Here is a 125,893-nt window from a genome sequence, read left to right on the forward strand (position 1 = left end):
AAGCCTCCAGTGAGCATTTATCGCTTCCCTTCTCATCTGGCTTCTGAACACTTGCCTATCCCTTGAGCTTGCCAAAATCTGATTAACTATGTGTCCTCTGGCGGGACTGCTGTTTCCCAGGCATCTTACTTTTGCCAGGAAAAAAATCTGAGCATTGGCTAACATACACCTAGAAAGAGATTAACTCCAAATATTTCTTATCAATTTCTCATGAAAACAGTATTTAGCAGAGCCTTAAAGTTTTAGGTGTCCCAATATCTGAAACTCGGGACATACAGCCTCCATACAAGTGTGGGGTAACGACTGTCCCTTGAATTTGGGGACTTTGCCAAGTTTCCCCTCCATACATTTACCTTTAGCTGTTGGCCAAACTTTTCTTCAGTTTCCCTTTGATGCCTACATTGGTATGTAATTACACCAAGCACCATGCACTTCGGGCTTACTACATGCCTGATACCGCAGGAGGTGCTTTACCTTGTATTCTCTTTCACTCCCACAGCACTGACAAGTGGGCATTATCCTCATTTTACAGGTGAGGACCCAAGCTCTGAGACATTAACATGTCCAAGGGTCAGAATTGGGATGGGAATGCATTTACACAACCCGGAGCAGATGGCAGTCTGTCTCAGCTGAAACGTAACTTCCTCAAAGACGCTTCGCCTGAATCTCCAGACAGCTGAATTCCCCCCATGACACACTCTTACAACATCCTGAACTTGCTAGAACTTATCACATTTGTTAGTATTGTATTGTTCTACGTTGGCCTCACCTCCTGGATTATAAACTCTGTGAAAGCAAAGATGGGGTTTGTCTTGTCTACTGCATTCATCGAAGCTCACAGCACCGTGCTTGGCACTTAGTAGGCATCCAGTCAATATTGAGTAAGCAAATGACACCAAAACCCTTAGATTTTTCTGCTTAGATTGTACCACCAATAAAGTAATAAATAAAAATGGATTGTTTTGAAATTTATGTCTAATTTTCATAGATCTGTCTATTCTTAAGCAATTTAAAAGATTTTTCCCCGTGCTGCGTGGCTCGTGTGATCTTAGGTCCCCCAAAGTCCCCCAAAGTCCCTGACTAGAGATCAAACCCGGGTCCCGGCAGTGAAAGTGCTGAGTCCTAACCACTGCAGAATTCCAGAGAATTCCCATTAAAAGTTAAATGTATAGTTAATTGAGGAAGGTTACAGTTTGGAGATTTTGTGTGTATGTATCCATTACTTAGCAACTGTGCAATCTGAATCAGGTTTCTATCCTACAATTACACATAAGAAAAAAATTCATATATAAACACCAAGCTACCAGGGGATCATATGGCCACAGACATGAAGATGGAAAAGCAGATGCCTGGGCTCCTTTTCTGCCTTTGTTCATACAACCTACCCCACTCCACCCATGCCCCTGTTGTCATGGGGTAAATCACACCAATTTCTTTGGAATATTTGGACGATTTTGAAAACTGATCATGGCAAGTTTTCTAAATAGTAAATCCTTGTGACATGGTGAGATGTGGGTCAGTGCGGTCCACATGTGAGTTACTAATATGGAAACTGGGAAAACATAAATGAGGAAGTGAAGAAAAGCGACTTGCATAAATGATGGCTGAGATCAGATGAGTTCCCAGCTCCTGGATCTAAGCTGGTTTGATTCACTGTGCCAGATAAGAATATACAGGCACATAGAAGGGAGGCTATATGGTAATATTAAAAGAACTTGTCATTTCAGAGAGACTTTATAATTAGATACCTTATATTTTTATGGCAAGTCCAGCTTACACACATCCTAGCTAGAGCCCTTTTACATGCATCTTAGGCCTGCAGCTTGAAAGGGTGTGGAAGCTTGGGCCAGTTTTTCAACTTCCCAGAGCCTCAGCTTCCTCATTTGGAAACTGGGTGTAATAATACATATTTCACAGTGCTTCTTTTAAGACTCATTTAACCTAATATATGTAACACATCTAGCTCCATATGCAGTATGAAGTACGTGTTCAACAAATGAGTTATTATTATTACTCATTTAATCTTCATAATAATCTTGTAAAGTAGATTTGGACCCAACTTTCTGATTCTAGGTCCAGAGGTTTTCCACTATTATCTCCCAGATTTAGTGACTCACAAATTATGTGACAATAATGATTTAGAAGTAAAAACCTTTAAATGAACTATGACCAGTGCATGCAAATCATTTAATAACTATGATGTAACATCATTTCCATGTGGCCTTGGATTGACTTTCAGTAGTGGCATTGGACTAAAAGCCTAAAAGGGACTCACAGAAAGTTTACCAGGTCAATGACTACAAACACTTGTAAGACAACAGCTGACTGCAGGGTGTCTTCAGAAAATAATAATCTTTTCACTTGTCTGTCTAGAAAATTAAGATTTTCCTAATGTAGAAATCCCTTAGTGATGGCAATCTCTCAGGCATTTGTGGCTCCCTTCAGACTGTGTAAATAGTACACAGATAATATGTTGTTTTCAGTTATTGGGTTAAGACTTACTAAAGTTTTACTTTTAATTTTTCGATGATCAAACTATACTCTAAAACAAGGGGAAACTAAAAGCAAATATATGCTAGAGACTGGAAAGAAGGAAGTTAACATGCACTGAGCATATGTTACTCTTCAAGGTGATTTCACATATTTGTTTATTCATCTAATCATTCAAAAATGTATTGGGTGCCTATCATGTGTCAAGCAGTGGGCTGGGCAGCAGGAAGTAGCAAGCAGGAGGGGTCCCTGCACTCTGCAGCTCTCAGTCTCCCTGGGGAGGCAGATGGTATTAAAACATAAAAATCACACAGAAGTGAAATTGCAAGTGTGACAGATGTTTCAAAGATGATCATGGTGGTTTACATGCGTTATGTTGGAAGATTTGAATTTGTGTGGGTGGGAGAGTTCCAATGGAGATAAAACAAGTCGAGAGCTGAAAGATGAGTAAACAACTTGGCAAAGTTGGGGGCTGGGAAGCATTCAAGGCCAAGGGGATGGCATGTGCAAGGGTGAGGGAGCCAGGAAGGAAGAGGTTAAGAGAAATCTAGGGGAGCTGGACAGAGAGAGTGAGGGGACTGGCATTGCAGGGTCTTGCAATATCCTTGCAGTGATGGGGTTGAAGCTCTGGAAGGGCTTCAAGCTTTCAGCAGGCAGAGAGGGGATGTGATATGATCAGATTTATATTTCATTTTATTTTTTTATTAAAAAGCTTTTTTGGCTACGTTGGGTCTTCGTTGCTGCGTGCGGGCTTTCTCTAGTTGTGGCGAGTGGGGGCCACTCTTCGTTGTGGTGTGCAGGCTTCTCATTGCGGTAGTTTCTCTTGTTGTGGAGCACGGGCTCTAGGCGCGCGGGTTCAGTAGTTGTGGCTCGCGGGCTCTAGAGCGCAAGCTCAGTAGTTGTGGTGCACAGGCTTAGTTGTTCCATAGTATGTGGGATCTTCCCAGACCAGGGCTTGAACCCGTGTCCTCTGCATTGGCAGGTGGATTCCCAACCACTGTACCACCAGGGAAGTCCCAGATTTATATTTTAAAAAGTAAACTATAGATGTTCTGTTTCCTCTCTTGTGTGTATGTCTGTTCATAGAACATGGATGTGCATTTCTCTATAGCTCTAGACTGGGTTCCCAGTATTTTTCTATTAAGTTTATGTCTATGTATACCTTATAAATATGTATTTCACTCTGTGTCTGTAGGAAAGTAGGTACTTGGGGCCAGGAAGTGAGCCTGGGGGTGTCAGAGAAAGCAGGAAGTGTCTCTAGAATAAGGATTTATAAATCCCAGTGGTCACACACAGTAACCAGGTAGGTTACTGTGGTGCAGGCTGAAGGATTATTCAAAGATCCCCAGAGGAGAGCTGACAGCTCAATTTTGGTCACCTGTCTCTGGGATGGTGAAGGCCCTGGAAGACCCTGTTAATTATACTTATGCCAAAAAAAAGCACAATAAAGTGAGTTAAGTGGACATTATTTATTATTATCTCCAGGTTCTATAAACGGTATAAACAATACAAACATGGGCAAAGAAGGAAATTTCCAGCAAATGCATTGGAAATAAGTAAATGGTTGGGAGATAGGGAGGAGGTGTCCTACCCCCATACTATATGTAAGACAGACTCTCTACTATGTTCTTGACTTGGGTCCAGGCATCAGGTAGTTTGGGGCCCTCTCAAGAAATAAGTGCTATGAAGTGGGGTGAAAGTATTTCCTGCTTTGTTGACTCCAGATAAACAGTTAATAAGGAAGGTGGCCTGTGTAGGAAACTGTCCTTGTGATGGAACTGATTTAGTGCTGGTGACTTAGGCATTGTAATGGCTACTGTTTGCGTCCAGATTGTGGCCAAAGTGCATGTTGGAATGCTCCATGAGCTGAGCGGGCAATGGCTTCTACAACTTCCATTGAATAGTTGGTTAGGGCATGATTGTGCAATTATTTGAATATTGCATTAGATTTTGTCATTATTTTATAAAAAGAATAGAAAATGGAAAATACTATTGCTGAGAAGCATGCATCTCATTAACTTACTTCATTTGCAACCAGGTGGGAAATCGTTAGGTGTGCTGATAGAGAAAAATCTTTTTTTTTTGCATTTTTTTAATTGAAGTATAGTTGATTTACAATGTTGTGTTAATTACTGATGTACAACAAAGTGATTCAGTAATGCATATATATTTATATACTTTCTTTTTTTTAATATATTCTTTTCCATTATGGTTTATCATAAGATATTGGATATAGTTCTCTGTGCTATACAGTAGGACCTTGTTATTTATCCATTCTGTATATAAAAGCTTACATCTGCTAAACCCACCCTCCTACTCCATCCCTCCCCCAACCCCCTCCCCTTTGGCAAGTACCAGTCTGTTCCCTATGTCCACAATTCTGTTTCTGTTTCATATATAGGTTCATTTCTGTCATATTTTAGATTCCACATATGAGTGATATTATATGGTATTTGTCTTTCTCTTTCTGACTTACTTCGCTTAGTATGATAATCTCTAGTTGTATCCATGTTGCTACAAATGGTATTACTTTGTTCTTTTTTATGGCTGAGTAGTGTTCCATTGTGTATATGTACCACATCTTCTTTATCCATGCATCTGTTGATGGACATTTAAGTTGTTTCCATGTCTTGGCTATTGTGAATAGTGCTGCTATGAACATAGGGGTGCATGTATCTTTTTGAATTATAGTTTTGTCTGGATATATGTCCAGGAGTGGGATTGCTGGATCATATGGTAATTCTATTTCTAGTTTTCTGAGGAATCCCCACACTGTGTCCCACAGGGGCTGCACCTAGATACAAATTTTTATCCTCAATCTGAAGCTCTTCAGACATACTCAGGCCAAATGGACATTCAGTTCTGAAGGAAAAATTTATATTAAAGACTCTATTCAAAAAATGCTAGAAATAACCTGATTCCAATCCCAACTCAAACAAATAAACTTTGTTTTAAAAAATTTATGAGGCAACTAGGGAAACACAGACTGAATATTTAATGATACAAGACAAGTTATTGTTAATCTTTTTTAAGGTGGGATAATGGCATTGTGGCTGTTTTTCAAGAATCTTTATGTTTTAGAGATATACACTGAAAGTGTTTATGGGTACAGTGATATGACGTTTGGGATTTGCTTCAAAATAAACTCAGCAGGAGGAGGGAAGTGGGTTTGGGTATGGATGAAACAAGAGTGATGGGACTTCCCTGGTGGTTCAGTGGGTAAGACTCTGCACTCCCAATGCAGGGGACCCAGGGTCAAGGATCTAGATCCTGCATGCATGCCACAACTAAGAGTTCGTATGTTGCAACCATGAACCTGCGTGCCACAATTAAGACCCAGTACAGGCAAAATAATTAAATAAATATTTTTAAAAATAAGATAAAATCAAGGACAAAGAATAATAAAAAAAAAAGATTGTGAGTGAATGATTATTGATGCCGGGTGATGGGTATGTGATTTTATTTTCTAAATATGGAAGTAACAGTATTTCCCAAACCACATATTCTTCTGTAATTTGACCTATCCAACCTCCCATAGAAAGGTGGGGATCTATGTTTCTTCCCTTTGAAAATTAGGCAGGCTTATAATGACTTTGATCAATATGGCATAAGAGGAATGACACAAGGTGACTTCAAAGGCTAGGTCATAAAAGCCGCATGGCTCCCACCTGATTCCCTTGGTACACTTGCTCTCCAGACACTCCCTCTCAGGATGCTCCATCTGGGAACCCAGTTGCCATATTATGAGGAGCCCAAGTCAAATGGAGAGGCTATGTACAGATGCTCCAGTTGACAACCTCACCTAAATTCAGCCTCGAAGTCACCCCAGCACCTGGACGGATCTGTGAGTGAAGAAACCTCCAGATGATTCCATCCTTGGTGATTCAAATCACACCAACCATTCTGTTCTTTTCACTTGAGGCACCAGACATTGTGAAGCAGAAATAAGCCATCTCTGCTGTGTGCTGTCCAAATTCCTGACCTTTAGAATCCATGAACATGGTAAAATGGTTCTTGATTTCTATCATAAAATTTGGGGTTATGCAGCAACAGAGAAATGAAATAGAGGGGCATTTTGTTCTTTATCTTTTGTATATATTTGAAATTGTCCATAATATAAAGTTTTGAAAAGGTTTGTATGGACATTAAAAAAAAGAAAAAAAGAAATACACCATCAGGTTGTCTAAAAGGTGAGATGCAATGAAGGATTTTATAATGGTTTTAGCTCTCTGGGGACAGAATCCCCCTTACGGTACGGTAAACTCTCAGACCCCTTGATCATACACGTGCAGCCTGTGAGAAAGTCAGAGACTGTCTAGATGAGATTTCTTGTATTAAATTGGAGAGGAGAGAGTGTGGGGAGATAGTGGGAAGGGTAGACTCCTGTATTCAGAGTGAAAGGTCAAATTAGAGTAAATTGCAGGTTCTAGGTAGATTTCTTTTTTTTTTTAAGATTTTCTTTTTTTGATGTGGACCATTTTTAAAGTCTTTATTGAATTTGTTACAATATTGTTTTTATGTTTTGGCTTTTTGGCAGCGAGGCATGTGGGATCTTAGTTCCTCGGCCAGGGATCAAACCCACACCCCCTGCACTGGAAGGTGAAGTCTTAACCACTGGACCGCCTGGGAAATCCTAAGCTTCTTCGTAGATTTCTATATTTTATGTGTCGAGAAGCTGTCTAAGCCCTTATTTCTTCTTCATGAATATTGAGATTGTGAAGTAAAGTTCATATTTTATGGCAAGACAAGAAAAATTTAAATATAAAAAATGTTCTCTGCCCTTTGCCCTCTCCTCTCCCCGCACTGTGCACTGTGTATCTGCATTATGCAGTGAGCAAACCTCTCCCGTAGGCAGAAATACCTGCTCAACCATAAAAGAGCAACATTCTCCCAGCACCAATAAGACAACACCTTAAAAGACAACATTCCTTCTTGATCATGTAAGGGGTCACGATGACGCTTAGATCTGGACTGTGTGAACTGTCAATAATATGTCATTTGATGGACAGCCCTTGGTCTCAAAAAACTGATGTAACTCTGCCTTGACTTCTAAAGTTCTCAGAGCTTTCTGAGATGTTTTTCCTGAGTTATAATCCTCAAATTTGGCTCAAATAAAATATTCCATTTCTTGCTTAGATCGACTGCTTAATTTTTCATTGACAAGATTATGGACAATCTTTTCTTTTCCTTCATAGTTGACTAAATTCCCAGGAGTCCTGCACAATAGGCTGATCAGCTAAGTTAAAGACCTTTATACCTCCCTTTCCTTCTCTTTGTTACCTGTGCTTTTCGAGGGACAATGTGTTGTCTTTTTCCAAAATGGATATAGCCTTATTTTATTTCTATTTATAAAGTGAATTCATGTTCTTTAAAAAATTAGTATGTTTAGAAGCAACTCAAATGTCTATTAGTGAATAAATATGTAAACAAATGTGGTATATACATACAATAAAATGTTATTGTCTTAAAAAGGAAGGAAATCCTGTCACATGCTATAACATAGATGAAACTAAGTGATATTATGCTATGTAAAATAAGCCAATCACACACACAAAAACCAAATATTCTATAATTCCACTTATATGAGGTTCCTAAATTAGTCAGATTCATAGGAACAGGAAGTAGAATGGTGGTTGCCAGTGGCTGGGGGCTGGGGGGGAACAGGGAGTTTTTGTTTACTGAGTATAGAGTTTCAGATTTGCAAGGTGTAAAATATCTAGAGGTCTGGTTCACAGCAATGTGAATATACTTAGCACTACTGGACTGTACACTTGAAGAGGTTGAAATGGTGAATTGTATGTTATGTGTTTTTTACCACAGTAAAATGTTTCAAATTAGTATATAAAGAAAAGGAATAAAGAAAATAAATATCTTCATAATCTTATAACCTAGAAATAATTAGCATTAATAGACATGTATCCTTCCATACATTTTTCCCTATGGGTATACACACACACACACACACACACACACACACACATTTATTTTAATTAAATATGGGATCACACCATACCCATTTAACAATAAAGAAGATATCTTTTCATTCAATAGATATGTTTCCATGCTCCATTTCAGTGGTTGCAGAGTTTTCTGCCATACTGGATGTGTGGCAGAATGAAACTTTGGCAGTGGTACTCAAAGTTTTTGCTCGTAGGAACTCTTTACACAATTATAAATTATTGGGGCCTCCCCGCCACGTCTGCCTCCCTCTCCCTCCTACGTGGGCATTTATGTATCTCCCGTAGAACAATGAAGGGCTACCAAGTTTGCTAAGACTCCCAGGCACATTCTTTGGACTTCTGTGATAGTCTTCAAAATGTTTTGCCACTGACGTTTACAAGAAGCTGTTTTTTTAAAAGCCCTTCCCTTCATGGATTGCTTTGTCTGAAGATTACTCAGGGTGACCATGGCTCAGCACTTTAGCCTCAGAAGGCAGCTAATCAAGAGTGTTTTTGTGTGTGTCTATCTGTTGAGACTTAGGAAACTAGCCACAAATGTTGGTCTCAACAAATTCTCTTTGGGCAAAATTGAAAATCTGACCGAGGCTATTCAGTATCTAGTGCCCAAAATGCAGCATCCGGGAGCAAAGTTTCACACTTGGAACTCTGGTCTGAAGTACCAGGTGGAGGCCTCTGCATGCAGCATCCTATGAGCAAGTGAAACTAGATGAAGCACAAAGGAAAACAAATAAACAAACAAAAAGATCTAAGGAAACCAGAGGCTGGAGATGTGGAGTAATTGTCCCAGCTCTCAAGGTGATAGAGTGAACATAAGTGTTTGTATTTCCTGCCTTATGCTCTTCTGGGTATTGTCAGAGCCTAAGAGCTGGATTTAGAAGAGGCAGCAGTTCAAACCCTAGTAACACCACTTCCAAGCTGGGAGACTGGTCTTTGTGCTCTGGCCCAGTGGCAGGCCTGAGCCTCTGAGGTGGGAGAGCCAAGTTCAGCACATTGGTCCACCAGAGATCTCCCAGCCCCTCATAATATCAATCAGCAAGAGCTCTCCCAGAGACCTCCATCTCAATGCTAACACCCAGCTCACTCAACAACCAGCAACCTCCAGTGGTGGACTTCCCATGCCAAACAACTACCAAGACAGGAACACAAACCCACCCACTAGCAGAGGCTGTCTAAAATCATAAGTTCACAGACACCCCAAAACACACCACCAGATGTGGTCCTGCCCACCAGAAAGACAAGATCCAGCCTCATCCACCAGAGCACAGGCACCAGTCCCCTCCACCAGGAAGCCTACACAACACACTGAACCAAACTTGTGCACTGGGGGCAGACACCAAAAAATAAAATGGAAACTATGAACCTGCAGCCTGTGAAAAGGAGACCCCAAACACAGGAAGTTAAGAAAAATAAGAAGACAGAGAAATACACAGCAGATGAAGGAGCAAGGTAAAAACCCACCAGACCAAACAAATGAAGAGGAAATACGCAGTCTACCTGAAAAAGCATTCAGAGTAATGATAGTAAACATGATGCAAAATCTTGGAAATAGAATGGAGAAAATGCAAAAAATGTTTAACAAGGACCTAGAAGAATTAAAGAGCAAACAATGATGAAAAACGAAATAAATGAAATTAAAAATTCTCTGGAGAGGGGGTTCCCTCGTGGCGCAGTGGTTGAGAGTCTGCCTGCCGATGCAGGGGACATGGGTTCATGCCCAGTCTGGGAGGATCACACATGCCGCGGAGCAGCTAGACCTGTGAGCCATGGCTGCTAAGCCTGCACATCCAGAGCCTGTGCTCCGCAGCGGGAGAGGTCACAGCAGTGAGAGGCCTGCAAAACACACACACACACACAAAAATTCTCTAGAGGGAATCAATAGTAGAATAACTGAGGCAGAAGAACGGATAAGTGACCTGGAAGACAAAATGGTGGAAATAACTACTGCAGAGCAGAATAAAGAAAAAAGAATGAAAAGAATTGAGGACAGTCTCAGAGACCTCTGGGACAACATTAAATGCGCCAACATTCGAATTATAGGGGTCCCAGAAGAAGAGAAAAAGAAAGGAACTGAGAAAATATTTGAAGAGATTATAGTTGAAAAATTCCCTAACGTGGAAAAGGAAATAGTCAATCAAGTCCAGGAAGTGCAGAGAGTCCCATACAGGATAAATCCAAGGAGAAACACACCAAGACACATATTAATCAAACTATCAAAAATTAAATTCAAAGAAAAAATATTAAAAGCAGCAAGGGAAAAGCAACAAATAATATACAACGGAATCCACATAAGGTAAACAGCTGACCTTTCAGCAGAAACTCTGCAAGCCAGAAGGGAGTGGCAGGATATATTTAAAGTGATGAAAGGGAAAAACCTAAAACCAAGATTACTCTACCCAGCAAGGATCTCATTCAGATTCAACAGAGAAATTAAAACTTTTACAGACAAGAAAAAGCTAAGAGAATTCAGCACCACCAAACCAGTTTTACAACAAATGCTAAAGGAAATTCTCTAGACAGGAAACACAAGAAAAGGAAAAGACCTATAATAACAAACCCTAATGATTAAGAAAATGGTAATAGGAACATACATATTGATAATTACCTTAAATGTAAATGGATTAAATGCTCCAACCAAAAGACATAGACTGGCTGAATAGATACAAAAACAAGACCCATATATATGCTGTCTACAAGAGAGCCACTTCAGACCTAGGGACACATACAGATTGAAAGTGAGGGGATGAAAAAAGATATTCCATACAAATGGAAATCAAAAGAAAGCTGGAGTAGCTATACTCATATCAGATAAAATAGACTTTAAAATAAAGACTATTACAAGAGACAAAGAAGGACACTACATAATGATCAAGGGATCAATCCAAGAAGAAGATATAACAATTATAAATATATATGCACCCAAATTAGGAGCACCTCAACACATAAGGCAAATGCTAACAGCCATAAAAGGGGAAATCAACAGGAACACAATCATAGTAGGGGACTTTTAACACCCCACTTTCACCAATGGACTGATCATCTAAAATGAAAATAAATAAGGAAACACAAGCTTTAAATGACACATTAAACAAGATGGACTTAATTGATATTTATAGGACATTCCACCCAAAAACAACAGAATACACTTTCTTCTCAAGTACGCATGGAACATTTTCCAGGATAGATCATATCTTGGGTCACAGATCAAGCCATGGTAAATATAAGAAAACTGAAATTGTATCAAGTATCTTTTCTGACCACAACGCTATGAGACTAGATATCAATTACAGGAAAAAAACTGTAAAAAATACAAACACATGGAGGCTAAACAATACGGTACTAAATAACCAAGAGATCACTGAAGAAGTCAAAGAGAAAACCAAAAAATACCTAGAAACAAATGACAATGAAAACACGACCACCCAAAATCTATGGGATGCAGCAAAAGCAGTTCTAAGAAGAAAGTTTATAGCAATACAATCCTACCTCAAGAGACAAGAAACAGGGCTTCCCTGGTGGTGCAGTGGTTGAGAGTCCACCTGCCAATGCAGGGGACACGGGTTCGTGCCCTGGTCCAGGAAGATCCCACACGCCGCGGAGTGGCTGGGCCCGTGAGCCATGGCCGCTGAACCTGTGTGTCAGGAGCCTGTGCTCTGCAACGGGAGAGGCCACAACATTGAGAGGCCCATGTACCGCACAAAAAAAAAAAGAAAGAAACAAGTAACATCTCAAATAAACAACCTAAGCTTACACGTAGAGCAATTCCAAATAAGAAAAGAAGTAAAACTGTCACTGTTTGCAGATGACATGATACTATACAAAGATAATCCTAAAGATTCTACCAGAAAACTACTAGAGCTAATCAATGAATTTGGTAAAGTAGCGGGATACAAAATTAATGCACAGAAATCTCTTGCATTCCTATACACTAATGATGAAAAATCTGAAAGAGAAATTAAGGAAACACTCCCATTTACCACTGCAACAAAAAGAATAAAATACTTAGAAATAAACCTACCTAAGGAGACAAAAGTCCTGCATGCAGAAAACTGTAAGACACTGATGAAAGAAATTAAACATGATACAAACAGATGGAGAGATATACTATGTTCTTGGATTGGAAGAATAAACATTGTGAAAAGGACTATATTACCCAAAGCAATCTACAGATTCAGTGCAATCCCTAACAAACTACCAATGGCATTTTTCACAGAACTAGAACAAAATATTTCATAATTTGTATGGAAACACAAAAGATCCCAAATAGCCAAAGCAATCTTGAGAAAGAAAAACGGAGCTGGAGGAATCAGGCTCCCTGACTTCAGACTATACTACAAGGCTACAGTAATCAAAACAGTATGGTATGGGCACAAAAACAGAAATATAGATCAATAGAACAGAATAGAAAGCCCAGGGATAAACCCACGCACCTATGGTCAACTAATCTATGACAAAGGAGGCAAGAATATATAATGGAGAAAAGACAGCCTCTTCAGTAAGTGGTGCTGGGAAAACTGAACAGCTACATGTAAAAGAATGAATTTAGAACACTCCTTAACACTGTACACAAAAATAAACTCAAAATAGATTAAAGACCTAAATATAAGGCCAGACATTATAAAACTCTTAGAGAAAAAAAAAGACAGAACACTCTATGACATAAATCACAGCAAGATCCTTTTTGACCCGCCTCCTAGAGAAATGGAAATAAAAACAAAAATAAACAAATGGGACCTAATTAAACTTCAAAGCTTTTGCACAGCAAAGGAAACCATAAACAAGACCAAAAGACAACCCTCAGAATGGGAGAAAATATTTGCAAATGAAGCAACTGACAAAGGATTAATCTCCAAAATATACAAGCAGCTCATGCAGCTCAATATCAAAAAAACAAACAACCCAATCCAAAAATGGGCAGAAGACTTAAATAGACATTCCTCCAAAGAAGATATACAGATTGCCAGCAAACACATGAAAAGATGCTCAACATCACTAATCATTAGAGAAATGAAAATCAAAACTACAATGAGGTATCACCTCACACTGTTCAGAATGGCCATCATCAAAAAATCTATAGACAATAAATGCTGGAGAGGGTGTGGAGAAAAGGGAACCCTCTTGCACTGTTGGTGGGAATGTAAATTGATACAGCCACTATGGAGAACAGTATGGAGTTTCCTTAAAAATCTAAAAATAGAACTACCATATGGCCTAGCAATCCCACTACTGGGCTCATACCCTGAGAAAACCATAATGCAAAAAGAGTCATGTACCACAATGTTCATTGCAGCACTATTTACAACAGCCAGGACATGGAAGCAACCTAAGTTTCCATTGACAGATGAATGGATAAAGACGATGTGGCACATATATACAATGGAATATTACTCAGCCATGAAAAGAAGCAAAACTGAGTTATTTGTAGCGAGGTGGATGGACATGGAGTCCGTCATACAGAGTGAAATAAGTCAGAAGGAGAAAAACAAATACCGTATGATAACACATATATATGGAATCTAAAAGAAAAAGAAAAAAAGTGTTTCTGAAGAACCTAGGGATAGGACAGGAATAAAGACGCAGACGTAGAGAATGGGCTTGAGGATATGGGGAGGGAGAAGGGTAAGCTGGGACGAAGTGAGAGAGTGGCATGGACATATATACACTACCAAATGTAAAATAGATAGCTAGTGGGAAGCAGCCACATAGCACAGAGAGATCAGCTCGGTGCTTTGTGTCCACAGAGAGGGGTGGGATAGGGAGGGTGGGAGGAAGACACAAGAGGGAGGAGATATGGGGATATATGTATGCATATAGGTGATTCACTTTGTTATGCAGCAGAAACTAATGCAACAGTGTAACGCAATTATACTCCAATAAAGATGTCAAAAAAAATGATTAGGATCCCAAATAATTTTTTTGTAGTTATATCTGTGATATATGATGTACTAGATATTAAAACTGAGGAAGTTAAAATATCTATTCATTTAAAAATAACTATAACAAACACATTTTAAATTAATATAAATAACATTATTGTGAAAAATAACTATATTTTCTAAAACGACAATTAGTGAAAAAGGTGGCATTGTTTTACATTTCTGCAAATCCCTTTCATGTCTGGCTTAATAGAAGACGCTGGATTCTCATATCAACTTCTGCAGTCAATCTGTTAGCATATCACATATGTAGCTTCTGGAAAACTGCACTGTTCTTTCATGAGAGAATGAAAATGAAAAGAGCAAATAACATTTTAGTATTGTTATGAAAAGCGCTTTGATCTCACAGACCCCCTGCATGGGTGTCTGAGACCCTTTATGGACTGTGGACTACATTTCAAGAACAGTCTTTTTATACAATAGATATTACCATATGTCCAGTTCAAAAATTTTTTGAAAATTTCAGCTTTATTGAAGTACTATTGCCAAAATTTTAAGACATTTAACGTGTACATGGGGACTTCCCTAGTGGCACAGTGGTAAAGAATCCACCTGCCAATGCAGGGGACACGGGTTCAAGCCCTGGTCTGGGAAGATCCCACATGCCGCGGAGCAACTAAGCCCGTGTGCCACAACTACTGATCCTGTGCTCTAGAGCTCGCGAGCCACAACTACTGAGTCCCTGAGTGCCACAACTATTGAGGCCTGCGTGCCTAGAGCCTGTGCTCTGCAACAAAAACAAGCCTCCACTATGAGAAGCCCGTGCACCGCAATGAAGAGTAACCTCCGGCTCACCGCAACTAGAGAAAGCCCGTGCACAACAAGAAAGACCCAACACAACCAAAACAATAAATAAATAAATAAATAAATAAGTAAATAATATTAAAAAAAAATAAAGTGTATGTCATGGGAATTCCTTGGTTGTCCAGTGGTTAGGATTCCGCGCTTTCACTGCCGAGAGTGTGGGTTCAATCCCTGGTTGGGGAACTAAGATCCCGCAAGCTGCGCAGCGTGGCCAGAAGTAAAGTGTACATCATAGTGATTTGATACATGTTTGCACTGTGAAAGGATTTCCCACTCTAGTTAATTAATACATCTATCACCTCAGGTATTTATTTTGTGTGTGTGAGAGAGAAAACATTTAATTTCCACTCTCTAAGCAAATTTCAAGTATACCCTACAGTGTTATCAACTATAGTCACCATGTTTTACATTAGATCCTCAGACTTTATTCATCTTATAGTTGAAAGTTTGTACCCTTTTAGCACCCTCTATATGTTTTGTTTTGTTTTTTCTTTCTAGTCTTCCCTTTAGAACAAGTAACCAGCCAGGCTCATTGCCCCATGGTAGGGATGTGACAAGGCAAAAAAATAAATAAATAAGAAAGAAAAAAGCTTTCATTTCTAAAAGCATATGCCTAAATCCTCTAAGGAGCTTATATGATGTGCATCAGAGGTAACATGTCACCGTAGTGCAGCTGCCCAACCTCGTACTTGTTTTGACATACACAGGAAACTACAGCATTTGTAGGGCACTCTAGGGAAAGCTAGTGCTTTGGAGGGAATCTATATATACTTGGTGAAAAATCATTCCATTTTGTATATTATATAATTATGATAAGAAAAATAAAATACAGAGCATATGCTTCTTAAATATTTGATTTGTACACAACTTCCAAATACTGTCTCTTCCATTTTCTTAACAAAAGACTTGAGCTTGATTCCACGAACAAAAATTTTTAACATCCAATGTTGTGCTTGAAATGGCTGGCCACCATCTTGGTCAAAAGCTTTAAATGATGATCTCTTCAAATTCTTGAGAAAAACTTTACTCACACAGTATATAATAAAAAAAAAACAACTTTTTTTTACTAGTTGTAATTCTATTACAAGAACCTTACAGCAATTCCTTTTCTTTCATGACAAAGATAATGTTGAAATTTCCTGTGATAAAGTGAATAGATTTTTAGATATAATTTAACTTTTCATAGTAAGTATTTCAAAATACTGATGAAGCTGTAATTGGCAGAAAGGGCTTGCTGATGACCAAGAGGCAGATGGGCCAGTAGACGTTCCAGCTGACACCAGAGTGGACGGATGCCCGGAACCTCAGTCCCATCCATCACTTGCCTGCTCCCTCCAAATACCACACCTTGGCACTGTGCAAGCATCCCCAAACTCAGAATAATCCTACAGAAGAGGGAAAATTCTTTTTTTATTTTTCTTTTCCATTATGGTTTATTACAAGATTTTGAATATAGTTCCCTCTGCTATACAATAGGACCTTGTTGTTTATCCATTCTCTATATAATAGTCTGCATCTGCTCACCCCAAACTCCCTCCCCCTCACCCCACCCCACCCTACCAACTTCAAGTCTGTTTCCTGTGTCTGTGAGTCTGTTTCTGTTTCATAGATATGTTCATTCATGTCATATTTTAGATTCCATGGATAAGTGATATCATATGGTATTTGTCTTCCTCTTTCTGACTTGCTTTGCTTAGTATGATGATCTCTAGGTCCATCCATGTAGCTGCAAATGGCATTATTTCATTCTTTTTATGGCTGAGTAATATTCCACTGTACCACATCTTTTTAAAAAAATGCCATTTATTCTATAAGTATTATTTTTTTGTTTTGTTTTTTGGCCACGTGGCATGTGGGATATTAGTTCCCTAGCAGGGATGAAACCTGCACCCCCTGCATTGGAAGCATGAGTCTTAACCACTGGACCACTTGGGATGTCCCACTACATCTTTATCCATTCAACTGTCAATGGACATTTAGGTTGCTTCCACGTCTTGGCTGTTGTAAATAGTGCTGCTATGAACATAGGGGTGCATATATTTTTTGAATTATAGTTTTGTTTGGATATATGCGCAGGAGTGGGATTGCTGGATCATATGGTAACTCTATTTTTAGTTTTTCGAGGAATCTCCATACTGTTCTCCATAGCTGCTGCACCAATTTACATTCCCACCAACAGTGTAGGAGGATTCTCTTTTCTCCACACCTGAAGAGGGAAAGTTCTTAATTGACTGAGATTGTGTCTACCCTTCCTATGGAATGGGCTCAAAATAAAAATTAAGTTGTCATAGAAAATGTGTTTAACTCTCATGTTCTTTTTTTTAAATCTTTATTGGGGTATAATTGCTTTACAATGTTGTGTTATTTTCTGATGTATAACAAAGTGAATCAGCTATATGTATGCATATATCCCCATATCCCTCCCTCTTGAGCCTCCCTCCCACCCTCCCTATCCCCCCCCTCTAGGTGGTCACAAAGCACCGAGCTGATCTCCTGTGCTATGCGGCTGCTTCCCACTAGCTATGATTTTACATTTGGTAGTGTATATATGTCAGTACTATGTTTAAAGTTTTATACTTAAGGCACACCTCAATTTGTGCTCTGGGATTCATTTCTGTCACAGTATTTGTTTAGGATATTTCCAAGTGTTTTGCTATGATAAACAACACTTTGGGAAACTTCTTTCCACATACATTTTTTTCAGTTAAGATATGATTATTTCCTTAGATTAAGTTGCTGAACAGACTTGCTGGGTCTAAAGTTTGTGGTATCTATCTATCACCTATCATCTATTTATACTCTGTTTTTTTATTTTTTAAAAATGTTCTTGATATATGTTGGTAAAATCATCTTAAAAGTTGAATAAATTGATCATTTGGGTTTTTTTTCATCATTTTGTTATAAAAGCTGCAAATATACAGAAAAGTTGAAAGAATCATACAGTGAACACTCATAGCCACCACCTAAATTCTACCATTAACATTTTGCTATGTTTGTTCTGTCACGTGTCTATCCATCTAACCATCCCTCTATCCCATCCATCAATCCATTTTATTTTTCTCACTGAGGTACAATTCTCATATTATAAATTCACCCTTTTAAAGTGTACAATTCAGTGGTTTTTTAATATATTCACAATGTTGTGCAACCATCATCACTATCTAATTCCAAAACATTTTCATCACCCCTGAAAGAAATCTTATACCCATGAAGCAGTCACTCTATGTTGCTATCTACTTCCTGTCTCTATGGATTTGCCTATTCTGGACATTTCATACAAAAGGAATCACAATCTGTGGCCTTTTGAGACTGGCTCCTTTCACTTAGCACAGTGTTTCCAAGGTTCTTCATTGTTGTTGCATGACTCAGTATGTTGTTCTTTTTATGGCTGAATGATATTCCATTGTATGGATATATACCACCTGTATTTATCCATTTATTGGTTGACAGACATTTATGTTTTTTCCATTTTTTAACTATTATGTATAGTGCTCCTGTGAACATTCATGTACAAGTTTTTGTATGGACATATGTTTTCAATTTTCTTAAGTATATACCTTAGGAGTGGAATTGCTGAGTCGTATAATAACTCTGTGTTTAATATTTTGAAGAATGTTTTTCCATGGTGACTGTACCACATTACATTTCCAACAGCAATACATGAGGGTTCTAATTTTTCCACATACTTGCAAATACTTGTTATTGTCTGTCTTTTTTTTTTCATTATACTTATCCTAGGAGGTGTGAAGTGATATTTTATTGTGGTTTTCATTTGCATTTCCCTATTGAAAAATGATGCTGAACATCTTTTCATGTTCTTATTAGGCACTTGTATATTTTCTTTGAAGAAAAGTCTACTTAAATTCTTTGTCCATCATCTTATTTTTTTTGATATTGCAATGTAAGCTGCAGATAGTATACTTTAAAAACTTCAACATGCATATTATTATCTATAGTTCAATATTTGTTTATGGCTTTTTCATTTTTAGGAAAAATTTACATACCATATGTTAAAAACAACAGTCCCCAAATGGAGTCATTTAGGCTAAAACCCATGTCACTAAACCGAGATAGATATAGTTTCAGCATCTCCCAGAAATGGAATCTTCAACCAGTCAATCAGGAATCACTTGATCAGCACTAGTTAGGTAATCGGCCTGCTAGACCCCTGCCATCCCCTAAAGAAAAGTGATCTTGCTTTTTTGCCTAGTATAACTTCCTTGTTCCCACTCCCTTCTGCCTATAAAAGTCTTTCATTTTGTACAGCTCCTTGGAGCTCCTTTCTGTCTGCTAGATTGGATGCTGCCTGATGCATGAATCATTGAATAAAGCCAATAAGATCTTTAAAATTTACTCAGTTGAATTTTGTTTTTTAACAAGTGAAATGCACTAATTCTAAGTGTAACATTTGATGAGTTTTGACAATGCGTGAACCCAAATCTCTATCACTCCAGAAAGTTCCTTCAAACTCTTCCCCCGTAAATCCCTTCTCCCATCCCCAAAGGCAATCACTGCTCTGACTATATTCATCAAATATTAGTTTAGCCTGCTCTAGAACTAAAAAAAAAATCACTAGAATCATACATTATATACTCTTGTGTAATACTCCTTTCACTCAGCATAATGTTTTATAAATTAATTCAGGTTGTTGCATGTATCAGAATTTATTCATTTTTTTTTTCTAAGCAGTTTCTTTTTTTTTTCTTTTCTGTACGCGGGCATCTCAGCGTTGTGGCCTCTCCCGTTGCGGAGCACAGGCTCCGGACGCGCAGGCTCAGTGGCCATGGCTCACGGGCCTAGCCGCTCCGCGGCATGTGGGATCCTCCCGGACCGGGGCACGAACCCGCGTCCCCTGCATCGGCAGGCGGACTCTCAACTACTGCGCCACCAGGGAAGCCCTAAGCAGTTTCTACTGTGAATATACCACAGCTTGTTTATCCATTTTTCTATTGATGGGCATTTTAGGTTGTTGCCTATTTGGGGCTATTATGAGTAAAGCTGCTTAGGACATTATCTTAGTCTTTTTGTGGACATATATTTGCATTTCTCTAGGGTAAATAGCCAGGAGTGAAATTGTTGGGTCATAGGGTCATTATGAAACTGCCAAAACTTTTTTCCCAAGAGACTGTACCATTTCACACTCCCTTAAACAATGTTTGGGAGTCCTGGTTGTTCCATGCCCTCACCAACATTTAGTGTTGTCACTTTAAAAAATTGTACCCATTATATGCCCATACAGGGCGTATAATCCTATCTCACTGTGGTTTCAATTTTCATTTCTCTGATGACTAATGATGTTATTTATGTGCTTATTTGCCATTTGAATAGCTTCCTTTATGAAATGATTGCCCAAAAGTTTGTTAACTGTATAGCGTTTTAATATATGTAAGGGTTGTATGCCCTTCAAGGTAGTAAAATTTTAAAAAGAACACAGAATTCTGAGAATTCAGACACATATATCTGAAGAGCCAAGGAAATGCAAAATGCATTTGGCATGAGGGCCCCATCTAGGTGGGATGTCAGAGTTCTGCAGATTGATTTAAGAATTAGGTCCTGATAGAACTCACACACAGGGAAGTGGGCTAAGTGACTAGAGTGCCATTATGACTTCATAGACTCTGGGCACTTTTGCCTTTATGGAAAAAAGATATTAAAATTTGTATTTTACTACTGCATTGGAATAAAGATGAATATAATCCACGCTTGATTTGATATTATATATTCATTACTGTTATACTAATATTTTTCTTCTGATTTTAAAAGATATTAAAATTAGAATATATTTGTGGGCACCTAAAAGTATTGTAGGTCCTAGACACTGTGCCACTCAGCTTAATGGATAATTCAGCCCTGTTGTTCATCGCCCCTTCCTTAAATTATGGCATAAAACACCACAGTGATTACAGATGGGAACTCAGCCTAGGCTGGGATTGTAAGAAAAGCTGGTCAGGTTACAACTTCTGGTTGATCTGCAACCTCTCAAGCATCTGAGAAGATAATTCCCTAAGAGTGTGGAATGACATCATCTTTTCCTTGGTGGGTAAGCATCTCTCAAGCTCAGAAAGCATTAAGTATAGGAGTTTAGGAAAATCACACCTATACATGAATATCTTTGGGTTAAAGAAATTGTACATATTTGATATTTAAGTGTTTAAGGGAATTTGGCCTCTTTTCTTAGTATTTTAGCTTTGTAACTCCCAGTTAAATGTATAACTGAGCAACTGATTTAGCTCCTGATTTTAAGTTGAGGTGTTATATAAATTTAATTTATTAGATTTTAACTCACCTAAGAACATAGGAAGGTTTTGTTTGTTTAAACAGTACGTGAAAGGTAAATCCAATATGTTAAAAGTATAAATATAGTTGGAAATATTTAAGGGAATCTACTCCCTTTAAAAATCCATCTTTAAGGTGAGTGTTAAAATTGTCTAGAAATATAAAGAGAATTATATGTTTTTAAAAAACTGTGACTTCTTGTGTGGCGAATCGGGAGATTGGGATTGACATATATACGCTAATATGTATAAAATGGATAACTAATAAGAACCTGCTGTATAAATAAATAAATAAAATTCTAAAATTCAAAAACAAACTGTGACTTCTTAAAAGCTTAGGAAATAATCAGGTTTTAAATAAATGAGATACTAATTTTTTAAATGAAAATACCTTTCTGTGCACAGAAACTACCCATGAGGATATTAAAAAAAAAAAACGTGTTGACAATATATATTGCCACAGTGAAGGAAACTTGCTTTAGATGAGTGGTGAGGAGAACAGGTTGTATAAAGCGGGGATGCCAGGAACACAGTGAGAATAAGAGCCTGCTCCCTTTACCCAGATCTCAGACTTGCCATTCTGGGGGCTTAGTCCTAAGCTCAAACATGTATCTATGAAGGCATATGTGCTAGATAATGACACCCCAATATCAAAGCCTCGTATCAATCAATTTGTATGGTCACCCTCCCACAAAACACACTTTAAATCTTTCCATCAGTACCCAAGCTCTCAAATATGACTTCTACCTTGGCCCAGACTGTCTGCTTTTGCTTATTTTTCTGCTTATTTATCTAGCTATTTATTCCACCCAGATTCTTCTTTGTACTCCCTGGGTGCAAATTAGAGCTTTTGGAAGCAGCCTCAAATTTTTCAGTCACTAGGGTCCTATTTACCCTCACTTCTCAGAATAATAATTCCTCAAATGGTGCCCTGGTGGCCTGAATAAATGGAGGCCCCTTCCACATGGCCTAATTTGCATTCTGAGCATGATTTAGCCACCCAGCAACATCTAGGATTCTGTTTCTATTTATCTCATTAGTTAACTTTCTACTTACTTTGATAACTATTCTCAGAGTAGCCATACCACACTGCTTGGATAAGAGAAATATTAAAGCCACAGAGCTAATCTGGGTCATTTTAAGTTGCCGTATGTGAATACACATTCATATGCAAAGAGTATCATTTTTTTAAAGTGAAGCATGATATTCCTATATGTGGGCAGTTTAAGAGTTACATCAATTCCACATTAAAGCTACAAAGCCCTTGTTCCCTGGGACATTGTCATGTACATACGACAGTGTGTTTACCTGCTCTCCATCCTCCAAGAGCTTCTCCTCCCACCCATCCACAGCGTTGATTCTGTGCAGTAAATTTGTCCTGTGTGATGGCCACTGTTTCCCGCCACAGTTGATTGACCAGGGATGGGAATGCAAACTAAACGTGGTCATTCTGGGAAATTAAGACTTAGAGAGCCAGGAAAGTGTCTACTGGTCTGCAGACGAGAGGTCCTAGGAACGAGGTTCTGAAGCTATGGCTGTGGGGCAACCATCCTGCACCACACATCTGTAGAGACCAAGGACTCTGTCTGCAGAGTGAGAGAGAGAGAGAGAGAGAGATGCAGAAGTGCTGAGCAAAGCAAAGGTAGATATGCGCTAGGCAGCATGGGAGAGACACAGAGCAGCTGTCTGATAGCTTTCTAGCTCCTGGTTCCGACCCTTATGAACCTGAGGGCACATCCTGTCCTTGGAGTCTGCAAAGTGACCCTGCATTTTATAACAACCCCCCCCCCATTCACCCTACATTACTCTGCTTGGGTTTCTCTTACTTGTAACACAAAGAACTTTGACTAAGAAATAAAGGCCACTTACTGGGACTTCCTTGGTGGCACAGTGGTTAAGAGTCCATCTGCCAATGCAGGGGACACGGGTTCGAGCCCTAGTGCCAGAAGATCACACATGCCGTGGAGCAACTAAACCCGTGCGCCACAGCTACTGAGCCTATGCTCTAGAGCCCACGAGCCACAACTACTGAGCTCATGAGCCACAACTACTGAGCCTGCGCTCTAGAGCCTGTTCTCCGCAACAAGAGAAGCCACCGCAATGAGAAACCCGTGCACCGCAATGAAGAGTAGTCCCCGCTTGCCGCAACCAAGACCCAACGCAGCCAAAAATAAATAAATAAATAAATAAATAAATAAAAAAGAAAGAAAGAAAAGTCACTTACTAAATAGTAGTCACAGAATCTGAATATCATTGTAAAATTAACTTATTTGGTTAATTCATCTTAAATGAAAGAGGTGTCACGGTTTCAACAGTTTAATTAGGTTCTACTGTGTAAAGATTTCCATTCTCAGCTTAAAGCAAATATGTGTGAATTCTGTAATACACCCTGTTCAACAGCTCAGTTCAGACCTTTAACAGACATTTGATGAGCATATAATAGATTGTGCCAATATTAGGGATACAAGATGAATAAGAATGGTCTTTTGCTTCTAGAGGAGTGTCCAACACAGAGGGACTGTCAATAAATATAAGTTCCCTTCCTTCCCCTTCTCTGCTGTCGGCTCCATGGGGAGGTGGGGCGTGATCAGCAACCCACCTTGGATCAGCTCCAACCATCCTTGGAGTCTGATCCAGCAGAAAAGCATTGAGCAGGACACCGGGTTTCAGGCTGGGCTTTACCAAAACTAACACAGCTCTGTGACACCTTCTCCTAAGCCAGTTTTCCTGTTCATTTTCACAACTGTAAATGGGAAAAGGGAGACTAAGAAAGGGGCTCACGTGGGTAGATCACTCAAGATTCAGTTGTGGGAAACAGACGCCACTCCATGTACACTACGCAGAAAGGGATTTCTAAAAGGTAATTAAGCACTTAAAAGTTGCTGCAGGGGCTATAAGAGAGGACTCCAGGCTGGGCCTCTGCAATGAGTCTCAAAAGCATGTTGCAGAATTGGCCCACCAGGGAATCAGAGGCTGAAGCAGGACCCATTGACTTCAAGGACACACTTCCCTTGCCTTAATCCATGACCAACTGCCTCAGGACACCTAGGAAGCTAATGATGGACACCAGACCCAGGCTATAGAAAACCCAGGACAGTACTTGGCAGAAAAAGTCAGCTACATAGCAGGAAGGTGGCCTGCACTGCACTTCCACCTTCAAAATAACCACCACAACAAAGATGATAATACAGCTAACATTTATTGATACTATGTGCCAGACTAAGCAGTTTATAGGATTTAATTCACTAGTTCTCATAACAAACCTAGAGGTAGATGCTGTTATTTCTATTTTAAAGACAAGGAAGCTGAGGCAGAGAGAGTAAGCATCTCCAGGTCATGCAGGTAGTAGTAACAGTAGAGGTGCGCATGCATTTTATGGTGTAACCTCTTTCATGTCTAGGACCCTAGTTGCAAAGAAGTCTAGGAAACAAAGCGTGGTTTTTGTTTTCCCACCTCTGGAGCTTTCACGATCACACTACAAGGCAGTCAGGCTATGCTGCGTCGATGTCCACGACATGCATGCCTGTGAAGCAGCTGCAGACCCAGGGCTGAACTTGGTAGAAATGCTGCAGCAACAGTAATTCAGTGCAAATAGATTCAATACACCTAATCTCTTTGTCATCTGTTACCCTAAGATTAGCTCACCACAAAACCCTAGCAAAGCAATACAGACAGCTTCTAGATTGTGTCTGACATGCATTCCTGTTTGAATAAGGCTTAAATTAGTGTGTTGCTTGTGTTTATTTCACTGATACAAAATTACAGCCTTAAGTTTGGTGCTTCAGATTTACACATTTTTTTGGCAAAATATGAAGTGTTTTTCTTTAAAAACAAGCAAACCAACTCTGAGTAATGATTACAAACTCATTGGGTGTCAACAATTCCCATTTATTTTTCAAAACCAAAGTCAAAAGTCATCTCTTTTGTGAGGATTTCCATTCTGGCTTTGCATACTTTTATTAATTGTATTATTTTCTGTAAAATACCTTGTATGTGTATGCGTTAGTTTGCTAGGGCTGTTGTAAAAAAGTACAACAGACTGGGTGGCTTAAACAACAGAAGTATATTTTCTCACTATTCTGGAGGCTGGAAGCCCAAGATCAAGGTGTTGACAGTGATGGTTTCTATTGAGGCCTCTCTCCTTGGCTTGTAGACCGCTGGCTGTCTTCTCCCTGTGCCTTCAGGTGTCCTTCCCTTTGTATGTCTGTGTCCTAATCTCCTCTTCTTATAAAAACACCATTCATGTTGGATGAAGGTCCATCCTAATGGCCTCATTTTACCTTAATTACTTTTTTAAAGACTATATCTCCAAATACAGTCATATTCTGAGGAGGAGTTAGGGCTTCAACATTTGAGTTTAGCGGGACACAATTCAGTCCATAACAAATCCTTTGCCAACTAAACTATTTTGCTCTCAGCATTTTTCATACCAAATACATTTTTTTCCAAATCTAATTTTATTCTTCCATGTAGGGGATAAAACATTTTATGTAGTCAAATATACCCATCTTTCCTCCAATTCTTCAATTACAGTTTATTTTTTGTTCTGTTTATTTATATAACTTTAAAGCATCTTGAGCTTATTCAAGTGAGAACCTAAGTTGTTATTCCTCTAAATTTTTAACTAATTATCCCACCATCACCTTCTGAATATGCCTTCCTTTACTCAGTTGAGTAATAATAACTAAATAAATAATAATAACAAATGAATAGTAAAATAAATAATAAATAAAGTTGTATTTTTATGTAACTCTGTTGTTTTGCACCCAAGACCTGTATATAGGTTCAAACCTTCACCAGAACAAATGGCAGAATGCTTCTTTATGTTTTCAGTCGGCACATCCCTCAGTCTGTCTGGAGGCGGCTGAGGATGGTCATTTGCCAGTGGCCCTACTTCCCTCCTTGCTCTGGTCTCCTCTGCTGCCCCCCCGGGGTGCAGACTCCACCTCGCTTCACTGCTAGCTGCTGGGGTTGGTGGAACCATTTGCTCTTGGCATCTGAGACAGGTAGGATGGATTTTTTCCCCATTGTCCTGGAGGGCGATGCATCCTTACAACCTTCAGAGATCTGATGGGTACGGAGGCTTGAAATAGCCGTTCTGTTGAGTGCAAGAGGGAGTTGATCAGAGAAATGCAGTGTGATTTCTGGGCAGGGCTGAGACTATTTGAGGTTGGTGATCATGAATTTAGAGTGGAAACCAGCAACTCCATCCTGTGCATCTCTTCAGTGGGGACTGGAGAGTTTGAATTCTTTTGTGTGGGGATTGAAAACAAGCGGAGTGGAGAGGTTGAAATCAGAGGAGAGATGGAGACAGTGGACAAGAGAGAAAATACTTCACCCTCTTTGAGGAGGGAGGAGAGGAAAGGGAGTGTGCGTGTACATGCATGTACGTTTGTGTGTGTGTGTGTGTGTGTGTGTCGGGCAGGGGGCATGTGCAGAAACTGAGGGAGTCCCTGCCTGACATGTCACAGTGCCCTCCTTCTGACAGGGGCAGCGGAAATGGGAGGATACCTCTCTCCCATCCCTTTGCAACCAGGGCCAGGTCATACGTTCCAGGCTCCCTCCATCTGATGCTGACCTGGGACTTTGAATCTGGAACAAGCAGCTATTCTTTGCAACTGCGGTGATGTTCTGCTGAGGTGGCAACAGTGTCTGGTGTCACAGTGTCTCTCCCAACTGTCGCGGCTAAAAGATGACTTCATATACTTCCTTTTTTGTTCCCCAGAGCTGCCTTGGTTCCAGCTAATTCTCCAAGTCTGGTCCTCAGGCCTGAAGCCAATATCGTAACCCCCCACTATCCTTCTGTTATAATAGTCAGTGTCAGTTTCTGTTACCTGCAACCAAGAACCCTGACTGTTGCTTGGGGGTGGGCTTTGGAACTAAGCACAAGTTTTCATCTCAGCCCTGGTACTAGCTTTGCAGCCTTGAGCAAGACACTTAAGCATTCTAAGCCCCAATTTCTCTCATTTTTTAAAATAAGAATATGTATCTTACAGAGTTGTTGTTAGATCAAATGAAACAATAAGCGTAAAATAGCCTCAAAAATACCTACATTTCGGTAAGGCCTTGATGAAGAACAGTTGGTTTTTCACAACGTGCTTTTATGTATGTAATCTCACATGACCTTCATACAAGGCAGGGTAGAAATCCCCATTTCACAGATTTGGAAACTGAGTTTCAGAGGGGCAAGGTGACACCCTCGAGCTCACACAAGGAGTGAGTGAATCTGAAGTTTGAGTCCAGGTTTTCTGATTTGTGGCCCAGCTGTCTAAGAGCCCTGGCTGCAGGCTTGTAGATGGATAGGAGAGTTTCATCGGGTGTTCACGGAGACCTTTGGGCAAAGGTAATTTGGGGCTAGGAATTTGGAACTTAGGACCAGCAAGAGGCATTGTAATCCTACAATTATAGTGAAGAGGGGGAGAGTGAGTTCTATCTGGTGTGCACCAGCTCAGAGGGTAAAGAGTCACAAATAGAAGGTATGGAGTAGCGCGCAGAGAAAAGAATCGGCGTCTTTACAAAGCCTGAGAATAAATAAATAAGACCATGGGACTGCTTGACAGAGTCAGGCATTTCAAAGAGGTCAAACAGAATGAGGACTGAGAACAGGCCATTGAACGCAGCTACAGAGACGTCACTGGTGTCCAAAGACTCCTCAATGTTCCCTAGTTTACTCACCAGACTTATCTATATCATCAGATCAACAAACTTTTTTTAAATTGAAGTATAGGTGATTTACAATGTTTCCAGTGTACAGCAAAGTGATTCAGTCATACATGTATATTTACATATTCTTTTTAAATGGACATTTTAAAACATTTGTTTCATTCACAAAAGTAGACAGAAATAAATAGAATAACATCAGTGACCTCTTTCATTAAATATACTGTATTATGGTTTTCATTAATTACCATTAATCTTCTAAATATTAATGTTCCCAGAAATGGAAGAATATAATAATAATAATTTCTAAAATCACTCCATTTGCTTATTTTCAGTGCATTTTTCTATTGGTCCCTGGAAAAAAATGAACAGCTTTTCTGATACATGTAAGTGCACAATGAAAACATTTTAAAAAGCCAGCTATACAGGTAATGTAAATCTATCTCCTAATATCTAGAAATAGGAAGTATGTAATACCAATGAGCAGTTTGGATTTTTTTTGCAAGGTTCAGGAATACAAATGAGCGCAGAGACTGACAGGTTCACTCAGCTCTAAAGTCATAAGTTAAAGACTGAGCGCAGTATTTGCAATTGAGTTTGGAGGTCAATCAACACAGACAAGCAAGAGGATGTTAAAAAAAACCCTTCTCTGGTGCTTCGCATTGTCTCCTCTATATCTTCTGGGGATAATAATGACACTGGTTTCTCTTTATCACTATGAAAAAGACATTATTTGGAGAATATAGTGTTATTCTATTTTCTTTTGCTAGTTTTTGAAAATCTATTTTCAAATATATTTTAATATAAAATATAAATATATTTTTACGAGAATGTATTACTCCCATGTTTGCATCATCAAAATTTACTATCTTTGGGCTTTGTTTAAGGCCAAAAGAGACATTGGCTACTTTGACAGCCTTAAAACAGACTCCAGGAAAGCCATCAACATCGCGGCCTTTGAGACCAAACACAGCAACCTAACTTCTTCGTTTTCCTCAATACAGTTCAAGCAGCCATCACTGTTAGGTCTGGTAGAATTTGGCTGTTTGGCTTCAACCCTACTTTTCCCGCACCTCCAAAGGGCCTGGCTTTCAGGGCTGTGCCAGACGGTTTTCTTGTACTGTTTACCATGCCACTTCTGCTCCTGTGGGTGGCTCAGAGCTTCCTAGCAGTGGGAAGACTGCAACACTGGCCCATCCTGCCAGCACTGCAGGCCTGAGCAAAAAGGCGAGGTAACGCAGGCTCTTTTGTGAATTTGAGGGTAAATATTATAAACACTCAGAAAGAACAGAGAGGGCTTCCCTAGTGGCGCAGTGGTTAAGAATCCGCCTGCCAATGCAGGGGACACGGGTTCGAGCCCTGGTCTGGGAAGATCCCACATGCCGCAGAGCAACTAAGCCCGTGTGTCATAATTACTGAGCCTGCCCTCTAGAGCCCGTGCACCACAACGAAGAGTAGTCCCCGCTCGCCTCAACTAGAGAAAGCCCGCGTGCAGCAACAAAGACGCAATGCAGCCAAAAATAAATAAATAAATAAATAAAATTTAAAAGAAAAGGGATGGAGAAAAAGAAGAAAAGCCCAGGAAGGTTTAGTGTCCAAATGTGATCTTAGTGTGTGTGTGAGTTATCAATTTACTGCCCATCAGCTCGAAAGCTACAGTTATCTGTTCTGTGATAATGGGCTCGACCCTTGCATCACTTCTCGTTTGCAGAGTGCGCATTGTCAGGCTTTGTCAAGAAAAGACACATGGGAAGGACGCGCAGGAGGAAGGGGCTGCTCCTGGTTCTGGTTCTTCCATTTTATTTCCCCCAGTTACACATATTTGCTCACTCAGACAGAAGCTGCCCGGACTGCAAAAGGCTCCCTGTGGTGGAGATGGCTGTGGGACCCAGATCCGCTTTGCCATCAGGTGCGCCCGCCCCCTGCTTGCTGGCAGTGGTGGCCGATAACACCCCACACTTGCTGCCTTCGCCAGAGCATTGCCCTCGGCCACATAGGGCTGCCTCAGCCTGCCCAGGAGGCTCTGCTATCCTCTCACCTGCCCCTGAGCTGTCCAGTGACTGGCTGATGAAGGAGGGTACAAACGGCCTCAAAACGACGAATTCTGTGTTGCCATCTGTGCTCCCGAGCTGCTCTGTGGGATTAGACTGAGCTAGGCTCCAGTGGAGACCACATGCTTGCCTCGCTTTATTCCCCTCTCCTGCCCAGCTACCCTCACTCTGCCTCTCCTGAGAGCGTTCCCCCGATACAGCAATTGAAAGTGAATTCGCAACTGAGGTTCTGCTTCTGGAGAACCCAACAAAAGACCCACCTCCAAAGGGAGGTCAGCCCGATACCATTCACAGCCTGCAAGAGCTGAACAGGATGGAGGCTCCCTGAGGGCAGGATCATGCCAAAGAGGAAACTGAGAGAAGAAAGATGTGGGATCCCAGCCCTGTTCCTTATGCCAAACTCAGCAGGGGGAAGAGTGAGTAAGGGGTGGAGAAGGCAGGAGTATTCAGGAATGTTAGAATTTCAGTGCTCCCTCCTTCCACGGGAAGAGGAGACCAGGTGTGAGGAAGAAGCATCAACACCAACATCATCAAAATATTATTTATTATTATTATTATTATTGGCCTCGCCAGGCGGTTTGCGAGATTTTAATTCCCTGACCAGGGATTGAACCCCAGCGTGGCATTGAAAGCGCCAAGCCCTAACTCCTGGACCGCCAGGGAATCCCCAAACTATTATTTTTTAAGTGTTACACTGTTGTATTCGTTTCCTAGGGCTGCTGTAGCTGAGTACCCCAGACTGCATGGCTTAAACCACCATAAATTTATCCTCTCACAATTCTGGAGGCTAGAAGTCAGAACTCAAGGTGTAGCAGGGCAATCCTTGGATTTCAGACGCATCACTCCAATCTCTGCCTCTGTCACAGCGTTCTCCCCCTGTGTCTTCACATCGTCTTCTTATGAGGACATCAGTGATACTGGACTTAGGGCCCAGCCTTCTCCACTATCACCCCGTCTTAACTAGTTACTTCTGCAATAACCTATTTCCAGATGAGGTCACATTCTGAGGTACTGCAGTTAGGACTTTAGCATATCTTTTTGCAGGACACAGTTCAACCCGTAACAACTGTATAGGTCAAATAAGATGCACATGAGGGCCAGATTCAGCCAGAAGGCTGTCAGCCAGCTGACAGGTACAGGTGTTCCTCCTCCGTGTTACTACAGCACCTGCCTGTGTGTGCAGTGTACCTGTCTCTAGCACAGCACCTGGTACACTGTACAATAATCTTCACTCTGCTTTGATTTCCTCTTACACTGCAATGCCTTGAAGGCAGGAATAATTTATTATTTTCATCCTCAGCACCAGTATGAAACCTGCCACATAGGATTCACTCACCAAATGTTTGTTGAATAGAAGAAGAATGGTTCTAAGACCCTCTAATATTACACTTTGGCTCAGATCATTGGGCCCATTACTTAACTTCTCTTAGTCTCTAGTTTGCTATTTTGTAAAATGGGATTAATCAAATCCAACCCGGTAGAACTTCTGTGAGTAAAGAACCCAGCCCAGTGCCATGATTCAGAAAGGGTTGGCGTACATCCTTTTGCTGCTTTTCCATTTCTGAAGGTGTGGGGACCCACTCAGAATGCTCAGAGTTGTTCTAAAGATTATTTTAGGCTGAAGACATTTGAGATTTAACAGATGTAGAAAGAAGCCTTCTCCAAGCCTCCCCTTATCTGACTAAAAGTAGAAATTTCTGAGAAATGAGGCTGCCCTAAAATCTCTCTTTGGCTGCATAAACAAACAGCACAAACTTTCTTATCTCCCATTTGATTTTTCTCCTAAAAATCCATTTGTCTGTCCTAAAGAAATATATTTGTTCTTCCCATAGAAGCTGTTAGATATACAAGCCTCTAACTTTAACCATTTAACTAGCCAGCTGCTTCTTTTATTGGCTTCTGTGTGTATACCAATAAACCTTTTTTCTCCTGTTAATTGTCTGTCAGTTTAATTCACAAGCCCCAGGCACTAAACATAAGAGGGTAGTGAAAAAAACTTTTTCCTTCCCTATAAAGGCTTTGGAACAGAGCTATTTTTTCATTTGTGGCTGTGTGGCTTGACTATGTATAAATGCAAACATCCCAGCATATTATCTTAACAAGGATGGACGATTCTGCCAAAATAAGTGTGATCATTATTACTCTCATCAGCTTCTAGCAACTCTAAGATCATGTCTGTTTTTTTTTTAACATCTTTATTGGAGTATAATTGCTTTAAAATGGTGCGTTAGTTTCTACTTTATAACAAAGTGAATCAGCTATACATATATGTATATCCCCATATCTCCTCCCTCTTGCGTCTCCCTCCCACCCTCCCTATCCCACCCCTCTAGGTGGTCGCAAAGCACCGAGCTGATCTCCCTGTGCTATGCGGCTGCTTCCCACTAGCTATCTATTTTACATTTGGTAGTGTATATATGTCCATGCCACTCTCTCACTTCGTCCCAGCTTACCCTTCCCCCTCACCATGTCCTCAAGTCCATTCTCTACGTCTGCGTCTTTATTCCTGTCCTGCCCCTAGGTTCTTCAGAACCATTTTTTTTTCTTTTTCTTTTAGATTCCATATATATATGTTAGCATACAGCATTTGTTTTTCCCTTTCTGACTTACTTCACTCTGTACGACAGACTCTAGGTCCATCCACCTCACTACAAATAACTCAATTTTGTTTCTTTTTAATGGCTGAGTAATATTGCATTGTATATATGTGCCACATCTTCTTTATCCATTCATCTGTCGATGGACACTTAGGTTGCTTCCATGTCCTGGCCATTGTAAATAGAGCTGCAATGAACATTGTGGTACATGACTCTTTTCGCATTATGGTTTTCTCAGGGTATATGCCCAGTAGTGGGATTGCTGGGTCGTATGGTAGTTCTATTTTTAGTTTTTTAAGGAAACTCCATACTGTTCTCCATAGTGGCTGTATCAATTTACATTCCCACCAACAGTGCAAGAGGGTTCCCTTTTCTCCACACCCTCTCCAGCATTTATTGTTTCTAGATTTTTTGATGATGGGCTGGACCATGTCTGAACCACAGATGTCCACACTGACACCTCTCTCCCTTACACAGGACTAACAGGCAGCACATTCACTAACAGTGTTAAAATGTAGATGCTTGCAAGGGAAAAAGAAAAGAATACATACCAGCATGAGTTATTTCTGGATGAGACCATTTTTAAATTTCCTTTTTTGGGCTTTATTTTCTAAATTTTCAGCAATGAATATTAGTGTTATAATTTTAAAAAGCTATTTTCTCCACAATAAATATTTAAAAAACAAAAGTAAGTGATCGGGACTACCCTGGTGGGCCAGTGGTTAAGACTCCGTGATTCCACTGTAGGGGGCACGGGTTCGATCCATGGTCAGGAAACTAAGATCCCACATGCTTCATGATGCAGCCAAAAAAAAAAAAAAAAGATAGTAAAATTTTATAAATAAATAAAAACAAAAATAAATGATTAAACATGTAAGATAGGCAATGTCCTCTAGATCACTCTTGTTTGCTGGTTTTTTGTTGTTGTTTTGTTTTGTTTTTGTTTTACCTTCTACCCAGATTTGACATTGTTTTTTAAGCATTTACTGCATATTCAGCACTCCTCACTCTTTGGATAGTTACATTAGTAGTAGAAGGTAAAGTCATTTCCTCTGGGATCTTGCAGTCTATGCAGAGGTTCAACATTTGCCTCCCAAATATGAAACTAGAGCTCATTTAACTTTATTTTATTTTATTTTATTTTTGCAAAAAAATACGCCAGCTAATCACTACTTCTTTCTAGAGCTCAGCTATGGGAATTATTTTTATTAAGTATAGTTCCTATTAATAAAGAAAAGGAGAAATTTTAAAAAGAAATGAGTAGAATGATTTCTTGGAAAGGAATATGAAACAGTAAAACTTCCTTTTGAAACAAAGGTGATTGTAAGACCACATATAAGTTATTTGAAAATAATACTAACATTATAATACGGTTAAGGACAGCTTATAAGAACATTTAAACAACAGAGAACTTAATCTTGAATTGAATCAAGATGAAAAGAAAATCACAATGAATTGGTGTGAAATATCCTTATCAGAAAACCACGGAGAAATGTGTACGTCCACATGTCTGAGTTTTAAAGAGTTTGCCCTTTAATCTCACTAATCAATTGGCATTTATTGGGGAAATATAATTAAAAACAAAATATCTTCACAGCCCAGAAAATCCGTCTACAAAGAAAAGAAAGAAAACAATTGTTATTATTGAATAAGCATCAACCAGAATGCGATTCACATGTCGGGCCATCTGCTAAGAGATGGTGGAGACCGAAAGTCACCTCACACTCACAGCAGAGAGGGTGAAGCCCATGGTGTTAGGTTGGGTTTGCAATTTGCAGTCGGGGACAGCTGACGTTAGGCCCACCTCCTCCTGGGAAAGTGGGAGATGGGGTGATATCTTCCTTGATGCAACTTTCTTACATATGGCTCCCAGGTTCTTGGGAAATACTCCCGAGTTGTGAGACCAAGAAGAGGTTTATCTAGCCATTAAAAGGATTTACATACAAAGTGTAGTGGAAAAACTGAGGACATGGAAAGGAGACGTGACCCATAGGCCAGAACCCCTCTGCAGAGCAAGGGGCTGGCACCCCTCGGCAAACCGAGGGCTAGCCAATAGACCAGAACCCCTCTGCAAGGCAAGGGGCTGGCACCCCTCGGCAAACCGAGGGCGGGCGAATAAGCCAGGACTGCAGGCAGTCCTGGATACTTTGGGCACTGATCCATGAAATGACCTCAGTATAATCAGAACACAAGGAAACGTCCGTGTGCTACTTTAGTATAATCAGAATGATGGGAACACAAGGAGATGTCCTTGTGCTGCTTATGAGCTCAAGGTCGAAGCACCGGCATGTCTTCAAGAAAGCCCATTGTTGCTTGTATAATAAATAAAAGCATATGTTGCTGCTTTGGCATTTCTGGAATGTTAAGAAAACTAAGTCTTAAGATGTAAACATAGATAATGCTTAAATAAAAGCTACCACAGCAGGACAGATGGCGCTGTTTTGCCTGAGCGAGCGGCAGCCCTCTACTGCTGTGCTTCGGCACAATTCATCTCGAGTGATGAGCTTGCTTTCGGAAACCCTGTCATAAGATAAACTGCAACAACAAAGCAAGACATTTTTAAAGAAAAGGGAAAAGTAGGGGGGTCTTTCCAGCAAGAATTAAGCCTCTTATTTGCCCTCACACATACTATGGGGTAATTTACCAACTCAATTTACATCCAGTAATGAGCAAAAATAAATAAATAAATAATTCAGTAATTCTGGTTTATAGTTTTTCCTTTTTTGGCAAAACAGAAGAAATACACTCTTTTCTGATTGCCCGGACCAGGGTTTTTAAAGTGTGGCACTATTAACATTTGGGGGCCAGATAATTTTTTGTGGTAGGAACTGTCCTGTGCACTCTAGAATGTTTAGCAGCATCCGTGGCCTCTACCCACTAGATGCCAGTAGGACATCCCCTCCCCCCAACCTATGACAACTAAAAATGTCTCCAGACAGTGGCAAATGTCCCAGGTGGCGTGGGGATGAAAACCATCCTCCATTGAAAAGTCCTGGCCTAGACAAATTATCAAGACACACAGCCCAGATAGTTGAGCCCAGACTGGGCTGGGATGCCAATTGAAGCCTTCCGCTCTCACTCCATGAGCCACACCTGTCTGATTCATGTTGCAGTAATGTTTGCTGTGGGCTGAGCACTGCAATTCTTAGAGGAACTTAGTCAGTCCTCTTAGTGGAAGACATCTCTGACCAGCCCAGAGTCAACCTCTTTTTTTTTTTTATTAAAGTAAAACAACACCTTAATTGTCTTTCTCAGTTAGTCCAGGGAGGGGGGTTATGACCCAAACCATTGTAGCTTTAGGGGTTGTCTCGTATCCAAGGCCTAGTCAATTGCTTATCCTTCTAGCCACCATGAAAAAGTGTGAAAGAGGAATTCTTTTTCTTAGCTGTGAGGATGAGCCTGACTGAGAATGGAAGCAATTCAGGGGAAAGCAGGATTAAGATAAAAGGAGACAGTATCCTGGGGAGAAAATTTGAGTCCTGGATCTAGCCATGCCTGAAGGCATCTTCTGAATTGTTTATGTGAGCCATCAAAGACATGGATGCAGTAAGCCAGTGGCACACAGCACTCACAGACTCTCCATGCTTTCCTCTTTTTCCAAATGAATCAGGGAGGTGGAGGTGGAAGAGCTTGGGTTCTTAACATCCTCTTCTAATCTAGCTCAGAATTGTGCTTCTATCTCTGCTCTGAAGTTCCTCTCCTAATCACTTTTGTTATAGTTATTTACACGGATGGCTTCTCTCTGCTACTGAGCTACATGTTTCTTAAGGACCAGATCCTATCAGATTCACCTTTACATCCCCTGCAGCACACAGCTGCCCCTCAGTAGAAAGTACAGATTGTGTAAAGCAACTTCAGCAGGTACCAAACTCTGTGATCGACATGTATCTTAAATTGATGCCCTTCTGGTTTCCACAGTAAGATTAGAGGGAAATTTTCAGCAGTGTTCAGATTCCGGAAGCTGGGCCTGTTTATTCCCCCTTAGCCCTCTGGACTCCATCTTTCCTTTCTGTCTGTCTTCCTTATTCATAGTTATGGACAGACACAATGGCCAAACAGCTCAGTTGTCACTTTCTTTGCCAGCCAGTCATGTTTCTTTGCATTTGAGAGACCTCCACCATGCATGAAAACTATCAATATAATTTTATGTTGGTTTATAAGTAACACCAAATTGACGTGCTTAAATACCCAAATAACACTTGGAAGCCTCTTAACTCACAGTATGGATGTGACAAGTGGCCCCAGAAAAAAGGAATAGAGCTCATTCTTTTCCAAACAATTTGAGTTACCTATGGAACTGTTACCAACCAGGGTTCTTGGCCTTCCCCAATCAATAGAAATTGATAAGAGGCTGGACAAGACATTCAGGCGAGGCTTAAGTGGGGTCCCTGCTGCAGCAGTGGGGAGCGAGAACAAACAACAGTTTCCCTTGCTTGCTAGCTCCCTGGGGGAGGGGTGAGGCAAGCTTGTTTCTTATATGGGGTGTGGGTAGGGGTGTGTCCAGGGGTCAGGCCAGAGGGGTGGCTTAGGTGTTTTGCCCACCCCTTAGGTGGTGTTGTGTGCAGGGGGCATGAGAAGTACCTTGCTTTTGCTCCCAACACCCTGTTTTTGCTCCAGGCTCTTCAAAAGCGGCAGTTGGGTTTTTTGGTCTCTTTGCATTTTTTGGGTCCAGAATTTGGCATGCACGCAGTTACTTTTAGTCCCATAGAGTTTCTTTGTATTTTGTTGCTCAAGGAGAGGTGTGTCCAGGTCCAAGCACTGCAGCACTGCAGCAAAGGGTCCCAGGTCCCAGGCTGTCTCAGAACAATTTCCCTACAGTTCCAGCAGAGGCCAGTCAGGGCACCTGTTTCCAAGAGTAGAATTCAAGCTTCTCATTCAACAGAGATCACTGAAGTTCACTGTGGAGAAGCAGAAATCTGGGATGGGATGCCTTGATCTTAGCCTGCTTGGTGGCCTGCCTCAGACACAGGAACTCAATTGACCACTGTGTATGAATGAAACCACTAGCCATTATGAATCAGGAACATGCCAAGTATGCATTTGGAATAAATAATGGGAAAGATGCTTTCTCTCTGCTGAATTGACAAGAAAGAGGTTTCAGCAGCATCTGCTAGAATCTGCTCATTTCGCAGGAAAAGATAACAAAAAGGTCACCTCACAAGTCAGCCTCCACCGGAAGTATGCACTGCCCTTGGTAACAGAAGGGCAGACGCAGCCACAGCCGAGCTTGTTCTTCTGCATGTGGGACCATTTGGTGAGGCAGCACATCATGCTCACCTTTTTCTATGTGTGGATTCATGTCCTCTTTATGTGCTTCTCTCAGGAACTTTCAGCTTCTCCTGCAAGAACACGTGTTCCTCCAGTGAACATCTTGGCAAAGGTGAGACTTTTTGGCAGCGGGGCCATTAACGATAGTAGGTGCCGGCGTAAATCTAGGAAGCCAGGGCACAGGGGAAGGCTGTGACCCAATTACTGACAGCTGTTAGAGCCTCGTTTCTCTGCATTTTAGTTTCCCCAGCAGAGTGGCACAGACACCACCATCATTAACATTTAATTTTGATTTAGTACGTCTGCACAGGCTGGAACAACTAAAGTGCAGCCTGTTGCCTATAAAAGTTCAAGCCCCCTTGAGGTCATTCTGGACCGCACCTGCTCAAACCCAAGTGGTTGGCAGACAAAGCTTTTCAAGGTCGCTCCAGTTTCTGAAGGCTTCCTTCTGCTGCAGGAGTTCTGAAAGGTGAACTTAAGAGCTATGTGAAGAGCTGGAATAACTCATGCAAAACCCCCTTCCTACTCCCCTGTGATCACGCTGAGAAAAAGAACCAAGAACTAATATTAAAGACCAAGGTCTAGGTTTCATAACGTAGATTGAAGGAAACCAAATATCAGTCTTAGTGATGGCATGTTTTAAAGTGAGCTAAGTGGTGCATGTGGAACAAACCTTGGAAAGTGACAAAGATTCTCTTCTTGACCAAACTTTAAACGGGCTCATCTGAGCCCTCTTTTCGACCAGGCCTTAACTCTGGCCTAGAAAAACTGCAGCCTCTCAGCACAAATGATTCCGTCCCCCCACTCCCCGCCCAGTCCCAAGCCCCCATTAAAAGATTTGAACAAACACTAACATAGCTCCTAACAGCTCAAGGCTGCACCCCTAGGATGACTCTACTCCCCCCTTAAACTGTCTGCCTGAGAAAACTGCCAGGAGGATTACTGTTTGTTCCAGCCCAAACCTGGTAATAGACAGGCCCCTGTACGGCCCCCATTCCTGTTTAGTAGGCTCTGGGGGGCTTGCTCTGACTTACACCACTACCTCCTGTCATACAGATACTAGAAGCTTGCTTCTCCTCTGGATAAGCACCAATCAATAAACCCAGTCTCTGCTGGAGGGCCCGCTCTTTCCCCTCCTGTCCCCCATTCTTCCTTGAAAACGCCCATCACCTCTGCACTTAGTACTGAATAAATTCTATCCTTAACGCTTTACCTAGTGTCCAGCTTATGTTTCACAAAGCTCAGATCTACATTTTCTATCTGTCCTCGGCAGCAAGGACTAGACAGACAGATCACAGTGCTAACAAGGCCAAGCTTATGAACTTGATCTCCATATGGCTCTGTCCATATTGTGGTCACACGTGTCCACCCGTCAGGTGTTTCACCAGGGCCTTTCATTGATCACAAGGTGAACCAGATGAGCACGCAGAGATGGCTCAGCACAAATCATTTGCTGCTGCTTTTTTGGTTCCTCATTACTGCTTTAAGAGTGCAAATATACAGATGGTGCTTGCAGCCTTCACTCTGTATAGCTCAGCTAGAAGAGAACCTTCCTGTTGTCGATCATGTTCTCCCCTCTCCCACCCACCCTTCTCCCTCTGTCTCAGACATTCCCATCACCTCCCACTTCTGTCTCTAGTGCCTATAAGCATTTATCTCTTGTACACTGTGCTTCATGATGTAACCATCAGTGGCTCATGGTTCATGTATTTATGCTTTACTGCGCCTAAAAGCAACAAGAACCAAATATTCCCTCTTGTTTTCCACCAGCGTCTAGCATCAGGCTAAGCACATCAAAACTATTCACTAAAATGCATGTAAATATTTTCATTGAGCTTTCAGATGACTTTGACAAATTTCAGCAAAATGATATTGAATTCCTTCATCATTTCTAGGATGGGCAGTAGACTCTCAAAGTGCTTACACATTTATAAAGTAAACTAGTGTTATTGTACTTCATGTAGAGTGAGTAGTCTTGTCTGTAGATTTTTTCCAATTTTATGTGTGATCATACAGTAATACTATATTTAACTACAAAGAAGGATCGTTTAGCATGCAGCATTACAATAGCTAGTTCTTTATACTTACATTGCAGTTAGCCTACATTTTCCTAGTTTTATACATATCTCTTTATCATGATAACATACTTTTATGCCCCTTTGAAGACAGAAAACAAGGTCTGGGGAAATATCATAGACTAGATGGCTCATAAAACTCCTCAGAAGTTAGGGATTCAAACTTCCAATCTCTGTGGTAATTGGATCTTTTTTGTTGTCATTTTGTTTTAGTCAACTAGGGATAGGACTTTTTTACTTAAGTTGTTGAAGGGAAAAATAAAAAGAAATCTTTTTACTGGAGAAAATGCAATTAATAAAAATGGTAGGGGTACTTCCCTGGTGGTGTAGTAGTTAAGAATCCACCTGCCAATGCAGGGGACACAGGTTCGAGCCCTGGTCCGGGAAGATCCCACATGCTGCGGAGCAGCTAAGCCCGTGTGCCACAACTACTGAGCCTGCACTCTAGAGCCCACGAGCCACAACTACTGAGCCTGAGCTCTAGAGCCTTCGTGCCACAACTACTGAAGCCTGCACACCTAGAGCCCGTGCTCTGCAACAAGAGAAGCCACCACAATGAGAAGCCCATGCACCGCAACAAAGAGTAGCCCCTGCTCGCCGCAACTAGAGAAAGCCCGCACACAGCACCGAAGACCCAACGCAGCCAAAAATAAACAATAAATATATTTATTTAAAAAAAACGCAGGCATTCACCAGTTAATTTCTATAGTTTTCAGGAACACAAAATAATCCTGTCAATGGGCCTAACACATTTAACTGAGATTGCTCATATGCTAAGATCCAGAAGGGGTCCTGCAGAATGGTAGCTCCCCAATTGTGTTCCAGGCTATTTTCAGATGTGTTCGTTTCCTATTGCTGCTGTGACAAAGTACCACACATTTAGTGGTTAAAAGCAACACAAATTTATGTTACAGTTCTGGAGATCAGAAGTCTCAAAGGGTCTCAACAGGCTAACAGCTGGTGTCAGCAGAGCTGAGTTCCTTTCTGGAGGCTCTAGGAGAGAATCTGTTCCCTTGCCTTTCTCAGGTTCCAGAGGCTGCCTGCATGCCTTGGCTTGAGGCCCCTTCCATCAGTGTATTAACTTGTGCCGCCAGGTTCACATGTTTTAGTGCAGCCCTTAGACTAAAGCTTCTACTGCCCTCTCTGTGCATATGGATCATTTTGGGGAGGTTTAATCATCTAATACGTTTGGTTCAGCTGGAGCAAAATCACTCATTTCCTCTAGAGTGATAGTTTTAATTCTAATAGCAAATTTTTTATACATTACAAACATCCTGAAAGAGATGTATGTAATTCTCCTGAAAGAGAATTATCACATCTTTAAGTTTTACTCCAAGTGACCACATATCACTTGGGTAACCACTTACTGAAGAAAAGGATCAAAAGACTATTTTAAAAACGAAAAATGAAGCATGCTAATTCATCACATCAAATTTGTATTTTTAATCACTTCATAGGATTTTAGGCAGGACGAGGGGCTATTACATTGATATATGCTGTCTGCCATCTTGATCAACTCCTTTCCAAACACACATAGGGTAGCTTATAATGCAAATAAACACAATCAAAGAAAGAATTATCAGCATGACCTAGGTGTGACCTAGGCTCTGTCTCTTATTAATGGAGTGATCCTGGGCAAGCCACACTTTCTTCATTTGTAACATAGGGTAAAAAACAACATGTACCTCAGATGGCTGTAAGGAAAACAGTGTGGAATTAAAAAGCTGTAGTATTCTTGTGTGGGAAGGTTCTTACGAATGGAAGCAGAAAGCCCAGGAGAGTCTTACATTAGTCCTTCCTGAAAGGACTGAAGAAATATCAGTTTTGATATTTGTTGAGAGGATAGCTGGGTTTGAAACGCTTAAACTTGACCCAAAATTTGATGTACCCAATAGAAAAAAAAAAATCCTTTTTTCTTTTTTGGTGGTGGTTATTTAAGCTTATAATGCAAATCCAAAGAAGCCAGGACATTATAAAGATCTTGGTGAAATTAAACATTCTAGAAATGGGCAAGTTTGAAAAAAATACAAAAAGGAAAATTTTTTTCCTTTTTCCAGGACTTGCTGAAATTTTAATGTCTTGAAGCTTGATACAAAGGAACTGTGGGTACACTCCTTGGTGCTTCATGCAGTCAGATGATACCATCAAAAAGTCCACATTCAAATCTTTTCATTTACCTAGAATTTAACTTGGTTTAGGAACATAGGTAGAGATTCAGCTTAATATTTTCCTAAAGCATGAGATAGCCACTGTTTGAATTCCATTCACTGAGTTATCCATCTTCTCCACTGTGACTCAAGTGTCACCTGTAGTAGCTACTGATTTCTATGCCTACCACCCCTCCCCTCCAGCTTCTGAAAAAACTAACACAAAACAAAAACTCTACACCCTGGCCACAGAGGTGGGCAAAGGACCAATTAGACCAATGAGAATCCCTCCCAGAAGCTTCTCTACCTGGAATGGCAGCAGAGAGCTCATTTTGCTTTGATCTTGAAGCTCTTGAGTCAGTCTAGAGTTGCCTGACAAAGAAGAGGTGGCAAGTCCTGAGGTGCTGAGTCTCCGGCTCCAGTTGCTCCAAGGCCAGTTCTATGGCTGCTATGGTTTGAGAATGTGGCTACTAAATTTTCTTTTTTGTTTAAGCTAGATATACCTGAGTTTCTATCAATCAAAACTGAAAAACCATGTTTATTATATATTATATATAAGTTCTTAAATGTTTTTGAATCTATTTTTACTCTCCACTCTGTTCCCACTAATCTACTTTTCTCTTCTTCTCTACAGCTGAACTGTTTCAATTTCTTTACATTTTAATATCTTTCAGGGCTAATCGCCCATCATTACCCTTGGTTACAGCCTTTCAGTTGGATTGACCTAGAGAGACACTGATTGGGGGAGGGGGAGATGGTCCCAGACTGCAGGTACAGGTTTTCTAGTTTCCGTAAAGGTACCCCTCCAACTTGCCATCTCGAATCTTAAATTAATAAGTTGGGATTATTGATCAGTCTCTTATAAATTGGTTAGCAAGAATCAGTGCTCACTTAGAGACTTGCTCACTTGAGCAAACTAACCATACTGGAGTTTCTAGATTTTACAACACCGAAGGCTTAACTATGGACCTCTGGGGCACACCTCAGTGGCTGTACCCAAGCAGCCAGTAGGTGGGCCAGCTGCTCTTTTACAATCTTTTTAATTGCAATAAATGGAATATGTGCAGTACAGCCCAGGATTCTACCAGGACATTAGGATGCCCTACTGTGCCTCATATGGAGGGGTGAGGTGTGACAATGTGATGTAATGCTAGGGACAAAATCAAGCAAGGTGAAAGGGACATTCAGGAAGGACAAAATGGGAAAAATTCTACGAAAACAATACTGTATATTGGTAAGGTAAAGAGACTTTAGATTGGGATTGGCTGGGTCTGAATCCCTGCTCTGCCACTAACAGTACGTGACCTTGGGCAAGTTACTCTAATTTTATCGGCACCACTTTTCCAACAGCATTTGCTCACTTTGTGTCTTTATGTCACATTTTGGTAATTCTAACAATATTTCAAACTTTTTCATTATTATTATATTTGTTATGATGATCTGTGATCAGTGATCTTTGATGTTACTACTGCAAAAAGATTACAACTCACTAAAGGCTCAGATGACAGTTAGCACTTTTTAGCAATAAAGTATTTTTTATTAAGATATATACATTGTTTTATTTTACACATAATGCTACTGCAGACCTAACAGGCTACAGCAGAGTATAAACATAACTTTATATGCATGGGAAAACCAAAAAATTCATGTGACTTGCTTTGCTGCAATAATTGCTTTTTGTGGTGGTCTGGAACCGAACCCACAATATTTCTGAGGTGTGTCCATATCATAATGGTCTATAATGGTAAGGCACAAAGAACTTAGACTGTGGATCTATTTGCAAAGTTTCCAATGGATGTCTCTCAGATAGGTGAGGAAAACTTTAACTAAACCAGTTCAGTACTTATAAATATTGCTAGTTATTACTTTTTTTCTAGTTTAACCAGTCATCTACATTCGAACTATTAATCTGAAAAGGGAGGGAGGAGAGCCAATATTTAAGTTGTGTTTAAAGAGAATCTTTAAATTATTAATTTGAGTAGAATTCCGTTTTCACAGAGGTTCTTACTTTGTGCAATAAACTGGGGTAGGTGCTGTGTGGATACAAAGATGGTAACAAAGGTCTTGGCCCTCCAGGAGATTTCAAACTAGTCACATTAAAAAAGACATGGGGAAGGAGGAACCAAGACGATGGAGAAGAAGGACGTGCTCTCACTCCCTCTTGCGAGAACACCAGAATCACAACTAGCTGCTGGACAATCATCGACAGGAAGACACTGGAACTCACCAAAAAATACACCCCACATCCAAAGACAAAGGAGAAGCCACAATGAGACGGTAGGAGAGGCGCAATCACAGTAAAATCAAATCCCATAACTGCTGGGTGGGTGACGCACAGACTGGAGAACACTTACACCACAGAAGTCCACCCACTGGAGTGAAGGTTCTGAGCCCCACGTCAGGCTTCCCAACCTGGGGGTCTGGCAATAGGAGGAGGAATTCCTAGAGAATCAGACTTTGAAGCCTAGTGGGAATTGATTGCAGGACTTCGACAGGACTGGGGGAAACAGAGACTCCACTCTTGGAGGGCACACACAAAGTAGTGTGCACATCAGGACCCGGGGGAAGGAGGAGCAGTGACCCCATAGGAGACTGAACCAGACCTACCTGCTAGTGTTGGAGGGTCTCTTGCAGAGGCAGGGGGTGGCACTGTTTCACCGTGGGGACAAGGACACTGGCAGCAGAAGTTCTGGGAAGTACTCCTTGGCGTGAGCCCTCCCAGAGTCTGTCATTAGCCCCAGCAAAGAGCCCAGGTAGGCTCCAGTGTTGGGTTGCCTCAGGCCAAACAACCAACAGGGAGAGAACCCAGCCACACCCATCAACAGTAAAGTGGATTAAAGTTTTACTGAGCTCTGCCCACCAGAGCAACAGTCAGCTCCACCCACCACCAGTCCCTCCCATCAGGAAACTTGCACAAGCCTCATAGATAGCCTCATCCACCAGAGGGCACACAGCAGAAGCAAGAAGAACTACAATCCTGCAGCCTGTGGAACAAAAACCACATTCACAGAAAGACAGACAAGATGAAAAGGCAGAGCTATGTACCAGATGAAGGAACAAGATAAAACCCCAGAGAAACAACTAAATGAAGTGGAGATAGGCAACCTTCCACAAAAAGAATTCAGAATAATGAGAGTGAAGATGATCCAGGACCTCGGAAAAAGAATGGAGGCAAAGATCGAGAAGATGCAAGAAATGTTTAACAAAGACCTAGGAGAATTAAAGAATAAACAAACAGAGATGAGCAATACAATAACTGAAATAAAAACTACACTAGAAGGAATCAATAGCAGAATAACTGAGGCAGAAGAACAGATAAGTGACTGGGAAGACAGAATGGTGGAATTCACTGCTGCAGAACAGACTAAAGAAAAAAGAATGAAAAGAAATGAAGACAGCCTAAGAGACCTCTGGGAAAACATTAAATGCAACAACATTCGCATTATAGGGGTCCCAGAGTTGAAGAGAGAGAGAAAGGACCAGAGAAAATATTTGAAGAGATTATAGTTGAAAACTTAACTTAATGAAAACATGGGAAAAGAAATAGCCACCCAAGTCCAGGAAGAACAGCGAGTCCCATACAGGATAAACCCAAGGAGAAACACGCCGAGACACACAGTAATCAAATTGGTAAAAATTAAAGACAAAGAAAAATTATTGAAAGCAGCAAGGGAAAAATGACAAATAACATACAAGGGAACTCCCATAAGGTTAACAGCTGATTTCTCAGCAGAAACTCTACAAGACAGAAGGGAGTGGCATGATATACTTAAAGTGATGAAATGGAAGAAACTACCACCAAGATTACTCTACCCAGCAAAGATCTCATTCAGATTTGATGGAGAACTCAAAAGCTTTACAGACAAGCAAAAGCTAAGAGAATTCAGCACCACCAAACCAGCTCTACAACAAATGCTAAAGGAACTTCTCTAAGTGGGAAACATAAGAGAGGAAAACCCCAAAAAATTAAGAAAATGGTCACAGGAACATACATATCGATAATTACCTTAAATGTGAATGGATTAAATGCTCCAACCAAAAGATACAGGCTTGCTGAATGGACACAAAAACAAGACCAATATATATGCTGTCTACAAGAGACCCACTTCAGCCTTAGGGACACATACAGACTGAAAGTGAGGGGATGCAAAACGATATTCCATGCAAATGGAAATCAAAAGAAAGCTGGAGTAGCTATACTCATATCAGATAAAATAGACTTTAAAAAAAAAGAATGTTACAAGAAAAAAGGAAGGACACTACATAATGATCAAGGGATCAATCCAAGAAGATATAACAATTATAAATATATATGCACCCAACATACGAGCACCTCAACACATAAGGCAACTGCTAACAGCTATAAAAGAGGAAATCGACAGTAACACAATAATAGTGGGGGACTTTAACACCTCACTTACACCAATGGACAGATCATCCAAAATGAAAATAAATAAGGAAACAGAAGCTTTAAATGACACAACAGACCAGATGGATTTAATTGATATTTATAGGACATTCCATCCATAAAACAGAAGATTACACTCCCTTCTCAAGTGCGCATGGAACATTCTCCAGGATAGATTACATCTTGGGTCACAAATCAAGCCTCAGTAAATTTAAGAAAATTGAAATCATATCAAGCATCTTTTGTGAACAAAACACTATGAGATTAGAAATGAATTACAGGGAAAAAAACGTAAAACACACAAACATATGGTGGCTAAACCATACGTTACTAAATAACCAAGACATCACTGAAGAAATCAAAGAGGAAATCAGAAAATACCTAGAGACAAATGAAAATGAAAACATGACAACCTATGGGATGCAGCAAAAGCAGTTCTAAGAAGGAAGTTTATAGCTATACAAGCCTACCTCAAGAAACAGGAAGAATGTCAAATAAACCATCTAACCTTACACCTAAAGGAACTAGAGAAAGAAGAACAAACAAAACCCAAAGTTAGCAGAAGGAAAGAAATCATCAAGATCAGAGCAGAAATAAATGAAATAGAAACAAAGAAAACAATAGCAAAGATCAATAAAACTAAAAGCTGGTTCTTTGAGAAGATAAACAAAATTGATAAACCATTAGCCAGACTCATCAAGAAAAAGAGAGGACTCAAATCAATAAAATTAGAAATGAAAAAGGAGAAGTTACAACATATACCACAGAAATACAAAGCATCCTAAGAGACTACTACAAGCAGCTCTATGCCAATAAAATGGACAACCTGGAAGAAATGGACACATTCTTAGAAAGGTATAACCTTCCAAGACTGAACCAGGGAGAAATAGAAAATATGAACAGACCAATCACAAGTCATGAAATTGAAACTGTGATTAAAAATCTTCCAACAAAAAAAAGTCCAGGACCAGATGGCTTCACAGGTGAATTCCATCAAACCTTTAGAGAAGAGCTAACACCCATCCTTCTCAAACTCTTCCAAAAAATTGCAGAGGAAGGAACATTCCCAAACTCATTCTATGAGGCCACCATCACCCTGATACCAAAAGCAGACAAAGATACTACAAAAAAAGAAAATTACAGACCAATATCACTGATGAATATAAATGCAAAAATCCTCTACAAAATACTAGCAAACAGAATTCAACAACACATTAAAAGGATCATACACCACAATCAAGCGGGATTTATCCCAGGGATGCAAGAATTCTTCAATATACGCAAATCAATCAATGTGATACACCATATTAACAAATTGAAGAATAAAAACCATATGATGATCTCAATAGATGCAGCAAAAGCTTTTGACAAAATTCAACACCCATTTATGATAAAACCTCTCCAGAAAGTTGGCAGAGAGGGAACCTACCTCAACATAACAAAGGCCATATACGACAAACCCACAGCAAACATCATTCTCAATGGTGAAAAACTGAAAGCATTTCCTCTAAGATCAGGAATGAGACAAGGCTGTCCACTCTCACCACTGTTATTCAACATAGTTTTGGAAGTCCTAGCCACGGCAATCAGCGAAGAAAAAGAAATACAAATTGGAAAAGAAGAAGTGAAACTGTCACTGTTTGCAGATGACATGATACTGTACATAGAGAATCCTAAAAATGCCACCAGAAAACTACTAGAGCTAATCAATGAATCTGGTGAAGTTGCAGGATACAAAATTAATGCACAGAAATCTCTTGCATTCCTATACATTAATGATGAAAAATATGAAAGAGAAATTATGGAAACACTCCCATTTACCATTACAACACAAGGAATAAAATACCTAGGAATAAATCTACCTAGGGAGACAAAAGACCTGTATGCAGAAAACTATTAAGATACTGATGAAAGAAATTAAAGATGATACCAACAGATGGAGAGATATACCATATTCTTGGATTGGAAGAATCAATACTGTGAAAATGACTATACTATCCAAAGCAATCTACAGATTCAATGCAATCCGTATCAAATTATCAATGGCATTTTTTACGGAACTAGAACAAAAAATCTTAAAATCTGTATGGAGACACAAAAGACCCCAATTAGCCAAAGCAGTCTTGAGGGAAAAAAAATGGAGCTGGAGGCATCAGACTCTCTGACTTCAGACTATAGTACAGAGGTACAATAATCAAGACAATATGGTACTGGCACAAAAACAGAAACATAGATCAATGGAACAAGATAGAAAGCCCAGAGATAAACCCACGCACCTATGGTCAACTAATCTATGACAAAGGAGGCAAAGATATACAATGGAGAAAAGACAGTCTCTTCAATAAGTGGTGCTGGGAAAACTGTACAGCTACATGTAAAAGAATGAAATTAGAACACTCCCTGTCACCATACACAAAAATAAACTCAGAATGGATTTGAGACCTAAATGTAAGACCAGACACTATAAAACTCTTAGAGGAAAACATAGGAAGAACACTCTTTGACATAAATCACAGCAAGATCTTTTTTGATCCACCTCCTAGAGTAACGGAAATAAAAACAAAAATAAACAAATGGGACCTAATGAAACTTCAAAGCTTTTGCACAGCAAAGGAAACCATAAACAAGACAAAAAGACAACCCTCAGAATGGGAGAAAGTATTTGCAAACGAATCAACGGACAAAGGATTAATCTCCAAAATATATAAACAGCTCATGCAGCTCAATATTAAAGATACAAACAACCCAATCCAAAAATGGGCAGAAGACCTAAATAGACATTTCTCCAAAGAAGATATACAGATGGCCAAGAAGCACATGAAAAGCTGCTCAACGTCACTAATTATTAGAGAAATGCAACTCAAAACTACAATGAGGTATCACCTCACACCAGTTAGAATGGGCATCATCAGAAAATCTACAAACAACAAATGCTGGAGAGGGTGCAGAGAAAAGGGAACCCTCTTGCACTGTTGGTGGGAATGTAAATGGATACAGCCACTATGGAGAACAGTATGGAGTTCCTTAAAAATCTAAAAATAGAATTACCATATCATCCAGCAATCCCACTACTGGGCATATACCCAGGGAAAACCATAATTCAAAAAGACACATGCACCCCAATATTCACTGTAGCACTATTTACAATAGCCAGGTCATGGAAGCAACCTAAATGCCCATCGACAGACGAATGGATAAAGAAGTGTGGTACATATATACAATGGAGTATTACTCAGCCATAAAAAGGAATGAAATTGAGTCATTTGTTGAGATGTGGATGGATCTAGAGACTGTCATACATAGTGAAGTAAGTCAGAAAGAGAAAAACAAATATCGTATATTAACGCATGTATGTGGAACCTAAAAAATGGTACAGATGAACTGATTTGCAGGGCAGAAGTTGATACACAGATGTAGAGAACAAATGTATGGACGCCAAGGGGGGAAAACCGCGGTGGGGTGGGGATGGTGGTGTGCTGAATTGGGCGATTGGGACTGACATGTATACACTGATGTGTATAAAACTGATGACTAATAAGAACCTGCACTATAAACAAACAAACAAAAAAACAACTAATACTAAACTTTCTTTGGGTTATTTGTATGGAAATATGTTAATATAAATGTTTCAGACAGTACATGAAATTTCTAAAAATCTTATATGTTCTGGTATAATAAGTCATAATTCTAGTTATTACTTTAAAATGTACATCTCAGAAATAACTAAATTTCCTTGTCAATTGCATTATTATGAACTTTCATCAAATCTTTAACCGTGGTCATGTTTAAGTCTTTTGTCATTTGCAGACAGTTCTGGGTGTACTCTGATGCTTCTGCAAATATATTCCTATAAAAGGGTTTCATGTTCAAGGAATTCATGGAAAAGACTCTGACAAGTACAGGTTTCTGGTAACTGACTATACTGCTGAGCTGAATGAATAAGCATTTTCAGAACTCTAATGGAAAGCTGATGAATTCATAAAAGTGCTAACAAAATATCAAGATGAAAAAGAAATTAATTACATGGGACTGAGTGAACTGATGATGATTATAATTTTTGTGACTTTCTGTTTGAATAAAAAAAAATGGGGATTAAAAGAAAATAAAAATAAAAAAGACATGGGCATAAATGAGGGACTCACAATACTTATAGGAGGGTAAGAACCCATGTATGGGGTGGGGAGGAGGTTGAACTTGGACAATTTCTTAGAGGAGATAGTATTCTAGCATTCTTAGTTGAAACTTGAAGTATTTAGTACATTTTAAATATAATTTCCCATGCATGGGGAATAGCATAAAGCAGTTAGGAAAGAGAGAGTCTGGAAATCCCAGGGAAAATTCTGGGATTTTAAATAGTCCAGTTTGATGAAAGAAATGGGTAAGAGGATAATGAAAGATCTGGCTACAAGGGTAGGCTGGGGATATGTTGAGAAAGTTGGATTTCATTTTGTGGTAAACCCCAGATTTTTGAGCAGAGAAATAATGCATAATTATGTATGCAATTATGGGTGACAGGAATATTCAAACATCATCCACAGTTCTTAATATATAATTAAAATATATTTTTTTCACTCATAAATTACAGGGAATCTTTAATAAAACATATGTACAATAAATAATTCACACTTAAAAATGTTTCATGTGACAGTTTCATGCCTTTTCAACAGAAGAGGCCACAATACCAGGAAAATCAGAAGGCAGTCTCAATAACTCTTCTACTTCTTCTTGCAAAGCCTCTGCTTTCTCATGCAACAGCAACTACAATAAAAAATCAAGACATGAGGCAAAAACACCAATTTCTAGAGAACTGCTAACATTTTACCACCATCTGTTTGACACCTGAATCCTTACATACCACCAAACTAGACATTAAAACTAATAATGAGATTGAAAAATGGCCACTTAAGAACAAGTGATTACAATTAATGAAGCTGAGACATTTAGTTAAAGCCATTTTAGCTGATCACTGCATTTGGTATACCAAAAATAAGGGAGCTTTAATACTCTCAAAGATTTGTTTTACTGAAGACTCAGCCACTTAAAAATTAACTTTTAATCTATAAAATTTAAGACAATTTTGCAAAAATTTAATTAGTTCTTAAAAATGTTATCCTTTATATATGGATTTTACTATTCCTCAAAGTTTAGTATGCCATCTTTTAAAAGCTTATCAGTGTTTCAAAGAAAAGTTTTATTCAAACTCCTAAAATTAATATGGCTAACTTCAAAAGAAGCATAATGAGCAAAGAAAGTATTTCTAAACCCAGTGCATAGTGGATGTCAATGAATATTTGCTGAATAACGATTTCTCCCCTTTCTTTAAAAAAGCCAGAAATAAAATATTCATATTTGTTGCATCTGGGTTTTGAGTATATTGGTGTGAAATATTTGCACTATTTCTCTTATAACATTTTTATGATAAAAAGGTCAGCAAAATCACACAGAGGAAAAAAACCACTCTCTACCAATTTGATATAAAGCATAGCATTATTTAGCACTATATAAAGGAGTCTAAAATGTAATTAGGATGTATATGTATAACTGACACTTTGCTGTATAGCAGAAATGAACACAACATTGTAAATCAACTATACTCCAATAAAAATTAATTAAAAAAAGAAATTTCAAATATAAAAAAAAAATAAAGCAATGAAGTCAAGGAAAAAAAAATGTAATTAGGTAAGCTTTCCAGTAACTGAGGTAATGGTGACCCTGCAAAATGAATCTACCAACACATCCTGTAAGCACTCTACAGATCACAAAGGACAGTAAGTAAACCATACAAAACTCACATGTCAACATTACTAGAATACGGAGAACACCACGAACATCAAATGACTTGAAGTGTTCTGTTTACCCCTTAGAGGCCAACTAGTAACCTCTGTTACTAATTCTTTTTTTTTTTTAATTTATTTTATTTTCATTTTTGGCTGTGTTGAGTCTTCATTGCTGACTAATTCTTTATATTAAGCTTTCCTGTTCAAATTACTGGGTGGTTTCTGTTCCTAATGATTAGACCCTGACAGATACAACCAGAAAGTAAGAAAGTACACCAATAATGATGGGGACACGCCAAAAAGACACAGGAGCCAGTCTGCAGGGGCTCTTCCTGGCCAACTCTGAGACCATTTGAGTATCAAAATAAGTATGAACCCATCATTCACTCTGATATAAATAAATGAATTAAAAGATAAATGAGGAAGGAATAACTTTTCCTCATAGTAAAATGCCAATAAAAAATATAGAGGGAACAATGGAGCTAGAAAATCACCACTTGACAAACATCATAGAAATAACTGAGGCAAAAATCATCAATGAATGCTAAAACAAGTGTGTGAAAGTTTAATGAAGAATAGGATATCTACATAGTCTCAAAGTATCCACTCCAAAAATACTAATAAAAAGGGAAAAATAATAATTTTACAGTGGAAAAGCTTGCCAGATGACACTTCCTTAACCAAATGATCAAAGTCATTATCAGTAATGTGATAAAGTGACATCCTGTGGCTCCTGATCTGATGTACTAAGGACATACAACTTTTTTGTGGCATTCCTGCAAAAACCTGTTTAACCTCAGTATAATCCTAACTGTTTTCCTTACTTCCATCCCCTATTTGCAACCTCTAACCCACTCTTCTACTCAAAATCCTGCAAGGAATATCCATTTTACTCTTTCAAGCTTACTGGAAAAGCAGAAAGGATGGTGGGAAGGAGAGCGTGTACCTCAGTCCATAAGATGGAAGCTATATATTAAGACTGGCTGAGCAATTAGACAGGGGCAGTATGGATCCTTGGACACACAACTGATTCCTCGTATCAGCTGCGAACACTAATAAAACTTTAACATTTAAAGTCGCTTATTTTGGCCATCGTTACCGCAGCTCCATTTGTATCCTTAATAACATATAGTGTAACTCTATAGTCCTGCTCTACTACTTACTGACTAGCTGTGTTTCCTTGGGTAAATCAATTTCTTTAAATCTTATTTATTTATTAATAGATTTAATTAATTAATTTATTTATTTTTGGTTGCGCTGGGTCTTTGTTGCTATGCACGGGCTTCCTCTAGTTGCTGAGAGTGGGCGCTACTCTTTGATGTGGTGCGAAGCCTTCTCATTGAGGTGGTTTCTCTTGTTGCCAAGCATGGGCACTAGGTGCGCGGGCTTCAGTAGTTGTGGCTCGCGGGCTCAGTAGCTGTGGCTCGTGGGCTCTAGAGTGTAGGCTCAGTAGTTGTGGCGCACAGGCTTAGATGCTCTGTGGCATGCGGTATCTTCCCGGACCAGGGCTCAAACCTGTGTCCCCTGCATTGGCAGGCAGATTCTTAATGACTTCGCCACCAGGGAAGCCCCAATTTTATTTATTTATTCAAGTATTTGCTAAATATCTACTATAGGCTGAATACTGTGCTAGGTGCTACAGAAATGGAAATAACTATAACTTCATTCCTATCAACCCAAAGAACTCCTAATCTAATGGAACAAGTTTTAGTGTCTTCATTTGTAAATTGAATGTAACACCAACTCTGCCCACCTCAGAGGATTGTTGTAAAGATCAATCAAAGCAATACAAACAATGTGAGCACTATTCACAAAGTAAGATGTAAATTTACTTTTCAGCCATTTCTGATCTATATATGACAATAGTATAACGATGAAGTTAAAAAACAAAAACAAAAAACTATGAGATTTCAGACCACAAGGATAGAACTATACTTGAGATCAAGAAGGAAATAATCCCAAACTGTTGTGTAATGGATTTACCCACATGGAGCAGGAGGGTAATGACAAACTGGATTGCATCTAGCAAAGGGTGACCAGTATAGTGAATAGCCTAAAACTAGGTTATTTACTACAGGTGAAAGAAACAGAAAAGATAAGCCCTTGGAGGCAAGAAGAGCCATTTTCAAGTATGTGAAAAGCTACCAAATGAACAAAGCAACAGTCTAGTTCCACAGGGTAGTACTCTATGATGCCATGGTAGACATTTTAACACAGCCTCATTATATTGGGATGCTCTTTGTAACACTAGGGGTCCAAAAATAGAACTACTTAATTTTTGAGGTTGTAGGTTCCTTGTCAGTGAAGGTGTTGGGGATGCTGAGGAAAGGACTTCTGTGCCAAGAGTAGCGGGAGGCAGAGTTCAGCGAGTTCCAGAGTTCCTCGTACTTCAATGAACTCTTGAAAGTGTCTTTATTTTTTAGGAGATCCTTTTCCTCCTTTTAGCAAACCTTGTATCATAACACGTGTATTATTTTTAGCCACATATTGTGAGTATAAACTTTTGCATATATAGTTAAACGTTTTTGCTTTTATATTCTAAAGTATAAGGAGATTACACTACAAAATATCATAAAGATTGGGCTTCCCTGGTGGCGCAGTCGTTAAGAATCTGCCTGCTAATGCAGGTGACGCGGGTTTGAGCCCTGGTCCATGAAGATCCCACATGCTGTGGAGCAACTAAGCCTGTGCGCCACAACTATTGAGCCTGCGCTCTAGAGCCCACGAGCCACAACTACTGAAGCCCACGCGCCTAGAGCCCGTGCTCCACAACAAGAGAAGCCACCGCAATGAGAAGCCCGCGCACCGCAAAGAAGAGTAGCCCCCACTCGCCGCAACTAGAGAAAGCCTGTGCACAGCAACAAAGACCCAACACAGCCAAAAATTAATTAATTAAAGAAATATATATATATCATAAAGATTAAAAAATAGTTTGCTTACCTTGGCTGATGAAACAATTTGCTTGGCCTGGCGTCTTGATAAATGATCAATTGTTTTTATCAGCACTTCAGGATTTGCATTAGCTAAGTGCATTAGACTTTTATAACCTGCATTGTATAACTGTCTTGCTCGACCCTGAAAAGTATTACAAAAATCATTAGGATCAGAATTTGGGATTAGGAAAAAGTAATTAAGTGTCTTACTGAAGGGAAAAAATTCACTTGCAGAGACAGGAATAAACTAAGATAATAAATATGAAGAGATAACACATCAGAATCCCAAGGAATTTTAAAAGATGCATTTGGGTCGTTCCAATCTGACTGCAAGATAGCTAGTTTTCTGTGCAGCTTAAGTGAGCTGATGTGTGCTGCAATCAGAAATAAGAAACCCATTAGGGCACTTAGGCTAGGGGCATCCCCAACCAAATGTTTTAGTCCAGTATCCCTAAAATGTTCTTACCATCTACTCAGGGGACCTCTGAGGTAGGGGTGTGTGTCTGCATTCCCAAACAGAACTCCTCTGATTTAAGAACTGAATAACAGAGGATAAACTGAAATCAAGGGTTGGTCATAAATAGAAAGCTAAGAAACCAGCTGAGGATACTTTCTCCTCACTCCCTTAGAAAATGTAAATGACCCTCACTGCCACCAAGTCACCACCACCTTCAACAAGCACTGTTTAAACTGACAGAAGGTGATTCTTCACTGGAGTAGAGGAAGGAAGGGATGTTAAGAATGACACATATACTTGGGAAGAGTCACCCCATCCCTACTGTTATTTTTTCCCATGAATGTGATTTTTCATCAGAACTTTTTCCAGATTAACAGGGATTTCTGGGAGACCATGGCAGCAATTAATTAAAAAAAAAAGATACCCATGATAAATGAACAATAAGGTTATTGTCACTTATCCTGTGACATGACAGTAAAACCTGATTTTTCTGTTAGTTGAAATCATCTCAGGTGGGAAACTGGGAGGCTACTAACCTCTAAAACTCCAGTCACTTCCATGAGAGGGATTAGCTCTGCCTTTACACAGTAAGTCAACTTCTTGGTAAGTTCTACCAAAAGGGCTCTATAAACCCAGAACTCCTCAAGTTCCTGCAGAACACAAAGAAATATGCAGAATTTAAATCTGGTAAGTTATTTCAAAATCTAGTTTGCATGGTAGAGGGCTCAGAGAGGACTCTCCCTTCTGTAAATTCTGGAAGTTGGGTTAAGCCAGAGATGAACAATGACTCCAAGCAAAATTATTACAAGGAAACATGGCAGAGACTGAGGAATTTGATGGAATGGTTTTAGGATGAGGAAAAAGATTGAAAATTGAAAAATAAACAACTATACCCCAATTAAAAAATAAAAAAGAAAAAGAAGTCAATAAGAAGAGTTCTATTCATCTTTATCAAAACATCAGCAAGTGATTGCACAGTTTTTCTTTCCCAAATGATTGAAAACAATTCCTACCTCTGGAAATTTATCCTGAAGACAAAATACTGAATATGGAAGGATTCAAATACAAGATGATGCTCAGTGTAGCAATATTTAAAATAGTATTAGAAACCATGAGTTGGTAATTCTTAAAGCTGGGTGGGTAAATGGGTATTCATTACATTACCTTGTCTTTTTAAATATAGGGTTGAAATTTTCTGTAATAGTAGTTTGGTTTTTTTTTTTTTTTTAAGTTTCCTTTCTAACCTTTGGGTATCACTGTGAGCATTTGTGATGCATGGAACAACATTAGCTAGCTACTTTGTGACCTACTACTTTCCTACTATTAGGAAAGTAGTCAATGCACTAGCATGGCAGCAAAAAAAGAAGAAAAGAAAACCTTGAATAGAACTACTGAATCAATCAATCCTAAACTGCCTTAGCTCTGGCTTTCCTGCTACATAAGATATTTATTTTTCCTTATTTAAATTTCTATGGAATTTTTCTGTTACTTGCAGTTAAAAGTATCTTAACTAATATGATCGGTATACTATTTTATTCCACTTACATAACTTTTTTTGTTGTTGTTTTTATTTATTTATTTTTGGCTGTGTTGGGTCTTTGTTGCTACACGTGGGTTTTCTCTAGTTGCAGCGAGCAGGGGCTACTCTTCACTACAGTGCATGGGCTTCTCAGTGTGGTGGCTTCTACTGTTGCCGAGCACGGGCTCTAGGTGCACGGGCTTCAGTATTTGCAGCACGCAGGCTCAGGAGTTGTGGCTTGTGGGCTCTAGAGCACAGGCTCAGTAGTTGTGGTACACAGGCTTAGTTGCTCCATGGCATGTGGGATCTTCCCAGACCAGGGATTGAACTCATGTCCCCTGCATTGGCAGGCAGATTCTCAACCACTGAGCCACCAGGGAAGTCCTACATAACTTTTTATAAAGAAAAAAATGCTTTAAAATATTGAAAATACATTCATGAGAGTTGTCGGGTAGACTGACCCTAGGATCAACCATCAAATTATAGTTGCTTTTGAAGTTCAACCTATAGATTCTTTCACTTGAACAATTCTGTAAGGCTCACATCCTTATAGTTCTATGTAAAACAAAGGGATAGAATTATCAGGGAACACCTTTTTAAATATGAAGAACAAACATAGTAAACTTAAGAAAATACATTTTAAAGGCCAGCTTCTCCTTATTATCCATAATGTTTGTGTACTGATTAGCTACCATGTAATTAGGGAATATAAGCTAAAATTTAAAAATCAGCATAAATTAAAGGTATTTAAAAGGTAAATTTGCTAAAATAATTATCATTTAATCCAAAGCCAAGTAGTTTTGGATTATTTACTCCATTAACATATATGATAGAACTAATTGCCCTATACACACACAGAATATGGAGGCTTAAGATAGTGCAAATGAAGTAGATTTTAAGTTTAAAAGTAGAATTCATTGTGGAAAAAATAAAAAAAAATAAGTACAGAAAAAAAAAGTACAGAAACAAATATTACTATGCCACCCCAAAATAATAAATTTCAATGCAGCAAAAATGGCTTATCTTATAAACTCATCAAAAAACTGTCTGGGTAGAAAACTCTGGTAAGCTTTGTTGTGTTATTTAAGGAAATTCTGAAAGCTTCTTTTAGTAAAGTCTTAAATATATCGATCTCAAATGCATATGGCCAAAATTAAGTTTTCTTCTTTATTTTATAAAACACACATTTGATGTAGAAACTGACATAGCTGCTTGACACTGGAAGCAAAAATGGGAAATTACTGTTGTAATCAAAAGAACATGGTACTGAGTAGTCAGGTATCTGCTGGAATATTGGTAACATACCAATCAAACACTTTACACAGTTGCCACTCATGAGAAAGACACTCACACAGAATCTACATCAATGGAGAAAAGTTATTTTAAGAGTTGATTCCAGGGACTTCCCTGGTGGTCCAGTGGTTGGGAATCCACCTTTCAATGCAGGCAACACGGGTTTGATCCCTGATTGAAGAGCTAAGATCCCACATGCCACAGGGCAACTAAGCCCTCATGCCACAACTACTGAGCCCTCATGCCACAACTAGAGAGAAGCCTGTGTGCCACAACAAAGAGCCCACGTACTGAAATGAAAGATCCCTCATGGTGCAACTAAGACCCAATGCAACCAAAAATAAAGAAAGAAAGAAAAGAAAAAACAACAACAACAAAAAGAAAGAGTAGAAAAAAAAAGAGTTGATTCCAAATACTTGAAACTATTAATGATAGTTCTAAAAGTAGGGATAACTAAGGACTTCCTACTTGTTCATTATGTTTTAGTTGATTCTGTCATTCTGTAATACCTTTATTACATGCATGTATATAGTATTTTTGTAAGTGGATAAAAACAAAGATATTTTAAACAAATTTTGAGTGCTTTGTAATAACAGAAGAAACAAGAGAACATATTGACTAACTGGTTTTTGAGTTCAGTAACAGTTAAAACAGAAGATGCACACAGCATATATCATCTATTTAATGGAATTACCTCACAGAAGTGTAACACACAAGAGGAGAATGCGGCAGCTCCAGAGAGAAGGTTTTGTATATATCCTCGAGGCATATTGAATTTTTCAGACACACTCCAAATGTTGGTCTCTTTGAGCAAGGTATAAAGAACGAAAGACAGGTATAGTCTGTTGACAATATTCTTGTCCACCTTCTAGAAAGACACAAGTAAGTTTATGTATTGGACCTGCTAAAAAATGTACATTACATTCAAAATGGACAAAAGGTAAAGAGCATGAAGTTGAACCACAGGAGAGCAAGGATAGAATGGTTCCACAGAAATAAATCTAAGTTCTAACAAACGTACTTTAGATTAGTTCAAATTACCATTTTTCTGAGTGTAAAAAAAGAGATATACCAAATTGTTCCCAATTTAAAGTTCCTTCTATAGGGAGTGTAGTGAGTTGAATTGTTCCCCAAAAAAGATATGCTCAAGTCTTAACCCCTGGTACCTTTGAATGTGACCTTGTTTGGAAATAGGATCTCTGCAGATGTAATTACTTAAGGATCTTGAGATGAAATCATCCTGGATATACAGGAGGCCCTTAAGGGCCCATTATTCAATGACTGTCATCCCTTACAAGAGAGACGACACAGAATGACACAGAGTAGGCAATGTGAAAATGGAGGCAGACTTTGGAGGGATGCATCTACAAGGATTGCCTGCAACCACCAAAAGCTAGGAGAGAGGCAAGATGGTTTCTTCCTCAGAGCCTCCAGAAGGAACAGCCCTGCCAGCGTCTTGATTTCAGATCTCTGGCCTCCTGAACTGTGCCAGAATACATTTCTGTTGTTTTAAGACACCTGGTTTGTGCTAATTTGTTATGGTAGCCTTAGGAAAGAATACAGGAAGGAAAGGAATTGGGGAAACCTTTACATTTACTGTAGTATTTATAGGTGGTATATATATGTGTGACTGTGATTATAAATTAGACAAACTCATTTGTTTAGATAAATATGTTAGTAAGTCTACAAAGTAAACACTAGATTCTATGATTTCCACATGGTCATGGTAAATAATTAATGTTTCCAAAGTTAAAACACTGAAAGAAAAATGCTTCCTGTAGTTGACTATTTCTATTCTGTTATGTGCTTTTGCCTGTGGTGCCTAGTGATTATTTTTTGGGTAAAGCATTTCATAGTTAATATTAAGCTAACTCAGAAACTGAGTAACTCATGCTTAAAATCAGAGGAAAAAAAAGATGAATTTTAAAGAGAAGAAGTAGGTTTAAAATATAAAATTATATCCTTTACTACAGTAAAAGAATGTTTAAGATGAGAACTTAGGGTGGCACATTGAAGGATATAAGAATTACAGATTCTGCATGTTGTACTGGATCACCCTTTTAAAAAGCATTAAGCTGAAAAAGCATGATAGCTGAAAAACAAGTAGGAAAAGATTACCTTTTAATTTCCCAATTTTAGTGCATCTTCATTATTAACTATAAATTGAGTCAATGTAGATTTTGCTTAGAATGTATTTTCTAAGCCAAGAAAAACGATGTGATTATATTACATGGCAAGATAAGCCACATCATGCCAATTTCAAGATTTTTACAAAAAATGTTTAAAGGTCTTTTTCAGTGTGAAGACATCAATTAGATTCTAAGTAAACATCATGTTCTGCAGAAGTTTTTTAAAAAGATACTTCTAAAGCACTGAAATAGTAACTAACCCATTTGTAATTAAGACAAATCCATGCCTATACTATTTAAAATATTTAATTATCAATTGAACATTTATTGACTATATTTCATAAAGTGTAACAAAAATACATTTTGATTCAAGTTTTAAAAGATACATTATTCTAATAAGGTTTTATAAATGTTTATTATTTGGTAATGAGTTGCAAACTAATATAATTTTGTTTTTATTTTATATTTTAGAGTTTGATACAAAAGGCTTGTTTTAAGAAATATCTTTAGTCAACATTTTGAAGGCCTAAACAACATAGCCATTTCTGAGGTAAAAGACCCAATTTAAATATTGACAACATGAATACTGAAGTGATATATATTTATAATTTTATGATACATCAATACAGGGGACAGCTGCACAATTCAATTCAAATATAAGTAAACACCACCTTCCATTTTTCAAAATGAAATCAGTAAAATCTATATAAATTTTAAAGATATAGGGGAAATGGTAGGTAAGATAATTAGGTTTCAAGGAAGATTAGATTACCAAAGAAAATGAAAAATGAAAAAAAGTGTATTATGAGGTGGAAGATTATATGAACTTAAGGATTTTGAATGCATGTTTGCCACAGAATTATTTCCACTTCTCTTAAGGTTAGTGTGTACATTCAACACTTGCTTCATGTTTGTTGACTAAACTTTAAAACACAAAAATATAAGATATCACACAAGAGTATTGGCTTTTCCACTTCAACCTTCTAAAATGCTTTATGTACTTCAAGTACATTGGGAGTTCTTTGGGACAACAGCAACAACAAAAACAAAAATCCCAAACTCGTCCTATCTTAGAATCCCTGATACCAAGTAGAATGCTTAATAAAAAGTTTCTAGAAGATTTTTTTCTCCCTTTAACTGCACTTATTTCAGGATTCCATAATACTGTGAAAACATTTTACAAATATTTTACAATTTATATAATTTAAGCCATAATAAGTAGCCTAAGAAAAATAGATAAAATAAGGTTTACCTTTTCCTATGATAAAGACTTACATATGCATGACTATTTTAGAAATACAAAGGTACACAAAAATAGGGCCATCACACCACCCAGAAATAAATACTGTTTAAAAAAAATACCTAAATTTCTGGTCCTCAGATGTTTTAAATAGTAAAATGGGAATTATATTAAAGAGAAAAAAAGTGAACCAAAAGTATCAAGTCAACAAAGGAGATGATACAACAGCATTAATTTTGTTTTATGAACTTAAGTTATTTAGGAAGGAGAAAAAGACTATGGTACCTTCCTGATAGCTTGACCTGATGCTTTCTTCCCAATAAAGTTCTCAGAGACTCCAACCAGAACAGCCACATTTTGTTCTGCTGGGCTGAGCTGGCTGAACTACAGAGAAAAAGAGCATAAATATATAGAAAAATTAAATTGTAACTTTAAAAAGTCTGCCATTAATCAAATCCAGTATATAGTCATATCACACTTTCATTATTATAAAAGATATGAAAAACCCACATATTTTGTTTACAAATATTGCAAGCTTAAAAGATATAGTATTAAAATATTTGGGTTGGCCAAAAAGTTCGTTCGGGTTTTCCTGTAAGCTGTTACAGAAAAACCTGAACGAACTTTTGGGCCAACCCAATATAACAAACTTTAGTAGAATGACTTAAAGACACGGCCACAAATACTGTGACCATGGACTATGATTTCCATGGACTATGGGCTCATGTTTAATATGGGAGATGTCTGTGGGAAGAGAGAAGAGGGAAAGCTTTTGAAAGTAACTGCATTGTATAATACCACTTAGAAAAACTTAGAGTAACAATTTTAAAAAACGACATTAAAAAGAAAGTTAATTTCCTGCAATTAAAAGCTGCATATTGCTTCTGCCTAATATGTGTTCATGCATCTAGCCTGTTCACAGTAAAATCATAATAGACTGTACTCTACCACTTGGTTTTGTAACAAGTATGGCCAGTTCCACCTTGCTACTGTTGATAAAGATGATATTCCTTCTCAGGTATTAACATCACCTGGTTTGGTGTGACATGATGTGACATCATGTGTGACTGTAATAGAGCTTTCATGTAATTAAACTATCAATCATCAGGGATGGCTTTCATGGTTTTCTTTATATTCCAGGCATTATAAAATGTAGTGGTCACCAAATCATACGAGTAAACTACCTTTGGGGAAATGGGACCAGGGATGATCTTTTTTTCTTTTCTGCACCTTTCTTTATTTTTTTGATAATGAACATGTTTATATTTAACAGAAAATATTTAAGTGAAACAAACAAAAAATGTTATTGCCATATTACTACTTTAAAAATTCAAAGACAAAGGGCCCAATTTCAAATATATTTTAATAAAGAAAAAATGTGAATAATCACTTGACAAAAATCAAATCCTGATTCATTACTGTAGCCTGTATTGCAGAATCTTATTGTCTCACCTGCCTGAAGTATATCATCCAATCAGGGTGACACTGAGAAGCCATATCATAGGGAGTTGTTAGGTAAATTAGATGAAGAAGGCTTTCAAGCACAAGTCCTTCAAGACCTTTCTTCAAGTCTCTGTAGAGACTGTCACAATAAGCCAAATCTATAGCTCCTAAAAGAAAGACACAAATAGTTCATCTTTCATAATCACCAAAGGGGGAAAGAGGTGACTTTAAAGTAAGTCTAGTTTAGGAGTTAACTACAAAAGTCTTTAAAATCTCTTAATATGTAACTTAACACAACTATTTTGGAGGTCATTTTGATAGTATCCATCAGCATTTAATAAGTATATACCTTCTGACCCAACCCCTCTATTCTTGGGAATCTAACCCAGAGAAACATTTCCAAACATATCCAAAAATACATGAGCAGAGATGCCCAAGCAGCCTTGTTTATAATGGAGAAAAATCAGGAACACAGTAAATGTCCATCAATAGGGGAGTGGTGAAATAAATTATGGTATCCATACTATGGATGACTATTGTAGTAAAAGAAAAATGAGGTAGATTTAAAGGGATTAACATGTGAAGATGCTCATGATATTTTATAAGTGAGAAAAGCAAGCTCTGTGTGTGTGTGTATATATATATACATATATATATGTATATGTATATATACACACATATACACGTACACACAAAAATGTTTGGAAGGATATATGTATCAAATTGTTATGAAATTTACAGATAATGTCTGCAAAAATATATACCAAATTGTTATTCTTGGTAAGATATTATGATTTTATGACTGCTGAGGGAGGGGAGCATGAAGGAGGGATGACCACCCTTTTCTCCATATACCTCTACAGTACTCTAAATTACTTGTTTCAAAACACTTTTCAACTTTTTAAAGTTGAAGTAGTCCAACAGTTTGTACGATAAGATTAATATTATTAATATGAAATTACAAATCCAACTTAATATTACATAATAATTTCTATTTTTTCCAATGCATTTCCTCAGATTAGTAATGAGATTTAGGTAAACTCTTACCCTTAAAAGAAGCTCGTCCCAACTTTGTAATGTGAAAACTATATTGGAACTCTTCTTCCGACCCATGAATAGTGTCTTTTTGTAGAAGTCCTTTTTCTGTCAAAATAGTATCGTTTTGTAGGAGTCCTTTTTCTGTCAAGTATCTAAGTGATTCGACAGTTATTTCCCAGAGACTTCTTTCTTTCAACAAAATCTTCTGCTGAACACCAAAAAATGTACCACTCATAAAGTGATATATGTCACCGAGATTTGTTGCAATCTGAAACAATTCAGGACATCATTAGAGCATCTTCCCTAATTCAAGGCAACATTTTGAATGAATAATTAATCAAGATGATGACTCACTTCCATACCGCAAAGCTATTTAAATAAAAAGCTATTATAAAATCTACATAGTTGCATAAAGGTAATTTTATAACAACATTTTAAAATCAAAAGAAGAAAACAATTTAAGGGAGAAGATAGTTATCATATTCCTATTTTTTTTTTTTTTTTTTAATTTGTGGTACGCGGGCCTCTCACTGCTGTGGCCTCTCCCGTTGCGGAGCACAGGCTCCGGACGCGCAGGCGCAGCGGCCATGGCTCACGGGCCCAGCCGCTCTGCGGCATGTGGGATCTTCCCGGACCGGGGCACAAACCCGTGTCCCCTGCATTGGCAGGCGGACTCTCAACCACTGCGCCACCAGGGAAGCCCCATATTCATACTTATAATAAAAACATCTACACATTTCTCATTCAAAAACCCCTTAGGGGAACACTCTTGCACTGCTGGTGGGAATGTGAATTGGTTCAGCCACTATGGAGAACAGTATGGAGGTTCCTTAAAAAACTACAAATAGAATTACCATATGACCCAGCAATCCCACTACTGGGCATATACCTTGAGAAAACCGAAATTCAAAAAGAGTCATGTACCAAAATGTTCATTGCAGCTCTATTTACAATAGCCCGGAGATGGAAACAACCTAAGCGCCCATCATCGGATGAATGGATAAAGAAGATGTGGCACATATATACAATGGAATATTACTCAGCCTTAAAAAGAAATGAAATTGAGCTATTTGTAATGAGATGGATAGACCTAGAGTCTGTCACACAGAGTGAAGTAAGTCAGAAAGAAAAAGACAAATACCGTATGCTAACACATATATATGGAATTTAAGGAAAAAAAATGTCATGAAGAACCTAGGGGTAAGACAGGAATAAAGACGCAGACCTACTGGAGAACGGACTTGAGGATATGGGGAGGGGGAAGGGTGAGCTTTGACAGGGCGAGAGAGAGTCATGGACATATACACACTAACAAACGTAGTAAGGTAGATAGCTAGGGGGAAGCAGCCGCAAGGCACAGGGATATTAGCTCGGTGCTTTGTGACAGCCTGGAGAGGTGGGATAGGGAGAGTGGGAGGGAGGGAGACGCAAGAGGGAAGAGATATGGGAACATATGTATATGTATAACTGATTCACTTTGTTATAAAGCAGAAACTAACACACCATTGTAAAGCAATTATACCCCAATAAAGATGTTTAAAAATAAATAAATAAATGCTTTTAAAAAAAAAAAAAAAAAACCCCTTAGGTTTTTGAATAATTTTTCACAATACCTCCAAAGCTGTGCTCTCTGTTTACTCCTCAATTATCACTAATTCCCACTTAGCCTCCTTCAGAAATCCTTCCTCCACCCCTTTCCAGCCACATGTGAAAACATTCTTTAGCTTTAAAAATTGTATTAAAAAAACAAACAAACACGGAAAACACAACTGAAAGCCTCCACTAAAACAGGATCAGGCGATACTTTCCTTGACATATTACCTAAAAATAGACAGCAGTTTTTTTACTGCTTTTTGTCTCTCTCATTCCCATCTCCTTTTCCTGTTCTTTTGCTGCCTTGTTTTTCCTCCCCACTTACTCACTATTTAAAACTTATAATGGCAATCATAAGTAATACTTAACTCATCACTTGATATTCAGATGTAGAGCTGTCTCTGAATCAGAATAATTTATATTAGCCAATTTCAATGAAATCAGCAAGTTATACTAAAATATAGTCAATCAATAAGCATATTTTTCTCTCTCACAACTCTGACGATATTTCAACTGGAAAACTTAACTAGTAATTTCATATTAAACCATTATAAGCGATAACAGAAAATAAAACGGAGCACAGACATTTCCTATTGTTTCTCCTTTTAATAAAAATCATTCTTAATATAGTATTCATTCAGGCCAAATTGTACTTTTAAGATACTCAGTTTGTAGATTATCAACATACTTAGTTTCTATATTGTTTTTTGGTTGGCCGATTACAGTTAACCGTGGGAGTAAACAAACAAACAAAATCCTTTACTTGATCCTTCTGGCGACCAACAGGTTACCTTTCTAGCCCTCTGTGAAAACTTTTAGACATAGTGGTTTAAACCCACTGGTAGAGCCTCTGCTTCTGGCTTCTCAAAGCTGGGTTCTTCACTGTTGCCCCAACCTGCAAGTTCAGCCATGACCAACTCCAAAGTCAACCCATTCATTAATTCAAGTGTTTACCAAGTGCCAACCACATGCCAGGCACTGTGCTAGTCACTGGGATTCAGTGATAAATGAGAATACATGTGGATCCTGCTGTCACAGGGCTTACATTCCACTGGGGTAAAGTTATTAGCCAAATAATGGCACTAACAAGAATACGACTACAAACTGATAGGTGCTATTAAAGGAAAGAATGTGTTTCTACAAAGCATACAATAGACTGACTGGACTCAGTGGCAAAGGAAGGCTTCCCTGAGGAAGTGGTGGTGAAGTGAAAGTCTCACCGTTAAGTGGGAGTGGGTGAGGGTGAAACTGGAGACGGGGAGGTAAGAAGGGCGAGTCCCAGGCTTACGGAACACTGCAGTAGGAGCAAGTATAGAATGTTTGAGAAATGTAATAGAAGGCCAGTATGTCTGGAGTACAGAGTATATGAAGGCTGGTGAGAGATGAGGATGAAGAGACAGGCAGAGGCCAAATCTACCACAGTAGACCATGATAAGGAATTTGGGCTCTATCCTAACAGCAACGGGAAACAACCAGTGACAAATTTTAAGCAGAAGGGGGTGACACATTCGGATTTTATATTTTGCGAAGATCAGTCTATTGAAGAATTACTTGGAGGGGATGTGGGAAGGCAGGGCAGACAGAGTGAATGCAAAGAGACCAACTGGGAGACCATTACAGTGATCCAGGCAAGACCGCAGTAGTATGCACCAGAGTGTGCAAGCAGCCTACATAACCTACCTTTTTGCCTTGGATTCTTTTTTTGTGAAAGCACAGTTATATTACTTTATTCAAAGGTATGCAAAGATCAGAGATAAAACATATAAAGTGTCTAGCAGAGCATCTGAAACATAGTTGTGAGAAACAATAATTGGAGGCTCCCTGTATCCCATGGCCCAACAACTGTTATGATCTCTTATTAATTCCTGGAGTTTCCATCTCTTCCATCAAACCCTGGACCTAGTCTCTCCAGGGATGCCCACCTCTACCTCCTGCCTCCTGACCTCACACTGCCCTTCTTGCCTCTCACCCCTATCCCACCTGGTTGTTCCTGTTCAGAGGACTTGACTTCTGCTTCAGTTCTAACTCTAAAGATTTTTCCACTTCTCCACCCGGTCTGTAATTCCGGCCTCCTTCCACAACTAGAGCCCTGTTGTGAAGCCCTACCCCAAGGAGTAGGAGGAACCCTGATGGCCTGTCCTCCTCAGGACGGGGCCCCGTAGTCTCCTATGGGCAGGCTTGAAACAACAGCTGCCTATAGGCTAATCTCCTGAGCTGACTCTGCCTGGACTTCTTGCTGCTGTACTTCAATTGTTAAAACAGAATACAACGGTTGCATTGCCAGGCCCATAAAACCAGACTTTTGGGGCCAAGTCAGTTCCCCCAGGATTCCTGTACCTGAGTGCACTGGTCTCAGTGCACAGGGAGTGCACTGAAGTCCCAATTCCCTCCTAATTCCACTGCCTTTTGTGGATTCCTCACTCATGACATACTCATATTTGTCAGATGTATAAACATTTTCCTCCGCCTTTTCATTTGTTAAGCAGGGTCTTTTGAAGAGAATTTTAAAATAATGATGAAGCCTATTAAATTGATTTTTTTCTTTCATGGTTTATGGTTTTTGTTTCCCACGTAAGAAATCTTTGCCTACCCCAAGGTAACAAAATTTTTTTCCTAGATTTTCTTCTAGAAGTTTTATTTTAGCTTTTAGGTCTAGGTCTACGATCCATTTTGAGTTAATTTTTTTGGACAGTGGGAGGTAAGAGTTGGGGTTAATTTGTCTGTGGTTGTTCCATATTGGTATCTACTTGTTTCAGCACCATTTATTGAAAAAAAAATCCTTTCTCCATTTAAATACCTTGGCACCTTTGTTGAAAATGAATTGATCATATATGGGTCTAATTCTGGACTTACTGATCTATTGGTCTATATGTTAATCTTTGCACCAATATCACACTGTTTTTATTATTGAAGCTTTACAGTAAGTCTTGAAGTCAAGTTCTTTTACAAAACTATTTTTGGCTATTCTATTCCTTTGCATTTCCAAATAAATTCTAGTATCAGTGTGAAATTTCTACAAAAAAACCTGTTGAGATTTTGATTGGGATTGCACTGAATTTATAGGCCAATTTGGGAAGAAGTAACATCTGAACAAAAGTGAGTGTTCCAATTCATGAACATGCTATCTCTCTCCATTTATTTAGGCCTTCTTTAATTTCTCTCAGCAGTGTTTTATAGTTTTCAGTGTATAGGTCTGACACATATTAGTTAAATTTATCCCTAAGTATTTCATGTTTTTTTTTAATTTACTGTAAATGGAATTGTTTTTCCAATTATTTGCAGTGAGTATATAAAAATATAATTGAGTTTTGTACATTGACCTTGTATCCTGTGACACCACTAATTACACTCTGGTTTTTTGGACATTCCTTTGGATTTTTCTTGAATTCAATGCCATCAGCAAATAAGATAGTTTTAGTCTTCCTTTCTAAACTGTTTGCTTTATTTTTTCTTCCTGTCTTATTGTATTGGCTACAAGTTCTGATATATGTTGATTAGTAGGGTGAGAGCAGATTTCTTTTCCTGATCTTAGGGGAAAAAACATTTAGTTTTTCTCCATTAAGTGTGATGTTACCTGTAGTTTCTTTTTTTTTTAAATAAACAACCTTTATCAGATTGAAGAAGTTCTTTTCTACTCCTAGTATGTTGAGTTTTTATCATGAATGTTGAGTTCTGTCAAATGGATAATTATCAATACACTGATGAACTTTGAATGTTAAACCAACTTTGCATTATTGGAATAAATTCTGATTGATCATGGTATATTGTTCTAATAATGTATTGTTGTATTACTAGTACTTTGATATGGGTTTTTTTTTTTTTTTTTTTTGCAGTACGTGGGCCTCTCACTGCTGTGGCCTCTCCCGCCGCGGAGCACAGGCTCCGGACGCACAGGCCCAGCGGCTACGGCCCACGGGCCCAGCCACTCCGCGGCATGTGGGATCCTCCCGGACCGGGGCATGAACCCGCGCCCCCTGCATCGGCAGGCGGACTCAACCACTGCGCCACTAGGTAAGCCCTGATATGGGTTTTTATATGTATGTTTACCAGAGACATTGGCTTGTAGTTTTCTCTTCTTGTAATATCTTCATCTGGTTTTGGTATCAGCATAATGCTGGTCTCATAAGATAAGATGAGCAGTGTTCCATCTTCCTCTACTTTCTGAGAGAATGTGTGTATGACTGATATTATTTCTCCTTTAAATGTTTGTTAGAATTCACCAGTGAAGTCAGTTGGGCCTAGAGTTTTCTTTGTGGGAAAGTTCTAAATTATAAATTCAATTTCTTTAATAAATATAGGACTATTCAGATTTTTTATTTCTTCAGTCAATTTCGGGAATTGTGTCTTTCAAGAATTTTCCCCACTGGACTTCCCTGGTGTTGCAGTGGTTAAGAATCTGCCTGCCAATGCAGGGGACATGGGTTCAAGCCCTGGTTCTGGGAAGATCCCACATGCTGTAGAGCAACTAAGCCTGTGCGCCACAACTACTGAGCCTGTGCTCTAGAGCCCGTGAGCCACAACTACTGAACCCGCATGCCACAAATACTGAAGCACGCATGCCTAGAGCCCGTGCTCCACAAGAGAAGCCACAGCAATGAGAAGCCTGAGCACCTCAATGAAGAGTAGCCTCTGCTCGCCGCAACTAGAGAAAGCCCGCGCACAGCAACGAAGACCCAACACAGCCAAAATTAAATAAATAAAATAAGTAAAAAAAAAAAAGAATTTCCCCCATTTCATCCAAGTTGTTGAATTCATTTTTCAGTATTCAAGGATACAGCTATTCAAGGGTAATTCCTTACTACCTTTACTATCTCTGGGATATCCAGTGACGACCTTCCTTTCATTCCTGATATTGGTAATTTATGCGACTCTCTTTTCCTTCTGATCAATTCAATCAATAATCTTACTGATCTTTTCAAAGAACTAGCTTATGGTTTCATTAATATTTTCTCTTGTCTATTTTTTGTCATTGATTTCTGCTTTTATCTGTTATCATTTCCTTCCTTCTACTTACTTTGGGGCTTTTTGTTTTTTGTTTTAGCTTCCTAAGGTGAAACTTAGATCACTGACTTTGGATCTTCCTTGAATTTTAATAAGCATTTAAAGCTATAAATGTCCCCTTAAGCACTTCTTTAGCTGCCTGCCACTAATTTTGATATATCTGTTTTCATCTTCATTCCATTCAAGATATTTTCTAATTTCCCTTGTGATTTCTACTTTGACCATAAAAGTATGCTGTTTAATTTCCAAATATTTGGGTATTTTCCTGATACCTTTCTATTATTTATTCATTTTTAAATATTTATTTATTTATTTGGCTGCATCGGGTCTCAGTTGCAGCACGAGGGCTTAGATGCCCTGAGGCATGTGGGATCTTAGTTTCCCGACCAGGGATCGAACCTGTGTCCCTTGTACTGGAAGGTGGATTCTTAACCACTGGACCACCAGAGAAATCCCTACCTTTCTATTATTGATGTATACTATAATTCTGTTGTCATTAGATACCATTCTTTATAGGATTTCAATCCTTTAACTTTACTGATACTTATTTTATGGCCCAGAATATGGCCTATTTTGGTGAGTTTTCAAGTGCACTTAGTGAATGTTCCACATTCACAATGGCATACTGGAAAGAGTACAGGCCAGCAAGGCAGGAACCTGAATTATAATCTCATCTAAACAGAACACACTGAATGACCTTAAACCAATCACGAATTCTCTGTTACCTTATTCAATATATAAATGTAATAAGGCTCAATGATCTTCATGATCTCTTTCCCTTCTTTATTAATTCCTTGGCAACCCTCCAATTGCAGGTCTTTATTACATTATACATGGATTACTACAGTTGCTTCCAAACTAGCCTTGCAATACTTCTGCATACTATTATTCCCATTTTACAGATAAGGCAACTGAGTGAGGTTTAAGAGAGCGTTAGTAATTTACACAGGATAACAAGAGACAGGGCTGTGACCCAGACACAGATATGTGTGATATCAGAGCCCGTGCTCGAAACGACCACAGAACACTTTGACTATTACTCCACTGATAAGTGACTGTGTCACAACTCTTGAGTCTACTATTTAAGCACTCTCTCCTGTCTTCCCCAATCTACAGCACACACTCTGCCCCAACTTTTTCCACCCAACCTTCTACTCTTTGGTATCTTCAGCCCTACTCTACAGCTGACTGTTACCCCACATCATCTTAAAGTTTCTCATCTTTCATTCTATTTTAAGTACCGGGAATGGCTCATTCCTTCCCTCTGCTTATCTAAAACCTCTATCTCCTTCAATACCCAGCATTAATTCCTTTTCTTTCTTGTAGACTTTCACTCTTGTAAATGGCCAGGGGATACTGCAACGTTACACCATTCATCTGCAAGGTAATCAAAACCTGTCTCATATCTTTTATTTATCAATTAAATTTTGGATTTTCCCTTAAACCATTCAGGTTGATGAAGAGAAACTACATGATAGGTTAAGAACATTGGTTTTATCATTAAAGAAAGCTGAATTCAAACCCTGGCTTTGCCACTTTCAGGCTGAGTGATTTGGGCACAAAGTTAAAATTTACTTAAGGATAACCCTAAAAAAAAGGTTTAGCTCAAGAGATATCCTAAAAAAGAGCACCAATTTCTAATCTTAGGAAAAAAAGAGTGTTTTCCCATTATGCCCCACCCAACTATTTTTTTTTTTAATTTTCTGCCTGATAAAGGCTATACTGATCTGACAAATGTTTATGGTCACAGGACTACAATGAACCTTATTCTTAACAATGGCAGAGATGCAGGATTATCCCACATCAGGACCCATGTCTTTAGAGCTCCTTCTATCCCCCACAGTATACACCAAAGTTTCTTACTTGTAATGGATGCCCAGTTATGATTTGCTGATTTTTCACATTCTTTATAATTCAAAGGATTAAAAATGCACATATAAATCCAGACTCAGATTTATCATGTCACAGACTGTTCTTTTCCACATTAGATTAGACGTTAACATTTTTTTCATACTTTGTAGTTTTCAAAACTTTTTAATTTCCATTATCTCAGGTAACAGCAATAAGATATAAAAATATTAAAAAATACCTTCAAACCAATCAAAGAGAGAAACAAAGTTTGGATTCCCTTGGTGAATTCTTGAACAAGTTGGCTATAACAGTTTTCCAATGGTCTGCTTATTAACTCCAATACCTACAAGAGTTAAAGCGTTATTATAAAAAATAAATTTATGTTTTGCATTACTATAAAAAATAAATGGTGTTCCATATAAATTTTATATTTTGCATAGATTGTGTGAAGGCTGGGGGAGATAAAAAACATAAAGACAAAAAAATAAGAATTTAGCAGGTGTTCTCATGAAAATGGAAGAAGATAAATAAGGAAAATACTTTTCATTGTTTGCCTGAAATACAAAAGTATTTGAACTACTCTTTCTAATTCTTAATCATGGGAGAGAAGGAAACATTATTTAAAGGAATATTAATAATTAATTTTTAAAAGACAGTCTCATAAAAAGGCTAGACCAAAGTCCAAGAAAAGACAACAAAATGACCAACCATCCACCAGATTATTACCTGTTGCTTGTCTTTTTCTTGCAATATAAGAATACTCTCCCCAGTAGAATCTATTCCAGCACGGCCAGCCCTGCCAATCATCTGTTTATATTGATTCTTCTTTAAAAATTCTTTAGCAACATAGGGGGCTCTTAAAATAACTCTATGGAATTGATAAAATTAATTAAAAGTGGTACTCCATCTATAGCAATAGCTTCTATTTTTTAAAGTTTTCATTATATTTATGTGATATTAAATTTAGTAACATATTAACTCAAAATAATAGGCAACTACTGTTTACCAAGAATCTATGATGTCCTAGGCTCTTTACGTACATTATTTATAATCTTACAAAACTCTTGGTGATAACATTCTTTCTTACTTATTTACAAAGGAGCTAACTAAAGCATATATATACATGTTAAGTCATTTAGCGAAACTCACAAAATTAGTAATTACCAGAACCATAACTTGAACTTAAGTCTGCTTAGCTGTAAAACATACGGTCAATCCACTAGAGCAATAATCTCAAAATAGTTTTGATTTGATACTCCATAAATGAAAAATCTGACCATGGACCACCAACATATGCATATTCATTTATGAGCTTACAATACTGTCAACATAAAATTGTAGATTTCATCTGATTCTGACCTACAAACATGGTGATTTCAATCCTGTTCACATATACAGAAGTTTGTAGCCAGCTTTCCTATTCAAAGGTGAGAGAAAACCTGTCATTTACCTAAAACAATCAGCCTACCTCTTTATTTATAAATCTCAATGGACAGCCAAGATTACCAAATACACGAAGAAAACTAATGACATAAAAGAAAAACAATGCGAACATACAGAAAAAATGTCTGACAGAAGCAGATAATATGCAGAACAGAAAACAACTTTAAAAAATTCTAATTAGTATCCACAGAAAATTCTAAAGGGTACTGTATTCACACTATGAGAGCAGACTGTTATAAAGAAAGGACAATAAAAGAGAGTTCTTAGAAATAAAAAAAAATTAATTAATTTAAACAATTTAATAGAACAACTGAATAATGAATGAAACACAGTTAACGGAATACAGTTAAAAACTGATTTTGTTATATAGAAAGTAAAGATGGGCTTCCCTGGTGACGCAGTGGTTGGGAGTCCGCCTGCCAATGCAGGGGACGCGGGTTCGTGTCCCGGTCTGGGAGGATCCCACATGCCGCGGAGCGGCTGGGCCCGTGGGCCATGGCTGCTGGGCCTGTGCGTCCAGAGCCTGTGCTCTGCAGCGGAAGGGACCGCAGTGGTGAGGGGCCCGCGTACCGCAAAAAAAAAAAAAAAAGAAAAATGTGTAAGAACAATTAAGAGATGCAAGCTCAATTTAAGAGGTTTCGACTGTCTAACTGAAGTTACAAAAGCAGAGAACAGAGAAAACAGAAGAAAAGAAATAATAAAATAACTGAAAAAAAATTACTCTAAGATGAATAAAGGCATAAAACTTTAGATTGAAAGCATGGACCAAAGGGCTAAGCCCTATGAATAAGAAGTAGCTAAACTGGGAGAGTTAGGATTGCAGAATTAGATTTCTCAGTTTCTTCAGTTTCAAACCTTGGCTTTGAAACTCATTTGTTGGCCGTGAAGTTGGGTAAGTTACTTCATTATTCAGTGCCTCAGTTTTCTCTTCTATAAAATGTGGATAGCAAAATACGACCTTCCTCACAGAGCTGTTGTGAGGATCTATTAAGTCAACGCATGTAAAGCTGTTATGACATAGTGAGGGCGTGTAATAACTGTAATTATTATTATACACTATGACAAAATGTTAAGGTTAAAGAGAAAAGTCTAAAAGCTTCTGGAAAGGGAAAAACAGCAAGCCTATGCAAAAACAAAAATGACCAACACTAGCTCCTAAAAGACATGGAAGAATACTACAAGGGCCCCAAAGAAAAAAAACTGAACCTAGAATTCTGTTCCTAGCAAGGTGTTCAAGTGTGAGGCTAAAATAAAGACATCTTCAGCTACGCAAAGATTCAAAAATTTTTACTCCCAATGCAGCATTTAAAAAATAATTACCCAAGGATGGCAAAATAAAAAATGGATCATAGAAGGAAGATGTGAGACACAAGAGGCAGTGGTAGGCACACTCACAAAAAAAAGTATAATTTACAGGTAAGTTTAAAGAACTATTGATTATAAGATGAAAGAAAATTTAAAATCTAGAACTAAAATTCCAGGTAAATGCAACAATACATGAGGCAGTGTAGAAAAATACACAAATGCTAAGACTCTTGTTATGTTCAGCAGAGGATATAGTTATTGATTAATTCTAAAATGACAGAAAAACACGGTTGCGTTTTTTAACAGTTTTACAACTGTTAAAAAATTTAAGAGTAACCATTGAAATAAGAGAAATAGGGTACATAACTTCACTTTTTATTTCAACAATTGTCTGAAAAAACAGAAAACTTAACCAGTGACAGAGTTTGAAAATAAAAGAATAGAAAAAAATATACTTGGCAAAAAATGTAGTCCCAGTATTCAAAATAAAATCACTAAATGAGGAAAACAAGGATGTATTCTATTCATAAAAGGTATAATTCAGCAATAAGATATTTGCAGTAAACCTTTATATACCTAGTTTTGAAATACAAAGCAAGAACTTTTATAAATGTAAAAAGGAGAAGTTGACAACTCCGTAATTACAGTGGGAGACTCTGAAACTGACAAATCAAAGAATCACAAAGAAAAAGGAGGAGCTGATGACTAACTGTTATACATTGAGCTATATGAAACTACATACTCAACAGAAAATACATATTTTTTTAAATCTCATGGATGATTTATAAAAACTGACCATTTATTTGACCATTTATTTGAAAAAATGTCACAAATGACAAAGAGTAGAAATCAATTATACTGGTAATAACCAAAAAGATAATCAAGGATCTACTCTTTTAAAAAAGATACTAGACTCAAAAGTCTTTATGGATGAGTTCTCTAAAGTTTCAAGGAAATCTGTTAAATAAACTCTTTCAGATCATAAAACATGGTCAAAAGCTTGCCAACTGTTTCTACACAACCAGGATAATAAACCATAACATCAAAACCAGATAGGGAGAGTAACAAAGAAAGAAGGAATTCTAACAGCAAGAAATCTACTAGTGTTATTTTTCATTAAAATATTAAAGTAAATAAACCAAACAATCAACTAAGCAAATGCTGAAAAAAACATTTGGTAAATTCTCACCCACTACTGAGAAAGAATAAAACAAACAAAAAAAAACTGTTGGCAAGCTAGGAACTGGAAAGTTTTGAGACCGGCCAACAATGACTTATATCTTACCTTCGAGCTGGTAGGTTAACACCTGCTGCTAGGGTGGATGTGCAGGTAAAAAGGCAGAGAACTCCTGCGGAGTAGGCCTCCTCCAAGAGCTTCCTTTCATCACCTGTTAAACCACCATGGTGATAAGCAACTCCAAATGGGATGGTGTGCTTTAAAACAGGACACAGGTTGCCATTGCTGATATTCTTCAAGTTCTTAATCACCTCATGTCTTTCTTTCTCTTTGTGTTTCAGATATTCCCTGGGAAAAAGATGTTAGATGTGAACCCTTGATCTTATAGTGACAAAGTACCTAAAATTTTAATTTCAGTAGGTGCATGTAAACATTCTTTTTTTAAAAGAACTTATTACTTTTATTGATATAAATACATAGAATGTTCTTAGAATTTTGATTTGACTTCATTAGCTATTAGGCAGTTTCTCTGAACCTTTTTGTGGATCACAGAGCCCTGTGAAAATCTGCTTAAAACTAAGGAAAAAAATATTCACATAAACACAACACTTTGCATATAATTTCAAGGATTCATGGACTTCCTGAAGTTCAATCCTGTACCTCCTATGAATACATGAACTCCAGGTGTAGACCCCTGCTCTAGATGTTACAATTATTTTTTCACAAGAACATATATCTTTAGTGAAGATGATTTGTTTTAAGTCATAAATTTTCTTCTCTGAAGATGAAAACATATATTATTAAATCATATGAATTATATGTAAAACTGTCTAAACTCTAGCATTTTAGAAGCCTCAGTAATATCCTACAATGTCTTCTTACCTAGAAGCACCTATTATTTTAAATTCCCTTCTAGAAAAGAAAAAAAGGAAAGAAAGACTAAGTACAACTAACTACTAACTGACTACAAAGCAACAACTTCTGAATACCAGTAGCAAACAAATATAGTCCAAAATATAAATATAATACACACAGCCCTATGTTGTTTTAGCATGCTTCATGGAAAGCATAGAGAGCTCTGGCTGGTGCTAACTGCACAAGGACAGTCATTTCACACGAAGTTGAGAAATGGGAGGCCAGGAGACAGTGAAGAATTGGGAAGAAAGTGGTCAGGATTCATCAGTGCAAGAACTAGAAGTGGCCGCTGAGTAGGGAGCAGCAGACTTTATGTTACTACTTTCCGGCCAGTGTTTGAGGTCCTGAAAGGGACAAATCCTTCTCAAGGAATTAAGACTTATGGATAATCACCTTATAATTTTAGAGAAGGGAGATATTATTTGTAACTGACCAGATAAGACATAATTATATGGAGAAGGGTTTTGTGGGAGAAGTTGAGATGTGAGCTGGGCCTTGAAGAACAGGTGTTAGAGAGGCAGCAATGAGGGGGCAGGAAAGTGCAGTGTTGGCAGAGGGTAAAGCAGGATTGTAGGCATGGAAATGGGAAGTTCAAGAATAAACAAAGAAGACAAGTAGTTCAGTCTGGATGAAGTGCAGGGTGGATAAAGAAAGGAAGAAATAAGGATGGAAAAGTAAGTTGAGTCATTATCTTAGCATGAATTCTAGGCTAAGAAGCACTGTGGTATTATTTTCAGGGACATTTTTAGGGAAAGTGATATGACCAGAGCTCTGGCAGTTGTCAGCAAATAGTGTTTAAAAGACATCCTTAACTTAGAAGTCAAAGGTGGTAATAGCTATAAAAAAGATAATTTTCCTTGAGATTGAGACAATCACTTGGGAAAAAATCTGCTTCAGTCTTTGCACTTAGACATACAAGCATATTCTAGGTGATTTTACTATACCTGCTTCACATGAAATGTCTGATTAGGAGGCAAATCATTAAGACATAGGCTGATATTCCAGGACTCTCATGAAATTACGTTTTAAGGACAATACTGAGATCAGAAACCATTTAGCCCCAGATTTTACTTCATCTACATGTAAACTATAGAATAATATAAAAAAGTATGCTCTAAACATGACATTTTAGCCAACAGCCACCAAAAAAGGGGGCTAAGCTATACTCAGAACATTCACCTTATGAAAGCAGCAAGTAATATGGAAAATGTATTTTAGAGGAAGTTTTCCTTCAGAAAGAGTTTAAGAAAGTATCAAGTGTCCATAATAATTCATTAACTAAGGGTTCTGGAGAACCAAATTTTTAAGTAATTCAATATTAAACATCAACATTTATGACCCAAATAAACTGTTATCACCAAAAAGCAAAATAAGTCAAGGATATAACTTGACTAATAATAAACCTCACATCTCCCAGTCAAAAGTTTGTCTCTAAATTTCCCCATCACTTAGTGCTACACTACCTTATTCTAAGAAAACAACTGATTTACTGAGAATATCTCAATGATAATTTAATTTCCTTAGGTTTTTATAGTCTACATCACCACTGTAAAGGCAGACTCTGTTACTGAAATGGGAAACTCCTGAGCTTTATATCCTGAACATCTGCATCTCTGTACTAGTCAATGAATTTAACTCTATATTAGATCAATCCATGATGACAGCAGGATTGGGAAGGGAGGTGGAGGATGGCTAGATTAGAATCCATAGTACTGGTCTGTGAACAGTGAGATAGCACTGGCTCAGGGGCCAAAAAGAAGTCTGAAAAATATGATAAAAGTACACATGGGACAAAAAGGTACAGAAAAAACTAAACTGTTCATACTTAAGTTCATTTTATACTTATCTCTATGACATAACAGAACCAACATTAAAATTTTATAGTATAGAATTACAAACGAATACATTTCTTAATTATTTAGGAAATTCAATTCAAATGTCCACACAACCTAAGTGTGAAGTTTACTAAGAAAACAAAGGCAACAGTACTTAATTAAAAAGAAAGTTAAGCTGAAGATATGATTCATCCACACAGTGATTAGTGATCAGCCCTCTGATCATGTAGGCCAGCAGCTGACCTTGGCTGCATGTTGGACTCTGCCTAGGAGCTTTACAAAATAATGGTGCCTGGGTCCCACTGCCATATATTCTGATTTGTCTTGGATGTAGCTTGGGCACTGAAATTTTAAAAAGGCTCCAAGACGATTCACTGTGCAGCCAAGCCATTATATTAGTCAGCGTTCTCTTACAGGTAGAATTTTTCTCTGGCCATTTCACATATGTGAATTTCACAGTCCAACTTTCTTCAAGGTCAGGGCCTTTAGAATCTATTATAACAACTTAGTATAATGTTCTGCAAGAAGTAATTAGTGCTTGTGGAATAAACAGAACATATAGCATGTAAATCATAATAAAAATGAAACAATATTTTTAAAAGAGTAACATACTTGCTTAAAATTTTGCATATCATTTCTGCTACATTTTCACAGTTCTTCTTAGTGGGACAAAAAACTAAGCAGGAATAATTGGGAATAACTTCTGTCACCAATGCTATCAAGTGATCAGGATCCATCTTTTTCAGAGTATCAGAATACTGCACAACAAGATTTAGGAACAAAGTAGTTAGCAACCATGAAAGCCTTTCATTTTACCAGTGTAAAAGGTAAGTAAAAAGGTAAGCTTTGAAAGGTAAGTAAACCAACCATAATTTTGAACTTCTCATTTAAAATATGATAATTTAAAAGAAAAGATACAACCTATATTAAACAGCAAAATGTTAAGTCCCACTTTTCTCTTGGGTTATTAGGGTTTTGTTAGGTGTATTTAGTTTTAAATAAAGGAAGTGAAAATAGTTAATGTTATTAATAGCCCCACTGCACACCCATCTCCACTGAAGCAGAAAAAGTCCACAGAGAGAAACACAGATTGATCCTAATAATAGTCAAAGAACTGCATAAATAAGCTAAACCTCCTGCTTTACTAACAGTTTTCAAAAGCATAGATTCAATCATACTACAGGACATATTTTCAGAAATAAAAAATATATTTATCAAGCAGATGCAAAGAACTCAAAGAACATGAAGAAAAATGTATTTAAAATCTCCTCACTTCCTTCGACTTTACTGAAAACTAATTAAGACACAAATTTAGAATAATATACCTTTATAGAATTCTAAAACTGTTGTAAAATCCCTTTCTTCCTCTTTTAATGTCCTTCACATAAATCACAGAACATTAACATAGTATACATTAACATTTTCATACACCAGTATCTGAGCTATACAGCCCACAAATATTTCTTCTTGTTTTGCTGTTGTTGCTGAATGAATAAACATTTATGGGAGAGGTCTCCAAACGTTCTTGGTTCCTGGATCCCCAAGGTCAAAATAAATAACAGTTCTGATTCTTAGGTAGTTAGGTCCAAACAACTTAATAAGTATGTATTTCCTCACAAATTAGTAGCCATCTATATAAATAATACACATCAACTGAATAAAATTTTTTTTATTTCATTCTTAAATAACCATCAGAGCCCACTAACAGGATGTGCACACAACTGGGCCCTGCAGTCTTTCAAATCTTAGAAATCCTCATTTCCTGTCCCACATTGATTTTCACATGGTATTTGCTTACAGTAAGTGCAAAAACAACCCCCAACTTCACAAAGATACAATATCGTAGAAAGTAATGTAGTGTGATCTAATGTTGACATAGGAAACTGCCTATCTTGAACCAGTAGTTTGTGTGGTGTCCAAGAGTTGTCAAGCATCAGCTGTTTCTCTGAAACAACTAAACTACCCCATGGTACCCATGCAACTCTTTTGTGGTGCCCCAGGGAAGCTGGGCACAAAGTCTGGGAACCTCACCTTTAGGGATTATCAAGGTTACCTTATAGTTAAGGAGACGTGAAAAAGTCATGCCATTCTCAGCTTTGCTGTCAACCTCATATATTGTGTCCTTTATTTTCAGATATTCTTTTAATTCAACCTCGAATTAAAAGGACATTTGCAATTAATATCACATGTAAATTCCTTTTTCCAGAGTATCAAATTTTGTAAAATATGTTGTAAAAAGGAAAGATATACAAAAATTTTAGCTTTTCTAAGGTATGTAGAATGCTTCAACTTAAAAGTTACTTGTTTCCCATCTAAGTTTATTTTTCCCTTTAAATCAAAACAGGGATTAATATCCTTGAAGAAATACTTATGAATTGAATAGCCACATACCTAAAAGAAAATCAGATACTTGTATGTGTCACAAGAGGAAGTATAAATGAGTCAAGTGTTCACACTCTTTTATTAAGGAGTTATTTATGGTATTCCTCAAGATTTAAAGCTTCATTAGTCATCAGTTTTAATCTAAAAATGACCAAATTATTAATTTAACTATTTGTAGGCAAAAAAAGCTTGTAAATACAGCTCATTGAATTTTTAAAAGAACAGCATCTAATTTGACAATTAAGGTCAGAAAATGTCTCTTGAAAATTCTCATATTTGGTGCAAATGTAAAAACACTAAATTTCAAATTAAAATTTGGTGATTCTAAAAAAATTATTTTCTGAAAACCTATTTAGACACAGAAACTTCAAACAGAGTATATGTACATTATAAGTTACTTTCGAATAACTATGAACTACATTTATTTACTTTCTTTCTTTTAGGAATACTATTATTGGGGAGTTTAAATTTAAATCCATGTGAAGTCTTAACTTATTTTAAAAAAGCATTAAAACTACCAAAGCATAAATATTTGAAAATATTTTAACTTTTAAGATAAATTTTTTTATGTGCCAAGAACTTGAAACATGAGTCACTAAATTCTCACTGAATGAAAAAATTTACCTTACAGAATATAAAGTAGAAAAGCAGAATGGGTCTGAAAAACTCCATTCAATAAATATTCATTGAAGGCCCATGGGTCACGCACTGTTCCAGGTGTTCCCCATACAGTACTGACCCAAGCCAAGATCCCTGACCTCTACACACAAACTTGCTACCATTTAGCCATGGTGAGTGGCATTATGTTCCTTCACTACTCTTAGAATTTTTATACAGTACATTTGCTACCCTTCTTTCTAAATAGAAGATGATACACAACAAACCAAACCTTAGGTACATACTGGTCTAAACTGACTCGTGTAATATTCTGCTTGCAGGAACTCTTGTAGGTCTTCAACATTGTTTAATGTTGCACTCATACCGATAATTTGAGTTGTTTCTAAAAAAAAAAAAACCCAAAGTATTGAGGAAAATGTGTTACTTAGTATATCATAACAATAATTTTAGCAACCTTTTAGTGTTCTTATTCTTCTTGAGTGATTTGAGAAAGAGGGGGCAGGTAAGAAAAATACCAACACAGTTGACCCTTGAACAACACGAGGGTTAGGGGTACCAACCTGCTTCGCAGTCGAAAATCTGTGTAAAACTTATAGTTGGTCCTCCATATCCTCAGTTCTGCATCCCTGCCTTCAACCAACCACAGATCATGTGGTACTGTAGTACTTACTATTGAAAAAAACCCACATATAAGTGGGCCCATGCAGTTCAAAGCTGTGTTGTTCAATGGTCAACTGTATAATACCAGAGTATTAATCTGGCAGATGATATTACTCAGAAGAGAGGTATAAGCTGGTAACACAGATTGGGAGCCATCAAACACAAGGAGCCCTTGAAGTCATGAGTATGGATGAGAATTAGCAGAAATTGTATGAAGTAAGAAACAAGAGAAGAGTCTAAGATGAATCTATGGTAACACCAATGTACATGATGAATACGCTTAGAAAGCAGTGTCACAAAGGAGAACAAAAGGAGAAACTAAAGAGATTCCTTTCATTCAAATATCTATTAAGTGTAAGGCACTGGTGACAGAAGGACAAATAAGTATACAGCAGTAGCAAACACATGTCCATTATGTGCAGGTACTATGCTAGATGCTGTACAAAGACTGACTCGTGCTATCTTCACAGCAATTCAGTGAGGAAGGTTCTATTACTATCATCCATTTTTGATGCATAAGGAAAAAGAGGCACAGTTACTATAACTTGCCCAAGGTCACAGACAAAGTTAAAAGTGAGCCAGGATTTGAATCCAGCTCCAGACTCTGCCCTTAGCCATTATGCTATGCTATCTCTCAATGCTAACACATGATCAGTCTTACAGACAGACAGTAGGGAAACCAAGACAGAATGATGTTTCAGCATCCAAAGGAAAAATGAATGATAAATAATCAAATGCTGAAGAGAAATTAAGACAAGGACAGTCAGTGTACACTGGATTTGACAAGTAGATGATCATTTTCCCCTCTTCCTCTGCTTTATATTTTTCCATAGAACTTGTCACCATCTGACACACCGTATGTTTTCTTGTTTATCTGCTTATTATCTGTTCACTTTCACTAAAATATAGGTTTGATAAAGGCAGGGCCTGATGCACAGGGGGTACTAAATAAATATTTTTTTAATAAATAATTATAAAGTGCTACAACCTGCCTAAATACCACTGTTATCAAAATTTTTAAAATAATTCTAAGATCTGACCTTTATGATTAATAATTTTCCATGTATAAACTATTAACAATATACAACAACTAATAAGCTATTGCAATAGTATATCAAAAAATAATAGAGAAGATATTTAGAATATTTCATATACATTTAAAGACTATCTGATGTTGTAAAATAGCTCCTTAAAGTGACTATTTATATACAATGTTTTCTTGGTATGATGATCATACTGATGGTGGCAACAACAGCAAACCCTTATTGTGCTACGTGCTAGGCATGGCTACATGTGTTAACTCATATAATCCTCACAATAATCCCATCTGGTTGGTACCATTATTATCCCCATTTTACAGATGAAGAAAGAGAGGTTGAGTCACATGCCTAAGCACACATAGCTAGTAAGTGGAGGATACTGATAGGGGACATCCTCCAATATTAACTTCATTTATCTTCACAATTCTACTCACTCATCCATTCTTCCAACAAAAATTTATAAGCTTACTTTAGACATAAAAAACTAAGGCAGAAAGCTTAAGTACCTTACTCTAGGTTACATAATCTAGCTAGTGACAGAATGAAGTCTTTTATAGGTCTCTTGATTATAAATCAATTAGTGACCACATTTGAAAGAATACTTACTGCTAGTGTAGAGGATTTTTGCTAGAGTCATTTCCAGTATAGCCCCACGGCTTCCTTCACCAATCATATGCAACTTCGAGATTTAAAAAAAAAAAAGGGAGAAAAGTAAATCTGCATAAAATACCTAAATAAAACAAGCATACGTTGGATGAAATGAAGAAGCAATCTTTGCTTTATAACTCAAGCATTTTCATTATGGCAACTAGAGTACATATACATTATTTCACTGGTATTTTAAGTTAATGAGGTTGTCCCGAGTACAACATTCTGGCATCTGGAATTCATAAATACTATTATAAAACTGAACATATATACATATATTCACTCTTCAAGAAACACTTGACACAAAACTGAATTTAAGACTACCACGCATGGGGGCTTCCCCGGTGGCACAGTGGTTAAGAATCCACCTGCCAATGCAGGGGACACAGGTTCGAGCCCTGGTCCAGGAAGATCCCACATGCTGCGGAGCAACTATGCCTGTGCACCACAACTACTGAGCCTGCGCTCTAGAGCCCACGAGCCACAACTACTGAGCCCGCGAGCCACAACTACTGAGCCCACATGCCACAACTACTGAAACCCGCGCACCTAGAGCCCGTGCTCCACAACAAGCGAAACCACAGCAATGAGAAGCCCGTGCACCACAATGAAGAGTAGCCCCTACTCGCCGCAAATAGAGAAAGCCCACACGCAGCAACGAAGACCCAATGCAGCCAAAAATAAATAAAACAGATACAACATTAAAGAAATAAAAAATGTTTAAAAAAAGATTACCATGCATGAAATGTCTTTATCTGTGTTATCTATATATTAAAATAAATTACTTATTTTCATAAAGGTATTAAGCAGATCCACATAATAATAAATGTTAGTATAATAAAAATGTTGATAAATTAATAAATGGAGTAACCAACCTCATCTACAACAACCAGACCCAGACTGTTAATCCTTTCGGTTTCAATCAAGGAGTTCACCAGACTATGCCCTTTTTCAATAGTGGCAATATATAGTGATTTCTTTTCCCTTCTTTTAATTGGAGGAAATTTTCCTTTGCTTCCAGCATATTCTTCAACAAAGAAACCCAGTTCTACACCAAAACTTGACAAACCTGAAATCTAGAATATTAGTTAAAATAAACAAAAAAAATCAGATAAGAACCCTAATTGTTAAGTGTTCACAGGGATTTAAAAAATCTAAAATAGTGTTTAATACCGACAATGGGAACAAGGTCACAGATAATACATACCTACATATATATAAGAAATGTCATAATTAATGTATTAATCTTTGCAAATAAATGCCACTTTTAAACTAGATAATTTTAAGTGTCTCCTCTGATGTTAAAAAAATCAGAATAACTCATTTATTTTGATAAAATAATTGGTTAGTTTCTGCTTGAAAAAGCAGGCTAAATATCAATACAACATGTAAAATGGAGTTTAATCCACAGGTTTAGAAAAAAATAAAACCCCTTCTGAAACAGGTAATTAGAAGAGATTTTCGATTAAGTACTCCACACTGTATGTGCACATCCTAAAAATAATAATTCTCCATCATTAATAGAGATACCTCTTCTCAGTCAATAAAAAGTTGTTACATTTATGCTAGTTTTTATATCTGAATGTCGAAATTACATTAGCAAATACCACTTGTTAAAAAAAAAATCACACCTTTTCTTGAACAATTGCCACATATGGTAGGATCATTAAAACATCTTTTCGCCGGCAAAGCAGTTCTTGCAGCATTAAAATCTCAGCCACGAGGGTTTTTCCACCACTTGTTGGCAAGGAATATATTAAATTTTTTCTTTCTTGCACAGAATTCAATGTTAAGCAAGCATGTTGCCATTCTGTGGAATTGAAAAAAAAAAAGCCTTGTTTTCCCCTTCTACAATCTCAAAAGTTTTCTAAGAAGACAGAATCAAATCTTATCCTGTGTAGCATCTTCTCATAGTGATAAATGTAACTATATATCAATGTTAATTGTCAAAATCCCCAATGCATGGTGTGCATTCTAGTTCAGGCCTAGTCAGTGAGGTGGGCAACTAGCCCACCTATTTGCCAGCTGCAGGCTGAGGTCTAAGATTCCACAGGGCAGACAGCACCTGCTGGACAAGAGATGTCACCTGGGACATGGAGGGGCTAACGGGCACTTCAAGGATCTGTGTGAATTCTAAGGCCTTCCTCTTATGTTCTGCAAGGATACTGTGTGAGCTTCCCTTCCTCATTCACCCAAATACCATCTTAGAGAGAAACAGGGCGAGGAGGAATAAAATTTATGAGGTTTTACACAAAGTAAGAAAGACTATTCAACGAGCTCTCACAGGGAGCTGAAGTTTGAATGGCCTGAATACTACCTTAAACTGATTGATGAGACTGTTTAAACCATAAAAGACTAGGATTATTAACTAGGACATCCAGGATTTCTACAACTTAGCAAAGTGGAATGTATGAAAAGGATCACAACAGATCCGAAACAATGTGAAAACTAGTATAACTACTCTGTAGGAAAATTTGACAATGTGGATCATCAAAAGTCTTCAAACTATGCATCATTTTTATCCCTAGAAAACTGGGCAAAAGATATGACAAGACATTCACACCAGGTAGAAATGCAAATGGCTAATAAATACACGAAAAGACGCTCTATTGTTACCTATTAGGTTGGCAAAATAAAAAATGTTAAACAGCTACCAAAAAAAAAGCCCCCACACATAAAATCCAGAGTTTACTAGAGTGGACATGAACAGGCATTTCTGTGTGTGGTTGACGAAAGCATAAACTGCTACAATCTTTTTGGAAAGCAATCTAGCAGCATCAAAAATAAAACTGCACACTGCCTTTGATCTAGCAGTATTGCTTGTAGAACTCTACACCTACAGAAATAAAAGCAAGGGTATATGTGCAAGATGTTCACCATAGCAGTTTATATATAACAAAGAGCCATCAAGGGGTAAAGACTGAATTATTGCACAATCATATGATGTAATTCTTTGCAGCCTGAAATATTTGCAAATGACTATGTATTTTTACTTTAAAAGTATCTCAATATTTTACAGCACAAGAAAATACAGCCATTATATTGTAATAACTTTATTTACTTATTTTTTTATCTTTTGGTTGTGCTGTGCTGCATGTGGGATCTTAGTTCCCTGACCAGGGATCGAACCTGTGCCCCCTACAGTGGAAGCATGGAGTCTTAACTACTGGACTGCCAGGGAAGTCCCCTGTAATAACTTTAAATGGAGTATAATCTATAAAAATACTGAATCACTATGTTGTACACCTGAAACTAATATTGTAAATCAACTATGCTTAAATAAAAAATTTTCAAAAATATTTAAATAAATTGAATGTTTAATACTTAAATATTAAAAAATACTTCAGACTAGTATCACCCACTAGTTATCAAACTGCAGATGTTTGTGTGAAAATACAACTTGACCATATCCACATTTTATCCAACTCAGACTTTTAAAGTATAAAATGACCAAAATAATGACTATTTAGGAATAACATCTTCACACACTAAAAAAAAAAAAAATGACATTAACTTAGTTCCCAACATTTCTATAAAACAAATTAAGCATAATTCTACACTTAAGAAGCAAAAATAACAGTTTAAGGTTGAAGTTCTCTAGCTCAGTAGCTCTCAAACGTTCCACACATCAGAATAACCTGGAGGACTTACTAAAGCAGATTGCTAGGTCCCACCCCAAGGTTCTGATTCAGGAGGGCTAGGGTGGAGCCTGGAAATGTGCATTTCAACAAATTTCCAGGTGATGCTGCAGTAGGAACTGCACTTTGAGAAGCATTGTTTTAGCTCAATGAAAAGTAGCACACATATTTATGCTTTAACTTGGTCATCCTTAAGCCAGATTTACAAATAAAAAGAGATTTTAAAAAGTTATTTACTGGGACTTCCCTGGTGATCCAGTGGTTAAGAATCCACCTTCCAATGCAGGGGACGCGGGTTCGATCCCTGGTCCGGAACTAAGATTCCACATGCCACAGGGCAAACTAGGCCCGCGTGCTGCAACTAGAGAGAAGCCCACATGCCACAACGAAAGATCCTGCATGCTGCAACGAAGATCCTGAGTGCCGCAGATTAAGACCCAATGCAGCCAAAAAAAAAATAGTTATTTACTGAAGTTCTCACTTAGAAGCAATCAATATAACTACTGACAGTCATTACCAACGTCTGATTTGGCATGTCCTTGACACAGAACTGGAAAAACAACTATTATTATTATCCCTTTTTAACAGAGCAGGAACTAAGGCTCAGAGTGCAAAACCTGTGTTTAAGTGACATGGCCAGAATTCATAACTAGGCTGACAAACCCCAGCAGTTGAGAATCTACCAGAGTGTACCAGGCACAGTGCTAGTCACATAAGAAAAAGATGAGTTAGATAGAGACCTGTCCTCAGGGTACTCATTCTGGCAGGAGATGCAGATTAGACAAAAAACAAGGTGCTAGGAGAAAAGCAGAGGGAAAAAAGTTAACATCTACTTCAAGGGCAATATACACCTGTAGCTCTTAAACTGCAAACCTTGCAATTTAGAATTTGTTAGACTCTTGTAGAGCCTTATATTAGACTTTGTTTCCTGTAGTCCTATTTCTCCAACCTGATTGTCTTCTCCCGAGATGCAAACTCATGTTTTCATGTGGTTCATAAGATACTAACTTAGGAGTTTCAGAAATAATTTTGAAGTAATTGGATGATAGGCTGCTCTTCAGGGATGGAAGCAAGTGTCCCTTCTGTCTAAAATGACACATATTTGAAATATATGCAAGGACCCAGGATTTTTGAAAAACGTTACAAGACAAATGAATTATTATTAATACTATTTCTTTGCACTTAAATCCTAATGTTAGCTGTCCTTAAAAATGTTTAGTTTTAATCAAACTAAACAGTTCAGTCAGTTTTACAAATACTGACTTCTTTCACTCAAGACGTATTAGTAGTCAATGGAATTTCAGCAACTAAGTTTTGGTAGTAAAGTAAGAGCCAGCTAAGGAAGCATTAGCTAAGAAAACTGAGCAGCAGCTAGACAACCAGAGGAAAAAAACCAAGAGTGGAATGTCAAGAAGTCAAGAAATGGGTGTTTCAAGAAGAGTTTGGTCAATTTTGTCAGGTAAGCAACTGTCAAAGAAGGTAAGAACTAAAAGTATCACTGAGTTGTGACACCCTAGTCATTATATCTTAAGTGACAGCACAGAACCCAGAGATGGAGTGGACTGGGAATTATCTGAAGTGAGGAAAGGGAGGCAGCAAGGATAACATGTTGGAGAAGTATGACCACAAAGGGAAGGAAAGAAGTTCAATAGTAGCAGGATAGGAATGGAAGGCTCAGAGAGGACTGATGTTTTGATTTGTTTTAAGGGGAGAAATATGACAATGGAAGCATCGGTTTTCTTTTGATTTGCATCAATATTACAGTGATGATGGTAAATTTTTTTCATTCCAGCAAAAAACATTACCATATAATTTTTCAATTCCCTTGAACTGAACATAAAGGTCTCTCACTTTGCTGGGTAATGAATAAAAAGGACCAAGGTCATCTAATGATGACTCAATTGTTTTCTTAGCAACATTAATTTCTTCAGATAGAAGAGTCTCTTTGAGCTGTTTAGTCCTAGAAAATACTGGTGTTTGAGCCTTGGCATTTCCAGTCATGGTATTTTTTAGATGATCTTTAAGACTTTTTCTCCTATTCGCATCTGAACTAGTTCTGACTTTAGAAGAGGATTCATCAGTTTGCTGTGGTTGCTCTACGTTATTAATGGGCAATTCCTCGTTCACAGTCTTGTGAGAGGATGAGTTCCAATCCCTCTCTTCAGTAGATGGATCACCCAAATCATCTGAAGAGCTATATAAATTTTCAAAGAATAAAACCTGTGAAGAAGGTATATCATACAAAACATCAGCTTCAGGATCAATAGAGACATCTTCATGCCCACTCTGGTTCTTCGTGTGCTCATCTATTTTTAATTCAGTATAGTCGCCTACAGCAGTAATGCTGAGTGTGTTGTGTTTAATGCTTTCTGAACAAAGATCTTCAGTGGCATGGTCTGTAGCATGTTTCCTATGTTCAGGAAGTTGCAAATATTTTTGTTCCAGGTCATCAACTTGAGCTAAAAAAGAGTTTTCAGCAAAGCTATCATAGTCACCAAACATGTCCTCTTCACTGTCAATATTCTGGAAAGAAGACAAAAAGATTTATGGTCAATTCTAGCTTCATTAAGAATAAAAGTTCCAGCTGAGGGCTCTATCAAGCATATAATTATATGGTCACTTATGGATCATAGACCTAAATGTAAATCAGCCTATAAAATAGATACTATCATCCCATTTTACAGATCAAGAAATGGAGGCCCAGAGAGGTTAAGTGACTGGCATAAACTGTCCTCCTAGTGATGCTGGGATCCTAATTCTTAAGCTAGTGCTAAATCCTTTAAAATGGCAGCAAGACCGATAACCATCTACTGGAAGGGGAGAAGTTTCTGATAACCGCAGTGCCGTTTCACCTCCAATACTCCATTCTGCAGAGACTGGCCTGTAATAAAATCATGCTTGTACCACTGGACTCTCCAAGGAGATTGTTCTTAGAAATCTGGAATTGAAAGGGAGTGTCTGACTTGGTATGGTCTATAAACAAAAGAGATGGAATTTGGAGGTAGCAATATAGGGGAGTGATTAAGAACCCAAGATTTGGAGTAGGAAATGTAGTTTCTTAACTTCTCAGGGCCAGATTTCTGTTGTAAAATCTAGATAACGTAAATAGTTTAACAAAGTACTCAGCACATAATAGGTCTGCAATAAATGGTAGATTTTTAGTACAAGGAGCAGCAGAAACTTGGAAGTCTAGGTTTGCGTCTGGTCATGCCACTTACTTGCTGCATGTACAACTTCTGTCTCGGGGTTTCATATCCATATAATAATGGGGCTAACAGTGCAACACCTCACAGGTGAGGATTAACAGCGATAACAAAGACGAGGTAAGCCCACGAAGGCTAGTAGATAATTGGTCAATTGTTTGCATCTGTGAAGGGAACTGCCAAACTTCTTGGCGTTCCAACCACGCCTTCTTCAGCTGGTCTCCCGCGCCTCTTTCAGTGAGCATGCGCAGTGGGAGACCTGGATTTGTATCATCAACACCCAGGTAGGAAATGGAACGTGGAACTCAGGGGAATTTGAGAGATGACGGGGCTGTACCTCGACCGGCTGCACGTCCATGGTTTTTCGCCGCCGGCTCCCAGCCACCGTCTCCTCGTCCTCGTCCTCCTTCTCCTCATCGCCGGGCTTAAGCACGGCCGCGGTGAGGGCGGCAAAAACGCTCTCCAAGCTACGACGGTTCCTTTTGCGGACCGACATCCGCCGGCGGATGCGGGAACAACCTTCATCCATGGCAGGGGCTGGGGGCCCTGCCTGGATGTCGTTCCGCGTGACCCAGCTGCCAAACCCCAGTGAAGGGGTGCGCGCAGCAACAGGGGGACGGTAGCAACAGGCGGAAACTGCGCTCGCCTCTCCATCCACCTTTGGGAGGGATCACAAACCAATTGTCAGGGCTTTGAACCGGAAGCGGAAGCACAGACGTAGGAGCCCGCCCTCTCTTCGTCCAATCTTGCGGCGCGGCAAGAGGGAGAGGAGGAGAACGGGAAGGTACTGCGCAGGTGCATAGAAATCCCCACCTGCTCTTTCCTTGGATTCCCAGCGCTCGCCTTCGGAACCTTTGAACCGAGTGCTTGGGCTAACAGGGGAAGCATACCGAAAGTGGCTTGTCCATCCGATTTGGCAAAAGGAAAGGAAGAGGAGGAGCAACGAACCATGGCAGCTATGGTAGCCCTTTGCAGTGGGCTAGGAAGGAGAGCGTTAACGCACTTCGTAACGGCTGCTGTCTGCCTCACAGATTCTGGGGCTCATGCAGGTAAAGTCTCTATATCCTAGGTTCCTTTATAGCGTTGCAGCCGTTTGGCTTAGCCCTTATTAGGTCGGTGGAGTCGTCACTGTTAGCTAAAGGACTCCGGTGTCTAGGCAGTTTTCTCCAAGGTAAATGGGAATCTGTAGTGGCCCGTGACTAGTATTTTAAAGCTGAAGAGGGCGTGAAATATAGCCCAGTACTTTTTTTTTTTTTAAACGTACGAGGAGAGTGATGGGGTGATTCTTAAAAAGAGGCAGGGACTTGCCCAAGATCTTCGGGTAGACTTGGTAAGGCAGGAGCATTTTCAGTCACCTAGCAGCAAATTCCAGATGTCTGAGGGCCCAGATCTGGGCGAAATTGAGACATGGGCCCTGGAATCTATCATTTCTGCACTTTTATCTACTTTGTGCTTGTCTGTAAAAATCTTTTCATTTTCCTTTGGTATGACAATGCCTTTCAGTTTGCATTAAAATCTGTCTCTTCCCATGGAGAGAAGGGAATATAAATTTCCGGAACAGGGAGGTTGTATGGGTGGAGATATATATGCCCTTTTCCCAAAGCCCCAGAAAGCACATTTATCCTAAGTCTAACTCTGCCTCAAATCTGAAGACTTTTAACCTTCATTTAACCTTGTTAGTATAATGAATATAAAACCTTTCTTTTCTGTTAGGTCCCTTAATTCATCTCGCCTCCACAGAAGCAAAATCTTTCCTTAGCTGCTCAGCTAACGAAAATAATTAGTTCGTTGCTGTTTCTGTTTAATTGCAGTGCTGTGGAGAAGTTGTTCACAATGTAAACAGGTAACCAGCAATGAGGACCTGGTAAGAATTTTTTTCTTACTTGTAATAAAGCATTTGCAAATACGACCAAGTTCTTATGTCTTTGCTATTTGAATAGAGTTCAGCTGAAGGACAAAAACAATTAAGATGATAATCATTAGTCTGTGTTGAAAATTATAATTTATTGAGTAGTTACTTAAGTGAATTTTGAAGTAAGAGAATCCCTAGCTTCCTAGCAAGAAGCATGGCTTCTGTAACACCATATTTTGCTTCCTAGATATGTGCTTTGGGAATTTAAAAAGGTAGTTTTGGTGCATGCAGTAATTGCAGAAAACCTAACAAAGGGATTGTACAAAGTTTACATATACCTTGGCTCTCTTCCTCATTTCAAATTCAATTTTGTCTTCCTCCTATTCATCACTTTGGCTAGGTGGCGGCTGCTTTAATAAATGCGGGATCAAAATTAAAGTTTTATACCAGAACATTAAGTACAGTCTCTTCTAAACTGTAGATGTATTTTTATGGGTTTCAAGTACTATCATTGGGCTTGGGCAGTATAGGTTTTCTTGCTACATGCAAAGATAATTTGACACTAATCAGACCATATAAAGCACTTTGCACAGTGTAGAGAAGGAACACAGTCATTACAGGTAAGCTGAATGTAAATTGGATTAAGAACATTTGAGGAGTTGGAAAAAAACAGAAGAACCCCTCTAGTCCCTCTGAGCATCCATCTCGGTCATCTAATTCACACCATAGTCAAGAGAGTAAAGGAAATTACTAGAGCTCCTCTTTAGGTCATTAAACCCACTAAGACTAATGAAAGCTATGGGCTCTCCCAGAAAAAGGCACACAGTCCCATTTATTTGAAAATTTGCATACAACTACAGCGGTTCAGGGACTTCCATAGCCATTTCTACATTAAGAATCTATACTGGAGACACCTAAACTGATTTTAGGAGGGAGGCCTTGTGATAGAAGCATTAGAGGCAGTAGTGAACAAAGAAAAACGAAAAATGCTGACAGAAACTTACAAAACAGTCTGGGGCCATAAAATTGTAGTCAAAGAACCTGATAGTATTACGCTAAGCCTTGTCTTTTTTTATCTTAATTTATTTATTATTTTTGGCTGCGTTGGCTTTTTTTGTTGTTGTGCGCAGGCTTTCTGTAGTTGCTGCAAGCGGGGTCTACTCTTTGTTGTGGTGTGCGGGCTTCTCATTGTGGTGGCTTCTCTTGTTGCGGAGCACGGGCACGCGGGCTCAGTAGTTGTGGCTCGCAGGCTCTAGAGCGCAGGCTCAGTAGTTGTGGCGCACGGGGTAGTTGCTCCACGGCACGTGGGATCTTTCCTGGACCAGGGCTCGAATCCGTGTCCCCTGCATTGGCAGGCAGATTCTTAACCACTGTGCCACCAGGGAAGTCCTGCATTGTCTTTTTACAAGAAAAATAGCGATAAAACATCTAGAGAAATATGGGGATGGATTTAGGGATTATAATTTAAGAATTTCATATGGTATCTGTTGTGCTTAAGTTTTTCTTGATTTAAATCTGAGAGTTTTTAGTCACCTACAGTCTGGACAAAGCATTTGAGGAGAGAATCATTTATCGAAGATTTGAATTTTTTTCCCCCCTCCCATAAGCCCTTTTTTCTCCAAAGATTATATTTTATCCCAGAATCCTCCTCCATGACTTAATTCCTCCTTAGCCAAACTTAAACAAGACACTTGCACAAAATATGTTTGAGTACACTGAAACCTTTAAAATAGTGAATCTTTTTCTGAAATACTCGATTTTTCCTTTACAAGCCTAGCTGTTGTATCCTCTTTCACAGTAAGAAAGGTACAACTAATCCCTTGGAGAGATTTAAATGTGGTAACCTAAGATTTTAAGTTTTTTCGATTCAAAGTTAATACAAACTATATTATCATATATTTTTTTCCTTTAGCCTGTTCCAATGGAAAATCCTTATAAGGAGCCTCTGAAAAAATGTATCTTGTGTGGAAAACGTGTAGATTATAAGAATGTACAGGTGAGATCTGGTTTTACTTCACTATGATACTTGATTTTGGGATTTTGGCTCCTTTATTAATACAATAGAGAAGCAAGTCAGTTTTTATAACAGGCTTTGTGTAGGGTGACTGTTTTAGCGACTTCATAATTTCAGATCTCGTTATACTTCTACGTATTGATACAAGGCATCTCTTTTATTCAAATAAGAGCCCCTTGGCTGTCCCTCATTTACTGTTAATTCAGCTTAGCATTCCTCTTTTTTCTTTGCCCAAAATGTCTTTACAGTAGCTCGCTGTGGCAGTGATTCTCAGTTGGTGGAGTTCAGTAGTTTGGGAAAAGCTCCTCTGGTGAAGTTGATCTCTACCTCACCACCAATATCGCTATTTCAAATGTAATTTTATCTGTTGTCGAGCACTCAGCAAATTAAAAGTGGCAAATTTAGGGGAGAGAATGGTGCTGGAGCTAAGTATACTGACAGTAGTATAAAGTGATAGCTGCCTTGGTGGGAGAAAAGCCAAGGAATTTTAAAATGCAACGTATTAGGATTATGCATAGTGCCTAGAATGATGCCTGGTACATAGAAAGTGCTAAAGAATTTAAATTAATAAAACCTAAATAACAGCAAACGGCCTGATGTACCTGTGCATCTTGAAGACCTCATTGTAGTCTGATATTATGTGATAGCCTATCATGATAGATGAAGCGTTTTGTACCTTGTTATAAAAGCAACAGTATTTGAGAAAAGTTATCTGTGGAAAAGTCAAGAGAACAGCTTTAGCACTGAAAGAATACGCTCATTAATCTGTTGTATAGATTTTTTGACACACTGGATAAGAGATGTCAACTTTGGTGATTACTTTAGTTATTTAAAAAGATGACCTATTAATAGAATGAACATAATTCAGTGTTTTTATTCATATTTTGAAGTTTGTCTGAAATGTATTAATAAACCTTTACATAACTTGAAGGTGTGGCATAAGGTTTTTTTTTTAAATTTACCATTCAAGATTGAATAACAAGTGTATTAATGTAAATTTTTTTCCTTTTCAAATATAACTCAAAACAGCTTTTATCCCAGTTTATTTCTCCATTTACTGGATGCATTTATGGAAGGCACATAACAGGTATTTTGTTTTCTATATATTATAGCAACTTAAATGTAGGTAAGACTTATATAAAGCTACTTCTGTTATTTAAGGAAACTGGCAGATTTTCAAATAGTGCTACAAATTACTATGACACCAGATACTATGGCTAGTTTGAGAAAGCCTCTTCTTAGGCCAAAGGATAATTATTTTGCATGTCTTCTTATACTCAGTTAACTATAGGCTGACAATATGTAGAAAACTTGGGCTTAAAAAAAATTGCTTTGCTGTTTGGGAGTATACTATAATCATCCCCAGGCTATTATTTAAACCAGGGGCCTGTTGCCTATAGGCCAAATCGGATCTGCCACTTGTTTTTGTAAATAGCTTAGTTTCCAGTGTCTGAGCTACAACAGCAGAATTGAGTAATGATGATAGAGACTGTATGGCCCACAAAGCCTAAGATAGTTACTATCTGGCTCTTTACAGGTTTTCCAATCCTTCCATGACATAGACATTTGTTACGCATTTTGATTACTGGCATTTTTTTACGAATAAGAAAGCAATTTCTTTTATAGGTCTCTGTGGGAAGAAACAAAAAGAAATCACAAAAGCAATTAAGAGAGCTCAAATAATGGGTAAGAGCATCTGAAAAACTGAATTATGCTAACCAAAATTTTGCTCATTATCTTTTGTGAAGAACTTTCATTATCTCTTTACAGGGTTTATGCCAGTTACATACAAGGATCCTGCATATCTCAAAGACCCTAAAGTTTGTAACATCAAATACAGGGAATAAATTCTATAAAGTTATCATCAATAAATTTATTTTACAGTTGTGTGGTATTAATACTGGCTCAAACTGTAAGCTTTAATAACCTTTGAGTAGAGAACTGATAGGCTAAATCTTATCAAACTATAAAGTATTATGTTTTTAATTCTTAATAATTTGAAATTATATGAGGAAAAAGTGTCTCAAGTGTGAAGTTTCCTCTCCATATCAGAATGTTCATTAAGTAAATCAGATTATTTAAAATGTTAATACTTGTTATATTTTACATACATATGAATTAAAAAAAGGTACTATGGGATTTTCACTTATATCTGGCCCCCAAATAGCTCATACAGCATACCACTGATAATGAGATGTTAAACATGGAAGGGATGACTTGTATTGGGATTTTACTTTAGGCCCAGATTCTGTGTTGTAAATAGTATTGTAGGGATATGGGTGCAGGAAAGTGGAATGCTTATATAATGTACAAATCCCACATGACAGAGTGTGGATTTGAAATTGCTAAGGAAGATTTTCTAACACGTAAATAATTATGCCTGGCTAGGACTATGGGTCTTCCCTCTGTAGAGATGTTATGTGGGGATGAACAGTGGTGCTGTCTGTCACAGGACCTAACATTTACTCCTGGACTAGTCTATCATGAACTGGTAGTGTACTGTAAATAAACCGATCCATAGGCAATCTGTTGTATCATCTTCTCTTACTCCAGTGATACAAACTGATCGCCAAAAGATGGAGAATAACTGAGAAAAAATGTCCTACAAGGATTCTTTTCCTCCTTTTCATTTAGTACCCTGAAAGTTGGGACATCAGACTTAATTATTTTAACATTAGGGTTCAGAATGAACCCCATTTCCTCTCCTGCCCTGTGCTTCTTATGTAACTAGTAAAGCAATCCCAACAGCAACTCATTATTTGCACAAATCATCCCTGGTATTATGTGGGCTTCATAAACACCCCATGGTAACTAATGCATGTTAACACATAGATAAAAGATGATAGTTTTTGATACTAGCTATGAATTTGCTCTATCATTTAGGAAATAAGTGATGGAAGAGCAGTGGTCAACATGTGGGTTCAGCATTTCACCCAGTGAGTAAAGCATGAAGGCATCATGTGATTATGCTTCATGGGAAATTCTGTTATGGAAAGGATAAATAGAAAAAACAAACAGTAAAAGCTCTCTTAACCAACCTCCACTTAACCAACTCACTGGATTAAACAGGGGCTTTACATCCTCCTTAAAAATCACACGGAAGCCCATGACTCTTAACCTGTTGAGTTCTACATTACCAAGAGTCATCTATTTTGTTCCCAGACCTTATCAGTTGTATTTTTGTAGTGATGAATATGAGCATTAAAAATAAAGTTTCAGTTGCAGTGAAAACCAAGTAAATGCTCTGAGAAGACTTGATAAAGATAACTAGCTTTTAAAAAAAAATAGTTCTCAAATTAGGTGTGGTTAGGACAAATAAGATTGGGAATGGAAAATGAAAAAACCTAGTAGCATTTTGTACTTAGGTTGCTTTGCAAATTTCTTTAAAGAAACTAAAATTGGGGATTATATAGGGTAAGTAATGGGTTTGATTTACATAGGAACTCCAACACATTCGTAAAGTTTCTGGCCCTGCAACAAAAGTTTGACGAATGTACACTTATGCTTTATGTTAAAGTGAAATCTCTGATAGACACCTTATTTATGTATCATTTGAGTCCCACTTAGCTGGCCTTTTCACCTAACTAACCAACTGCTGATCCCAAACATATTGCATTACCAGGCTTTGTTCTGTACTCAAATTCTGAACTGACTCAATTTAAAGTACTTTATAAGATAAATGAACTAGAACTTACCTATGTGTTATTGCAAAGAGCTGAACATAGTAAAAACAATAGCCATGTTTGGCTTTACCCTTCATCTGATGAAAAATCTCCTTTCAGCCTAAAAGAATCAAAAGGTAGGAGACTGTGGATATTCACCAGAACCGTTCATTTTCTCAATCTCTTCATCTGTTTCTGGGCTGCTCACTGTGGATGACTTTTCTTGGTTACTGCTATCAGTATCTGTTTTAGATGGTTGGTTCTGTATCTCTAACAGCCGTGACTTCTTGAATTGCCATCCACCATCTGTACCTGAAGCTTTACGCTTAATCATTTGCAGTGCACTACCAGCTGGACTAGCTTCAGGAATGTCAGTATATTCCACCATTAGGGTCAGGTTGTCTACCACATTGAGATGGTGGTTGGTATTACAACAACTTTTAGAAATGTGTCTATTTTTCAAGGAGATAACACATGAATGAAGAAATTCACAATCGGGAAAAAAGGTCTGTAAAGCTTGACAAAGAAAAATGTTCTCCTGAGGGTCTTTCTGGACATTCTTCTCTCCTAAAGAAACAAACAAATATTTCAACATACAGTATTTATACTACAAAGGTTTTATAGTTACCTGTTAGTAAAGTCAGAGACTTTAAAGAATCATATCAAATTATCTAAATTAAGAGAAATGATAATCCCAAATTTATATGCCACAATATCCTCAGAGAAAATTAAAGTTGTTATATTTTTTAACATCAAGGTAGTATATCTATAGTAGTACCATGTTCTCTGTTCAGTGGGATTTAAGAGTATTAATGAAAGTTATTTTTAATCCTAAAGTGAACAAATTGATCAGTTAGTGCAAGCAGCTCATCCATTATTCCAATCAGTGAGAATTTTTCTTCAAAGCACAGAAAGTAGTGATATGTGAACTTTTTACTTACGTGTTGCTTGAATCTGTGCTTGCTTTCTTTTTTTAATTTCTCGTTTTAATCTGTTTATATCCTTTAGTAGTTTCTCTACTGCTCTCTCACTGTGTTCTACTTTACTGCATATACTCTGGAAAATAAAGTAATTTAAGAGCATAGATAAAGTTCCAAGTTGTAATACTACAACCTACGTTCACAAATAATATAAAATCCTTCATGGTGTATAACATCAAATATTTTCCTTTATAAAAATTTTATTTTATTTTGCTATTTTCTGGAGGAACTCACCAACAAGCATTTCTATGGTGCTTCATAGGTTACAAAATGCTTTCCAGATATATTAACTTCCTATTTATACAAAGTTTTATCATTCAAGTTATTTCCTAGATAATACACAGAAATAAAAAACAAAAATATTTAACTGCTTCAAAACAAAAAATACTGTACTATTTTGAGATGCATACTTATTGCAAACATTTAAGAAACTGCCAATAACAAAGTGACTTTCACTATTACAAAAGAAAACTACTGAAGATTTTAATTCCCGTAAAACTACTTTTGAAAAGCAGAATGGCCTTATGTGTCATCAGTTTTTAAGTACTAATATCCTTTGACTCAGTGATTTCATTTGGGGAATATATCTTGAATCAGTAACAAAAATTTATATAAGATGATATTTCTTAGAATAGTGTCAAATCAAAAGTAACTAATTTCCAATTATAGTGTAATGGTTTGTTAGAGCCAGTTTTAGTGGATACTTCATGGAACATCTGCCCAGCTTACTTCTCATGAACTTGTTCATCCTGCCATAAGAGTTCACCAGTAACCCTTTCACCAACTTTCACCCTAGCTGACCCAAGCAGAGTTAATTACAATAGCCAATAGGCAAATCCTAATCTCTTGAATAGAAGAGATTAAATGCAGAAGCTATAGGTTAGCTCTTTGGTCAGCCAGTGGGTGAATAAACAGCAAGATCTGTAAATACTATGAAGGAAACCAACAGGCAGACACAAAGGGAGAAAGTTAGTTTTTTTGTTTGTTTGTTTTTTGGCCACTTGGTGCGGCTTGTGGGATCTTAGTTCCCTGACCAGGGATTGAACCCTGGCCATGGCAGTGAAAGCGCCAAATCCTAACCACCACCAGGGAACTCCCAGGAGTTAAAGTTCTGATGGCATTCAAGCTCCTGGTTCCAATTCCTTCCTAGAGCTCAGTGGCCTTCTGCCCACAGTTCCTCTCACATACCTCTACATTCCCTAATTTAGCCCAAGTTGGTACTTTTTTTTAAAGTTAATTTATTTTTGGCTGCGTTGGGTCTTCATTACTGCGTGCAGGCTTTCTTTAGTTGCGGTGAGCAGGGGCTACTCTTTGTTGCAGAGCACGGGCCCTAGGTGTGCAGGCTTCAGTAGTTGTGACACGCAGGCGAACTAGTTTTGGCTCGCGGGCTCTAGAGCGCAGGCTCAGTAGTTGTGGTACACAGGCTTATCTGCTCTGCAGCATGTGGGATCTTCCTGGACCAGGACTCGAACCCATGTCCCCTGCACTGGCAGTCAGATTCTTGACCACTGTGCCACCAGGAAAGTCCCCAAGTTGGTACTTTTCACATTAGAGTTCTAATATACTGCTCTAAGAAATATACTGCTATTAAAAAGAACTAAAATGTGGAAAGTGTTTAATTGTACATCAAATAAAAATCATGACACAAATTTCTATGTCCCCATCACTGTCAACAATGTAAAAGCATGTATACATTAGGGGGAAACTGGAGAAAATTGGAAAGTGCAAAGAGTTAAGTTACAATGGTAGGATTCTGGATGTTTTCCTATTTTCTAAAATTCCTGTATTATATTAAAAAACAATGTGCAATATTATCAGTGTGTAAAATGCATTAACCCCATTTCTCTTAGTGTGCTCTATTGGTGAGTATTGTGGCCATGGAATATACTACTCAGATCTCCATTTGCAGGAAGCAGAGCTGACTGACAGTTCCAGGTGCCATCTTTTTGGGTCCACTACTGTGCTTGTGCTTAGGTCATGCTTCTCCTAGGTTGCTCTTAGCCACCGACTGAGCACAGTGAGGATATCGGTATAATTCTATTCCTGTAGGATGCCTTTGCTCAAAGACTCTCCATCAGCCTGGCTGAAATTTTTCAGGCCTTGCAGTCTAAAGCTCTTCCTACCCAATCATTCTCCTTTCCCTGTCTCCTTCCTCAGGTGTCAAACTTACATTGCAAGTCTCCCTGCCACTCCTGCTCCCTCCCCTCAAGGGACCTGAATGGACACAATGAGGTAGAACTTAGTACTGTTGTAGACTTTTTTGTTCCCAAATATTTGCTCCCTTTTTTATCCTGTAAAAGGGTTATATCTCCCTGCCTATTGCCATGACATCCTCTGGCCAATGAAATGTGAGTGGAAGTGACAGGCCAGCTCTGAGCAGAAATTCTAAGAGCTGTTGTGAATTTCCACCAGCTTTCCTGCTCTTTCCCTTTGTCATGAGAAGAGCATGTCCCACAGGTGGGCTGGATCCTAGAATGAACATGACATTTAGAACAGGAGCAGAGCTGCAGCCAAGATATAATGTGAGTGAGACAAAACTTTTGTTTTCATAGCCCACCAAGATGGAGGCCTTTGTTACTGAAGCTAAACTAATACAAAAATTTATGTCTAATCAACTGTCAGGTTATCCATAAACATATATTCAGTGAGCAATGTGATATGAACTCTATAGGTGATCTTTAAATGTTTTTTTAACTTACCTTTAATTCCTCTTGTAAAGAAGCATACAGTTCATTTATCTTATGTACCTCCTTTAAAGATCCATCTTCTTTAAAAAATTTAGAGCTGTAAAATATTACCATTTCCTCAGGCAAATGTACAGAACTCATTTAATAATACAATGAAAAATTTATTCGTAGTTGAGGAACAATAGATGATTCTTTTTACTGGCTTTGTAGGGACAATAATTTTGTCAACCTACTTATTTACAGAATAAGTAAAACCAACCAGAAAACCTAGTTATCTATCTTCACCTCAGCAAACTTTTTAGCCTCCTAAGTACTATTTCCAGGACTCAGAAAAGAGGTTCAGTGAAAACAGATAAAGACTGAAGGGGGGGTAGTTCTTTCTGGGCAATAGGATCAGTCAATTATTTTACTGAGTTTAAGTCATCATTGATTGAAAGAGGCAACATTATTTTATATACCACGAAGAAAAAAGAAAAACAATTCTAAGGCATGTTTTGTAAAAATCCCAATTTGAGATAAATGTAAAACTGTGTCTTAGTATCAATGAAATGTGGTATTCAATTTCTATAAGACACTGTTAAGCACTGTGGGAACACAAAAATAAATGAAATCTAGTCCATCATTCTCATAAAGTTTACACTTAGTAAGTATCCTGTAGTACCAGTGTTGTTATTTCTGACATTAATCCCTTATTGCCCACAAAAAAGTTATAGCTCAGCAGTCTACAGTGTAAGTCTTGGCTAAAGCCTCATTTTTTGTCTTTATTTCCTATCCAATCTAATTTCTTGCCTTTAATCTGAACTGCTGCCTTAGAAAATTATTATTTTGAGGCTAGCTCCTTATTCTTAGAATAAATATGTTAAAATATGTAGGCTATACAACAATGCCCCTCTCTTTTGTATTTTATAAATGGACAGGTGCTAGAAGGAAATACTGAGAAATTAAAAGTCTGGTTTACTTGAGTAATGTCATTAGTCAGTTTTCCTTTCATTTTTATTCTTGTGTAATAAAAAAAATTAACTTCAAAAAATGAATAGGAGTTAAGTTTAGTGGGGAAGCAGTTGAGGAATCTCACCTGTGTGTTTTTACTGCTCGACTAAAACCAGTGGACATACAGGAATCAGATACAGTTTTATAACCCAGTTGTTCAGACATGCCCAAATTGGCCACCACTAAAGGTATCCTATGAAAAAGCCTGAAGAAATAAAAATTTTAAAAGTAAATTTAAAATAAAGTGAAAGATTAGCATCTACTTATTAGTATATAGACTACCTTTCCCCTACAAGATTAAAAAACAAAACCCCATTCCTTGCTACTTATCCATGACAGAATTTACTGACTTGAGGCAAATAGCTTTTAAAAACTGTGAAATGTGCATAGTGTAAGATGACTGTGAAATAATACTTTAATGGTTATTTTAACTGATCACCACATGTAAAAATAAAGGCAGTATTGTTGCGATTCATCCTATCTTTCGTGAATGATAAAACTACTCTTCCTTGGTACTCTTTTAACTTCATTCTCATACTCCATGAAAATGTTGTCTATATAACCTGCGGGGAGTCCTATTAACTCATTTTGGCAGATCCTCAAGAACCACCCTGCTTCCTGGCAGAGGTTAGAGAAAAGCTGCTCAGGTATGCAGGCTTCAGTTCTACATTATATTCCTTAGCAACCAATACCTAAAGCATGCATATTTTTTCCACCTTATGGTAAATAAGAGCAAATCCTCAATGCCAGAAACACAAGTCATCATTCCATACTGGGCTTCTAATTTCCTTATCTGACATTCATTCTCCCATATAAAGAACCGATGGTAAGAAAGGCTAAAAAGGGTTATTGTGACAATCTAATGCAACAATATACGAAAATAGTTGGTAAGCCATAAAAAGTACAATAAAAATATTGAGTACATTTTTCTGTTAGCTGAAAACAGCCAGTGACTGGCCAACATTTACCCTTTCTGAGGTTTATATAAGGCATGCTCCAGCCGATGAGTAGAGCAGCTTTCTGTTATTATACTTGGTGTTAATAACAGAAAAACAAGTTCCTGGCTTGAAAGATGCTGCTGTAAGTTTTTGTGAAGCAGTCTCTCTCTGAATGTCATGATCTGGTCTGAATGACGTCGGAATTTATACCAACCAACCACATCCTGAAAGAAAATATAGAAAAACATCAGGCGAATACCTTAATGGTTACAGTTATTATGTATCTTACTGTCATAATCAAGCAGTAAAACTGGCAACCTTAAAAATGACTTTCTTGGGCTTCCCTGGTGGCGCAGTGGTTGAGAGTCCGCCTGCAAAGCAGGGGACACAGGTTCGTGCCCCGGTCCGGGAAGATCCCACATGCCGCGGAGCAGCTGGGCCCGTGAGCCATGGCTGCTGAGCCTGCACGTCCAGAGCCTGTGCTCCGCAATGGGAGAGGTCACAACAGTGAGAGGCCCGCGTACCGCAAAAAAATAATAATAATAAAATAAATAAATAAACTTAAAAAAAAATGGCTTTCTTGGGACTTCCCTGGTGGCACAGTGGTTGGGAATCTGCCTGCCAATGCAGGGGACGGGTTCGAGCCCTGGCCTGGGAAGATCCCACATGCCGTGGAGCAGCTAAGCCTGTGCGCCACAACTACTGAGCCTGTGCTCTAGAGCCCAGGAGCCACAACTACTGAGCCCACGTGCCACAAATACTGAAGCCTACGCACCTAGAGCCCACGCTCCTCAACAAGAGAAGCCACCGCAATGAGAAGCCCGCGCACTGCAATGAAGAGTAGCCTCCGCTCGCCTCAACTAGAGAAAGCCCCCGCGCAGCGATGAAGACCCAAGCAGCCAAAAATAAATAAAAAATAAAATTTTTTAAAAAATGGCTTTCTTAATATTTACCAAGATTTGGGGCCTATATTAAACAAAATGTACACTTAAGAATACACTTTACCTTTTATAAAGCATGCAAACTGACTTGCAGTTAAATTACTTTCCATTTACTTACCAGGCTACAATTTTATTCAACACAGATTAAAGAAAATAAATTCTTAACTTCCTCTAGTTTCTCTTAATGGCATTTACTGTCTTAACATTTTTAACCCTTAGTCAAAATTTAAATGAAGAAAACACCAATGAAAACTAGTTAACTTCCTGTATGGATACTTGGTTTGCTAAGTAAGTAAACTGAACCCAATAGCTTTTAATTGAAATTTATATGGGAATGTTATCACCTACCCCACAGAGCTGGTTCCAAGATTAAGATCATATTAAAGGGTTTTGTAAACTATAACACGCTAAACAAATGTGTTGTATTTTTTATTTATCTTTGGCTGCATTGGGTTTTTGTTGCTGCGCGTGGGCTTTCTCTAGTTGCGGCGAGTGGGGGCTACTCTTCGTTAGGGTGCGCGGGCTTCTCATTGCAGTGGCTTCTCTTGTTGCGGAGCACGGGCTCTAGGCACGCGGGCTTCAGTAGTTGCAGCACACGGGCTCAGTAGTTGTGGCTCGTGGGCTCTACAGCACAGGCTCAGTAGTTGTGGCGCATGGGCTTAGTTGCCCTGCGGCATGTGGGATCTTCCCGGGCCAGGGCTCAAACCCATGTCCCCAGCATTGGCAGGCAGATTCTTAACCACTGCGCCACCAGGGAAGTCCCTCAAAAAGTTTTAAGAGGAAAAAAGTACCAAGAAAAAATTATTTGGAAAAAAAAACGATTTTGATCATTCAGCAAGTTTTAACTGAACACCAAGTGGGCTACAGAGGATCCAAATTAGGTGCTGTACAGGAAATCATCCCTGCACTAGGAAAAATAGTAACTTGTAGCTAAGTAAAAGAACAGCAATGGATTAAGTCCTAGAGTACGTGAGATCAATGTAAATCAGAGTAGTCAAGAGGATGAGAACAAGATGAAGATTTTTAATGACTAGCTTTGCTTTCAGGGAAACCCCTTTGAGTTTCTAGAAAGAACAAGCCTTTCCTCACCTGCTTTACATAGGACATTGTGAAGACAAATGCTGCTTTAAAGTTCTGTCAAAGTATTACATGTTTTTACGAGCTGAAAATAATACATATAATACGAAAAAAAGAAAGGTAAATCAGGGAATACCTTTTTGACACTTGATAATATTTTCTTCAGCGCTCGCTCATTTACTTCACCAGAAGAATTATAAAAGCTGTAAAAGCCAAAATTAAAGGCATTTCAAATAAGCTAAAAATATGAATTATTTTATTAGCACTTTTAATTGTAGTTACTCCTAGCCTAACTACCCAACCAAAATCCATATACTTATTGCCTGTTAGATGAAGTTCTAAATTAAATAGGAGAGAAAGTTCTCAAATTAACAGACTTAAAGTGCTAGAAATATGCAGTCCATAAGCAATGAAAAAGGAAAAAGAGTGGAGGAACTTTAAAGGATAAGTTTGCGTAACACTTTTTTTTTAACCTAAAACAAAACAAACTCTCCATTAAATACAGGTATTTGTTAAGTTCACATAGCTAGTTCACAATTTATTCATTAAAACTTTTTTTTACAATAATGATACATACAAAAGAATGTAATGTGAGTAATGAAGCAGCACAATACCATAAAGACAATTTATTCATTGCTAATTCCAAAAGCTATCCTTTTCTTTTATACATTTATTCTATGATTTTATTTATTGTTTCTGGCTGCGTTGAGTCTTCATTGCTGCACGCGGTCTTTCTCTAGTTGCGGTGAGTGGGGGCTACTCTTCGTTGCAGTGTGCAGGCTTCTCATTGCAGTGGCTTCTCTTGTTGTGGAGCATGGGGTCTAGGCGCGTGGGCTTCAGTAGTTGTGGCATGTGGGCTCGGTAGTTGTGGTTCGTGGGCTCTAGAGCGCAGGCTCAGTAGTTGTGGCTCATGGGCTTAGCTGCTCCGCAGCATGTGGGATCTTCCCGGACCAGGGCTCGAACCCGTGTCCCCTGCATTGGCAGGCGGATTCTCAACCACTGCGCCACCAGGGAAGCCCTCCAAAAGCTATTCTTAAATTAAGAGAAGTTGGGGTTTTTTTGTTTTGGGGGGCTGGGGGGGTGGAGGATAGGTATTGGTTTAGTTTAGTGACTTCTGTTCTGTAGTTGGAATGTCAAAGATTTAGGGAGAATTGAAAAATAATTCTAAAAGATTCTAAAGCATTTACTTTCAGCTTTCTTTCCCCTCCAGGGATTACAAATAATATTCTCCTCTTTTTAACATTCATCAAGATCAACAATATTCTTTTCTATGACGTAATATCTATTATGCAAAATCTTTGACAAATACTATTCATTATAATAGGTTTTTACTGGTAATTCTAATCTACACACTGAAAAAATTTAGTTACATAAAACTGGAAAAAACATATCCTAATAGGCAATATATTTTTTCTTTTTAACTTACAAAGTGTTCCACCTACCAAAGGGGGATAATTCAGCTCATCGAACAGATCCTTCCATCTTACCTATTTATTCCAACGTGAAAAATCTAAATACAAGAGTTTATTCCTGTGTTTCTCTAGGATGGTCCACTCCTGAGCTCCTCAAACTGGGACATAATGCAATACACCAGGGTATATAAAACAACAGGATAAAAGTGTACGTCTTCTGTGCAAGCATTGATTTTTATGTGAAGCTTCTGGGAAGGGGGGCAGTTTTTTTTTTTGTAGAAATAGATATACTGTACAGTAGAATTCATGTTAAACTGTGCAATTTTTTTAAAGTGACTTTAAGTTTTAGGCTTCAATGGGCTGTTTTCCAAATTCCCCCTAGATTTCTGAGATAAGGGAAACAGTGTATTTCAGTGGCAAACTTTGCAACCAATGTATCAGAGCAGGATTGACAAACTTTTTCTATAAAGGGCCAGATAGTAAATATCTTAGGCTTTGCTGGACAGTCTCTGTTACATATTCCTCCATTGTTCTTTTTTTTTTAACTCTTAAAAAATATATTAACTATTCATAGAGGTCCATATAAAAACAGGCCATGGGGCTGTACTCTGCCACCTCTGTATCAGAAACATAAAACTGGTTATTTAAGCTTATCCAGCTCGGATTCCATGAAGTATGGTATCAGAAGACTTTGTTTTTAACATGTTCCATCTACATCATTTAAAAGAGTTGCCCCTAACCTTTCTGGCACCAGGGACGGGTTTCGTGGAAGATGGTTTTTCCATGGATGGGGGTGGGGGGTGATGGTTCAGGTGGTAATGCGAGCGATGGGGACCGGCAGATGAAGCTCTGTTCACTCACCCGCCGCGCACCGGTACCAGTCCAGGGCCCAGGGGTTGGGGACCCCTGATTTAAAACAAGAAAGAAACAGCATAGTATGCTGTTGGATTAGAGCTCAAGAAATCCGGATTCTTCTAATTTTGCCCTACCACTAACCAGTTCTTCCCCCCATCCCCTAATTTTGTAAAGCTAAAAGGCTGAGGGACTTCCCTCAGCAGTGCAGTAGTTAAGAATCCACCTGCCAGTGCAGGGGACACAGGTTCGATCCCTGGTCCGGGAAGATCCCACATGCCGCAGAGCAACTAAGCCCGTGAGCCACACTACTGAGCCTGCTCTCTAGAGCCCGCGAGCCACAACTGCTGAAGCCTGCGTGCCACAACTACTGAGCCTGTGCACCCTAGAGGCCGCTCACCACAACTACTGAGCCCATGTGCCACAACTACTGAAGCCCGTGTGCCTAGAGCCCGTGCTCTGCAACAAGAGAAGCTGCTGCAGTGAGAAGCTCACGCACTACAATGAAGAGTAGCCCCCACTCACTGCAACTAGAGAAAGCCCATGTGCAGCAACGAAGACCCAACGCAGCCAATAAATAAATAAATAAATAAAAGGCCTAGGTATGGGTTTCTCATCACTGGATCAGATGGCCTCCTCGGCTCTAAGACTCATATTAAGTTGGTCTAATTATTTAAGGTAGTTGCCAGAAGGTATTGAATCACCTTTTTTTTTTTTACTTTCCCTCCTTAATCCATTGCTGGCCCAGAGTCCCTCAAGAAAGTACTATTTATGAGTCTCCACCAAGAGTCCCTCATTCAAAAGATATTTTTTATACGCATTGTCTATTAGGCAATGTAGGAGCTGTGCCCCTTTCTGGTACAGCAGTTTAAGACCACACTAAGCCTTCTGTCACACCTACCAATGGTGTTTCTCACCTTAACACTATGTTCCATGGCAACTCTTACACAACCTTAGAAATGGTACATACAGTGTGACTGTAAGACAGTAATGCTGATTTTTCATGTATGGTTTATATAAATCATAAAGCTATTTCACCAAAACTACACCGTGTTGTTTATGGTTACAGTTGTTTGCTTTATGAAACATCATTGATTTATATACTTTTCTATGTAAATACCTCAATTAAAAGTTTTTAACAATATCATAGCCTATCAGGGCTAAGAGTACTACTACTATCTGTAGGACTATGAGTACAAGTTTCCACCCTGGAAAAGTAATAGGAAGCGGGTTAGATAAAGAACCTAACCAGTTAATAGACAAAAGATAATATTAAAAAATATAAGTGAAGAAACAGATGATAAAATAAACTGGAATAAAAAGAAAAAAGGGCTGCTGTTAATGTATGAGAACATGTTGCTGAGTTTATAATATGCGATGAAGTGACTGGGTGGGAGAAGGAAAAGCAATCCTCAAGGTAAACTGGTACCTGGGAGAGGCAGTGAAGACCAGCTAAAGGAAGCAGATAAATACAGAGAAAGAACTATTAGGGTTGAAATGAACACGTGAATTTCAGGTACTTAAAAAGAGTCTTTACATTTTAATCTGTACCACCAGGTGTAACTAAGATACTTTGTTAGTTTCAAAAATTCACTTGCAGAGAATAATTTTCACAATGGATCATTTACTTGCTCTTACTACTCACCTAAAAAGCTGATAGCATGAAACGTACTTCTGAATGTCTGGAAAAAAAGAATTTTTAGTTATGATTACATTAAGTATCATTTGAATAACATATATTGAGCACTTCATGCCAGGATGTACTTTACCATTATCTCGTTTATTCCTCACAACAAACCTATGAGACAGATGTTATCACTCCTTCCACTTTAAAGATGAAGTAACAGGCAGAGAGATTAAGTTGGTGGAGGCAAAATTCAAACCCAGAACCTCACTCATAACTACTGATAGAATGCTATACTCCTTCTAAATAGGTTTAGTAATGGCCACACAAAAGATGAAGTCACACTTGCTATAGTCATTGAGTTCTGAAATTGTGATGCTGTAATTATACCCAACTGATAAAAAACAGCTGCTAAAGGAATTCTTTTGTTATTCCAACTGGTTCTTTCATAAAGGATATGTCAATGTTAATTGTAGACTAAAGAAAAGAAGTCCAACATCTCTGAAGAGGTGAGTTTTATTCTCCTGTCAATAGAAATAATACATTTAAATACATCTAACTTCTGGTTGCTGCAGGTGCTGTGCAAACAGATTAAATTCTATCACAAGACATCATTACAAATCATGAAAGTATCAAGATGAATATAATGTTTCCTCTATCATCCCAAACTTTCAGATCCCTCAAGATTCAGTAGGGACGGCTTCCCTGGTGGCGCAGTGGTTGAGAGTCCGCCTGCCGATGCAGGGGACACAGGTTTGTGCCCCGGTCCCGGAGGATCCCACATGCCGCGGAGCGGCTGGGCCCATGAGCCATGGCCGCTGAGCCTGCACGTCCGGAGCCTGTGCTCTGCAACGGGAGAGGCTACAACAGTGAGAGGCCCGCGTATCGCAAAAAAAAAAAAAAAAAAAAGATTCAGTAGGGAACAGTGAAAGGAGTGAGACATTCACACAGAAAGTCATCAAGACAATACATATTCTTCTAGGCAGCCCATCTTTATGTGTCCCTGTGTCAACAATCAAATTTTGTCAGATACCATTTACAGGGTCACTCTAGCAGTAATCACCTATTTCAGATAATTCCTGTGACTATGATGTTCTCTTCCTTGGGGAGATCCTACCCAGAGTACTAGCAATTTCACTTGTCACCTAAATCAAAGACATCAGTTTGATTATGGAGAATCTGTGAATCTTCATCTAGGTGAGGAAACCCAATATCAAACTGCTGTTGAAGAATCTTTTCAAGTAAACATCTGAAGAATGCAGACATCTTTGCATCTTTGTACATGCAAAGGCTATCTTTAAGGAGAAAACTACATGAAGTCACCATTTCAATAACTTGATATGTATATAAAGTTATTGACATTATACTATTATATATATATATACACACTACTATAAAAGTAATTCAGGCTATTACAAAATGTGGAAAAGTTATCATCCTCTTCAGATATTTTCCTTCCAGCAAACATATGTTACCCTCAGATAAATCCCTCTGAACAGAAACAGTCTGTAACTGATAACCGGCCAAACATAATCTGGTGTAGATAAGGCACAGTATAATAAAATGATGAAAATCTCATTAACCAAAGCAATGTAGTAATTTGTAGATCTTGCCACCTGTTTTAAAGTAATCCAACATTTTAAAATAATTTAAGCAAATACTTGAGTGCAACTACAGCACTTGCCAGATACCTTGAAGCTTAGCACTGCTCCTAGCACAGTGGAGTTGCTCGATAAATGGTTGCTTATTTAAACTCCTAAAATATGTCAGATACTTTGGGCAGCATACCAATTACAATTAGGGAAGAAAGACTTCCTAAGGGCTTGCTTTTTAAGCTCGTGTGAACAGAAAGAAAAACATTAAGAAAATAAAATTATAAACAATATAAACATGTGTAACATGACAAAAGGCCAATTTCCTTAAGTTGTGATATAGCATTACAAATCAATAAGAAAAAGCAAAATAGCCTAGCAGAAATATAGTCAAAGCATGGAACAGGCTTGTTCTTTTCAAATAAAAAGGTCTCCCCAAAAGTCAAACACATAACCTCATTTGTAATTTAAAAATGCAAATTAGAAAGGGGGAGGGGCAAGATGGGGCAGGGGATTAAAAGGTACAAACTACTATACATAAAGTAAATAAGCTACAAGGATATATTGTACAGCACAGGGAATATAGTCAATATTTTATAACTTTAAATGAAGTATAATCCATAAAGATATTGAATCACTATGCTGTATACTTGAAACTAATATAATACTGTAAATCAACTTACTTCAAAAAAAAAGAAATGCAAATTAAAATTTTTTTTCTTCACTTATCAAGTTGGCAAAGATTAAAAGATTTGATAATACCCAATGGTGATAAGGGTAGGGGGACCCTGGTACTTTCACATATTGCAGAGGAGTCTTAAGATGACATAACTCTTCCAAAAGGTAATGGCCTACCTCTAGGAATTTTGCTTTCAGATATACTCAAAGGCACAAAGATATATGCACCATAAAATGTGCATTGTTACATTGTTTTGTATTAATAAAAAAATAAAAAGTCATCCATAGCTGGTTAAGTACGTTATGGTACATTCATACAACGGGAATACGAAGACATCAGAAAGAATGACAAACTATACACATTCATACTACTCTGCACTAATGATATCTTGGAGATATTTATCCATGTATATAGTATGATCCCACTTATGAATATAAAAATACACATACATTTATATGTGTGTATTATGTGTAGTATTAATGAGTGAAAAAATACTCATGAAACCAAGTCATTGCCACAGAGGTGACTTTAATGAGTGAGTTTAAATTTATATGTTTACTTTATACATATGTACTAAATTTACATATATACTTCAATTTTTACCTTTTTAAAGTAGCAAACAAAAAGTACAGTATGAGTATAAACTGATATAATCTTTCTGGAAAGCAATTTGCTAATACAGATCAAGAACCTTAAAAATGTTCACACCCTTTGACACTGTAACACCATTTCCAGAAATCTACCTATAATAGGTGTAGAATATTTATGTACCAAAATGTTCCCTGTAGTATAATTTATGATAATGAAAAACTGGAAACTCTGACTATAATTTATTTATTTAAAGGACAACTAAAATCACATACAGTCATAAGAGTAAGACCATAGAGAATAGAATGCAGTTATAAGAAATAATATTTAGAGGATTATTTACTATGAGAAAATGGTCATGACGCCAAATTTTTTATAAAGTATACCACCAATTTTGTTTTAAAAAAATATATATATATATATGCTTAGGAAAAAAATGCATATGTTAGAGAATCAGAAAACTCCCTATGTATTTTAAAGCTCCGTTTCCCTTTTTTTCTGAAAGAACAGCTGCCACCAGCTGCAGTTGCTTCACCACCCACTTCTCAAACCCTCTGCAGTCTGGCTTTTTCCCCATTACACTTCTGAAATTACGTAAGGTTTCCAATTATTTAATCACTGAGTTTTTTCAGTTCTCATCTTCCAACTTTTCTGCAACATTTTACATTTCTGTTGAACCTGTTTTATCTTTTTTCTTGGTCTTGCTTATTGGTTCTTTCTTTTGCTGGATCACCTTTCTGCCACTCACATATACACAGGAGCTATTTCATCCTTCTTTCCCCACAGTAATCTTAATCTGCTTCCTATGTCTCATATTGTTTCTTGCTTTAGACTAGGGCATAGCCATAACTTTAACTGAGAAATGAGTGCAATATATTCCTTTTAAATTTTGATTTCTGGGACTTCCCTTGTGGCGCAATGGTTAAGAATCCGTCTGCCAATGCAGGGGACATGGGTTCGAGCCCTGGTCCGGGAAGATCCCACATGCCGCAGAGCAACTAAGCCCACGTGCCACAGCTACTGAAGCCGGCGCGCCTAGAGCCCGTGCTCCTCAACAAGAGAAGCCACCGCAATGAGAGGGCCATGCACACCAACGAAGAGTAGCCCCTGCTGGCTGCAACTAGAGAAAGCCCACATGCAGTCACGAAGACCCAATGCAGCCAAAAATAAATAAATAAATAAAATTAAAAAGTTGATTTAAAAAATTCATGCCTATTTCTGGTGTTTTTGTTTCTTTGTTTGTTTTAGTTTTTGGCCGCACCACGCGGCACGTGGGATCCTTAGTTCCCTGACCAGGGATGGAACCCGCACCCCCTGCAGTGGAAGCGCAGAGTCTTAACGCTGGACCCAGGGAAGTCCTGATATCTATTTCTTAATAATTTAAAAAGTAACTTATACTGACCCCTTTCAGCATAAACTATCAAAATAGAAGACACAGAAATAAGTGACTCACCAATTGTATAAATAACTTCAAAATCATCCATTTGAGAATCAGTTATGCTGTTCTTCGCTTCACCTTTCACTTCCCCAAGGAGAAAACCTTCCTATAAGGATAAAAATAAGCAGTATATGGAATACACTGATAGAATTTCCAAGTTCAGTCACTTAACTAACCAGTATTTCCCAAGAATTTTACAACACGTACAAGCGTGTGTTACCAGCTGGAGCACACACAAAAGAAAGACTAGGTGCATTCCAGTTTACCTGGGCAACATAACCAGGTTAAAAAACACAAGTAGAAGGGATTGTAAATACCACTGTGACTTTAGCACTCTTGGAAGTATAAAAGGCTTAAAGGCAGAAATGAGAACACAATGCTCAAGGAACAAGGAGTAGAGCAGTTAGCCTGAGAATAGAAGCCTCCCATCTGTAATGAAATCTTAGGTTGCTATGAACAGCACCAATAATGGACCATCCTGAATGACTGGCCAAGGAGTCTGGATTAACAGCACATGCTTCTGGGAGTCAGTGGAGGCTTCTGAGCTATGAAATGACACAGGATGGGCTTTTAGATTAAGCATGTGCACAATATCAAAGACCTGTAATTCAATATTAGAGTCTGCTGTATAAAAGAGGAGCTGTGAGCCCTGGTTCTTTTTAAAATGCAGGCATTTTGCCACCATAGCAGTGATCTCTTTGAGTTTCAGAGAATTCACTTATTTCTCTTGGCACATTTAGAAACCCAATGAGCTTGACAATGAATTTTTTACCGTCTTTATAACTTCTTTAGTTAAAAATGCTTTAAAAAATGTGTTTTTTTCATTAAAAGAAAAACACAAAAGTAATGTTTCCACAATGTGAGTCTTTGCTAGAATCAAAGGGGAACAATACGGAACTCTACTCTCTAGCGTTCTATACAAACCCCTGGAAAAGAGACAATGCAAGTACAGCTCTCCATCAAACCACCTTTTAAGGACTTTAGGAAAAAGATCTAAGGAACAGAGTCCTCTCTAACACTACAGTACTTTGCAAGTGCTAATCCTTTAAGCTACAGAGGACTTACAGTCCCACTCTGGTTATGTTTACACTAAGGTATTCCACAGTAATTTCTACAGCCACACACATTTTAAATCATCATATATTTGCTCTTTGCTACGTGTTAATCTACAAGTGTATTTAAAATTGCATACATGAAAGATAGCAATTCCAGCCTTATTAGGACTACACCAAAAAACTATTTTGGATAAGGCAAGCCTTTATTATAAAGTGAGGGCACAAAATTTAGCAGAAATCACTAGGTTTTATTCAGTATGGTATTCTCTAAACCGTATTAGCAAGTTACTACACACTTACTCTAGGACACTACTTCTCAGACTCAAAGTTTTACAGTGTTTTTTAATTTCATAAAAATGAAAGTTTTTAAAAATAGGTACTGTATATTTTTTTTAAAAAACGACTTCACCTAGAGGTTTTGAACCTAGGCGAAAGTGTGAAATAAGCATTTAAATATGTAATATTTCAGGATAAACTTAAATGTTTAAATTACAACCGAAAGCATCCGACAAGGAACTAGCTCAGGCCTTACAACCTAATAAATTTGATACCAATGCAAACAAAAGTCAGCTATCCAATATACGAAATTAATCTTCATCTATTAAGATTCCCCCCAAAATAGCCACTGGATGCATCATTTCTCATTCCTTTACAAGCCTTCCATTTCAACAAACGTGCACAGTAGCTGCTCTGAAGGGGAAAATTGAGTTGTCTGCGAAAACCACTGTCGGTAGTTAGTTGAAAGTTAACCGGCAACCTTCCCAGCGAGCGGTAGCGGGAGAGCGCTATGTGAACCTTCTATTCCTTCACAACCAAAATGAACCAGAAAAGGGGGACTACTGAAAGAGAGAAATGCGGGTGTGCGAGACACTCCGAGCGGGGCGCGGAAATAAACACTGGTTGCGAGAGGGAGGGCTAACTCTGGAAAAGGCTTACCACCGGAGGCAACCTCCGGGGCCGCCCGGGAGCGGGAGAAGGCAGCCCCGACTGCACAGAGCCGGCGCGGCGGCGGCGTCGGGAGCCCGCGTGCGGGACCCGGGCGGCGGCGGCCGGGACGGCGCCCGCGCGCGCGGGTCCTTTTTTGAGGTGACGCCAGAGCCCGCCCCGGTCCTCGGCTCACCGTGTCCGAGTCGGTGTTGAGGTGCTGGAAGACGAGCGCGCCCAGCACAAAGCCAGAGAGCACCGCCGACGTGCTCTCACCCTCCATGCTTCCGCCGCCGCCGCCGCCGCCGTGCTGCTCTAGCTGACAGGGCTCGGCGCGGGCCGCACCGGGCGGGGTCCTCGGCGGCGCGTCGGCGAGGCGGCGAGGCGGGGCCGAGAGAGGAGGCGGGATCTGCGCCGGCGCACTGGCCGCGGCGCGCTCCCCCGAGGGGCGGGTTTGGTGGGTAGTCGCTGGGGCTCTCTGGTGCGGAGCTGGCGGCTCTGACGAGGGCTCTGGTTCGTCCCTCTCGGTGTTGGGCACCTCTGCCCAGCGCCAGGCCACGGACAGCGCTTTTGGTGGCTAGCTGCTACTGAGGGACCCTGGCATATGTGCAAAACTGGAATAAATGAACACTTCTGACAGAATAGAGGCATTGCCTAGTGGCATAATATCACAATGGAAATGCCACGTTTGGAGTTTTCAGAGTGTCAGATGCTGCCCCATTACCCATTGAAACTTGTGGAATACTAACGACTGTTTCAGAGAATGTCTTTTCTAGATCTCTCCAGCGATGTCCCGTCCCATGCAGTGGGGAGGAGGGGAACGGGTTTCTTTGAGAGTTTGCTTGCTTTTAGAAAATTGAGGACTCAGTTCAAAGAATATACAGACTTTTTAACATTGTTCTGACAATTTAATGATAGGTATAAACGTACTGTGATGGATCATTTGATATAAACGTAAGGGGAGCAGGAAGACCAGGGCTTGCCAATTTTCCACACACTGTATATAAAACTATGGTTTTTAAATGAAAGCCAGCAAAATATCAGACTGAATTGAATTGATATTACATATTTCTGGGTTTTGTTGTGTAGCAGCCATATTTCACTAACACACTGAAGACATGTGTAGAATTAAAGATTATGTGTTTATTCCCTAAAATTGTTTCGTGCTGTCGTTTCAGCATAATCACTGTTAATATGAAGAGATTTTCACGTAATTTGTGTTTTATGGATAGTAATGATCTAAAGGATTAAAAAATAAAAAACGTTAGTCCAAGAGAGTGGAAGTAAACCCTCACATGTAAGGTCAAAAGTTTTTTTTGTTTTTTTTTTTTTGCGGTACGTGGGCCTCTCACTGTTGTGTCCTCTCCCTTTGCGGAGCACAGGCTCTGGACGCGCAGGCCCAGCGGCCATGGCTCATCAGACCAGCCGCTCCGCGGCATGTGGGATCCTCCCGGACTGGGGCACGAACCTGTGTCCCCTGCATCGGCAGGCGGACCCTCAACCACTGTGCCACCAGGGAAGCCCAGGTCAAAAGATTTTTGACATGGTTGCCAAGACAATTCACTGGGGAAGGACAGGCTTTTCAACAAATGCAAAAGAATGAAGTTAGATCCTTAACTTATGCCATATATAACAATCAGCTCAAAATGGATAAAAGAGCTAAATGTAAGACCTAAAACGATAACATTCTTAGAAGAAAACACTGGGGAAAACTTCATGACACTGGATTTGGCAATGATTTCTTGCATGTGACACCAAAAGCAAAGACAAAGGAAAAAATAGACAAATTCTACTTCATCAAATTAAAAACTTTTGTCCATCACAGGACACTATCAAGAGAGTGAAAAGGCAACCTACAGAATGGGAGAAATATTTGCAAACCATATATCTGATAAGGAATTAATCTCCAAAATATATATAAAGAGCTACAACTCAATGACAACAGAAAAAAACAGTTAAAAAATGAAAAAACATCTTCTTGAATAGACATTTCTCTAAAGAAGCTATACAGAAGGCCAATAAGTACATGAAAAGATATCAATACTTAACATCACTAATCACTAGGGAAATGCAAATCAAACCATAATGGCATACCACTTCACACCCATTAGGATAGCAATGGTATAATAAAAAATATATTTGGTCTCTGTTCCTGCATCCAGGAACAGAGTTCCTAAAACCCTTAGAGTCTCCAGAGCGATAATTATGTCTTCTGTATGCTAACGTGACTGTTGGGGAGGGAGGGTGGTGGACTAGATAGCTTAAGGATGGGAATTAGTTTCCAGAAAGACCAAGCCTTGATCAGAGGACTGAAACTTTTAGCCCCACTCCTGACCTCTTAGGTGAGAGGGGCTGGAGATTGAGTTTAAATTGTTGCCAAAATCTCAGCTTCTCTGTGTACCGATGTGGAACAGAAATACGGAGACAGAGGTTTTGGAGGAAGAGAGAGATGGCTTTATTTTTCTGCCAGGCAGAAGGGAAGACACAGCAGGCTAGAGCCTCAAGGACTGTGCCCCCCACCTTAGGGAACTGGAGAAGATTTGTATATGTGGGGCTCACAGTCCAGGGTATATGATAAGGATCAAAGTAGTGAAGGTCTTACATTCTTCTTCTTCCTGCATTATTTCAGAACAGTTGCAGATGGCTTCGGGCAGCCCGGTAATTGGTAATTGGGTCCGTTTGTCTCTGGGTTATAAAGGCCTGCTACCTTTTTTCTGAAATGCAAATGCTACAAGGGGTGATTTGCTACAAGGGAGTGCAGGATGTAATTCACATAGTGTTAAAGAGTAATAGGTTAGTTTTGTGAAGTACAAATCTAGTTACAGACACTATAGATTAGTGACAGTTAAAAAAAAAACAAACAGCAAACCTAGGAGTGATTAACTCTTTCAGGCCAGGTTATGTTTCTTCTCTAGCCTGTTCACTGTTCCCTTTATTTTCCTTGTTCTCAGGAGAGGGAAAACTTCATTTCTATATTTGCTGCAACCAAATCACTGATGGCCAGTGATTTAATCAACCGTGCCTAAGTAATGAAACCTCCATTAAAACCACTAAAGAATAGGGTTCCAGATTAAAGACTTGAATGTAAAACCTGAAATCATTAAACTCATAGAAGAAAACATAAGCAGTGCACTCTTTGACATCAATCTTAGCAATATTTTTCTAGATGGTCTCCTTTGGCAAGGGAAACAAGAGCAAAAATAAACAAATGGGACTACGTCAAACTAAAAAGTTCTGCACAGCAAAGGAAAACATCAACAAAATGAAAAGACAGCCTATCAAATGGGAAAAAAATATTTGCAAATGATATATCTAATAAGGGGTTAATATCCAAAATATATAAAGAACTCACACAACTCAACAACAAAAAAACCCGAACCATCCAATTAAAAAATGGGCAAAGGAGCTAAATAGAAAAATTTCCAAAGAAGACATACAGACAGCTAACAGGCACATGAAAAGATGTTCAACATCACTAATTAGTAGGGAAATGCAAATCAAAACCACAATGAGATACCACCTCACACCTGTTAGAATGTCTATTATAAAAAACGCAAGAAATGGGGACTTCCCTCGTGGCACAGTGGTTAAGAATCCACCTGCCAGTGCAGGGGACACGGGTTCGAGCCCTAGTCCGGGAAGATCCCACACGCCGCGGAGCAACTAAGCCTGTGTGCCACAACTACTGAGCCTGTGCTCTAGAGCCCGCAAGCCACAAATACTGAGCCCAAGTACCACAACCACTGAAGCCCACGTGCCTAGAGCCCGAGCTCCACAACAAAGAGAAGCCACCGCAATGAGAAGCCTGCACACCGCAACGAAGAGTAGCCCCTGCTCGCTGTAACTAGAGGAAGCCCGCGCACAGCAACAAAGACCCAACGCAGCCAAAAATATAAATAAATTTTTAAAAATAATAAAATAAAATGCACCAAACAAGTCTGCTCTATTTACCCCAGTTTGGAAGAATTTTTTAAAAGCTGGAAAGCAAAGAATACAATGAGAAACCTGAACTGGCATGGCCTGGGGCAAGAGTCAAGCATACAAATCAAGATGAAGATTGACTAAACGGGGCCCCTTGACTGAGGACCCAAAATCTAACGCACAAGAGGAGGTAAAACGTGTCTGGGGATGAGGAAGTCTCTGAGATACCTTGACACAGAAGCCTCATGCACTGTGGCACCAACACCACTTGGTGAAGCCCTAACATGGGCTGCAATTAGATTGAAAGAATACTGTATAGAAATGGAAGAGTTGATATCTTCTTGTTTATATCTTACTGACTTAAAAGTACTTATATGTTAAAGATATTGACCTTATGTCTGTCAAATATTGAAAGTGTTTGCTTTTCCCCAGATGGCTTTTAAATTTTACATGCATTTAAGGTAAATTACTTTTAATACAGAAGCTTTAAAATTTTGTATTTAAAGCTTCTATTCATGCCCTTATCTTTCTAATGTATCGTGTTTAGGAAGACTTCCCTGTCTTATGATTAGTAACAATTATTTTTGAATTAGCAGGGGACATGTGTTTGAGCCCTGGTCCGGGAAGATCCCACATGCTGCGGAGCAACTAAGCCCGTGCGCCACAACTACTGAGCCTGTGCTCTAGAGCCCGTGAGCCACAACTACTGAGCCTGCAAGCCACAACTACTGAAGCCCATGTGCCTAGAGCCCGTGCTCCACAGCAAGAGAAGCCACTGCAATGAGAAGCCCGCGCACCTCAACTAAGAGTAGCCCCCGCTCGCCACAACTAGAGAAAGCCTGCGCGCGGCCACGGAGACCCAAAGCAGCCAAAAATAAATAAATAATTTTTTTAAAAAAAAGAGGCAATTACTAATTAAGACTAATGCCATTTGTGGAATGGAACCTTAACGGAGATCATTTACCAAAAGTCTAAACACCGGATCCATACAAACAATAGAATTGCTTTAAAATTGTTTTTTTAATGGTAATTTGTTTCTTTCTTCACTAAAAGGAACTAGTACTCCTTAGAGAAAAGGCTGATTTTGAAAGCTGGAGCAAGAGAAAATACAAGATGAGCCTGAAATATTTATTTGGTGTTGGAAAATAAAGGTGGACTCAAAAAATGAGGTAAACATGTCACCCTGACATAAGAGTCAGGTGGAAAGGGCTGATACTGATGAAATCTGAGGCAAAATATCAAAATAAATAACAATAGTAATAAATGATGTCCCATTGAATAGAGTAAAAATCTTTGAGTCCATAGAGATACAAATGAGAGGATGAATAAATAAATGGAGTAAAAGAAAGCTCTTCCTTACAGTTGAATACCAACTAATAAATGTAGAAGGAATCACAAAATTAGAAATTCCCTTTTGGCACCTCCCATCATCATCATCATAATTGATACGGGCAACAGGTACTAAAACTAAAGGGTAAAGTTTGAGTAACAGCCTATTTATGTAGTGTCCAAGTATTTCCACCAAAGATATTTATGAATGACAGGAGGAAAGGTAACTTTACAAACCCCACCTTAATGAAATAATGAAAGTTAACATCACCAGTAAAGAGGCAAATCAACATCAGATGGCTCCTGGTATGAAGCTCTGAGAAGACAACATCAGTTCAGCCATATTCTTGCTAAAAGTGAATTTTCTCATGAGGAAACACCAAACTCAAACCGAAGAACATTTTATAAAATAACTGACCTGTACTTTTTATAAATGTCAATGGCATGAAACACAAAGGCTGAGAAAATGTTCTAGATTAAAGAAATCCAGGGGACTTCTGTGGTGGGCAGTTGTTAAGAATCAGCCTGCCAATGCAGGGGACATAGGTTTGATCCCTGGTCTGGGAAGATCCCACATGCCGCGGAGCAACTAAGGCTGTGCCCTACAACTGAGCCTGTGCTCTAGAGCCCACGAGCCACAACTACTGAGCCCACACACCACAACTACTGAAGCCCGCATGCCTAGAGCCCATGCTTCGCAACAAGAGAAGCCACTGCAATGACAAACCCTCACACCGCAACAAAGAGTAGCCCCCGCTCACAGCAACTAGAGAAAGCCCACACGCAGCAATGAAGACCCAACACAGCCATAAATAAATAAATTTATAAAAAATAAAAAAATAAAGAAAACCAAAGAAACAGGTAACCAAATGCTGCAAGGAATAACCCAAAATGACAGGGACAAATTGGATCAATTGGTGAAAATAATTTTACTAGATTTTATTTTGCCTTCTCTATAATTAACATATGATAACATATGATAACTCAGGAAAACCTGAGTAATAGAGCACCTCTGAAATCTCCACTTCAAGAACTATTTTTAAAAGTTACGAATAGATTTCCTCCAGTTACCCAAATTGCTTAGCTTTGAATACGTTTGAATAAGAGTTTGTAAATTTTCTGGCCAGACTGAAACTTTCCCTGCCATACTCGAAATTTTGCTAAAAAAAAAAAGCATGGATTTTATTTTTCCAATCTGAGGATTCCTTTAATACATTCTATTAATTTAAAAAAAACACCTCATTTTACAGGTGAAATACTTAAAGAACTATACAAGATACTTTCATGAATCAGTGATGTCATTATCCATGTCATTCTGAGTCCCCAAACTCAGAAGATAAGGTGAGATAATCTATTATAAAATCCAAATAGTTTAAAATTTCTAGAAAGCATAATCTCCCTTCAGCCCAAGTTTTACCCCAACATAATGATAATACAATCTTTACCTCAAAATCCCCATAAAGTCCCACCATACGAAATTCTTATAGGAAGGCTCATAAAGCTTGGCATGACTCCTACTATGATTGATTCCTCCTACAGTATTCCAATCTTACCAAGTATTTTCAAAGTATCATTTCCACAGTAGATGTCCAACAGGTACAAGATATGTTTCCAAAAAGAACATTATCAGACATACCCTTCCTTGATGTACCACCAGGAGATCTAAGAAAACACACCAAGAGAAGTCAGCCTTAGAACATACTAGAAAAGAACATTTTAGATCCTAATTATGTTTCCTAGCACCAATGCATACTCTTGTGGGAATATGCTTCCCAACTGTATTAGTTTGCTAGGGCTACCATAACAAAATGCCACAGACTGGGGGGCTTAAACAACAGAAATTATTTCCGGTTCTGGAGGCTAACAGTCCAAGATCAAGGTGCCAGCAGGATTATTTTTTTTTTCTGAGGTCTCTCTCCTTAGCTTCCAGATGGAGGCCTTCTTGCTGTGTCTTCTCATGGTCCTTCTTCAGTGCACAAACACCTCTCATGTATCCAAACTTTCTCTTCTTTTCTAAAAACATGTTTTTAAATTTATTTATTAATTATTTATTTATTTATTTTTGGCTGTGTTGGGTCTTCATTGCTGCACACGGGCTTTCTCTAGTTGCAGCGAGCGGGGGCTACTCTTCATTACAGCACGTGGGCTTCTCATTGTGGTGGCTTCTCTTGTTGCAGAGCATGGGCTCTAGGTCCGTGGGTTTCAGTAGTTGTGGCGCGTGGGCTCAGCAGTTGTGGCTTGCGGGCTCTAGAGCGCAGGCTCAGTAGTTGTGGCGCATGGGCTTAGTTGCTCCGCTGCATGTGGGATCTTCCCGGACTAGGGCTCGAACGCGTGTCCCTTGCATTGGCAGGCGGATTCTTAATCACTGCGCCACCAGGGAAGTCCAAACTTTCTCTTCTTGTAAGGACATCAGTCATTTAGATTAGGGCTCACCCTAATGAACTCATTTTAACTTAATTATCTCTTTAAAGACCCTACCTCCGAATAAGGTCACAGTTTGAGGTACTGTTCGTTAGGGCTTCAACATAAGCATTTGGGGGGACACAATTCAATCCATACCGCTAGCCTAATGCAGTTAGAGTTCCAGATATCTAGTTCACTGGAGATCTGATCCTGACGTTCATTAAATGGTCTCCATAAACAGATGACTTCCAGAAGTAGAAAGCTTTCTCCTGTAAAAAATGAGTAAACAGAAACCTCAATTAAATAAAATTGGGAGACCAGAAGGGGGCGCTCTCACACCCTGAGCCGGCAGCAGAGCTCAGCAAGAAGAAAGACCATTCTTTGCTGGCAAGGATTCAGCAAATGAAAAGCCATGGATGCTTTGTTTACTATCGTCCTCCCAATTTCCATTTCCTCTCTATAAAAGTGTGCTACTTCCCTTGTTGTTTTGGAACTTGCATGTGGCTTGCCATGGCTGCAGACCACCAAATTGTATTTCTCTGCCGATCCCAAATAAACCCATCTTTGCTGGAGAAATACCTGGCAGTCTGTTTCAGGTCTACATGCCAAACATTTTATGTATCAAGAAGATGGCATCGGATATTGTCAAAGATAAACAAAGTTGGATATTAGTTAAAGTGGTTTAAAAAAAAGATTTTATTTAGTAACTACTACCATAGGAGAAAGAGCTGAGCTCCACTCCAATTTGTGCAGAGGTGACTGGGCATTTTCAAGGAAGAATGAGGGAGTAGGAAGGGGGAGTGAGTGGAGGCTTGAGCAGAAACAGGGAGGTGAAAAATTACCAGAAAAGAGTAAGAGAGTTGGTCAATGTAAATATGATTAAACCTAGACCGTCTGTGCCTGCTAATTGGCATCTCTTCTAGGCTTCTACCCTTCCAAAGAGACTGGGAGACAGAGACCCTATCCCTCCCAATGATTACATTTCAAAGGAATAGTTTTCAGGTCCTTGAGAAAGACACTCTTGGAAAAGGGACAAAGGAAGGATTTATAATTGTAAGCCCTTTTTAGTAAATGTTCTAAGAAAGGGAAGTCAGGGGCCTATCATCCGGTATTGGCTGGAACAAGCAGC

The 125,893-nt window shown here is 38.5% G+C and overlaps 3 protein-coding genes across 14 annotated transcripts; 1 reads left to right on the plus strand and 2 right to left on the minus strand.

Moving 5' to 3' along the window:
• Nucleotides 1-35,969: 35,969 nt before the first annotated feature.
• HELQ (helicase, POLQ like) lies at nucleotides 35,970-92,737 on the minus strand. 4 transcript variants are annotated; one of them, XM_089912177.1, is made up of 20 exons: nucleotides 92,144-92,504; nucleotides 90,409-91,126; nucleotides 86,597-86,775; nucleotides 85,841-86,041; nucleotides 84,924-84,996; nucleotides 82,902-82,999; nucleotides 81,671-81,769; nucleotides 80,230-80,375; nucleotides 76,976-77,215; nucleotides 73,669-73,810; nucleotides 73,181-73,285; nucleotides 64,507-64,765; nucleotides 63,469-63,626; nucleotides 62,302-62,400; nucleotides 59,342-59,515; nucleotides 56,372-56,485; nucleotides 55,386-55,520; nucleotides 44,868-51,426; nucleotides 38,048-38,109; nucleotides 35,970-37,668 (listed from the first exon to the last, which is right to left on the minus strand). In XM_089912177.1, the coding sequence occupies exons 1-18, from the start codon at nucleotides 92,333-92,335 to the stop codon at nucleotides 51,319-51,321; spliced, it is 3,240 nt and encodes a 1,079-aa protein (XP_089768303.1). In that variant the 5' UTR covers nucleotides 92,336-92,504; the 3' UTR covers nucleotides 35,970-37,668; nucleotides 38,048-38,109; nucleotides 44,868-51,318. The 4 variants fall into 4 exon arrangements, with proteins under 4 accessions (XP_089768303.1, XP_022455044.2, XP_089768304.1 ...); XM_022599336.3 differs by having other exon boundaries at nucleotides 35,970-38,109; XM_089912178.1 differs by lacking the exon at nucleotides 62,302-62,400 and having other exon boundaries at nucleotides 35,970-38,109; nucleotides 92,144-92,737.
• On the plus strand, nucleotides 92,052-97,558 carry MRPS18C (mitochondrial ribosomal protein S18C). Of its 2 annotated transcripts, XM_022599343.3 has the most exons (6): nucleotides 92,053-92,855; nucleotides 93,618-93,670; nucleotides 95,571-95,654; nucleotides 96,702-96,759; nucleotides 97,299-97,358; nucleotides 97,443-97,558. In XM_022599343.3, the coding sequence occupies exons 1-6, from the start codon at nucleotides 92,756-92,758 to the stop codon at nucleotides 97,517-97,519; spliced, it is 432 nt and encodes a 143-aa protein (XP_022455051.1). In that variant the 5' UTR covers nucleotides 92,053-92,755; the 3' UTR covers nucleotides 97,520-97,558. The 2 variants fall into 2 exon arrangements, with proteins under 2 accessions (XP_089768322.1, XP_022455051.1); XM_089912196.1 differs by lacking the exon at nucleotides 96,702-96,759 and having other exon boundaries at nucleotides 92,052-92,855.
• ABRAXAS1 (abraxas 1, BRCA1 A complex subunit) lies at nucleotides 94,465-117,434 on the minus strand. 8 transcript variants are annotated; one of them, XR_002648185.3, is made up of 10 exons: nucleotides 117,308-117,434; nucleotides 115,148-115,238; nucleotides 110,857-110,893; nucleotides 107,084-107,150; nucleotides 104,960-105,153; nucleotides 104,077-104,196; nucleotides 103,014-103,098; nucleotides 100,276-100,390; nucleotides 99,368-99,901; nucleotides 94,465-95,001 (listed from the first exon to the last, which is right to left on the minus strand). XR_002648185.3 is itself a non-coding variant. In XM_022599342.3 (9 exons), the coding sequence occupies exons 1-9, from the start codon at nucleotides 117,392-117,394 to the stop codon at nucleotides 99,465-99,467; spliced, it is 1,233 nt and encodes a 410-aa protein (XP_022455050.1). In that variant the 5' UTR covers nucleotides 117,395-117,434; the 3' UTR covers nucleotides 94,465-99,464. The 8 variants fall into 8 exon arrangements, 6 of the variants coding, with proteins under 6 accessions (XP_022455050.1, XP_089768320.1, XP_089768316.1 ...); XR_002648183.3 differs by having other exon boundaries at nucleotides 94,465-95,056; XM_022599342.3 differs by having other exon boundaries at nucleotides 94,465-99,901.
• Between the last annotated feature and the right edge of the window lie 8,459 nt (nucleotides 117,435-125,893).

Source organism: Delphinapterus leucas, chromosome 5 (genome assembly GCF_059928025.1).
Source record: "Delphinapterus leucas isolate spDelLeu-1000000601 "Yukka" chromosome 5, BTC_Dleu_Yukka2, whole genome shotgun sequence".
Taxonomy (NCBI): domain Eukaryota; kingdom Metazoa; phylum Chordata; class Mammalia; order Artiodactyla; family Monodontidae; genus Delphinapterus; species Delphinapterus leucas.

What these genes read in the sequence shown, in the direction of transcription:
- HELQ (XM_089912177.1), bottom strand. Translation starts at nt 92,335, where the DNA reads ATGGATGAAGGTTGTTCCCGCATCCGCCGGCGGATGTCGGTCCGCAAA. An exon ending in TGGACGTGCAGCCGGTCGAG is followed by an intron (nt 91,127 to 92,143) that starts GTACAGCCCCGT and finishes TCTTCTTTCCAG; the next exon opens with AATATTGACAGTGAAGAGGA. An exon ending in TGGCAATTGTTCAAGAAAAG is followed by an intron (nt 86,042 to 86,596) that starts GTGTGATTTTTT and finishes CTAATATTCTAG; the next exon opens with ATTTCAGGTTTGTCAAGTTT.
- MRPS18C (XM_022599343.3), top strand. Translation starts at nt 92,756, where the DNA reads ATGGCAGCTATGGTAGCCCTTTGCAGTGGGCTAGGAAGGAGAGCGTTA. An exon ending in AGATTCTGGGGCTCATGCAG is followed by an intron (nt 92,856 to 93,617) that starts GTAAAGTCTCTA and finishes GTTTAATTGCAG; the next exon opens with TGCTGTGGAGAAGTTGTTCA. An exon ending in TTATGGAAGGCACATAACAG is followed by an intron (nt 96,760 to 97,298) that starts GTATTTTGTTTT and finishes TTTCTTTTATAG; the next exon opens with GTCTCTGTGGGAAGAAACAA.
- ABRAXAS1 (XM_022599342.3), bottom strand. Translation starts at nt 117,394, where the DNA reads ATGGAGGGTGAGAGCACGTCGGCGGTGCTCTCTGGCTTTGTGCTGGGC. An exon ending in TCATGCTATCAGCTTTTTAG is followed by an intron (nt 107,151 to 110,856) that starts GTGAGTAGTAAG and finishes TGGCTTTTACAG; the next exon opens with CTTTTATAATTCTTCTGGTG. An exon ending in CTTTACAAGAGGAATTAAAG is followed by an intron (nt 100,391 to 103,013) that starts GTAAGTTAAAAA and finishes TTTATTTTCCAG; the next exon opens with AGTATATGCAGTAAAGTAGA.